We start from the raw sequence: 138419 nt of genomic DNA on the forward strand, positions 1-138419 counted from the left end.
CACCGATGTCAGCGCGTCCGTCACACAGAACGATGCCGTCACGGCCGCGCGCAGCCTGGGTCCCCAGGACAGCAGGCGGCCCCGCTCTCCGCAGCCCCAGGGCTACCCAGATACCGGGGCGACGAGGAAGTAACGTCATTCTGACCGTGGGCGTGCCTGTCCCAAGTCACGGCGAGAGCCAAGAGACGGAAGGACAGGAGGACAGACAGACGGAGGTGCCCAAGACAAAGTCTCTGGAGTTTATTTTACCTTTCATTTTAAACACAAAAATACCAAAAAGTGGAAGGCAGCCAATCAGAGGTTCCCTTCCCCAGGCGAGAGAAAGTAAAATGGATGGAACGTCCTGACCTGGACAATCTCCTGTTATTTTCTTATCGGAAGAACGAAGAAACCACCTTCCGCCGACGCCGGCGCGGCTCACCCCCAGTGACTTGCTGACACAGCCGTCGCCTTCGTGACCTCAAACACCCCGGCTACCGAGCACAGCAAACGATTAGTAAACGATTTAGTAAAGTATACTTTTCCACTTTTCACCCCCAAATTGAAGCATGTTAAAGGAGCACTACCCCAGGAATTAGATCTCACTGGGTCAGACTGGCAAAGACCCAGAGCTGGGCAACACCCCGCCGGAGACGACACACGCAGCGGGGAGCGGCGGGGCCCCAGAGACACCTCCCACTGTCACATCCCCGGCCCCCGCCATCCCAGGACCGCGCTCGTCTGGTGCAAAACAACAGGCGCCCCCCCCCCCCCGCCACCAGAGCAGCCCTGGTCAGAGCTGGGAAACCGTGCACACGGCAGGAGGGGTGCCGCCGTCACAGGTGCAGGGGATCCAGAAGGGACCCACGCAGGCCGCGAACGGTGCTCGCTGCCTTGTATGACAGGCGAGAGAGGAGACCCAGATTTCGGCTGGAAAACCAGAAACGAAACGGCTGCCTGCCCATACAGGGACGTGAAATCTCTGATCTTATTTTTCCTATGATTTTGACTTCTGAGCCATGTAACGATTTTGAACATAAAAATACAATTTAAAAACTGCAAATCTGAAACAAAAACCCCAACGGTGTAGCAAATGGGCAACGCGACCACAGACAAAACGTGCATCGAGAGGCTCGTTCTTAAACACAACACTTACTCAACAAGACGTGTGTTAAGAACAAAAGGAATTTTGTTTAAGATTTTATTTGTTTGACACCGAGAGAGATCACAAGCAGGCAGAGAGGCAGGCAGAGAGAGAGGAGGAAGCAGGCTCCCCGCTGAGCAGAGAGCCTGATGCGGGGCTCGATCCCAGGACCCTGGGATCATGACCTGAGCTGAAGGCAGAGGCTTTAACCCACTGAGCCACCCAGGCGCCCCAAGAACAAAAGGATCTTAAAAATGAAAGCACCTTAGGATCACCTGGCGGGCTCAGTCAACGGAGCCTGCAACTCCCGATCTTGGGGTTGTGAGTTCGAGCCCCACAGTGGGTGTAGAGACTGCTGAAAAATAACCAAAATACCTTCAACTCTGTTAAGGAGTCCCGTTAGTAGATGTAACACAATACAGCAATGTTTCACTCTTGAACATGAAATAAGCAATTATGCCAATGACGTTAAGAATCAAAATTTTCAGAATAAAGATAAATTTTTAAAACCAAAGAAATTCAGTAAAACCATGTAATTTCAAACTCGTATTGGAAATACTGTAGGAACTCACCACGTTTCAAAAAACGTTTCCCAGCTCTGTCCCTCGGCGGGGCACCTACAGCCGCCGCAGCAGGCAGCACAGAGCACATGGCGACGCTTTTCTGCTTGGGCGCGCGGCAGCAGCCGCAGCCGGCAGGTCGGGGCGGGAGGGCGAGGGGCCAGAGAAGCGCTCTTGGAGCGCCGCCGCCGCCGCAGGAGGTCGGGAGCCCACGCAGGACGCCCAGCTCTCAGCTACAACCGTGTGAACATCCAAACACACACAGACCCTCACACAAGGAACACATAAAAACCCATTACTCCGCACTGACCTTCAAGAAAGAAACGAAAGGGGCGCCTGGGTGGCTCAGTGGGTTAAGCCGCTGCCTTCAGCTCAGGTCATGATCTCAGGGTCCTGGGATCGAGTCCCGCATCGGGCTCTCTGCTCAGCAGGGAGCCTGCTTCCCCCTCTCTCTCTCTCTCTGCCTGCCTCTCCGACTACTTGTGATTTCTCTCTGTCAAATAAATAAATAAAATCTTTAAAAAAAAAAAAAAAAAAGAAACGAAAACCAGAAGCATTTGCCACCGTGAAGCTACACGCGAGGAGCGCCGCTCCCCCCACGAGTGGTGACAAAGGGGCAGGGTTCAGCATCTGTCCTCTCATCTCGGGGCGCCCAGATGAGGGACAGATAAAATAAGGAACACAAGGAAGGCGGCATCAGTGCCGGCAGGACGGCCCCCAGGATGGTGCGGCAGGAGGTCGCGAGCGTCGCCTTCGTGAAAACGTCGCCTGACTCCAGCCGGACCTCTCAGCACCAGGCCACAGCACACAGGAGCGGGAGGACAGAGGGACGAGCCAAACGACACAGCGCGGAACAAATCCAGAACACCAGGCACTCGTGAGAAAACCGGCCTGGTCTCTTCAAAAGTCCACGTCACGGAACCCGTTTTCCGCGAAGAAAAGGAACTAAAGACACATAACGGCCAATGATGACCTGGACTCGATTCCAGTTTGGAGAGATCACTGCCGCAGACCACTGGGGGCACGCGGGGGGCTGGTGCGCAGGGACCAGCCTGGGCCCTGTCCTAGACGCGGTCAGTGGTGGCGTGCGGTGCTCAGAAGAGTCCCCTTCTGCCTCTTCTTTGGAGACAAGGGCATTCCGGGGTGACGTGCCGGGATGGCTGCAACTCCCTCCGCAAGTTTGGCAAGCGCCAGACCGGCCAGAGGCAGCAGCACCGCGACATTCTCACGCGCGCTCTCGGTCAGCTGGAAACGTCAAAACCCAACCGGGGGGGCGCCTGGGTGGCTCAGTGGGTTGAGCCTCTACCTTCGGCTCAGGTCATGATCCCAGGGGCCTGGGATCGAGTCCCGCACAGGGCTCTCTGCTCAGCAGGGAGCCTGCTTCTCCTCATCTCTCTCTCTGCCTATTTGTGATCTCTCTCTCTGTCAAATAAATAAATAAAATCTTAAAAAAAAAAAAAGAGTTAAATTTAAAAAAAAAAAAAAAAAAAAAAACCCAACCGGGAAGCACGGCTCCGTCCAACTCAGGGTTCACTCGCTCTCCATGAGCCACAGCGACCCTCCTGCCTGGCTCAGCCTGGCGACAAATCTTCCCACCGAGGCCGTCGGTTTGGATCCGGTCTACAGTGGACAGCGCCCTCACGTTCCCTGACCACATGTAACCATAACGAATGCATTCGGCAGGAGCCAAAGCACCAGCTACCTCAGACCACTGTGTTCACACCAAGGAAAACTGTAGTCCGGTGCCAGCCATGCAGAGACGGGGGACAGAACCAAGAGCAGGGACAGCTGCTAAGAGTTAAACTTCAGAAACCCCGAACCAGAGCCCTTTCCATGAGATGTGGTCAGAAATCGTGATAAGGCTACCCTGGACACGAAGCACATTCCAAAGCAAGCAAACAAAACCGTGGTAAGGTCGGCAGGTCCCTGCTCTGTCCCTGAAATGTTGTGGGTCACAGACCAGGGCTCTTTGGGTGGTTCTGCAGGTCCCCTCTGCCCACCATCAGCTCCCATGCTGCTAACCTTTTCCCACGGGGACCAGGACAGTCCCATGAGGGGCAGGTGTGAAACTGCTGCTGTGGCTGGAAGCTACCAAGTTTTCCAAGTGTCCTTCTGCTTACAGGATGTGGAGCGCAGCCTCCGCCAGCGTAACCGGAGCCGTCCCGGAAGGGCTCGCGCACCCGACGCTGCGCCCTGGGGAGGCCGTCCACTGAGGTCAGTCAGCAGCTGCCTTGGAGGAAAAGTCGCCCCTTGTGGTTTGCATCCATGGGGGTGCTGAGCAGGACAGAGCAGGTGCAGGGCCCGGTCTGCACCACCTGCACCACCAAAGGGCCAGGTCCCCCGTCCACAGCAGGGAGCCATCGCCGAGAACCGCCATGGGGCCAGCGGGCGGCAGCCTGCTGCACCCCAGCCCCAGGCCACCATCAGCAGCGGGTGCTGGGAAAGGGCTGGGGCGCCGCTGCCGAGGGGCCTTCACGGAGCCGGCGCCAGTCAGGAGCACAAGCCACAGTGGCCCTGGAGGCACCCACAGGACTCGGGCTCTGCCAGGGGGCTGGTCTCTCCCGGACACTGAGGCGTCTTCCCTGGGGCCTCCATTCAGGACCCAGATCCTCCAGGCTGGAGCCCCCCAGCAGAGGTCTTCCCTCCCGGAACAGGGTCTCAGACGGAACCGCCAGTACGTTCCCAGACGCGCTGGCTGGGCCTTCTCTCTGAGGCAAGGCCTTCTCTTCCCGCCTGCCGCTGCCTGCTGTCCGCACACGGGCGCAGGGGCCGGCTGCAGAGCCGGCTGAGCCCTCCCCGGGTCAAGCACTCTCCAGCCCAGGACTCTGCTCCGGACCAGAGCGCGAGAGGAGGAGGCTTTGGTCTCCTCCCAGCAGTGCCATCCCAGAAGCACATCGCCGCGGGATTCACCAGGGAGGGATCCCGGCCACGATCCGGGCCACGATCCAGGCCACGATCCGGGCCACGATCCGAGCCACATTGCCACGCAGACAGGCCCGGCACTGGAACGTGGGGCCAGCGAGCGCGGGAGAGACACGGGCGAGAGGAGACTCGTGGATCGGAGCCCCGTGGAGCGCCCGCGCCGCACAGGCTGCAGGACGGCCGGAGGTGCCCGCGGCTCCACGCAGCCCAGCCGGAGGTGCCCGCAGCTCCACGCAGCCCAGCTCCCCGGGGCCCGGCGCGCCGGCGAGAACAGCCGCCTACGGCCCCGGCCGCGAGCCCGGGCGGCCACGAACCGAGTGAAGCCGCAGCCGGACGCCGCTCGGTGCACGAGGCTCGGCAGGACGCAGCAGGCTGCAGCGGCGGAGACCCCCGAGGCTCGGCGCCGCGCCCGCGCCCCGCCTGCCGTCCCGCACGACGCGGCCGCCGCCGAAGGCCGTCGGACCTGCGTCCACGAGCCGGAGCTGCCGCGGCCCCGCAAGGAAAAGCGGGAAGACGAGGCGCGCGCGGACGGCGACCCGCACTGGGCGACTCCGGCCGCGCCTCGGCCCTCTGCTCGCTCTGCGGCCTCGGCGGGGACACAGCCCGACACGCCACACGGCCCGGCGCGCCCCGGCTGCACGCGTGGCCGCAGATCCAGCCGACTGTCCGCGCGGCGCCCGCTCCCTCGGCAGCGGGTCCGTCACCAACCCCGGCGCGCGCGGGGACCCCCAGCGCAGCGGCGTCTTCACGTCGGAAACTCCAGGCCCACGCGGGACGCGCAGCGTGGCGGGGTGCGGCCGCGCGGGCCAACGGGCAGGCGCACGGAGCCCGGCTCTCGCCCAGCGCAGCGGCCGTTCGTCCGCGGAGCCTCCGCGCCCCGTGCGGGTCTCGTGCGGAGAAGCGCGGCGGCCCGGACCGTGCGTCCCCGCACCGCGTCCCCGGGACCCCCGGAGCCGAGCGCAGCTCCCGGGAGCACTTTCCTCTCCAGACGCGGCCTCGCCTCGCCCCTACCGGAACGCGGCTTCCTCTTCCTCGCGCGCGTCCCCGACGCCGACCCGGTCCTCCCCGCCCCGAACTTGGCCACGACGGCGCGGACGAGCGAGCGCTGTTCGCGGTAGGAGCGGCACGAGGGGCCCTGCTGGGGCGCACCCGCTTCGCTCAAGTCTGAGCCGGGATCCTGAAGAGATTCCATGGACTGACCCGAGAGCGAGCGGCCCGGGGCGGCGGCGGCAGCGGGAGAACCTCCCCGCGGAGGACCCCGGGACTCGGCTGCGGTCGGCGGGCGCTGACCCCTGGGGCCGCGCGCGCCCTGAAGCGGCTTCGCAGAAACGGTGCGCGGGACCCCGTTAGAGCGAACTCCGGAACAACTTCCCGTTTTCTCGGCGGAGACGCGCGGCCGGAGCTGCCCCGCGGCCGGAGCTGCCCCGCGGCCGGCCCGGCAGACTCGCGCGCAGAGCGGGGCGCGCGCGGGGGGTCACCGCACCCGGGAAAGCGCAGGGGCCGCAGGAAGGGGCCGCAGGGGCCCGGCGCCCTCCAGCAATGGGGGCGGGGCGGTGCCGCTCACGGCAAAGGGCGAAACGAGACCCACGGAGACCGAGTCCGAGTCCGGGCCCGGAGGGACAACGGCGACGGGAAGGCGCAACCTCCATTCGCGTCTCACCCACGAAGTCCCCCCCGGCCCAGGGCCGCGGCGGCCGCGCTTCCCGGGACCCCGACCCGCCGCGGCGGCTCTTCCTGGAAACGCGCGGGCGGTCGCGCGCGCTCGGCCCTCGGGCGCCTCGCGGGGGCGGACGGAGCGCGGGGGGCAGACCGCGGAGCGCACGCCGGCCCCGCGCGGCCCCCCACAGCCCCGGCCCCCGCCCGGCCCCGCCGCACAACTTTCGGGCGCTCGCGGCGCTTCGTCCACAGAGCGCCGCCGTCCGGAAAACGCGTCTCGGGCGCGACCCGCCTGGCCCGCGCGCGCCAGCTGTCAGCCGGGGGGCCCGGGGCGGGGGCGCGGGCCGGGGGTCCCAGGGGTGCGGGCCGGCCCCGGCGAGGCGGGCCCCGCGGCCGAGGCGGGCGGCCCGGGCGGAGTCCAGGCCCCACGGGAGGCCGCGCCCGCGCCCCCGAAGACGCCCCCGGCCCGGCGCGCGCCGCGTCGCGGAGACCCCACCGCACCCCACCCCACCTTCCCGGCCCCGCGGCCCGACCCCGCCTGGCCCCGCCCCTCGCCCTCCTCCCCCTCCAGCCCCGACCCCCGACGGCGCGCCAGGACGGCCGGGCCCGGGGCGCGAGCTCCGGCCGAGGCACAGCCCGCCCCGCCGCCCGCCGCGCACTCACCGCGGGCGCGGGGCTCGGGGCGGCGCGGCTCCCGCCCGCCTGCGGACGACGGCCGGCGCGGGCGGGCGCTCCCATTCATTAGCCGCGGCTTTGTCTGCCCCCGCCGGCCCCTCCCGCCGCCGCCGCCGCCGCCCGCGACGCCGCCGGACGCTGCGCCCCTCCCAGGACCCCGCGCGGCGCGGGGCGGGGCCGGAGGCGGGGCCGGCAGGGCGGGCGGCACCAAGGACCCAGGCGCGGCGGACGGGGCGAGCCCCGGCCGATCGCGCAGGCGCGGTCTCCGTCCCTGGGTGGGGCCGGACAGACGACGCAGGCGCAGGGCCGCCTACGGGCCGGGCCGACTGCGCAGGCGCCATCCCCGTGCGTGGGCCCCGCCCCCGGGCTCGTGCGGACCAGCCCGTGAAGCGCAGACTCCGCGCGCCGGCCTTGGGCTAGGGCCCGGACCGAGCGCCCGCGCAGGCGCAATCTCCGCGTGCGGGCCTGGTCCGGGGCCCAGGGGGCCCGACCGCGCAGGCGCAGTCCAGGCGCGCCGGCTCCGCCCCACCGCCGGGGTCTGCGGGCCGGTGGGCGGCCGCAGCGCCTGCAGGCAGCGGCCGGGCGCGCGGTAGCAGCCCGGGCCCGGCTTCGGCGTCATCCGGCTCGCGCTTGCCCGGCGCCCAGCCCGCTCGGCCGCGGGGCCCCGGAGCCCCAGGGCGGGGCGCGCACCTGCTGCGGGCGCGGGCCGAGGTGCCGGCGGAGCGCGCTTACCCGGAGGCCGCGCGAGTGTCCTCCTCCGTGCTGCGGCGCTGCGAGGGCTCGGGGCGCGCTGGCCGCGGTGCCCCGTGCTGCTGTGTCTGAGCCCTTCCGTCTAAGACGATAAGGCGCTTCGCGGCCGGCCGCGCTCGGGGGCCGCGCGGATTAGAGCTTAAGCCCGTGGGGCCGGGCGGGGAGACCCTGCGGCGGCGACCGCGGCCGGACGCCTCGGGGCTGGGCTGGGGGCGTGCGGCGGGCAGGTGCCTCTTGGGCTCTGCAGGCCTCCGGGCGCTTAGTGCGAGTTTCCCGGTGACCCGCTCGGGCGGCGAGCGGACTGACCGGAGCCCCGGCCCGTGCCCGTTGCCGGCGACCGCCGCTCCGTCGCAGAGGGAGGCCGCTGCTCCCTGCCCCGCCAGCGCGTGCCGCGGTCCGGCCGCGCCCCTCCTGCCCGCACGCTCCCCGGCTCCTCCCACCCCTGCACGGGCCCGCGGCTCAGGCCACCCCGCGGCCGTGGCCCCCTCGCTCCGCTCCAGCCTGGGGGGCGCGACTTCCGCGGGCCTCAGGGGTCACGTCCGGGCGCCGTGTGGACCGCGGGGGCAGTCGGTGTGTGCGTCTGTGGGTGGCTTGCGCTCGCCCGCGGCTCCCGGCTCCTGGCGCAGGGCGGGGGGCTGGGGGGGGCCGGCGTGGAGCTCAGGGGACAGCATGGACGCGGTGGCCGCCGGCCAGGCCCAACCCGTCACCTGTTTGTGGCTGTTCGGGTTTGTTTCGTTTCGTGTAGTTGCCCCGAGCTAAGACTATTGTCTCCTTCGTGGCTGGGGAAAAAACCGAAATAGTAACATCTCACGACGTGCGACCACTACCTGACATTGGAACGTCAGTGTCCTTGCGGAAGTTACTGGGACGCGGCCGTGCCGGCTCCGCCCTACCGCCTCCAGCAGCTCAGGAGCCCGGTGGGGGAGAACTTGCTTCCCAACCCTTCGCAAAAAACCTGTGGCCTCCTGCTCTAGATGGCAACGGCTTCCTACCTGGTCCCTGCTATATGCTCTGGTCGCCTGCCCACTGACACCTTCACGGGGCTCCCTGTGTCCCTCAAAGCCAGAGTTCTCACAGCTGTCATGACCAGGACCACACTGACTTCCCCCGTGGACTTGGGTCCAGCTCTGGGTCCCACCTCAGGGCGGTGGCCCTGGCTGTTCCTCCACCTGGAATGCTCTTTCTCAATCGTCAGCCTGCCTCACCCCTCCCCCGTGTAGATCTTGGCCCAGATGTCACTATACTGCCCATTCTGTATAAGGCAGTACCCCTCCCCTCACCCCTGCCTCCCAGCCTGGCTGTTCTCAGACATTTACGGGGCCAGCCTTGCTAACACTCCGGGAGAGCGGGGCTTCCCCTGGTATGTCCGCTGATGTACACACACCTGGCATGAGAAGACAAGCGTGTCCCGAGGTGGCAGGATAGGCTGACTGTGTCCGCACGACGGCTGGGCGCCAGGCTAGGGGTGGACAGCAAGGGTTCCCCTAGTGGAGTGGCAGCAGCGCTTCCAGGTCCACCCTGCACATCCTGCAGGTCAACTGGGTGTGGCCTGCTCTGACCCCTCGCAGGAAGGATTTTGTTGGGTACGTAGGGTGGCCGTCCACCCAATGCTTAAAAGGAACCCTGGGAGCGGGGAGGGCAGTGCTGCTGGTCATGCAACCAGCCCCCGATAAACTGGGACTCAGCGAGTCACAATGCGTGGCAGCCCTTTCCAGAACTCTGCCCCTTCATTCGACAAATCTTTGATGAGCATTTTCCAGCCTCCTGTGACACTGGCAGGATGACAAGGTGATGGGGTGGTGAAAGGTGGACACCGAGCTTGGCCTGGTGGGAGGCTGCAGCTGCCAGCACAGCTGGGCACGGACGCCAGCTGAATCCTGACTGGGCCTCCTCACCTGTGTACCCACAATCCCACTGCCCGCACTGTGATTCCCCCCCCCCCCCGGGCATCCAGAATCCCCTCCACCTGGGCACCGCCCTCCGTGCTGTGATCCCCGACTTCGGTAACCAGAGCCCCCCCCCACGGGCACTGTGACCCCCCCCACCTGGATATCCCCCATCCCAATTGCTGCTCTCCCAGGACCTCTGAAGCCTCGTGGGGTGGGTCCCAGGACCTGCGGGAGGAAGTGCCCTGCAGTGTTCCGCTTTTGCATCGTTTGTGTGGTTAGAGGCCAGAGAACACCAGGTCCCCAATGTGGATGCGTGGAGGTGTCCCCACAGTTTTTCTCTGGGGCACTCATGGCCTGGAGTAACCTTCTTTGGCCTAGATGAGCTATAAGGGTCTGCACTTCACAGCTTCTGGAAAGCCCGCCACACAGCTCCGGAACCCCAGAGCTGTGCCAGATGGTCACTGTCTTGGTTCCGGAGGGGACCTGGTGCAGGACACTGTCAGCCACCCTGCGGAGTGACATGGCCAGGAACAGGCAAGTGCGGAGGAGCCTGGCACCTGCCGCCCATAGCTGATGTCACGGCAGGTGGCCCGGTGTTCCCAGGGCCACCAGCCAGCCCCCTGTCCCAGCCCTGCTGCTGAGATCTGGGGGCTTCCCTTTCCACACCTGGGAAGTGGGGACAACGTTAGTGAGGGAGCGTGAGGACAGTGAGGGCATCCTTCAGATCCGCACACCTCCTGCCCACCCCTCGGCTGCAGTGGGGATGGAGCCTGTCTAGGTGGAGACACCCACAGGCAAAAAAGTGAGGACAGGGACATGGCTGGGAACACCCCCTGGGGTGCTTCCTTGGGGTTTGGCCCTTCCTGGGGTGTAGAAAGAGGGGTTGAAGGAGAGCTAAGGATGACAGAGTCAAGACCATTCGGGTCATGGGGGGCACTGAGTGGATGGCTGTGGGGAGAACCACAGCCTCTCCTGCAGATACCTCCAGGGCCCAAGGAAGGAAATGCAAGGGTCACGAGAAGTGGAGGCGACGGGAGCTACCAGTGAGACACTAGCAAGCAGCGATGAGTGCCACAGAGATGGAACGGCCTTGGGGGACACGGACAGCAGGGCCTGCCAGGAGGAGCCTCGGCACATTGGGGGGACAAGGGGCCTTGTGACCGGGATGGGGTCCTTGGGAGGGAGCACACAGAAATCATCAAGCAGCAAGGCCCTGGGGCAGGCCTCGCCAACTGTATGGATGGTAAGCCGAGCGGGAGGGGGCAGGGTAGGAAGAGGCTTGAGGGTGTTAGGGTTGGAGTGGGCAAGGGTCCAGGGAGGAAGAGGGATGGTGACTTCATGATCCCGGGGGGAGCCGCTGTGTCTGCTGCTGGACGGAGACGTCGAAACCTGGTAAGTGCACTTGGTGAGAATGGGAGGGCAGTGCCCGGGGGGTTGGTGCCCAAGCGGGGCACGGGGTTCAGGCGGATGCACACACCGGCCCTGGCCTTCCAGCGCAGAAGATGCCGGACTGTGGCGGCCGGTTCTGCCTTACTTTCCAGGGTGGAAATGGCTCTGGAGTTTATCGTCGTATCTAGGATTGGTGCATTCAGCAAGTAGAAGTACAAATACCGCACGGGACATCGTCACACTAAGACATTAGTTACCCGAGTTTATAATTTCACTGGGTAAGCTGTAGTTTAGCAACTGTAATCACACCAGGAGCACTTCGCCATAAACAATCCGGCCAACACCAGAACAAAGAGAAAATGACGGCTACCGGCAGAGGGATAACTTGGAAAACAACTCGGATGCGTGTCCTGGTTTTACGTACAAGCTTGCAGATTAAAAATCAGAAAAGACACTCCTGTGTGTACTCTTTTCTAATCTCGTGTTTTCACTTGGCCGAGGCCCCACGCACCTGTATCCGTGCCTCTGACTAGGGCAGCACAGGTCCTTCCTAAGGGCTGCTCGGTACCACGCCGCGTGGGCGAGCACGCAGCCCCGTGGAGGCTCCCAGCTGTGCCCAGCTTCCCGCGGGGAGCCAGCCTGCTCTGACGCCCTGGCAGGTCCCTTGGGTTATTTCTTCAGAAAACATTCTTAGCAGTGGAGTTTTCTCAGCTGAAAATTTTGCAGAGGTGATTGTAGACACATGCGATTCCAAGAAATAATGCAGAAGGGTCCCTCATACATGGTAGTTTTACCCAAAGGTAACATGATGGCAGCAGGGGTGCCTGGGTGACTGGGTTGAGCGTTGGACTCTCGGTTTTTTTGGATCGGGTCACGATCTCAGGGCTGTGCGTGAGGTCGAGCCTTGCATCAGGCTCTGCGCTCAGCCTGGACTCTCCCTTCTCCAGTAAATAAGCAAAATCTTCAGAAGTAACTAAATAAAATGACAGTAGGAGAATCACAGGGCGTTGATGCCGGTAAAGTTCACTGATGCTATTCCTCTTTCCCCAGTTTTACGTGTACTTGTGTATGTATTAATTCCACACATTCTTTAAATGTTTCTTTTTCCTTAAAGTGGGCTCCACATCCAATGCAGAGCCCAACGCAGGAGTTGAACTCAGACCCTGAGATCAAGACCTGAGCTGAGATCGATTCAGATGCTTAACCGACTGAGCTCCCCAGACGCCCCTGATTCTCTTCCTTCTGAGCACCCAAGCTGGTTCTTGGATCCACATGAGGAGTTCCAACAAGGGTTGCTCCTGTTCCCTTTGAGAGCCACACCTACCCCCTGCCCCACGCCCCTGCCCTGCCCCGTGCTCCCAGCACCCACTCATTTGCCCTCATTCCTAAAATTATGTCGTCTCAGTATTGCACAAAGGGAGTCAGGCAGCGAGTAACCTGCTGAGATTGGCTGTTTTGCTCAAAAGTAGCTCGCTAGAGACCCCTCCAAGTTGTTGGATACAATGGTTTGTTCCCCAGCCCTGCTGAGTGGGGTCCTTGGTTGGGGGCACACCGTGTTTCCCTTCTCACCTGCCAGAGGACGTTGGGGTCGATTCTGGATTTGGTCCATTACTAGGAGAGATGGGATGAATATTTGTGGGCCGCTTTTGGTGTGAGCAGAAATCCTCGTTTCTCTGGGAGAATCACCCAGGAGCCCAACTAGGTCACGTGCTGGCTGCAGGGGTTTGTTTTCAGAGCAGCCCCAAGCTGTTTTCCAGGGTGGCCGCTCCGCCACCACCACCACCACCGAGGCATGCGAGGGTGCAGTGTCTCCGCCTCCTCACAAGCATTCACGCACTCACCGCCTGCGTGTCCCTACTGCCCGAGGACACCGGGCCTCTGCGCCTACGCTCTTGCGACGTCTCTATCTGTTGGCGAGTTTTTACATGGATGGCTTGGTTTTTACTCTCGTGTTTTCAGAATCCACGTGTTCCATCTCTCAGGCCCTCGTCCGGCGCGTGGTTTGCAAACCCTGCCTCCCGGTCTGCGGCTTGTCTCCATCCTCTCCGCAGGCTTACTCCCAGCAGAGGTTTCTGATGCTCCTGAGGTCTAGTTTAGCAATATTTTCTTTTGTGGTTGTGTCTTTGGTGTCGAGAACTTGTTGCCCAGCCCTAGATCCCGAAGATTTTCTCCTGTTTTCCTCCAAAAGCATCATAGTTTTAAGCTCATGATTCATTTCAAGTTAAGTTTTGTATTCGGTCTGAGAGCCTTGGGGTGAGGTTCTTCTCCCCCTCCCCTCCCCCTCCTCCCTCCCCCTCCCCTCCCCCCTTCCCTTCCTCTCTCACTCCCCCTCCCCCACCTCCTCTTCCTCCTTCCCATCTTTCTTGCCTTCCGCTGTCTAATTGCTCCAGCGCCGCTTGTGGAAAGGAGAGCCTTCCTCCGTGGCAACGCTTCTACATCAGTTGGACACGTCCTGTGGGTCTGTTTCCAAGTCTCTGTTTCTTCCACTGATCTGTGCTTCTCTGCTTCTGCCAGCACCCCACACGCTTGATTCCCACAGCTCTCTGTTCTCGAAATCGGGTAGACTGGTTCTGGCCGCTGGCGTCTCCTTTGCAAAATTGGTATAGCTTGAATCGTTCCTTTGCCGCATAGTTTAGAATAATCTTGTCTGTATCTGAGAAAAATCTTGCTGGAATACTGATAGGAATTGTGGTAAACACGTGTATCAATTTGGAGAGAACTGGCATTTTTCCTATTTTGAGTTTTTCTAACCATGAAAATGGTCTATCTCTACACTCATTTAGATCTTTGATTTCATTCATCAGCTTTTTATCATTTTCAGCTTACAAGTTCTATACATTTTTTTAGGTAACTCTTACTATTTCATTGGATTTTGAGCCATTGTAAATGGTTGTGTGTTTAATTTCAGTGTCCTTGTATTGATTGCCAATAGTTGTGGTAGAAGCAAGAAAAGCTGATGTTACAAATGCAGTCAGAAGGCGGTCTGCTGGAGAATTCCCTCGCGCCTCGCCTCGGGGAGGTCTGCCTTCTGTGCTCTTCAGGCCTTCAACTGATTGGACGAGGCCCACCAACATTATAGTGGGCAAACTTCACTCAAAGTCCACCAATTTAAATGTAGCTGTTGGGGCGCCTGGGTGGCTCAGTGGATTAAAGCCGCTGCCTTCCGCTCAGGTCATGATCCCAGGGTCCTGGGAATGAGCCCCACATCAGGCTCTCTGCTCGGCGGGGAGCCTGCTTCCTCCTCTCTCTCTCTGCCTGCCTCTGCCTGCTTGTGATCTGTCAAATAAATAAATAAAATCTTAAAAAAAAATATGTAACTGTCATCCAAAAACACCCTCACAGAAGAAACCAGAATGATGTTTGGCTAATTATCTGAGCACCTTAGCCCAGCCAAGTTGACACATAAAAGTAACCACCCCAGTGCTCTTACTACCCGTTTGATGCCTCCTGTTTCATTCTTGATATTAGTAATTATCTTCTCTCTTTTCCTTCTTTGTCAGTCTTGTCTGAGGTCTGCCAATTTTATTGACCTTTTCAAAGAACGAGCTTTTTCTTTCCTTGATTTCCTATTTGCAATTCTGTTGCTTTCTTTTTTTATACATATGTTTTATTTATTTATTTGACAGAGACAACATGTGCATGAGCAGGGGGAGAGGGAGAGTAGAGACAGAGGGAGAAGCAGGCTCCCTGCCGAGGCTCCATCCCAGGACCCTGGGACCACAACCTGGGTTGAAGGCAGATGCTCAACCGACTGAGCCACCAAGGTGCCCCCCTTTCTTAGATTTTATTTATCTACTTGAGAGGGAGACAGAGTGCATGAGCATAGGGGAGGGGAAATTTCACTGATTTCTACGCTCATTTATGTTATTTTCTTTCTTCTTGCTCTGGACTTGTTTTACTTTTTTTTTTTTTTTTTTTGGGAGGTACTTAAGGTGGGCGCTTGGATGATTGGTTTGAGAATTTTCCTCTTTTCTCGGATATGGATTTACTACTATAGTTACTCCTCCTAACACTGCTTTTGTTAGGTTCAGAAATTTTGATATATTGTATTTTCATTTTTTTTCAGTTCAATATTTTTAGAAATTATTACTTATTTATTTTAGAAAGAGAAAGAGAGAGAGAAGGAAAGAGTGGGGGGAGGGTCAGAGGGAAAGAGAGAACCTTGAGGCTCCCTGGAGCCTGCCACAGAGCTCGATCCTGGGACTCAGAGGTCGTGACTGGAGCCAAAAGCAAGAGTTGAATGCTCAGCTCAACACCCCTCAGTTCAGCATTTTTGAATTCCCTGAAGCTTTCCTCTTTTACACATTGATTATTTAAAAGTTTGTTGTTAAGTTTCCAAGTATTTGGAAAATTTCCTGTGGTCTTTCTACTGTTGATTTCTCGTTCGATTCTGCTATAATTCGAGAACATACTCTGTATGATTTATATTCTTTTAAATTTGTTCAGGTTTGTTTTTGACCAGAATGTGGTCGACCTCCGTTGAAATTGCACGGCTGCCTGAAAAGGATGTGTATTCTGTTTTGTTTGGTGGCGTGATCTACAGACGTTGTTTAGATCGCATTGGCCTCTGGAGGCCTAGAGTTCAGGATCTTTGCCGACTCTCTGTCTCCTAGTTCTATCAGTAGCTAGGAGTTGGGTGTGCAAGTCCCTGATTATAATTCTATTTTTTGTGATTTTTGTAATTTCAGATGTGTATTTCTCCTTTTAACTCTGTACTCTTTTGTTTTTTATTTTGTTTATCTATTTATTTATTTGACAGAGATCACAAGTAGGCAGAGAGGCAGACAGAGAGAGATGAGGAAGCAGGCTCCCTGCCGAGCAGAGAGTTCAATGTGGGGCTCGATCCCAGGACCCTGGGATCATGACCTGAGCCGAAGGCAGAGGCTTTAATCCACTGAACCACCCAGGTGCCCCTGTTTTATATATTTTTAAACCCTGTTGTCAGACACGTACACATTCAAGATCACTGTCTCTCTGGATGGTTTGATCCCTTTATCTTACATAATGATCCTTTTTGTTCCCAGTAATTTTCTTTGCTCTCAAGTCCAGTTTATCTGATTTTATTATACAGTATAATAAATAATAACGTAGCATGCTCTATATAGTAATACATAATAAATAATATACCATGGCTACTCTTACATTTTCATTATCTATTTTTTTATTCTTTTATTTCTAACCTACCTCCATCAGTATGTTTGCCGTGAGTTTCCTGTAGACAGCACATAGTTGGGTTGTATTTTTTTTTTCCTTCGGGTCGTCTCCATGACCAGCACGGGGCTTGAACTCCAGCCCCTGAGACTTCGAGTCGCACGCGCTACTGACCGAGCCAGTCAGGCAGCCCAGCTGGGCTGTATTTTCTTTTAATCCGTTCTGACCATCTGTGTGTTTTAATCACTGTGTTTAGACCATTTATATGATTTGGGGGGATATATCAGGGCTTAAGTCTGCCGTCTTTTCATTGGTGTTCTGTTTATTCCCTCTCTTTCTTACTCCTCTCTCTCCCTTTTCTCTTCTTCCCGTGGGATACCTAAATATTGTTTAAAAGCCTGCTTCAGTTTTTTTATGCGTTTTGGGGCATAACATATTGTGTAGCTTTCCTAGGGCTCTCTTAGGGTCACGGTCCCCACCCAGGTGGCCACCGGCCTCTGGCTCCGACTCCGCGCTCGGAACGAAGCACGCGACCGCCCTTCCCCTCAGCCCCCCTCGCCATCCCCACTTAAAAACACGTAGAACTGCTTGTGTTATTTCCCCTGCGTGTTTCGTGCCCCCGCAGGTGTCACAAGGTTTGCTCCAGCCACGCATCATCTAAGAAACCCACGAGAGGGCGAGCCACTAGGCCGCCCTCGATTTGGCCACTCCTTTGTTTTTCTTTCCTTCCTGAAGTTCTAAGGTTTCTCTGATTTCTTCTCTCTTTGGAGAATTTCCTCAGGTGTTCTTGAAGCCTAGTTCTGTGAGGGTCCGAGTGTTGGCTTTCTTTGTCGGAGAATGTTTTTATTTCCCTTTCATTCCCAAAGCACGTTTTCACCTGACTCAGAATTCACGGTCGATGCTTTTCCTCTCAGCGCTTGAGAAACGCGCCACTTCCTCCCGCCTCTGCGCTTCTGAGAACAACCCACCGTTCTGCCCACTGCTCTGCTCTTCCTGGCCAAGTGCTGTTTCTCTCTGCTTTCAGGATTTCTTCATTGTCATTAGTTTTCAGAAGTTTAATTATTACGTGCGGCAAATTTCTTCAATTTATCTTATTTGGGATTTGCCCGGCTTCCAGAATGTCTCGTCTTTTGCCAAATTTGGGAAGTTTCTGCTATTTGTTGGTCAGATATTTTCTCAGCTTCACATCCTTTCTTCTCTTTCTAGAGTCTAATGACACAGAGGTTAGACCTATCTTTTACATACAATCCCATGGGTTCCTGAAGTTTTGTTATTTTTCCTCCTGTGTCTTTTCTCCCTATGGCTCAGATTAGGTAATTCTGTTGTTCTGTCTTCTGGTTCACGGATTCTTTCTTCTGTCATATTCATTGTGGTGTTGAGACTCTACAGGGAGCTGCTTACTTTGGTGTATTTTTTAGTTCTGTAACTTCCTTTGTCTGTTGTTTGTTTCTAAGAGTTTCTGGTTTCTCTTTTGTCTTAAGGTAATTCATAAGTACGTGCCGAAGCATTTTTGAGATGGCCAGTTTACAGTTCCCATCAGGCAATTCCAACAACTGATTCATCTCAGCGGTAGCATCTGTAGATTATTTCTTCTTAGGTCCGGTACGACTTTCCCGATGCTTGGTGTGACAAGTGAGTTTTAAGAGTGTAACCTGAGCAGCGTGGATGTCATGTGAGGAGACTCCGAATCCGATCTAACCCTTCCGCTTTCACAGGCAGTGCTCCTGTTAGGAGTGACCCATCCTGGCCTACTTTCGTGGGTTGTGGTTCCAACGACAGTCTCGCTTTTTAGAGCCCCTTAATTCCTACTCTGGTCTGCTTTGTTCACCTGTTGCCACAGAAGCTCCCACTTATTTCTGGGACAGAGGCGATTCCCTTGCTGCCCAGAGCTGGTAGTAGGTGGCTGTGCAGAAAGATGGATCTGTGGGATGGAGGGTACATCCTGATCTCTACCAGTTCCCGCAGGGGAGGATAGGTGAGCTCCCCTCAGCTGCTGGGGGGCAGGGGGGGAGACAGTGGGCCAGGATTGCCTTCTGCCACTGGCTGTATGGAGATCCTGGACCTGGACAGCCTTCTCCTGGGTAGGTCCTGGGACACTCCAAGTGTTGTTCCTCAATCCCAGGCCCCCAGTCAGACTCCCTCTCTTTTCCTATAATTGCTGTATTATTCCCTGGTTTTAAAAGTTGAGTTCGGTTGGATGAGCTGGGAGAGATGAGTCCACACCATCTAACCAGATGTCTCTGTTGTTATTTTTAAATTTTTACTTATGTAATTATTTATTCAATATATTTTTACAACAACTTTATTAAGCTATAATTCCCATACCACACAATTCACTCATTTAAAATGTACATTTTAGTGATTTTTAGTACAGGCACAAGGGTGGGAAACCCTTACCACAGTTGATTTTAGAACATCATCATTTCTAAAGAAACCCCATACTACTAGAAGTCAGTTTCCAATTCTCCCTTCCCTGAGGCCCTGGCAACCTCTAGCATGAGTTCTGTGTCTATAGATTTGCTTATTATTGGCATTTCATAGAAATGGCATCTTTCCCTTTGCATAATGTTTTCAAGAGCCTTCCATGCGGTACATTTCAGCACTGCACCCATTTTTGTTCCGTCCATGGATCGATCCCATCCGGTGTTCCTGTGCTGATGGACTTCGGTTTATCTTTGCTTATTGACATTATGAGTAATACTGCTGCTGATCTTCGTGAACAAGTTTCTGTGTGGACATGTGTTTAATTTCCCTTGGGCACACAATCAGGAGTGGAATCTCTGGGTCATATGGTAACTCCGTGTTTAACATTTTGGGAAACCGTCCAACTGTCTTTCAAAGCAGTTGTACCTTTTTACACTCCCTCCAGGAACACCCTCCCCAACATGTGTTAGCATCTGACTTTTTGATCCCAGTCACCCTAGTGGGTGTGAAGTGGTGTCTCTTTGTGGTTTTGATTTGCATGTCCCAAAGGGTTAATGATGCTGTACATCTTCTCATTTGCTTATTGGTCATTTGTGTGTCTTTTTGAGGAAATGTCTATTCAAATCCTTTATACCCATTTTTAGTCTGGTTGTTCTTTGGTTGGTAGGCTGAGGCCTTTGGCTGTTATTCTGAGAGAGGCGGGGAGCCGCTGGAAGGTTCTAAGCGCAGAAGTGGCACTATCATTTGGGCTGCTGTGTTGAGAAAAAGAACGCAGGGTCACAGGTGACACAGAGCCTAGTCAAGATACCGAGATGATCCAGGTGTGAGACAATAGTGATTGGTCCGGTGGTAGCAGAGGAAGTGGTGACACAGGGCTGGTTCTGGACACATTTTGAAGGGGTGCCAACACGATTTGCCGATGGGTCGGATGGGCTTACCCAGGAAACTTGAAGTCACCATGTACTAGGAAAATGGATTGGTATCCTATGGTTGCCATAGCAAGTGGCCACAAACTGGGTGACTTAAAATAACAGAAATGTATTGTCTCGTAGCTTAGAGGCCAAGACTCCCTCTGAAACCAGTAGGGCAGGATCCTCCCGTCTCCGCCTACCTCTGGCAGCTGTCAGGCTCGGCTTTCCCTGGACTAACAGCTGCATCCCTCCAATCTGCTTTGGTCCACACGGCTTTCTTGTGGCCTGTGCATCCGTGTCCAGATTTCCTTGGACACCGTCCTTGCATAAGGACCCACCCCAATGACCTCATCTGACCTTGACCATCTGTGAAGAGCCTACTTCCCCGTGAGAGCCAACTGACAGCTCCTGCGGGCGAGGATGTCAACATATCTTCTGGGGGACACGACTCAACACATAACAGGTGGGGAAGGCAACAGAAGAGAAATCTGGGGAGGACTGAAAACAGAAGTATTGGTACTGGCTGAAGACAAGCTTGCTCATTTAGATTAAAAACTGCTTAGTGGGGGTGCTTGGGGGCTCAGTGGGTTAAGCCTCTGCCTTCGGCTCAGGTCATGATCTCAGGGTCCTGGGATTGGGTCCCACATCGGGCTCTCTGCTCGGCAGGGAGCCTGCTTCCTCCTCTCTCTCTCTCTGCCTCTCTGCCTACTTGTGATCTCTGTCTGTCAAATAAATAAATAAAATCTTTAAAAAAAACCAAACTGGTTAGTGATCTACAGGGCCATTAAATGGCAACCTCTTCTAATCATAATTTTTTTTTCTTTACCAGACAAAAAATTTCTATCACTTACTACTGGACAAAATTCATGTGCATTGCTATCAGACAGGGATCACTTTATCTAGCTGTCTGTTTTCTGCAAGTTAAAGTCTACCCTTAATGGGTTGTAAAAAAGTCATAATCAATAGTAAATAGCGGTGAAACAGGCGCGGTCTTGAGAACATAAAAAATTCCCTCGGCAGGCGTGCTACACAACGTCCAGCCGCCCAGCAAAGCACACATCACCATCCCTTGACCTGTTCTTTTTTCTTAAAGATTTTATTTATTTGACAAAGAGAGATAGAGAGACAGGGAGAGTGTGAGCACGGTGGGGAGGAGCAGAGAGAGAGGGACAAGCAGACTCCTGAGCTGAGCATGGAGCCCAACACGGGGCTTGAGCTCATGACCCTGAGATCATGACCCCAGCTGAAATCAAGGGTTGGGAGATTAACCGAGCACTCCCTTCACCCATCGTTAAGTTTTGGAAACTCTTAACCGCTCCCTTTGATGATAAAGGATCTACAAAGGTTATTCTTGAACGCAGAAAGCTGAGTCTTCCCGTGTTTGGACCTGAGTCACTCACAGGTGCTGCAGAAGTGGTAATTAACCTGGGTGAGCCTCCCCATTGGGCTGGTGCATCCATGTCTCCTGGTGATCAAGTCCAGAAAATCACCCCGTTTGGAGATGTCGCCGTAAGGAATGTGGGGTCGAGTCTCTATTATGCCCCAGCTTTCTCTCGTTTGCTCTTCCAGTCCTAGGTTAGGAAACTGAACTAAAGTGATCTCCCTTGGATTTGCCTGCAGCACCTGCACAGCTGGGTAAGTCCCTGTCTTCTCAAGGACCACACACAGCTGGTCTTGCACAGCTCTTGCCTCCGTTACCACTTGTAGGACTCAGATCTGGCACACCACAGGACAGGAGCACGAGTTCGGTGGATCTGCGGGCTCTGTGGTCATGGATTCAACACAGATGCTACAACCCTTGTTCCTAAGAGTGGCTGGGTCACCCTGATGGAGTCTCACGTGTGACATCCACATGAGGTTGCGCAATTTCTCTAATTATATCCTGGTAAAAAAGAGGGCTGACTTCTATTGAAACTATGAAAACAACTAGGTTTCTATTAAAAGAGTCAGGAAAAATTATTTTTTCCTGAGTTCTGAAGTGAGAATACCATTTAAAGGACGTTGTGTTTGTGTATGTAGGCGCCATCGACTGTAGCAAAGGTTCAAGCTAGATCAGACACAAAGAAGAAGGATTTCATCGGACTCTTGCTAGAAAATAGACAAGAAAAGAACACCGCTGCCCTCTCCTTGCCTTCGTCAGGCTCTGTGCGTCCTAATGGAGACGGGGTAGGGGTGGTGGTTGAGGGTCTTGGGCCCACTTTCTGGCTGGCACAGCCCAACACACAGTGGAGACCGAGAGAGCTACCAGGTAAGTGCACAGAGGCTTTTTGTTGTTGGAAACGAGTTCTACGGAGAGAGAGGACAGAATGAAATCAGTTGGGGCGGAATCGGAGCTGTCAGTACGAACTCCAGCCTCGTGGACAGATGCGAAGCCGGGGATCCGGGGTGTGTGCACCTAGACTTCCGAGCTCACTCTGGTGGGCATAAATGCGACCGCACTTTATATCACTGTCTTGAGTTACTGCCATTCAGCATCATGTTTGGGACCCGGCCACAGGGCTCCAAGCGGGACCAAGTTTCTTCGTGTAAGCCGTTGTGTTCTCTTCTGCTGTACGATGTGCCTCGCTTTATTCATTTTATCTTCCAAAGACACTGAAGGTATTTCTTCCTCTCAGTATTTTATCATTAAAAGCAGTGCTGTCTTGAACACCGATGCACACGTCCCCGTGAATGAGTGGAGCTTTCTTGGGTGTATGTTCAGGCAGAGACTGGATCCAGGAGTAGGTATCGGCTTCACCCTAGAGCTGGGAATTGCAGCGCACGCGTGGCAGCCTGCATTCTCTCCAAGGGCCCGCCACTTTTCCCATACTGCATGCTTCTTCCTCTTAAAATGTGACTTTAACACTCATCTCCCCAGAGGGCAGAAGTGGGCGTCTCATCTCTCCAATCTGGACAGGCTTGGGCACAAGTGATGCTTTGTGACCGTCGGGGCCACAGCACGAGAAGTGATACAGTTTCTACCTGGTTCTCTGGGAACGTGGACACCATCCCCCTCTCCACAGCTGGAAACGGCCTACCGGCCCCATTAGGGCACCACCTTGCACGTGGGCCCTCCAGCCCGCAGTAGGGATACCCCAGGTGGTGCAGTGTGGAGTGGACGGGCTGCGCCTGCTGAATCCTGCCCAAATAGGACATCCCTGTGCGAAAGGAGCGGTCCTTGTTCCTGAGCTAGAGTTGTGCAGTAGCACGACACGTAGCCGTGGGTAACTGACGCGCAGGTCCGAGGTCACTGGGTAACGCCTTATTGTTTCCCAAGGTCACCGGACCACAGGCCACTCCAGCTGGCAGGGGCCGCGCCTATCTGTCATTGTTCCCGCCGGTCTTCCTTTCCTGTCGCCACGGGTTTGACTTGAAGATTTGTGTTCATGGGGTGTGATTGCAGTTTGCATTTCTAAAGTCACGGGTGAGCCTACGGGCTGCCACGTTCTCTGCAAGGAGCCTGCTTATGGGTTTGCCTATTACTCTATTTGCTGGCCTTTTCCTGCTGCGTCTGAGGGGGTCCTGGACACTAACCTCGCCGGCGAGGCCCAGGTGCCGCGAGCCTCTCGCGGTTCAGTTTTCTGTCCCCTCCTTGCGGTCTTAGAGGAGGGACAGGGTTAGGCACACACGGTCCCTCCTTCCGTCCTCCATCTGTGTGACACGTTCACATGCATTTGTTACACAAACGCTTGGGTTTCTTCCCGTCGTGTCGCATCATATCCCTTCTTCACCATGCGTGCGGCCGTCTGTTGATATCGCCCGTCTTTCCGCAGGTCAGTTTCCCCCCAACTTCCTTCTACCAGTTTGAAAACCCGCTACCAGGACGAGAACCTTCGTGCGCGTTCTTCCTGCTCTCACCTGCCCTTGCCCTACGCCGTGTCGGCTCATCTGGGACTTGCTCAGCTGTCGTGGGACCTTGTTTGCGGGCGTCCAGGTCTTCTCCGGGATACACCTGTCCCTCTGCCAGAGGCGTTCGGCATTTTCCTGGAGACTTTGGGTGTGGCAAACTGGGTTGTTTACAGACTGTGAAGACACCTTTCGTTTGCTGTCTCACGAATGAGTTTCTCTGTACACGGAATTCTTGAATTCTTAGAATTTTAATGGCCGGTTCTTTGCCAAGTAACGATCAGATTCGGTCTGATTAAAGAAAACCCTTCTTGGACGCCTGCGGGGCTCATTGGGTGGAGCCTCTGCCTTCGGCTCAGGTCATGATCGCAGGGTCCTGGGATCGAGCCCCACATCGGGCTCTCTGCTCAGTGGGGAGCCTGCTTCCTCCTCTCTCTGCCTGCCTCTCTGCCTGCTTGTGATCTCTGTCAAACAGAGAAGTAAAATCTTAAAAAAAAAAAAAGACCCTTCTTCTCTGAAGGCCTTTGAGCTCGTCTCTTTATCCTGGCGATTCCAGGATGTGGCTCTGACCTGGCTGTGTGAGCTCCTTCCTCACTCCTCCTGCATGACTCCGTCATGTGAGAAGCCCCCCCCCCCCACCTCTGGTCCTGGGAGAAGGGTTTCCGGGCTCTCACCTTCTTTTTCGGAGCCTCTTACTGTTGACCCTGTCCTGAGACACTCCACCTCGCTGCTCTGCGTCAGGTCTGCCCAAGGCCGAGGGAGGGATGCAGGCCCAGCTTGCTTGTCCTCTGCCACTGCGTGCCCTGGCGAGCCTGCATTCAGATCAGTGGGCATCTGTACGGCAGCTCCCGGGGCTGGGGCCCATGTGGTTGGGGTCCCAATGCTGGGCCTGCCTCGAGGGGGGCTGTGGCTGGAATCCTAGCCCACCCTCCAAACCTTCCCGTCTCAACCTGTGCATTGGGGGCAGGGAGACACAAGTGCCGGTCAGCAGAGGCTGGTGGGCTCCGGCTCCCACGGAGGACCCTGGTCAGGGCGGCCTGCTCCAAGTAAGGCCTTTGCTGGAGGGCCCCAGGCAGTGGGCTCTGCCCCGCCTGCCCGGATAAGGACAAGATCTTACCAGCTCAGAGGAACCCAACCTTTGCCCTGGGGGGAGGGGTGTCCTTTCTCTTCCTGAGGGCCTCTCCTGCTGCCTCCAGCGAGGGGGCCATGCCGGCTCCTTTCTCCCAGGGCCCAGCCCTCCTTCGTGGTCACTGTGCTAGCCAGGAACCCTCCAGGAAACCACAGAACCATCTAGGCTTCTCCCGGGGCACTGGGCTTCACTTCTCCCGAGCCAGCTCCCCTGACGGGCTGGCCTCCACCTTGGGAGTCCGCCTCCCTCCCCTGCCCAGTGTCCTGTAACTCCACTCGGGTTAGCCCTCTACCCTGGCTGGTGACCCAGTCCAGTCGCCCTCTCTGGCCCCCAGCCCCGCGTCCTGTTGCGCCCTCCGTCCCAATACCCCCTCCCTGCCCCACCCAGGGTCCGCACACACCCCCTCAGGCCCTCTGGACCAGGGCCTTGGCCAGACCAGGGTCCCCGCCCCGAGTTGAGGTCCCGGCCCTCCCCTTCAGGCCCTCCCCCAGGGTCCCGGCCCGTCGCCTGGGGGCCCCGACACCGCACAGAGGTCCCGGGTCCGGCCCTGTCCCTGAGGTCGCCGGCCCCCCCTCCGGTCCCCCCGGCGCCCCGGAGGCCCCCCGCCCAGGGTCCCGGCGCCCGCCTCGCCCGGCCCGGCCGCCCCTCCCTCGGCCCGGCCGCCCCGCCCCGCCCGCGGCCCCGCCCCGCCCCGGCCCCGCCCCTCCCGGCCGCGGCCCCTCCCCGGCGCGTCACGGCGGCCCCTCCCCGGCGCGTCACGGCGGCCCCTCCCCGGCCGCGTCACGGCGGTGGGCGGGGCGCGGGCACGCAGCGCGCGGGGCGGAGCGCTCGCCGCATTGTTTGCTCCGCCGGGGAGCGAGCGCCGCGCCGGCCCGGGCGTCCGAGCCTCCCGCGCCGCCGCCGCCGCCTCCGGCCGGGCCTGCCCGCGCCGCCCCTCCCCCGCCGGCCCGACCCCGCGCCGCCCGCCGCCGCCGCCCCGGAGAGCCCGAGCCCGCGCCCGCCGAGCCGAGCCGAGCCGAGCCGAGCCGAGCCGGGCCGGGCCGGGCCGGGCCGCGGCCGCCGACGGGAGCCCAGAGCGGGGCGACCCGGGCCTGCGCGGCCGTTGGCGGGGGAGCCGCGGGCGCCATTCGCGCCGCCTGGGCCGCGCCGGCCTCCGCGCCCGCCGCCGGGCTCCCGCGGCCGCGGCCCCGAAGGTGAGTGGGCGGGGGCCGGGCCGGGGCCGCGTCGGGGCCGCGTCGGGGCCGCGTCGGGGCCGCCTCGCCCGCCGCCGCCGCCCGCCGGCCTCTCGGGGGCTGGGCCGGCGCCATGTTTGGCGGCCGCGGCGGCGGCGCATTGTCCGCGGCGGGCGGGCGGCCTGAGGGCGGCGGCGGGCGGGGAGGCCGCGGGGAGGCCGCGGGGAGGCCGGGGCCGCGGGGCCGGGGTCGGGCGGCGGCGGGGCCGGAGGCCGCGGAGGGTCGGGGCGGCCGCGGGGGAGCCGGGGAGCCGCCGGGGCGCGGGGCGGTCGGGGCGGTCGGGGCCGGCGTCCGGGAGGCCGCGCTCGTCCCCGCTCGTCCCCGCCGGGCTCCGCTGTGCCGGCCGCGGCGGGGACCCGGGCGGGAAGGGCCGCGGGCGTCGGGGCCGGCGCGTCGGTGGCGCGCGAGCGGGTCGCGTTATGTAACCGCGTCGCCGCCCGCTTCTGCCGGGGCAGGAAACTCCCTGCGCTGCGGCCGGACTTTCAACGTGCCCAGCCCAGTGCCCTGCGCCGGCCTCGCGGCTCGGGCGCCCGGGCGGGCGGTGGGCGGGGGCGGCCGGGCCGGTGGGAGGACGCGGCGCTCCCGCTTTCCGGCCGAGCGCGGAGCCGCAGCCGCCGCAGGGCCCAGAGCCGTCCTGACCCCCGCCGAGCCCCGGAAGCGCCACGCCCATCCAGGTCGTCGGCACCCGCGGGGTCGGTCCGGGGCCCTGGGCGCGTCCGCGGGTCAGGCGGTCCTCGCACAGGCCCCTGCGCTGGGGACCGGCCTTGCTCCCACTGGCGGCGCTCAGACGTGGGGGAGCGGATGGGGCTGGGCCCAGGCCAGGCCGCGGCGGACTGCTTGGGGCCGGGAGCGACGGTGGGAGAGCGCGCTTCCTCTCCGCCCGGCTTCTCTGCCTGTCCGCCGCGGAGTCACTGCTGCCAGCGCTGGCTCAGGGTCCTTGCTGCCCACCTCCCCGGGGAGTCCTACTGCTCCAGGGAAGCGCCTGTGTGGACGCGGCCCGTCCAGTGCCGGTCAGTGGGCGTAGGGAGGCGAGGACCTGGGGCAGTCGCTCTGTGCTGCTCAGTGCCCTCTGTCCCGGTCCCAGCTTCGAGTCCAGATGACAGGCCTGCGGGGACCGGGAACTGTGAGGTGAACTTCTGGTGGACAGTGGTTAAAGACCCCCCCCCCCCCCCCAGAGAGTGTGGCTCTTGGAGGCCCGTTGTAGTTAGATGGGCTCGGTGCGGTGCCCAGAGGACAAGGTGAGGCGTTGGCTTTGAACCTGGGGAGTAACCATGTTGCTCCTGCACCACCTTGGTGGGGACACGTGAGGCCGTCCCCGGGTGCCCGAGGGTCCCCTCCTTGGAGGCTGTGGTGCTGACACCTCTCTCCACAAGGCATCGCTGGTGCAGGGCTGGCCGGCCGGTGGCTTCCGCCCGACCCCCACGGTCCAGGGCTGAGGGCGCCCCTGCGCAGGCCTGAGGCGCAGGTGCATGGGGTTTTGGCCGGCCACGGCATTTTCATCTTGTTTTTACAGGGAATTCCTAGAAGGTTTCAGCATAAAACAGGGATTTCTGTTTGACGATAGGAGAACAGTCTGAAGTCTCTGTCTTAAAGTGCATTTCGGGTCTTGCCTCTCAGGACTTTTCCCGTGCTTTCAGGGCTTTTCCCCAAGGCCAGCTGGCTTGCTGTGTGGCCGCGATCCAGCTCCTCGGGGTGACTGCAGAGCAGTGGGTCTGAGCCCCCGGCTTGGAAAGTCCTTTTGGAGGCCAGTCTCCTAGAAGTCGTCTTGCTTCCTGTCAGCAGAGTGCGGTGGTTCGGGGAGAGAAGTCAGAGGTCCTCGTTGTCATCCTACGGTGACCCCGGGCTTGGCGGCCGGCGGTCCAGGGTCTTCCTGTGAGGCAGGCTGAGAGCAGCCTCCGTTCCTGAGTTCGATGGTGGAGGTCTGAAAAGAGCGAACGCTCGTGAAGGTCTGTGGCCAGGCTGTCGGGCTCCTGAGCCACTGCTGGCAACCCCAGGGCGAGGGCTCTCCTCGGACGGCGGGGGGTGCCGCTCACTATTGGGGGCGAGCAGAGGTGCCCTCCGTGGCCCGTTGCACGTCGTCTGGGTGGACGTGATGAGGAGGGCACGGTGGGCGCTGCAGTCACGCCAGCAGTTGAGAAGTGCCCTTGGGGCAGCGAGGCCGGGTGGCTGGGCTGTGGGGGTTTCTGTGCGGTCACTGCTGAGGCCCTCTGGAAGGCGGGCTGGGCCTCCTGGGGATGAAGGGGGGCTCCTCTCTTTGGTTCTGGCATGGCTTAGTGGCCCTGGGCCTCACCTTGTGCGGAGGCCGTGTTGGTGGAGAGGGTGGACCGCTGTGGTCAGACTGCCGAGGCTTCTGGCTGCCGGCAGGGGTTTTGCACCAGGGCAGTAGGAGCCCTCTTGGGCAGCAGCAGGGCCGGGGGAGATCTGGTTAAGGGGCGTGTTGGCCCCGAGCGGGCAGCCACTGAGCGCGCTGCCCTTGCTGTCACGACCTCTGTGCCTGCTGGAGTCCAGCCCTGTGTGGGCTTTCCTGGGCTCAGAGCTGGGACCTCTCCTCAGGACGAATGCTGCGGTCATCTTGACGACCTGTTAGTGTGGTCTGGGAAGGTGACTGGCGAGCTATGGGAACCCCAGAGTGGCCTGGAGGGACTTGTGCCTCTCAAAGGCCTCTCCGTGCTCCTTGTGTCGTCTTGTCTAGGCGGTCTGTGACCTCCGATCACGAGTCCTGGGGTGCGTGGTTTTGGAAGCCTTGGAGCGATGTCAGCTGGGAGTTTCCTTCCGATGTAGTTTGAGTTGGTTGGTTCGCTCCGGCCGCGGTGTCTGGTGGTTTTTCTCGTCTCGGGTCTTCTGCAGGCAGTTAACGCCCCTGTGCCTCCGTTTCAGGGAGTCAGTACCAAATGAGGAGGAAAGGACGATGTCATCGCGGCGCTGCAGCGAGGCACCCTTCCTCCCCGTGCGGCACTAAGCACTCCCCCACGCGAGAGACCCTGACCTACGCGCAAGCCCAGAGGATGGTGGAGATCGAGATCGAGGGGCGCCTGCACAGGATCAGCATTTTCGATCCTCTGGAGGTCATCCTGGAGGACGACCTCACCGCCCAGGAGCTGAGCGAGTGCAACAGCAACAAGGAGAACAGGGAGAGGCCGCCGGCGTGCGCGCGCACCAAGCGCCACAAGAATAACCGGGTCAAGAAGAGGCATGAGGCCCTGCCCAGCGCCCACGGCCCGCTGGCGTCGGCCGGCGCGCTTCCTGAGCCCAAGGTGCGGATCGTGGAGTACAGCCCGCCCTCCGCCCCGCGGCGGCCCCCGGTGTACTACAAGTTCATCGAGAAGTCGGCGGAGGAGCTGGACAACGAGGTGGAGTACGACATGGACGAGGAGGACTACGCCTGGCTGGAGATCGTCAACGAGAAGCGGAAGGGCGACTGCGTCTCGGCCGTGTCGCAGAGCGTGTTTGAGTTCCTCATGGACCGCTTCGAGAAGGAGTCCTACTGCGAGAACCAGAAGCAGGGCGAGCAGCAGTCCCTGATCGACGAGGACGCCGTGTGCTGCATCTGCATGGACGGCGAGTGCCAGAACAGCAACGTGATTCTCTTCTGTGACATGTGCAACCTGGCGGTGCACCAGGAGTGCTACGGGGTGCCCTACATCCCCGAGGGCCAGTGGCTCTGCCGGCACTGCCTGCAGTCCCGGGCCCGGCCCGCCGACTGCGTGCTCTGCCCCAACAAGGGAGGTGCCTTCAAAAAGACGGACGACGACCGCTGGGGCCACGTGGTCTGTGCCCTGTGGATCCCGGAGGTCGGCTTTGCCAACACAGTGTTCATCGAGCCCATCGATGGCGTGAGGAACATCCCTCCGGCCAGGTGGAAACTGACCTGCTACCTCTGTAAGCAGAAGGGCGTGGGCGCCTGTATCCAGTGCCACAAGGCCAACTGCTACACCGCCTTCCACGTGACGTGCGCCCAGAGGGCCGGCCTCTACATGAAGATGGAGCCCGTGAAGGAGCTCACTGGCGGCGCCACGACCTTCTCCGTCAGAAAGACCGCTTACTGTGACGTCCACACGCCCCCGGGCTGCACCCGGAGGCCTCTGAACATTTACGGGGATGTCGAGATGAAAAACGGCGTCTGTCGAAAAGAGAGCTCCGTCAAAGCCGTCAGGTCCACGTCCAAAGTCAGGAAGAAAGCAAAAAAGGCCAAGAAGACCCCGAGTGAGCCCTGCGCGGCCCTGCCGCCCGTGTGTGCTCCCCACATCCCCCCGCAGAGGTGAGTGCCTGCAGGCGTGGGGTGCGGGACGGCGGGGCACCCCGGGACGGGGACGGGGGACCCCGGGACGGGGTGGGCGACCCCGGGACGGGGGCCGTCAGCTGGGGGCTCTCTGACGGACCTTCTCCCCTGAGCCGCGAGGACCTTAGAGCCCTAGCTTCCCGACTGCAGGAAGTTAGAGTCCGGGCCCTGATCCATCACCTTCGACACGATAAAAAGCTGTTCCTCGCTCCGCTCCGCTTCCAACTTTGGGAACCTTGGGGCATCTCAAGTATGACTTGTTGTAAAGTGAAGGGGCGGGGAAGTGACGAGTGGAGATCAGAGTGGGGCCGCCAGGAGCTTCGTACAGGGAGACGCCGCTCCCCCGTCTGGGTTTCCGCAGCCTCCCTTGTGCTGTGACTAGGGGTCCGCGTGGGGCTCTCCAGTGGACAGCAGGCCACCGCGGTGGGGGTGCGGCGCGGGGGCTCTGGAGGGCTCACGGTGCTGGGGGGGCCGCCGTGGGGAGTGTCCCAGGCCCAGTCCCCATGCGGCTGTGTCGGCTCCTGTCCCGGGACTTGTTTCTTCGTCCTTGCCTGTGGTCCAGTTACGGACTTGCTCTTTGCGTTTTGTTCAGCGTGTGGGTGGGTGACTTGGTGATGAGGGTGAGGGACTGGAGGCCCCCAGGCCTGGGGGCGGCTTTGCGGGTGGCGGGCACTTGGTCGTCGGGCACGGGGCTGGTGGGCGTCTGGTGGAGGAGACCGCATGGGGCGGCGAGGTGAGGGTGCAGACCGTCGCATGCGCCCGAGGGCAGCCTGGGCTTCCGTGCTGTGGCCTGGACGCCAGAAAGAGAACCTGCTCGTGTCCCAGACCGAGTGACAGACGCGGGGGACGTTTGGACTGCGGAGAAGGAAGACTTCCCTTAAATGTATCCAAGACTCGGTTTTTGTGTTGTTTTTGTGCGTGTGTGTGACGGGGAGGAGCGTGTGTGATGAGGCAGGCGGCTCGGTCCTCACCGTCACGCCTGGGTTAGGGTCACCGGCCGGGTTGTGAGGGGTCGTGTGCGGTGCCCGTTGGAGCGCTCTCTTCTCCCGAGGGAGCAGGCGCTTAGTGTCTCTTAAGAATTAGAAGTAGGGGCTCCCGGGGGCTCAGTCAGTTGAGTGTCCGACTCCTGATGTCGGCTCAGGTCATGATCTCAGGGTCCTGGGATCGAGCCCCGCAGCAGACCCCACGCTCAGCGGGGCGCCTGCTTCCTTCCCCGTCCCTCCCACTGTGCACGCGATCTCTTTCCCGCTCTGAGATAAGGAAATCTTTTAAAAAAACACGAGAAGTGTGACTTTTCCCAGACTGAAATTTTGCTCATACTCGTTGCAGAATCAGTAAATTCAGACAGAAGCGGATAAAAGTGCTTGTCCCTCATATCCAGGTGAAAACCAGTGTCTGCGAACCAGTCTGCCAGACTTCTTAAAAGGTAGTTTTACTTGCGTTTCTGCCTTGGGCCAGAAAGTGTGAGATTTGCATCAAGAGCTTCGGCTGAAGAGCCCTAAAAACTTCAGCTTTACGGTGGTCGAGGTAAATGAAAGGGAGAAAATGCGACCTGAAAAATGGAGGAGCCGGAAGTCCACGGTGCTGGCCCCTCGTGCCCGGCGCGGGGAGCTGACGTGCTCCTTCCGAGGCTGCTGACGAGGGGCTGCGCGGGGGCTGCTGGGCCATTCGCAGGAGAAAGCATTCCCAGCGGGAGAACCTGGGCGCCCGCAGGTCTCAGGTGACCGGGCCTGACGGAGGAGACACCCACACTTTGGACTGAAGCGTTGCACAGCAGGTCATGTAGCTGAAGTGTGGCCCGGAGCTGTCGCCTGGCCCGTGTTGGGTTTTCTTCTTCTAGTTGAGCAGTAGCCCGTCGCTGCACGTGGGAGCAGAGATCGAAGATGGACCTGGGTTAGGGCCTGGGGCCGTGCCGTCCGGCTTGCCCAGACTTCGGGAGATCTTGATGTTTTGGGCCGCCTTGGAAGATCTCCCGGCCACCCTCAGCTGGTGGTCATCTTTGGTCGGACCGCTCTGGGGGCTGACAGGGCCGGTGCTGGGGTGGCCCGGGCTGTCCAGCCACGGCTCTTACTATCCTGAAGCCGCGGCCCGAGGTGTGGCTGGTCTGGCGGCCTCGTTCCCGGGGGGCTGCAGGGGCTGCCGGTGGAGGTGGATGGGTGCAGTACCGGGCTCTGCCTTGGCGGGGTCATCGTCTGCCTCTGAGGGTCCCCCTGCCGGTGTGGCCGCGGACACAGTGACCGAGGGTTGTTCCGAGGTCTGCGTCAGGCCCATCCTTGTCTGTCTTGTCTCCGTCACGGGCGTCACGGGCTTTCGTGAGAGTGTGTCTCACTCGGCAGCAGGACGAAGCCGCAGGAGGGAGCAGAGTCTAGAGAGGAGATCGCATCCTCCCTCTCTGCTGGGCTTCCCAAGAACAACCAACACTTTGTACCGCCACAAGCATTCCTCGGTTCGCAGGGGTGCCTTTCCCTCGAGTAGCTGCTCTTCTCTGCGAGTCTTCTCTGGTTCCTCATCTTCCACGCTGCTTTTTTAGGGGGAGGGACCAGTCGAGGTGGGCACTGGAGAGGGGGACAGGCCAGAAGGAGGACTCAGCAAGCTGTGGCGTCTGGTTTCCCGGTAGTCCCGGAGTTTTCCCCGAGCGCTCGCCTTTGTCGTACTTGGCGGGGGCGGCTCTTTCCTTGTGGAGGAGATTGGCCTCTAACGAGCAGAGGCTGATGTGCTTTGTTGGCCTTGATACCAGCCTGGTCCTCTCGGCCACTTGGGTCATTTATGTGGGGGTGGCTCAGGGCACGTGCACGCCTGGTAAGTTGTTAATGACGAGCTGGAGGGTCGGGTCCACAGCTCCGTCAACTCCGGGGCATCGCTGGTCGGTGCCCGCCCTCTGCAGACGCCAGGTGAGGACAGGCGCGGGAGACACTTGACGGAGAAAGTTTATGCTTCTTGAACATAAGTGTGAACATAAGTGTGAACATAAGTGTGAACATAAGTGTGAACAGGGTGAGCTTGAGCTTTGTACGTCTTTTTTGCCGTGTTTCTGGAAGTTAATTTGACTGTAATTGAGAAAAGTTCTGTAGGGCCGTGTAGGGCGCTGGCATAGCCCTTCCGGGAGGTGGGGGCTCTAGCCCCCCCCAGGGCTGCTGGTCCCCCAGGGCTGCCTGGCCCGCTGTGTGCCACCCTCGGTGTGGGGCCACAGGCAGGCGTGGCCCCCTGCCGGCGTTGGGGTCCTCAGGAAAGGGCCTGTGCAGGGTCTAAAGAAGCGGCTACTCTGGAAAGAAGCATTAAAAACCAAACTGAAGGGGCGTCTGGGGGGCTCAGTGGGTTAAAGCCTCTGCCTTCAGCTCAGGTCATGGTCCCAGGGTCTGGGATCGAGCCCTGCATCGGGCTCTCTGCTCAGCGGGGAGCCTGCTTCCCCTGTCCCTCTGCCTGCCTCTCTGCCTGCTTGTGATCTCTGTCTGTCAGATAAATAAAAAATAAATAAAATCTTAAAAAAAAAATCAAAAAGTAAAACCTGCAGGTTGTGCGTTTTGTGGCCTGTGGTAAAGCAAGGTGCTCGTGTTTGCCTCTGGCCACTGGGAAAGCACCGATGTGGGCCTCCCGAGTGCTCTGGGAATGTTCTCCTTCCCACCTGCCCTGATCTCCGTCTGAATTCAGACTGGGGGCGGGGCGTGTCCTCCTGGGAGGGTGCTCCCCAGCCTGTGGCTTCTCTGGCAGCCTGGGGTGGGGCTGTGCCATGCCGCCGGCTGTCTTACCTGGAGGCCGGGGGAGGGGGCGCAGGGTGCCTTGGGTCTGGTGAGCAGGTTTGTTTGGACCAGGGAGCTGCAGTGAAGGGGAGGCGCTGGGGAAGGACCTGGTCAAGGCGTGTGGGCCGGCGGTCTCCTCCCGGAGTCTTGTGAGTGTGGTGCTGTGGGCCGTGGGCCACGGTCCTTCAAGCGTCAGGACAGCTTGGCCTGTGCCCTGTGCAGCCCCTCCCACGCTCGGCCCCTCCCAGGGTGCTCTGGGTGCTGGTGCTCCCCGCAGGGAGCCGCTGTGCTCCCCACACTGGTGTCCTCGCCCTCCCACTGGGTCTGGGTCTCCACCCAGGATCCACGGCGCTCCGTCCACGGAAAGAACGTGCCGGAGAAGAAAATTTTGTCATTTCTGTTCATACTCATTCTGTTGTTGGCAGAAATAGGATCGGGACTTGGTCTAGGTTTTCTGTAATACTGGCAGTGGGTAGTTGCTGCTCTGTCTCCCGACCGCCCCAGCCTGGGTGTCCCCTGGGCTGATCAGGGGCCAGATGTGTGCGGGGCACTTGGAGTCCACACCTGCACGCCGCGGCGGACGGACAGACAGTGTTGAGTGCCGAGGGAGGTTTCAGGAGGCCCTCCACAGGCCCAGGTGCGGATCACATCGGGTTGAGGGTAGTTATTTCAATTTTTTATTGAAATTGGAAATGCGGAAATAACTCTAAATTTATAAAATATTGCAAAAATAAGGAGCGAGACCCCCAAATCTTCTTATTTGAGCCATCGTTTATTGGACAGAGAGAGACACGGCGAGAGAGGGAGCACAAGCAGGGGGAGCGGGAGAGGGAGAAGCAGGCCTCCCGCGGAGCAGGGAGCCCGAAGTGAGGCTCGATCTCAGGGTCTGGGATCATGACCTGAGCCGAAGGCAGACGCTTAACGACTGAGCCACCCAGGTGCCCCCTCGGAGCCACGTCTTTCTAAGGTGCCTCCCATTGCCCGGCACAGAGAAGGCCCCGTGTGCCCACACGTCCCGTAATGGGACTGAGCTCGGGGTGAGCCGCAGCGAGGCCGGGCCAGCACTCAGGACCGGTCCTGGAAGGTGAGCCTGCTGGGATCTGGGTGCTTCCCAAGCTGCTCCCTGGTGGGCTGGGTTTGGAGAAGGCAGCCCTCCGCCTCTGCAGAGCGAGCCTTGTTCTGGGTTCGCCTGGTGTCCGCAGACCTGCCAGTGTCCCTCGCCCGGACGGAGTGACAGCCCCTGCTCCCTGGTGACCACGGTGTTGCTGGCGCCCCCGCGGAAGGTTTCTGCGCTTGTGTTCTTCCGATGTCCGGCCCACGGTCTGGGAGAAGGAGGCCAGGCAGCCCCTGGCTCCTCTTCACCGCGGCCACAGGTCCCACCTGTGGGTTCTCTGCCCCCACCCCGGGTTCTCCTCCATGGGATCCTTCCCTTCTGCTCTGCTTGTGCTTTGCAGCGGGACCTGGACATGTGGCTGGGGAGTGTCGGGTGGCCCAGCAGGCTGTCACCGTGGACCTGACCTTGGGGAACTTGGCTCATGGGTAGCTTGCTGCAGACGGCCACCTCGCCTTGGGTGTGATGCGCCCCGGCCACCTCCGGCTTTGGTGACGGGAAATCCTACGAAGGGGGGAGGGCAGACTGGACCGGAGGGTCTCTGGGAGCCGCGTCTGCAGAACCACTTTCCTCCCAAGGCAGATTCTGGCTTTGTCTGGTTGGAGGGGTTGGATTTCATTCTTGCCCCCCCGACTTCCGTCTGACCTCTGAGCTGGTCCAGAAGTGAGCTGTCCCTGTTGGAAAGACTCAGGACAGTTGAAAAGGTGGTGCAAAGGGAGGGTGGGGTCTGAGGTGCGGCTCCGCAGGGGCGATGCCGGCTTGTCCCGAGCACGTCCTTGCAGTGGCCGTGCACACGTGTAGGGAAAATAATTTTTTAATGGCATTTTTTTTTCCGTTTCCCAGGGTTTTTATATAAAAAGTTTTAAAATGGAAAACTAGAGACTAACACAGGCGTTTGTCGCTTTTTGTTTGTTTTAAAGAAACGACAGGAAAGGAGCGCTCCCAAAGTCCCTTTCGGGCCCTCCAGTCCGCTTAGCCCAGCCCTCGCAGCGGCCCCTGGTGAATGGCGGTGTGCTCATCCAGTCCCTGCTCTGGCGTGCCGCGCTTGGGCACAGGGTCTGCTGCTGCTTGTGCGCTGACCTTGAGGACCACGCTGTCACGTGTCGCGGCTTCCGGCGTTGCCGTGGGTCTGGAGGTGGGCGGCCAGACGACGCTGCTGCTCACGTGGGAGTTCCTGGCTCGCTGCAGAGCTGGGCGTCGCTGGGGACTGGCGCGGTGCTCTCGGCACGAGCCGGTGTCTCTTCGTGGCCACCTCGGGCGCGAGTGGTGGCGTGCATGTCCCTGTGGCTGAGGAGGCCTCTGCCTCGCATGTGCGTGGCCAGGTGCTTCGGCTGTGCACGTCGCGTGCGTCCCTTCCCCTCGGCTTCGCGTCACGTTAGTCCTTGTGTCTGCGGGCTCTTCAGCTTCGGAGGTCTGGAGCCCCGTCCGAGCGGCACGGCACTCGGAGGTCTCCCTTGCCTGTCCCTTCCTTTCTGTCCTCCTCATTCCGTCCAGGAGCACGTTGGTAGAGACCAGGTAAGAGCGTCTTCTTTTAAGGTTTTATTTATTTGAGAGACAGTGAGAGAGAGAGAGAGAGAGAGAGAGCACAAGCCGGGGGAGGAGGGGGGGGAGGCAGACTCGCCACTGAACAGGGCGCCTGGTGCCGGGCTCGATCCCAGGACCCTAAGATCACGACCTGAGCCACCCGCACCCCTGAGAACAGGTGCGAACTCTGGAGAACACATCGTAGTGCGGCGGCGTCTGATGCAGGGGACTCTTCTTCTTAGCGTCTTTTCCTGTGTGGTGCTGCGGCCTGGGTCTGAGGCCGCCTCCCTCCCCCTGCGCCGAGGTCCTGCCGCTCCCTTGTATTCCCCCCGCAGCCCGAAGCCCTCCTGCCTGGTTCTGTGTCTTCCCCCCGTGGTCGGTCAGCGGGCCGGCTCCGACCCGCGGCTTCCAGCGCCCACGCCTTGTCCCTGTACCCGTCGTCGCCTTGCGTGACACGCATGCATGCAGTGTCCCTGCGGAGTCCCTGTCTGCGTGGTTGGGTCGCCGTCCCCACGTGCATTCCCAGGCCTGCTTCTTGTGATGGCCGTGTCCCTGCGGGAAGCCGGGAGTCTGTGCACAGGGGCTGCGCGAGCACGAGTGGGCCTGCCTTGCTGCTCACGGGGCGCCGCTTCCACGTCCCCCGAGGGTTCCTGGGGATCTCATGGAGTGTTGTGAGTAGCGTGGTTTTCGGGGTAGTTTTGTGTTGTTGTTGTTAAGATGGATACAATGTGTTGTAGTTCACTAGGTCATTTCTGGGGACAGTCCGTGAGGGAATGATGGTGTGGGCGGCTGCAAGTCCCTTCTCCGTCTCCGTCCAGGCTCGCTGCAGGCCAGGACCGCCGGCCCCGCAGCGGGTTGATGGGGCGGGAGCCGACAGCTTTGCCTCAGTCCTGGCACTTTCCAAGAGTTTTGCCTTTTACTGCCCATGGGCGTGCGTTTGCTCTGCCCGCTGGTCGGTGCCTGCGGTGTCTTGGTCCGATGACCCTTCGTTTCCCTGAAGGCCTCAGGACGTTCTTCGGAAAGCTTCAGACGGCCTTCCCGTCGGCGTCCGTCCCCTGGGCCTCGGTGCCAGCGGGCCCTCGGGGTCTGCCGGCCGTGTCTTGGCTGTGTGGCCTCCTTGCACAGGCCACCCCGGCACAGGCCGCCGTTCCCCGAAGTGTCCCCGGCCTGGGCGCGGAGGCCTCGGTCACTTGTAGAATCCGTGTCCCTCACATCCGTGTCTTCACGCACCTGGGGACGAGTCTCTGGTGAGGAGCGAGTGCGGTTGGGTGTTCGGGGGTGACCGCCTTCTCTCGCTCCCGGAGTGAGTTCCCCGCTCGCTCCCGCAGCCCCAGCAGGTCCCTCCGGCGCGGTTCTTGCCCAGCCGTGGGGCCGTCCTGTCGGGCTTCTTGACAGACCTTCTGGGAACTTGGAATCCTGTGCAGTCCGCCGACCCCTTTGGTCACCTCCGAGTTTGTGCACCTGCTCCTCTCGTCCTTGTCCAGCTACCGCGCACCGCGGGTGTCGCTGCGGGAATCCCTCGGCCGCCGCTCAGTCGCGTCTCTGCTTTTCTCCCGCCGGGAAGGCGGTGCGCACCCGTCCTTAAATCCTCCTCTCTTTCCCATCGGCAAGAACGTCCTCGCTCAGGGCGCCGGGGGGCTCAGTGGGTTAAAGCCTCTGCCTTTGGCGCAGGTCACGATCCTGGGGTCCTGGGATTGAGGCCGCGGGGGGCTCCCTGCTCGGCGGGGGTCTGCTTCCCCTGTCACTTGCTCCCTGCTTCTGTGTGCTGTCGCGCTCGGTCTCTGGCAAATACGTAAATGAGATCCTTAACAAAATGAAAGAAAGAAAACACTGTCTGCATTTCTCGTGGGAGTGGGGAGGGGGTCATCGTTATGTCGGTTCCGAACCTGGGAAGCATCTCGACGTGCCTGTTGCCGTCGGTCTGGGGAGGGGAGTCTCTCCCGGCCCTGCTGGCGGGGCCTTCGCCCCCTTGATGGGAGTTGGGGGTCGTTTTTGAGATGATCACGGTCTGCGCTGCACCGCTGGTCTGTGAGTTCTCCTTACAGAACTTGTCTTCTCAAGACCACCCGTTGCCTTCCTGGGACAGGCCCCCTCGCTCCTGGTGGGTGGGTCAGTTTATACCCACGTGCACTGGTTCCAGTTTGGTGTGTGTGTTCGCGGGTGACTTGGCCTTTCCCTCCTGTCCCTGCGGCCCGTGGGTTGGAGCGCCCGCCGCCTCGGCGTGGGGCACCCCTGCGGTCTCCCCGGCGGCCGGCAGGAGGCTGCCTGGTCTTCTGGCGGCGACCTCTTCTGAAAAACTATCTTTTTTCCTTTCCTTTTGGGGTGGAGGAGGATTTTACACTATGGATTCTGTTCTTACAATCATCACTGTGAACGTATTGAGTTTTTCTTTGTACCTCAGAAGTCAGTTTTGGGAAGTTTGTTTTTTCCCTGGGTTGGTTTCGTGACTCACATTTCTAACTGATCCTTGTTCATTTGTCCTCCCCAAGCTCGCCCCGTGTCTGTGCTCAGGGCAGGGCCTGCCAGGCGTGGCCCACCCGTCTCTGAGAGCGGCTGGGGCCGGGGCTCCGTGTTTCCCGTTTCCATGTCGCTGGTGTTGCTTGTCTGTCCCCAGCGACGTCGAGTGTCCTCGACCGACAGCGCTGTCAGTTGCAGGTGACAGCGTGGTGATACGGAGCTCGCGGGTGTTGTGGGCGTCCGGCCGATGGCTCGCCCTCCGTGGTACACAGCCGCGGCGGCGGCGGGGGCGTCTTCGCATGCGCTGAGCCCACGTCCCGTGGCCGATTTCCTGACTTATCTCAGGGGGCCGCCTGTTACAGAGTCAGCTTTTCTCTTTTCTAAGACATTCTGGATATAAAGCAGTGTACCACCTTCCGCATTTTTGAGTTCAAATCCAGCACTTTGCATCCTAGAAGGTGTAATTTCTGGAATATTAAAAACAGACACAAGTGGAGAGGCTCATCATTCCCAAAAGGGAGCTTAGGGGGGCCTGGGTGGTCGGGCCATGGCCTCTGTCTTCCCCGTGGGGCTGGGCTGCAGGTGCCGCGCGCTCGTCCTCACGCAGCGGGGCCGCTGCCGGCACGCGCTCGGGCAGACAGTGCGCGGCTGCAGCGCCTTCCCCGTAAGCGTCTCCAGGAACGGGGCTTGGCAGGACGGCTGGGCTCCGCTGGTGGTTGCGACGCTGCTCGCTCCGATGAGCCCCCTCTCCCGTAGTTCTCCTGGTTTTGTTACCGTGGACGTGAGTCTGCATCTTGGTCGCGTACGTGAATAGAAACTGTGAAAGCGGTTTTATCACAGCAGGGACTCGATTTACAACACTTTGTTCCAGATCATACGCCAGAGTCCCACGTTGGTGTCTTACCGCCGACCTTCTGTCGGGCCCTCCCCCTGCCGTGGGGGCGCCCACGTGGGAGGCGCCGTGTGGGAGACACGTTCCGCAAGGCTGGAGAAGATCGAACTCGTAATCCTTCTTATACCTTTGCCAAATAGTGTTTTTTTTGTTTTTTTGTTTTTTTTAAATATCTAAAGGAGCACCTGCGCGGCTCAGTCGGGTAAGTGTCCAAACTCTTGAAACCAGCTCCGGCCGTGATCTCAGGGTCGCGAGATCGAGCCCCATGTCGGGCTCCCTGCTCAGTGGGGAGTCTGCTCGAGTTTCTCTCTCCCTCTGCCCCTCACCCTGCTTGCCGTGTGTTCTCTCTCTCAAAGAGGGAGATTTATAAGAAAGTGTTTAAAACACAAAGGGAGAAGGATCGAGCAGCAAGCACATGGCCCTGGCGTAAACACCCCTGTTATGGCTCCGTCCTTCAGACAGAAGCCCCCCCAGCCCTCCCTGCAGCCCCTTCCTGTCCCGGGACTCCCGCTGTCTTCCCCGGTGTGGGACTCGCCCGATCACCCTCTTCCTGAGCACCAAGGTGTGCCTTGCCTTGAAAATGACACGAGCCCTGTCTGCCTCTCATCGTGTGAAGGTCCCTGTGGTCTCTGTCCCGTCGGAGTTGAAGTGTTGGGGAGCCGTGTCCCCATCCTGCGCGAGGCTCCTGGACCCTGTCCCGTGGCCAGGCCTGTGTGGCGGGCGTTGTCCCTGGTGAGCTCCAGTGCGGTCTGCAGCCCTCCGCCTGCTCTGCGGTGGCTGCGGGGCTGGTGGGAGCAGGGTTGATGCGTGTGCGCAGGTGGGCGCTGCTGCCCTCCGGGGGCTGGGGTGTGTCCGAGGGGGCACGTGGGGCGCCCGGGCACTCGGCGCCCACCTGCTCCTCCAGGACTCGTCGTGCCTTGTGACGCGGATCAGCTCAGCCGAAGGCGGCTTTTCAGTAAACGCTCCAGGACCACCGCGAGACACGTTCTTCAGAGCCTTGCTCACGTGCGTGAGCTGTCGGCGGCTCAGAGACCCCGACTCTGTTTAGGTGGCGGCTTGTCTCATGAGGTTCAGAGTCCTTATTCATGAGCTTGCCCTCAAACAGCGCTTTCTCGAACCTTCAGACCGTTAGAAAGCACTTCTGTTCGCTCTGTTTCATTCCACTGTTGAAATGGCCAAGTGTGCACGTGTGGTAGAACACCTGTCTGAGCCGTGTGCGTCCAGGTCCATGCTCCGTCCTGCTCCTGAGTCGTGCCTCGCAGGAGACTGGTCAGCAGACCGACTTCCCCCCCAGAGACAGCACCGGTAGCGCCCAGGGCTCGCACGGGCCCCCCGTAGCCGAGCGGCAGAGTCTGTGGGGCCGCGGGCAGGATCCCGGGGGACCCCAGCGCCTTCTGCTGGCGCCCGCAGCAGCGTTGGAGAGGCTCGTGGGTGCAGCAACACGTGTCCTCCCACCGCCTCCTGCCGAGGCCATGGCACCTGGGGGCCTGGCAGGGGCAGACCCACGGCCCCCGCTCCCGGGCACGCTGCAGACAGACCTGGGCACGGGTTCTGCGCCTGCTCGCATCAGCCCTTGGCGTCAGCTTCTGAGCTCTGACGGGACTTTCCTGGCAAAGCCCCCCCCAACCTGTGTTTGGCACAGAGCTTTGCCCAGTTCCTCCGCGTCGGGTCCTTTGGCGGGACAGACACTCGAGTTGTGCCTTCCCGCGAGAGGCCGTGCTGGTTCTGCGCGTGGAGCACCGGTGTCGCGGGCCCCAGGAGGGGGGCAGCCCTGCTGGAGTCTGCAGCCGACCAGCAGCCGCGCTCGGGACAGTCTTGAGATGACGGGTGCTGGACGTGGTGGAGCCGGGGCTGTTCTGGCCGTTGGGATCATCGATCATTTTGTAACTTACCGTTTACGTTCTTCACAGTTTGGTCTTAAAATTGCTTGGTTTCGTCCGGACATTTTCAGGTTTGGTGCACAGTGAGGAACATCTCGTTTCATTTGTATTTTCATGAAGTTCATAGTTGATGATTGAGTTTTTATTCTCTCTCAGTGTCTTGGTGAGGCACATCGGCGAGTCTCCGCGTTGTTTCAGCAGGGAGGACCGTAGCGGGTGGGGGAGCTCTCCGGCCAGCCTCGGGGGGTTTTAGACCGTGATTCCCTCCGTGCAGGGGTTCGCACGAGCCCCGTGCGCCGTGCAGTCCCTGAAGGGAAGCTGTGTCCTGTGACTTGCGGATGCCGTGTGCTAGCGAGGAGCCGCTCGGCCGCCCGCAGCCGCCACCCCTGCCGTCCCTTCTCTTTCCCCCTTGAGGGCACTGCTCAGCCCACCGGCGCAGCAGCCTTTCACGGCCGCTGGGTGCGGTCGGCGAAACGTGGGAGGCAGGAGGAGCTTCGCTGCTGTCCTCTCCTCTTCCGTGTCTGATGTCTCTGGCGGACGCCCGCGTGGCTACGGCGGGTGGAACCTGGGGGTGGCTGGAGGCCGGGCTGTGGGCAGCACCGGGGCGGCCCGAGGCAGCTGTTCGGTTCGGGTGGGGGCTGAGCACAGACGGTAACGTGTGGACGTCGGTGTGTGGGAGTGGCCCTGCCCTTTCTCGTTTCCACCATGAAGCCTGCTCCCGTGCTCTGTCAGAGCTAAACTTTGAGTTCTCCGTGCCGCAGGTTGAACAGGATCGCGAACCAGGTGGCGATCCAGCGGAAGAAGCAGTTCGTCGAGAGGGCGCACAGCTACTGGCTGCTCAAAAGGCTGTCGAGGAACGGCGCCCCGCTGCTGCGGCGACTCCAGTCCAGCCTGCAGTCCCAGAGGAGCACGCAGCAGGTACGTGGCCTCCCGCCCTCGGGGCTTCCCGCAGCGGCGCCGCACGCCTGCGGCTCGGGTGTGCACGCCCCAGCCGGTCCAGTGCGGACGTGCCGCGGACTGGTGTCCGCCCCGGGCTGCTGTCGCTGCAGAGGTGTGTCGACTCGTCTGTCCGCACTCCAGCTGTTTCTGCCCGCGCCGGGGACGCCAGGGAAGTCACTTCCACCAGGTCGCACAGAGCGGGCCTGCCCGCGTGCTGGGCCGGGGACGTATGGGGGGTGGTCTCGGGGCCTTGCTCTGAAGGCCTGCTTCAGAGACCCCGGCCCCGGCCGTGGTGACCCCTTGGGGAGGGAGGGACACAAGAGCCCCAGGAGGGAGCGGGCACGGGACCGGCCGTGGGAAAGAGCACAGGCAGACCAGCTCGGGGTGTCAGCGCAGCTGCGGTGTCCAGCCTGCTGAGCGCAGGACGTGGTTCTGGGGGAGTGGATCAGGCAGTGAGGGAGTGGCCCGGTGAGGCGTCCCGAGCGGACGTGGAGGACAGACACGGCTCTTCGGCCCATTGCCACAGGTTCTCGACGAGCCGGCTCTGTGCTGGGGCATGGGCGGCTTCGGAGGGGAGCGTGACCATGGTTGGCCTCGGGCCCGGCCACCTGCTTAGTCCAGGAGGCCCGGAGGCCCCGGCGGAGAGCAGAGTCCCTCATGGCCCTTCTCCGGCACGCTGGGTGCGCGGCAGAAACCGGCCTTCCCGAGGGTTTGCGGTGGGCCGCTGCGCGCCTGCTGTCCTCTCGATCCCGAGTCGCCCGGTGGCCGCGTGCGTCGGAGGGGACGCCGTCCGATGCGGCTGCACGCTGTGCTCCTGGACCCCCCCCCCCAGGGTCCTGGTTGGTGGGGTTCTCTGTGGGTGGATTGACCCCGTCCATGGTGGTCAGGATTAGGCCGCAGGTCCCTGGGGGTGGCTTAGCTGTGGCCGGCGCGAGTCTGTTCCTCGCGTCACCACCGTCGCTGTGCCGACAGAGGGGCGGCCGAGACGAGCGTTTGCGGAGTGAACTGACAGCCCGTGACCCCCGTGCTAGGAGAAGTAGTTCCTGTCTTTCTGCTCTCCCTCCCCCTTGGTCACCGCTGGTGGCACAGGTCAAGCCTGACTCTCACCGCCCGGCCCGGGTGACGGCGCGCTTCCCGGAGAAGCCTGCATCTTGACCTCCTTGATTCTGTGGTGACAAGGAGAGGCAAAACGTTAACACGTTTACGTGCTCACCTGAATTTTTAAATTTGTGGGTTTTAACATCTTTCTTATACCGTTTTTTTCTTTTTGACGATTTTACTTCTTTATGTGAGAGAGATGACGGGGGAGGGGGATGGCGGAGTGAGGGAGAGAGAAGCTCAAGCAGACCCCCGTGAGCAGAGACCAAGTGGGGGGGGAGTGGTAGAGCCGCAGGGAGGGGGCAGGGGGCAGCGGGCTCTCCACTGAGCAGGGAGCCGGATGCAGGGCTCGACACCAGGACCCCGGGATCATGACCGGAGCCGAAGGCAGAGGCTTAACCCACTGAGCCACCCAGGCGCCCCCTTACACCTTTGGAAAGCTGCAGAGAAACTGAAGATTCTGGGCCTCTGTGGACTTGGCCTTGACCTTTTCCATCTCTGGGGAAGGAGGGGCGTGCTTCTGGGAGCCAGTGCCCCTCCGAGGGTATGGCGATTGGCCAACCCTCTCCTGGGAGGCCCAGGCCAAGAGCACCATCTGAGTCCTGTCCCGTGGCATCCAGGGTCCCTGGGCCGGGGGCTGCTGGGCCCAGTGTTCCCGTGTACCGAAGGCACCCACTCAGTCTGTGGTCTTGGTGACGCTGGACGCGGGCACACATGAGGCCAGGCTGCTCGGACCTCCCGAGATGCACTGGGGCTGCGACTGGTGTGGGTGCGACCTTGTGTGGTGTGCGTGCAGCCCACGCTGGGGGCTGGCCGCATCCTGCGCACGCTTGGGCCTGGGGCTTCCGGATCCATGCTAAACCCCATCACCCTGGAGGTCTCTGTGGGCGAGGTCTGCTGTAGTGATAAGCTGCCTGTTCGTCCCTCCTCCCCTTTGGGAATGGTGCTGGTGTCCCCCTTCGGGGCTTTCTGCCATGAGACATGTGGGCCAGCGGGAGTGACCACGTAGGAGGTAACACGTGTAGGGACTGGAGCATGAGCTGTGGGAGTGCTTGTGTCCTCGGCAGAAGGGGCCGCCTGCATTGGAGTCTGTCTGTGCGGCTTGAATGAGGGTGTCCTGGCTTGCACCAGGGCCAGTTCCTGCGGGGCGGGGCAGGTCCGTGACGTGGCGGTTGGAAGCCCCCTGCGTGGCCTGTAGAGACCCTCAGTCACTCCACGGAAGGGCCGCGCCCAGACTGTCCTTTCCTGCCTCACCCTGTAGGGGCTGACGGTTTCCAGGGATCCAAAACAGGAATGTTCCAAATGGAACAGTAGGGCTTGGTGTGATGTTTATGTGCTTTTCAAAGCTGGGACATCTGTGACTTGTTTGTACTTCTGGGTGCCCACTCTGGGCCAGGCTGTGCAGGAGGTCATGGGCGGCCCTTCCCTCCCATGGCTGACCTTTAGGTGGGAGGCGACAGACGGCTGGGACCAGCCGGTTCGAGAATGAGGGCCCCTGCCCCACGTCCAGGCAGATGAGGCACCTTGGGGGCTGGCCCCGGGGCTGGCCCTGCTGGACGCTGCTGTGCAAAGTGGTCTCAGAGGAGGTGGCTCAGCTCTTCTGATCTGGCCCGGAGCGTGGGGTTCCTGCGGGCACCTTCCTGGAGCCTTCATGGCACCGTCTCCAGTGCCCGTCCTCCACCATCCTCAGACCCTGGCTGGGGTGAGAGTCGGCGGGCGAGTGCTGGGGCAGGTGGAGGGCAGAGCTCTGGTCGGGTCCCGCAAGGCCTGGAACTGGCCCGGCCTCCGGCTTGCTGCGGTGCCTCCCTCTGCTGCACTTCCACGTCCTCTCTGGTGGCTTTAGGACAACATGGTCACCTCCTGCGCTGGGACCGAGCTTGTGGCCGTCCAGCCTGCAGCTGGGGTGTGAGGCTCGGCCCCGTGGCTGGGCCCCTCCGTGCGTCCTGCTCTAGGGACAGGGAGCACGGCCTCTTGGGGCCTTCGGTCCTTGGTGGTGTCCTGGGGCTCGCGTGGGTGTGCTGTGGTCCTCACCTCCTTGGGGTGGCCCGCTCCGTCCCCTCCATCCTGTGTCGTCCTGCCTGTGCGGTGGGGGTGGTAAACACGGTCTTCTGAAGTTCTCTTTCCTGCCGGCTCTTTGGTGCCAGAAACCGCTTTGCTTTTCTTCCACCTCATGAGTCCTCCTGGGTAGGTTTCCCTGCAGGAGGCGGCTCACCGAACAGAATCAGGAAACTCAGGCCGCTTTGTGTCATTGAGGCTGCTGATGCGGAGCGTGTCGGGGTCGGGTCCGGTCCTGAAGGCGGCGTGTGCAGGGAGCGCGCCCCTCTGCGGCCGTGCGTGCGTCTTCCAGCCAGGATCCTGAGCGGCACCGCACCTTCCGCTTTGTGGGATCGCCAGGCTCAATGTCCTTCCGGCCGGTGTCCTTGGAGTGCTTACCAGCGGACAAAGGGGTTTTCAGGTGCTTTTGGGGAATTGGGTTTTCTAAGTTGACTTTTTAACGTATTTATTGGCCACATTTATGCAGCTGATGTTACTGTCAACTCCTGCTTAATGGCCTGAGACTTGGATGATTTCTTTTTTGAAGTAGGCTCCATGGCCACCTTGGGGCTTGAGCTCACGACCCTCAGATCAGGAGTCGCACGCTCCACCGATGGAGCCAGCCAGGCGCCCCGATGCCTGCGACTTCGAAGTAACGATCAGACAAGCTCTGTGACAGGTGGGAGGGTGCCTGGCGAGGAGGCCCTGGCCCAGCCTGTCCCATCCCTTTGGTAGCTGGGAAGGTCTTGGTAGCCTTGCCAGTGACTCTCTGCCCGCGGACCCTGAAGTGAGGACACGGGGTCAGAGCTCAGCACTTGTCACCTGCCAGGTGCTCAGCGTTGAGCGCAGGAGTGAGGGGCGCCTGGGGGTGGGGCCCTGCCGGGCGGGTGCGCTGTCTGGATGCGGTGGGCTGGGACCCCACGGGGGTCTGCGTGGGTGGAGCGTGTCCCGGAATCTGACAGGGCGACTGGGCCGAGGCTGCAGGTGTGTGTCTGCAGAACAGCAAGGTAACGCCACCGGGAGCCGGGGACGTTCTCGGTCCGGGGTCCCGTGTGCACCCTCGCAGTAGGCATCCTGGGCTGCTGTCGATCGGGAAGACTGCACGGGGACAGATGGAAGCATCTTAGCGGAGCTGGGGTACAGGGGCAGGCGCAGGAGCGCCCCGACTGCTGCTTCCTCTGCTGTCTGCATGGGTCTGCCTAGGAGCTGTGGTTGGGCCGAGGGCATCTTCTGCTCTTGGCTGTGGCCTTGGTGGGGCCGTCCGTGTGCCGCACCAGCACGTGGGCTTTGGAGCCGAGGGCAGGCGGCAGCCGTAGGAGCAGACGGTGGCCTGTGGGCCTGGTCAGACCTTGAGGGACTGGAGGAGGAGGAGTGGGGCCGCGGGTGAGGGCGGTGGGGCCTTGTGGGGGCGGGGAGAACGGCCAGCCTGGGCCTGGGTGGGGCAGGGCCGCAGGGGAGCTGTGGATGGGAGCACGGAGGCCCCGGGTCGTGAGTTCCTGGAGCTCGCGTGCTTCCCGGTGCAGGGAAGGGATCTCTGGCCGTCATGTGGGGGCGTCCTCAGCTGCTGTGGGGCATGTGTTGTGGTCCTGGTGCTCCTCGGTGTCTCTGCTACGGTCAGAGCAGCTCTTCCTGCATCTTGGTCTGAGATGCGTTGGGGGGGTGCTGCCATCTGTCTGCTCTGCGCCGCCTGCTGTCTCTCGTGCTCTGGGTGCAAGTTTATTTTGGAAACTGCTAGAGTGGAAATGGGTCAGTCGAGGGCTGTGTTGAGGTTAGTGGCATTGTGTGCTTTGCTACAGAAGGAGGAAGCGCTCAGAGGGTGACCCCAAGTGTGCGGATTTCAGAGCCACTTGGTGTGGGTGTGTCCCCGGGGCTGGTTCCCTGCGCCGTCCATTCCCGGGCTTGGGGGCGGGGGCAGGCCGCGGCTTGCGACAGCTGCCCACTCCCCTGAGCGGCTCCCCAGCTGGGTTCAGATGCCCATCGCTGAGCTTGTCCGCTCGGCTCTTGGGTCTGGAGCAGGCCGGCCTCGTCGGGAGCCTGCGGGCCCCTGCGGGCGAGTCCGTGGCTGCGGCGTCTGCTCTGGCCCCTGGCCCCCTCGGCAGCCCCGGGTTCCCCTGTGAGCGGCTCTGCGGCTGACCCTGCGCTCCTTTTGTCAGAGAGAAAACGATGAGGAGATTCAAGCCGCCAAAGAGAAGCTGAAGTACTGGCAGCGGCTGCGGCACGACCTGGAGCGCGCGCGTCTGCTCATCGAGCTCCTGCGCAAGCGGGAGAAGCTCAAGCGGGAGCAGGTGAGCCTGGGGCCCCGCGAGGGCGCCTGTGCCGGCTGCAGCCCCCCGCCCGCCCTCCTCCCGGGCCAGGGGCGCGGCCGGCCCGCGATGGGTGTCCGGGGGGGGGGTGCCCCGTGTGCCCTGCCTTGATGGAGGCGCTGGGTAGGAGGGCGGCCGCCCAGGTGGAGTGCGCTGCGTGTGGGCACTCGCAGGGGCGGGGGCGGGGCGGGCGCGCAGCACAGCCCGGTGCCGTGTCCCGCAGGTGAAGGTGGAGCAGACGGCCCTGGAGCTGCGGCTGACGCCGCTCACAGTGCTGCTGCGCTCGGTGCTCGACCAGCTGCAGGAGAAGGACCCGGCTCGGATATTCGCCCAGCCCGTGAGCCTGAAGGAGGTGGGTGTCGCACGCCCGGTGCGGGGCGGGCGCTCGGCTGCTCGCGGGCGTCTGCCCGCTGGGGCGTGGGGTGCGCCTGCGGGGCCCCGAGTGTTTGGTGTTTATGGATCACGGTCCCTTCGAGGTTGGGGGGGCGTGGGTTTCAGCGTCCGGTCTCGGGCACGAGAGGCCAGAGTCCCCCTGAGAGAGAAGCCATCCAGGATGGCGCCTCCGGCCGGACGAGTGCGCCGGTCGGGTCGCCGTGTGCAGTTTAAGGAGGTTGAGGCAGAGGGGCCCCAGCAGGTCGTGGGGTGAGCGTGTGCCGCACGGTCAGCTGTGTGCGGGGCGCCAGTGCCGCGTGTGCGTGTGCGTGTCTCGGACGGAACGTGGCGGGTGGGTGGGGTTATGTAGAGTGGATAAGAGTCCTTCTTTGTTGGTAAATGCTTATTTTTCCTCCCTGAAATTAGGTACCAGATTATTTGGATCACATTAAACATCCCATGGACTTTGCCACAATGAGGAAACGGTTAGAAGCTCAAGGGTATAGACACCTCACTGAGTTTGAGGAGGATTTTAATCTCATTGTAGATAACTGCATGAAGTACAACGCCAAGGACACGGTGTTTTATAGAGCCGCCGTGAGGCTGCGCGATCAGGGCGGTGTCGTTCTGCGGCAGGCCAGGCGCCAGGCGGACAGCATCGGCTTCGAGGAGGCCTCGGGGATGCACCTGCCTGAGCGGCCTGCCGCGGCCCCCCGGCGGCCTTTCTCCTGGGACGACGGTAAGCACCAGCCCCGAGCTCAGGCCCCGGTGGGAGCGCGCGCTTGCCCGCAGGCCCCGTCCGCACGGCCGGGGCACTAGAACGCGAGCTGCCGTGTGACCGTACGTCTTCCGTGCTCACGAGAAAGGGGAGGGATTCGCTCGAAACAGTCTCTTTAACTCCGCACTCCTGGCCCATCGTGCTCTTAACGCGCCGTCGCTGTGGAAGTTACCGCGCGTGATTTCTGTTGTTTAATCTTTCTTTGCCACGCAGTGTGGATTTTATGCCCTAGCACGTTTCTGTCCAGACCAGGCGTCTTTCAGGGCCCCTCAGGGAGAAGTGCACAGCCAGTGGCCCTGCAGGGGACGGCCTGGGTCTGAATGTACATAGCAGGGGGCATTTTAGTTGGGGACTGTGCCCCGAGTGGGTCTCAGGCCCCTCCTGAGGGCATCTTGTGACTGGGGGAAAGCCTCAGGGGCGGGTGAGTGCCCAGGCCCCCAGACTCTGGCCTTGCAGCCATCTGAGTGCCGCTGTGTGCCTCTCAAGACGGGCGCAGTGGTCTGTTCGCGTGTTCCTGTCCTTGGGGGCTGCCTTCCCTGGGCCTTGCCCTGGCCGTGACGCTCCGGCCACTGTGTGACCTCCCCGGGACAGGAAGGGGCTTCCGGGCTTTGAGCACTTGGGCATACGGGTCCTGGTAGGATTTCCTCAGTCAGGTCCTGCCCCCGTGGTTTCACTAGGGAGAAACTCAAGGATGAGAAATGTTTATTTTTTCTGTATTTGTGCGGGGAGATGGTGGAGCTAGGGGAGCCGGTGTCCGCGGGCCGCGGGCCTTCCGTCCTTCCCTCCCGTCCAGTCCGTGGGGGCACCGGCTGCCTTCATGCTGCTGAGGCCCACGGGCTGTGTCTCGGAGCCGTCCTTTGTCTGCTTGAGGGGTAAAGATCTGACGAGGCCATTTTTTGAGGGGGCTTCAAGTGACACGGTTGCTGTTTACGTGATCGTTGTTGCGGCTCTTATTCACGGAGTTGTGTTAGAGTCCGTGTGGCTGCAGGCCAGGCCGTTCGGGGTTTATTCTGCAATTCTGATGCCTCGCGTCTTTGGGAAAAGCGCAGATGCTTGTAGTAAGTGCTGGTTTCTGGAGGACGGTGGTGGTCGCGCCGTGGCTTTTGTCTCTTCCGTCTTCCCGCTGGGCTCCTGCTCCCGCTCTGGTCTCCCTTGGAAAGATCCGTTTCTTTCTTGGCCACCTTTCACTGATTTCCATTACTTTGTGTTTTATGAATTTTGTCGTTTTGCTTAAGTTAAAGTCAGTAGGGATTTTCATAGTAAATACGCCTGAAGTGGACAATGAACTGTGCATTGTGTGGCCCGGTTTGAGTAAAGCCCCCCAGACGGCTGGGTCAGGGGACCGTCCCAGACGTGAACCCCAGTCGGGTCGGATCTGGGTCTGCACAGGCGGCCGGTGCGTGTAGTCCGGTTGTTCCTTCTTCTGGCCCAGCCGCCTGAGCAGGCGCACGGCAGGAGGGGTGCTGGCCTGCTTCAGGGCACCGTGTCCCCATGCGCCTGGCTCGCCTGCTGGGGATGTGGAGACTCCCCTGCAGGCGTGTCCTGACGCCCGCTGGGTGGAAGTGTGTCTCCTGGCGTGGCAGCCCGTCAGGGTGTGGAATGAGCGCGGTGGGGACTTGGGGCTCCTGCGGGTGGGGCCCGTGCCAGTGAGGCGGTCGCAGGGGCGGCGTGGTGGATGACTGACCGGTGTCCTCTGACTCCAGTGGACAGGTTGCTGAACCCGGCCAACAGGGCCCACATGGTCCTGGAGGAGCAGTTGCGGGAGCTGCTGGACAAGCTCGACCTCACGTGTGCCATGAAGTCCAGCGGGTCGCGGAGCAAGCGCGCCAAGCTCCTGAAGAAGGAGATCGCCGTCCTCCGAAACAAGCTGAGCCAGCAGCACAGCCAGCCCCCGCCTGCGGAATCAGGTATTGGAAGCTTTGAAGAGGAAGGTGCTCAGCTGGGGCAGGAGACGGGGGAGGAAGGTAAGCACGTGCTGAGTGTCGGTCGCCACTTGCTCCCCGGAGCCCCCGCCGGGCTTTCCCTTCCGGTCTCTGCGGGCGCCGGCTCTGACACAGTCACGCAGCTGGAGGCTCAGAATGAGACTTTCTTTCTTAACTTGTTCTTGAAACGCTGTTTAGAAAGAGTGACTTAGGCCTTGCACACCGCCCAGAATGGTGCTAGAGCAGACAGGGCTTACGTGGCGAGAGGGATGGTGTTTGCCTGGCACAGCTCTTGCAAGGGCCGTGATGCCACCGTCCCCTGAACGCTCCTCTCTCATACTGAAGGGTGGCAGGTGACGCACAGGCTGTCACCGGGGAGCAGGGATCTGACCTGGAGCTGCCTCTTGGGGCTCCCGACACGTCACATGCACAGTGACGGGGGCTGGTGACCTTTCGTGGGGCGCGTGTCTGGGAGGAGTGCCGGGCACCAGGCACGTTTCTGCGCATAGGACGTCCGTGAGGAGAGGAAGCCCGCGCCCTGCGGGGAACCCCAGGGAAGCCCAGTACTAACGGCTCAGGTGGCCACAGGGGGCGGGCCTCGAGCTCGGGACACGGGCTGTCGGGAGTGCTGTGGCCCAGTTTTTGAGCTTAGAGAACCCAGTGGAAGACACTCCACATGTGTCCACGCTCTCCGTCTGAGTGCGAGCGCACGCGTTTAGTGGGCGGAAGGCAAGAAGGCGCACGCCGCTGGCGGTCTGCCTCGTAGTCTGGGTTTCTTCTCGGCACGTCCGCTCTGGAGCAGCAGGAACAGTAACGCCGCCGTGGGCGTCCGCCTCGGCACGGTGTGGGCGTTCCACAGCGCGTCCCCCGTGTCCCTGCTCCTGTCGCGGCCGCTGCACGAGGCGGCTACTGGAGGCGAGAGCCGCGGCCCTCGGGCTCCTTTCTGTCCTTGGACGTGAGCCCTCGCACGGCAGCTCCGAGCGGCTGTGCAGCTCTGCTTCGTCCTGCCCCCGCTGGCTCTCAGCTCCCCGTGTGGCTGACTAGGCTCCCCTGTGGCGCGAGACGCAGGCTCCGGAACCTCCTTTTCGGGCGATCGGATGAGGGCGGCCGGAGAGGCCGCGGCGGGGCAGGAAGGACGGCTCTGCCGTTCTGTTTTGTTGAGAGAGGGAGGGAGGGACTGTCAGGCAGGCGTCATGCCCGGCATGGAGCCTGACATGGGGCTCGATTTCATGACCTTGAGGTCCTGACCGGAGCTGAAATCAAGGGTTGGACGGATACTCAACCGGCTGAGCCCCCCAGGCGCCCCACCCCACGACAGTTCTGCTCTGCAGATGGCCTGACTCCTCCAGGCTTTGATGCTGGCTGTGCGGTGTGCGCACCCTCACGGTCCCTGGGGTCCAGGGGGGCCCAGCTCGTAGGCCTGGAGCGGGAGGCACACCTTCACCCCGTCCAGTCTCCTGCCCCTGTCTGAGCGGTCACTCTGGCTGAGCTAATCTGTTTCTCTTCATGGGAAAACCACTCTTTGTGTGGTATTTGCTCCAAAAAGAGTCAGTTTGGGGAAAGCTTGTGAATAGTTGTTCACCGTCCCCGGTGGGGGCCGGGGGTGGGGTTTGTGTGGACGCGGGGTCTTCCCTGCAGTTTCCCCGCCAGGCGGGTGCCCCCCACGCCAGCCCACATTTGCTGTTCGGAGGCATGGGGTCATTTTGAAGGAAGACAGCAGGGAGCTCTGACGAGAGGTGGCCCGGGGTCCACGTGGAGAGAGCTGGTGGGAGCGGTGCCGGGGAGGTGGAGGCAGCCGTGGGACCTCCAGGTGGCTAGGGACAGGGCTGGGGGCTGTCATCCCATGAAGGCCGGCGAAGACAGCGGGGAACTAGCGCAGAAAGGAGAGCTTGTGATCTTTCCCGTGGGATGGGGTCCGGCGTCTTGTGTAAGAGGAGGACGCAGGACCGCCCTCTGCTCCGCGCCCTCCGTGTGCTGTCTCTGTTGCGACTGAATAGGGGTTTCGGGTGGGTTGGCCCCCCTGAGGCCCCTCCTGGAAGGGAGGCCCTGGGGGCCGTTGCTCTGCTGGGGCCTCTTCCTCGCACCCCCCACGGTAGGGCCAGGGCTCCTGCCTCCGCTCTGTCTGCTGCGCTCCCGTGGTTCTCCGGGTCGCCGGTCACGGCCACAGGTGTCTGGTGCGTGCGTCCTCGCCCGCCTGCGCTCTCGGGGCTTAGTCTCTCTCTGCTGCTGCCTGGAGTTCGGTCCCAGCAGACTGATCGGGTGCAGAGTCGTGAAGGCAGGTGGCTCTGGGAGAAGGGCAGGCAGGGTGCAGGGCGCCGTCACCGAGTCGCCGGCTGGGCCTTTCCCTTCCAGCCCCTGGGATTTAGGTCGTGCTGCGAGGTCTGTCCTCGTGTTTCAGGACCGAGCCTTTGTCTTTTCCTGCAGGCTCCCCGGGGCCCGCTCTAGTTCCGTACAGCCGAGAGTCCTCAGAGCGAGCGGGGCTGGGGTTCGGCGGGTCCCGCTGGAGCGGGGGAGGGCCCTGTCACGTCCCATGTCTGTAAAAGGGGTCCCCAGTCCGCAGTGTGTGTAGGTGGTGGTTTCTCCATCGAGGACTGCGGGGTGGAAGCCCGAGGCAGGGGTGGTGGTCAGGCAGCTTGCGGTCGGGGTCCCAGGAGGCGGACGCCTCCCGCCGGAGCCCGCCCGAGTTCTCTGTGGCTTTGATGTGGACGTGCTCGGTCAGGAGCGTTGGCGAGGGCCTGAGCTGCGGACGGACCTGCCTCTCTGGGTTTTCCGGGGCACTGGCTTCAGACCCCGAGCAGGGAACCTTGTGGCTTTTGTGAGTTTCGGAGTTTCGGACCTGGATGTTTGTGCGCACGGCTCAGAGTGGAACGGGGTTTGTTCTAGAAGATTGTAGAGCAGGTCTCCTGTGCGGTTCAGCGACAGGACTGTCAGCAGCCAGTGACCTTTCAAGAGAATGGGAACGTGTGTTAACTCCCCGTGGGGGGGTGGGCGGCAGGGGTGCTGGCTGACGGACACGGGGTCCAGCCGCGGGGTCACCGGGCACCAGTGCTTTCTTCTTTTCTCATGGGTGAGGAGAGTGAGGCCCCGGGCTTCGGTAACCCCCACGGTGCGGCCGCCAGTACTGGCGCTGGTTTGCACCTCGGTCCCCTGCATAGCCTTGACGGCTGGCCCCCACCTCCTGCCCCTTCACGCCTCAGAGAGGCTTCTGGGGAACCGTCCAGGCTGAGCCCAGCGCGGGGACGGGGGACAGGCAGGGCCGTTGTGGCTGTGCCTCAGGCTGCCTTTGGGCAGCAGGAGGGGTGGGGAGGGTCCTCAGAGGACGCCCTCACCTTTGCGTCTGGCGAGGTGCGCGAGGGCGAAGAAAGCCCTGGGTGGGCGGAACCTGAGGTGCAGGAGAGTGTGTGCGTGGACCTTGGTGGGGGGGCCCTGGGTACCTGGCCAGGGACGCGGGTGCCCTGGCGGCTGGCTGCCCAGGCTGGACGGGCAGGCTCGGGGCTGAGCCGGGACTGGAGTCTGACGGGGAAGCACGGACAGGGCATGTGAGGAGGGGCCCACAAGAACCTGGGGAGGCGGTGGCGTTCGCAGGCTCTAGCGGTCGCGGCCTGCCTTGCCAAGGCCCACCTGGCTGAGACAGAGGCGGGCTGCCGGCTGTGGCCGCAGCGATGGGGGCAGGACTCCTGGTCAGTGGTCGGGCTGGGACCTGGCGTGGGGGGCCGGGGGAGAGGCCGGGGCGGGGACAGGAGGCAGGTGGCGAACTGAGGCGCGCGCTCCGGGAAGGGGCGGTGCTGGGCCCTCACGCGAGTGGGCGTGGGCTGCGGGGGCGAGTCCTGCCCGGCGGGGGCTTCTTGGAGAAGCTTCCCAGCAGCAGCAGCTCCCCTGCTCTCCGGTTTCCGTGGGCTCAGTCTCCTTGGGTGGCCCGTGGCTTTTGTTTTCCTAAACCTGTTGGGGACTGGAAGGGACAGGCAGGAAGAACCCTGCCCCGTGTTGGTCAGCGTGGTGCGCGGTTCGGTGTTTCCGCGTCACGGGTGCCCTACGGTGCCCCAGGCAGTGGTACTGCCGTGGTAAGGGCGTGGACACAGAAGGACTTGGGTCCCCTCTGCCGCGGACACACTGCCTCGGGGCTTGGGTCCCCTGTGACGTGCTGTGTCCAGCTTCAAGGGCCATCGCCCAGCAGGGCTATGTCTGGCTGTGTCAGGACCCTGCCGCGCTGGTGGCTGGAGCCTTGCCTGGCTCCGTCGCACGTTCCTAAGGGAGAATTCTCAGGATGTGCGCTCTGGGCCGTAAGTGGGACCCAGGAGCTGTGTAGCTTTCCGCTTTCAAAATGACCAGCTTTGAGACACGACCTTCTTAGGTATTTCCATGCAGGTTTGGGCGGTTTGGAGGGTTAGTAAGAGGAGAACTGTGCTGAGTGAGGCTGTACGGACCGCTTCGGGCCGTGTGCATTGTTACTCTTGCTTTGGTGTCACGTGTCTTGTAGCCCAAAGCAGTGACTTGTCCCAGAGGGCTGCTTCCTCGTGTGGCCAGCCTGCGTGGTCCCTGGAGGACCTCCTCTTGGGCACGGGGATAAAAGCCCTGTTCCCTTGGGTCATCCGACTTCTGGTTTTCATGTTAATAGTTTCAAGGAGCCTTTTAAATGAGGCAAAGATTGTCTTTGAAAGAGTGTTTTTATTTTTAAAGTCAGATTTGAGAAAAAGACTCTCCATTGTGACGTTTCAGAGCGTGGTTTGTGGGGTGGTGGAGAGCCGAGGGGGAGGTTTTCCTGCTCCGTGAGACATTCACAGCCACCCGCCACTCACCAGATGGGCCTTGTCACCAGCCTAGAGCCCCTCGGTCAGAGTCAGATTTACATGCTCTTGCTGACCTGCTCGCTGACTGTGTGGCCCAGGTCAGGACCATGCGGGAATGCCTGGGTAGCCCCCTAGTTCTGGGACGTATTCCTCTTCCTCAAGGTAAGTGAACGGTGGATTGCGGTCGCGGTCACAGACGCGAACACTGTCGGTACTGGCGTATGTGGAGGCAGACCTCGACAGTCGCTTTCGGGAGTGACGTGATACCCTGCGTGCCTGGAGCCCGGGCGCTGGGCCGCGTCAGTGTCCGCTGTTAGGGAAGCACACAGTGTCCCCGACGGGCCTGGGCCGCTGCAGCCCTCACCGCTTGCAGACAGTATATGTGATGCGTTGTTTTCCTTGATTGACTTAGTGTTTTGGTGGACTTCACATTTATAGTAAGTTTTATAATAGATCTTATAATGATCAGTTTTCAAAAATCACTTTATTTATAATTTTTTCAGGAGATAAATCTCCCCCTAAACTTGAACCATCAGATGCATTACCTCTTCCTTCAAACTCGGAGACTAATTCAGAACCACCAACCCTCAAACCAGTAGAACTCAACCCAGAGCAGAGTAAACTATTCAAAAGAGTCACATTTGATAATGAATCACATAGCACTTGCACTCAGAGCGCACTGGTAATCGGACACCCTCCAGAGCCCACCCTCGCCGGTAGTGGCGATGCGCCAGCGGCGGTCTCCGCGGTGCCGGAGCCAGCAAGCGATGTAAACAGACGCACTTCTGTTCTCTTCTGCAAATCGAAAAGTGTAAGCCCCCCAAAGTCTGCCAAGAACACTGAAACCCAGCCAACTTCTCCTCAGCTAGGGACCAAAACCTTTTTGTCTGTAGTCCTTCCGAGGTTGGAGACTCTTCTGCAGCCAAGAAAAAGGTCGCGGAGCACCTGCGGCGACTCTGAGGTGGAGGAGGGGTCCCCGGGAAAGCGGCTGGACACAGGTAAATGCTCCGGGGTGCTGCGGCCTCTCTCCTCCGGGGCTGTCGCTGGAGCCACCCGGCGGGGCCCTCAGCTGCTGTTGGCCACGGACGGTCGGGGGCTGGGGTGGCCTGGCGGGGTCTGGTGGCGCACGCGGCGTGTCCTAGGATGTGGGTGGCGCGGTGGATCAGGGTGCATGGGGACAGTCCCCTGCGGGCCCGCGTGGCTCCAGCCTGCGGCGGTGAGGCGGCATCCCCCCCCTCACCGGGAGCCGCTGATGTGACCCTGGAGCCTGTTGGCCTCGCGTGTTGGGCTTCTGTCCTCAAGTCCCCTGAATTTCTTAAGCCGGGGTGGCCGCAGGCTGGTGGCCTCCCCACGGGCGTGGCTGGCCGTCCTTCCTGAGCCCGTGCAGCTCGGGTGGTGCAGCCGATTGCGCGTGTCATCTGCGTCCGTGCCACTGACGGAGGCCCGGGAGTGTCCGTGCCCAGGGTCCGCCTGTCATGTCTGCACCCGGAGGCGCATTCCGTGGGGGTGGCCAGGCAGAGGTGGCTGGGGCGCGCTCCCTGCCCCACAGCCAACATGCGACTCCTTCTGGTGGCCGGAAGATTCTGTAGAATTTTTGTCCTAACGTGTGCGAAACTTTGTTTCATTCACTTAATGTGACGGAAGTGCTCTGTGCCGCTGCTCGTGTCGGGTGGGTTGGAGCCTTCTCTGTTCCCGCGTACCGTGAGCTGCGCGGGGGGGCACGGGCTGTGCGTGGAGCTTGTGTCTGTGCTTGTGAGTGGAGACATCGCGCTGTGGCCCGTCGGAGCCGGGCCAGGGGCACACTCCTTCCGCGCTGTGTGTGCGAGCGCCGAGGTCCAGTTGGTGCGCGAGGACAGAAGCCAGAGCGCGTCGTGCTGCAGGCACCTGGGCAGAGCCGCTGGGACGTTGTTCAGGGCTCCAGACCCTGGGTCAGAGCCTCCAACCGCGGCCCTGGTGTGCCACAAAGATGGTGTCAGAGGAGGGGTCCATGGGGCCCGACGGTGGCTCTCCACCAGCCAGGCGGGTCCTGCTATAGCTGATGCCCCCCCCCGCCCCCCGAATAGGTGAGGCTCCACGGGCAGCCCGGCGGCCATGCTTGCAGGGGCCTCGGGCGCCCTCGCCCCTGTAGGAGGTGCTGGTCCCTCCTGCCCTGTGTGCGGCCGAGCGGGGACCTTGCAGGTGTCTGGTGCCGACGGGAGCTGCGCAGGAGTGTCTGTGAGCGGGCCGCGGTGGGCGACCGGACGAACGCCTCCCCCCGGTGGCATGACTGACGCGGGGGTGTTTGCTTTCTTGTTCCAGAGCGGCAGTAGACTGGCTGCGTGCTGAGTCCTGACGCCGTCCCGCGCGGCCCGGGAGTCTTAGTAGCACTGGGACCTGTGCAGCGCTCGGGCCCAGGCCCGCGCCGCTTCCCGCTGCCTGTCCTGGCGCCTGTTTCTGGCTCTACCTCACCTCCGCCTCCTGGCGCTCTCTACACGCCCTGGACCGCTCTCTCCGAGGGGCGGCCTCCGCTGTCCGAGGACGTGAACTGTTCTGAACCTTCCACTTTTTCCAGAGATTCGTCTGTGTGCTCTGCCTTGTAGGGGGTTTGCTGGCGTCCCACGGCCCGCTGCAAGACTCCCAAGTTAGAGGGAAAACAGACCCTCTCATTTGGAGACGCTCGGCCTCTGGGGGCCCGCCCTGCTCTTGAGCTGTGGGAAGCGCCGGGGGGCGACCCGGGTTAGAGACCCTGACCCCGCGCGTGCTGGTGCCACGCCACCCGGAGCCCACGCTCTGTCTTCTCGCTTCCTCCTTCTGCGATGCTCATCTGTTTCCCGGATCGGACAGCTGGCCCGGGACTTCCACGCTCCGGCCGTGTGCACGTCACGCGCCGTGGCGTGTGTGTGCGTGTGAGAGACACAAAGACAGAGATCAGAGACCGACGTAGAGACAGACGGAGACAGACAGAGACGAGACAGATGGAGGCAGACACCGGCCACCTCGAGAGACAGAGACAGAGACAGACGGAGAGACACAGAGACACAGAGAGGGAGTCACGTTCACCCTCAGGCTGCTCCGTGGAGGCTGGTCTCGCGGTGCCCCCAGTCAGACTAAATGGCTTTTTCGCTGTTTTCCAGGTTCTCAGTTTAACCACTAGCATGCTGGGTAGCTCACTCTTTGGACCCTAATTGTCCTCTCTCACCACGTGGACCGGAGCTCTGCTGAGCGGTCACTGCGCCCTGGGGTCTCACATAATTTTGTGGAGGACGCTGGGAGCATCTGTTCAGCCATCTTCCAAACAAAAACACGCACACCGGCGCGTGGAGGACATGGGCCCCACCCCGCCCACCCCCTTCTGTAAGTCAGAGCCAGACGCCCCCGGGAGCAACGGTGCCGGTGCCGGAGAGCCGCCCGGTGCCCCTCCTCGAGCCGGCCGCTGTCGGCAGGGACGCCGCCTCAGCCCGCCCTGACCCCGTGGGTAGGTGTGAGCGTTGCCGAGGGCGACTTTAGAGCCGGGGGGCGAGACCGCCTCCGGCGCCCGCGGATGACTTACGTGGACCACTTACGTGGACCGAGATTGTGATCCCGCCTTCAGCAGGCACGGGACTGGCCTGGAGGGACCGGGGGCTCCGGGCCGGGTGCAGGGTGCGGCCCGGCCGGAAGATGTGTGAACAGCCGATGCCTCCCCTCACTTGTCAGTGTCTGTCTTTCCTGGGTTTCTGCCTGGTCTCCTTCTGCCTTTCCTTCCGTGCGTCTCCCTGCCGGCCGGGCCCCGGGGAGGCCTTGAGCCAGCCAGGCAGCTCTGTCTCTGCGCCCCACGCCGATCGTCTGCTGTGCACGGGGGCCTGCCCTGCCGCCGCCGCCGCTTCCAGGAGGTGGTCTAGGCGAAAGCAGGGTGGTTGGGATCTCATTTGCTGTTTTTATGAAAAGGTTGAAAAACGCAATTGTGTTGCCGGCAGTACAAATAAAGGCGTATGAACGAAGAAGCGGGTGGCCCCAGCACTTCGGGAGGCCGAGCACAGTCGCTGGGCCCTCGGCCTCGGGAGCTGGCCCCTCGGCCTCGGGAGCTGGCCCGGCGGCACACCCTGGGCTATACTGTCCGGGGTCCCGGGCAGTTCCTGGGCTGGCAGGCAGCGCCCCGGTGTCTGTGCCACGGGGTGTGGGGTGCGGGGAGCGCGGCGCACCCTGCTTCTCTGCCTCCTGCCCCACGAGCAGAGGGTTCCTTGAGGAGCAGTGAGGGTGTGGCGGGTGTGGACCTCATCCCCGTGGGGGACCGCCAGGGACTTCTCACTGCCCGGTGGCCGGGAGCTGTTCCCACGAGCTCGAAGCTGTAATGAAGTTTTCGAGGGCTGAGCTTCTGCCGCTGTTGACCGGCCGTCTCTGGAGGCCCCTTGGGAGCCCCTCCCCATGGGACCCAGCTGTGCCCAGGAAGGCTCCCCAGGGGAGTTGCTGGGCCAGAGCGTCTTTTGGTTCAGGGTGTTGTGCCCGAGGGGGCCGAGAGGACGGTCCTTGTGGGGCGGAACAGGGCCTGGGCACAGGTCCCGCCTGCTCTGGGGGCGCGGCTCCTGCGCTGGAGGCCGCCAGCCTTTCCCGCGTGGCCAGCTCGTCGCCCGGGTTTCGCAGCACGCGGACTCGACGTTCACTGTTGAGAAGCGTATGTTTCCCTGAAGTGGTTCGTTAGAGGTGGTGTGGACGTGGTTTCCGCTAGGGCCTCAGGTGCCGCGTGAACGCCTGTCCTTTGCGAGTGGCTCGCGCGCCCATCTCCGCGCAGACCCCAAAACCTGCCCTGGCCTTGCGGGCTGTGCCAGGGTGGGGCCCGGGGCTCCCTCAGCCACCGCTGGCTGGGAGGGAGCGTGTGTCTGTGCAGGGGATCTGTGGGCCGGGAGGGGGCAGAGACGCTGCTGCCCCGGCCTCCGGCCACCTTGAGGATGTTGGGAGGGCTGGGCGGCCTGGGGGGGCTGTGCTCCGGCCCCAGCAGCCTCCTCTTGCCGGGCGTGTCTGTGATGCCTGCTCGTCGGCAGCTGTAGTGATGTTTCCCGGGTAGCAGCCACACGGCGCGTGGAACTAGTCGCTGTGGGCGTCGGTGTCCTCTCGTGCCCCGGGAGGTCGTTTCACTTTCCCCCTTGGTGCCGCCTTCCTGGTGGCAAGTGAAGCCTGGCGCCACGTTGGGAACACGGGTGCCGGGTCGTCGTCTTCCCTGGACACCTCTACACAGGCGCTGGGCCTCGGTCGGACCTTGGCCAGGGCGCTCTGGAGCAGGCGTCTTCTCTTGCTGTTCTGAGCGATGACTGCCCTGCTGGGGACAGGCGCGGGCCCTGGCTGGGCTCTTCCCAGTGCCTCTCACGCCTGCCCCAGCAGTGCCCGCTCCAGCTCTGTAGGGAGAGGTGCGGGTGGAAGGGACCTGGGATGAAGGTGGCAAGTGCCCGGCGAGGTCATCCCGAGTCACCAGGCCCCAGCTCCAAGGTGACCCCGTGCAGAGCTGCTTTGTGGCCGCATGTCCTTGTTGCTCAGGCAGTTGCCCATAGGGCCAGTTGGGTGATGTCCTGGGGCTTCTTCAAAGGCACAGGCGGTGGTTTTGTGGCTTCACTGCTGCCGGGTGCTGGACGTGCACCTGCGGGACTGTGGCTCTGTCCTGCCATCCCTACAGGGAGCTTGGGTGGGGTGGGCTGTCTCTGGGTTGGGGTCTTTGCTGCCTTCTGCAGCTCCTGGGGGACCCTGGGCGTTGCTTCACTCTTCCCCGTGTCCCCGACCTGCTGGCCTTGCTTCCGCTCAGCAGCTGCGCTTTATGGGCCACGACTGTCCGAACGCCTTGGGCGAGTTCGGCCCCCGCCAGCTGCCCTGCCCGCCGGGGTGCGGGCGTGAGCACCGCGGTAGCTCGGTGCTCCCCGTACCGGTACTGCTGAGTCGCAGGGCATTGGAACAAGACGTCTCCAGGACTTACTCCAGGAGAACAAGTCGCTTTGGGCTGTCCTGTGAGCAGTGGCCTGCTGCCCGCGGCTGTGTTTCTCGGCTGAGCTCATTGAACGCGTGCTTTGGCTGCTGAGAAAGTAGCGTGTAAAGTCGATGAGGAGACCCCGAAATCTGGCCGCCTCCTTTAGAAAATGTTTAAAGAATCAGATTTAACTTTTTTTTTTTTTTTTTTTTGAAGATTTTATTTATTTACTTGACAGAGATCACAAGTAGGCAGAGAGAGAGGAAGAAGCAGGCTCCTGCTGAGCCCGGAGCCCCATGCGGGGCTTGATCTGGGACGCTGGGACCATGACCTGAGCCAAAGGCAGAGGCTTTAACCCACTGAGCCACCCAGGCACCCCCAGAGTTAACGTTCTTTTTGAGCATGGGAATGAGATTGCTTTTGGGAAGAGAAATGTGCCAAGTGTCCCAGCTGTTGGGCCCCGAGGGAGTTGCCCGCTTGCCCTGTTGGGGCGTCGGGTGCTTCGGGAGGCAGCGGTGCGGTTCAGAGTTGCTGTGGTTCTGGGTGAACTGTGTTTTGTTCGGCTACACAGACTGTTGGCAAACCGAGGGGTGGTCACGGTCGCCTCCCCAGTGGTCCTGGCACTGTGGGCCGCGGGGCACAGGGCTAAAGGGCGCGTTGCCTGCTTTCACGTGTCCGGCGTGCTCGTGAGTGCGTGTGTTTCCTCGGACTTGCTGTTCCCCTTGAAGCTCCCGTGTGTGAACCTGATCTGGTGGCGAGGGGCCTCACCCAGGCAGGGCTCCTCCCCCACGCGGGGGCTCGTCATGTGGCAGAGTCCTTTGAGCTGGGGAGGACGACGCGGGTGCGCTCGGCTTGGCCTTTGTGGGGCCTGTGCAGACCGCGCTGCTCTGTGTTGAAGAGCGTCGTGTTGGGACCAGCGGTCTCTGGGCTCAGAGGGCACCTCCGTGTCTCTGCCATGCACGCTGCGGGGTGGGGGTACGGGCCACCTGATGCCGCGTGGCCTCGGACGGGAGCGCTCTTGCGCAGCGTGGTCCGGAGCGTGGGACTGAGGTGCCCCTGGGCCTGTGTTGCAGGTCTCACCAATGGCTTTGGGGGTGCACAGAGCGCGCAGGAGCCGGGCGGCGCCCCAGGGAGGAGAGCCGCGCCCCGACGACGCTGCGCCTCCGAGTCTAGCATCGCCTCCAGCAGCAGCCCGCTCTGTGACGCGAGGTGGGCCCGGCCCCGCTGGCTGACCCGCGCCCACCTGCCCTGCCCCGCCCTCCCCCTCCCCCTCCCGCCCCAGGGGCTTGCGCCTCCTGTGATCCACCTGCCTTGTGGAGCTGACCCAGAGATGGGAAACTGTTGGCGGAAAACGGGCAGTTTCTGGATCTGGTTACACTTGTTCTTTATCTTTTCCTCCCAAAGTCATGCGCTCATGGGAAGGGTGGCGAGCACAGCACCCCCGTCTGCCCCGGGGGGGCCCCGCACGCTCCGGGTTGTTGGGTGCACCTGCCCCGGGTGCCTTCTGGGGCCCGGCTCCGGCTGCAGACGGAGCGCAGGGGAAGGAGCGCGTCCTGACGCAGCTTTGCTTTTCCTCCTGAAGCTTCAGCGCGCCCAGGTGTGGCCGGGGCAAGCCCGCGCTGGTACGTAGGCACACGCTGGAGGACCGCAGCGAGCTGATCTCCTGCATCGAGAACGGGAACTACGCCAAGGCCGCCCGGATCGCCGCCGGTGAGTCCGCGCCCCGTCCTCCGTGGGCCGTGATGCGGCCGTCCGCTCTGCCGGGCGGGGTCGTGCTGGCCTCCGTCCCAGGGGACTGTGAGCTCCACGCGCACGGGGACGGCTGCCGCTCACGGCAAGGGGGGCCGTGGGGACCACGGGGACGGCTTTGTCCTGCACATTATCGTTTCGTGTGGGGGGTACTCCGTCAAAATGTCTGCTGGTTGTGAGACTCTGGAGGCCACCGACGTTAGGCTCGGTGGCCATTTGCAGCCATACCTGGGGGACCGCAGGCCTGCCGGTTCCCCACATTTCCGCATCTGGTGGAGCGCGAGGGACCTGCTGGGCAGGTGCTGGCTGGGCCAGGCTTTGGGGTCAGGTGGGAGTGGGTCTATTGGGACTCCTGCAGGGGTGGCCTGAGACGTGCCCGGTGCCCGGCCCTCCCGATGACGCCCCGCGTCCTTCCTTTCTCTGCCCAGAGGTCGGTCAGAACAGCATGTGGATTTCAACCGATGCTGCGGCCTCCGTCCTCGAGCCTCTCAAAGTCGTGTGGGCCAAGTGCAGTGGCTACCCCTCCTATCCGGCCCTGGTGAGCCTCGGGGCAGCGGGCTGTGGGGCCACGACTCTGGGCTGTGCGTTGTGTGGGTCCATGGGGCTGCCTTTTGGGGAGCCAGGGTGCTGAGCTGTGGGGTCCTGAGCCCCGAGTCTGGGGGCCGTGCCGCTGCTGTTGTCGGGACAAGTGTCCCCTGAGCGTTGGCCGGGGGACGTGTGTGCGGGGTCAGGGAGCAGTGTGTTCCGGGGCCATGGCAGACGGGCCCTCAGACGTGACCTCCCTTTGACAGATCATTGACCCCAAGATGCCGCGTGTGCCCGGCCACCACAACGGGGTCACCATCCCGGCCCCGCCGCTGGACGTGCTGAAGATAGGTGAGCACATGCAGACCAAGGCTGACGAGAAGTTGTTCCTCGTTCTCTTCTTCGACAACAAGAGAAGCTGGTGAGTGCAGGGGCGCGGGCCGCGCTGGGGCTGGCCTTGGGCTTGCTGTCACGCCATTCGGTGCTCCAGGGTCCTGCTGGGGGACAGCTGACCGGACCCTGTCACTTCCTCTCGTATGGGTCTACACGGTGCTCTTGGGCCTGGGGTCCTACAACCCCCACGGTGCTCGGGTCCCTTGTCCCCAAGCACGCATGGGGTCCGCGTTAGTGGTCTCCGTGCCGAGAGCTCCCTGTGCTGGCGAGGGGCTCCCTAGCGTGGAGGGGCCGTGTGGGGCCAGTGGAGGGGTGTAGACCGATCACGCTGTGTGTGCTGCTGGCGGCCGGGGCGCTCCTCACCCGTGTCCCTCTCCTCACCGTGACCTGGTCCTGGTCAGATGTGGTGGGGGCTTGTGCCCGCCGTGTCTGGTCAGAGGGCCGGGCGGCCGCCCCACAGCCTGGTCTACCTGCCCGCCCCTCCTGGCGTGGCCCTGCCCTCCCCTGCCCGCTGTGCGAGGGAGGGTCTGTGTGTGCCCGTGGTGGCCACTCAGGTAAGGTAAGGGCGGCTGATGGGTTGTGCTGGTCTCCCGCCAGCCTCCAGGGTGCAGTGGCCCCTTGGTAAGTGTCGTGGAGGAGACGTGGTGAAGTCTTGATTTGCACACGGTCCCTGAGCCGCCAGCCCCTGCCAGGTTCACAGGAGGGTCAGGCCGTGCCCCCTGCCCGCGGCCCCGGGGCTGGTCAGGGCTGGCTGATTGGGCTGGCCCTGGAGCGCCTGGCGCCCACCGCGCATCCCCGCCAGCCCAGGAGCTCGGAGCTGCTGGGTCCCCGGGGGCGGCCCTTACCGCTCCCTCTTCTCTCTCTTAAAAAGGCAGTGGCTCCCCAAGTCCAAGATGGTCCCCCTGGGCATGGACGAGACCATAGACAAACTGAAGATGATGGAGGGGCGGAACTCCAGCATCAGGAAGGCTGTGAGGGTCGCCTTCGACCGCGCCATGAGCCACCTGAGCCGCGTGCACGGGGAGCCCACCAGCGACCTCAGTGACATCGACTGACCCGCCCGCCTTCGCGTGGCCTTGTCCATAGTGTGGCTAAGTTGTACATGCGTGTATATCGTTCCAGACTTAACTTATTCTGACCCTCGGCCTGGCTCTTTCCTTCGCCCTCCGCGCGGAGGGCCGGTTTTATTTCCAAGTTCTCTGGGAACATCCCCGTCTGGGCGCTCTGAACGGCGCGGCTGCGTCCTCCGGCTCGTCTGTGCCGCCGCGCGTCCGGCTGGAGGCCGCTGCTCGCGTCACTTTCTCTGACCTGTAGCTTTTTTTTAAAGACTTTTGAATGTTTAATAATTTTGTAAATCATACTCTTTACACGGAGTACCACTATTTAATAAGACGGGATGTAAATTTACAATGACAAATGTGTATTTTAAGAAAGAAAATGACATTATTTTGATGGTACTTTGTGGAAAGAGGTGGAGAATAAGTTTATGTACATCACTTGCAAATCACCAAAAACACTCCGCCGTCCCCCGTGAGGGCCGGGGCGGGCGCGTGCTCTGGGTGTCGCGTCCTCGCCGGCCTCGCCGGCCTCCAGCCTCTGCCGCCTGCCCTCGCCTGTCCACGGGTGTGCCTCCCAGCGGGATATTTATTGTAGAAAGTGTACTCATTCGCTTTATAATGAAAGATAAATTTGCAGAAGTATATTGATATGCATTTTTATACAAGCACATAAAAATTCAACTTGCTTTGGGAGCCGGATGTGTTGGTTGTTGTGTAAATGACTCTGGCTGTGTGTTCTTTGATTTTGTAACTTGTAATCTTTTGTTTACAACAGGGGCTTTCTGTAACTTGTTTTAATTTAGAACACTTTGGTAGCAATAGAAACTTTGGATACATTTTTGTATGGTACATGTGATGTATATAGAATTAGTACTTTATTTTTATTTTTAAGAGGTAAAGCATTATGTTAGGGGAAAGGGTAGGGTGGGTTTCCAAAAATGCGGTTTTTATATTAAAAAATAAAGTCAAGATTTGGACGGTGTGGCCACTTCATTCCTCCCTCTCTAGGGCGCTGGGCGGGCGCGTGCCAGCCTGTCCCCGCCAGCTCATCGAGGCACGCGACATGCCTTCCTCTTAAAGTTGTCACGGGATGGCATTATTTATTATTTTACCTAATCATATTTTTATTTTAAAGTGGTAGTTTTAAAATTTTTAAATGTTTTTCCTTTTTCCCCTTCAGTCTCCATTGTTTGTAACATCTCCATAGAAACTTGAAAATAAAATGTCTTCCTTTGATAGCTTGTCCTGTGTCTGACGGACGCTTTTTATCCACTGTGGCCCTCGGCGGGGGGGTCACGGTGGGCCTGACGCTGGCTGCGGTCTGCGAACAGAGCGGGGGCTGCACCCAGGCACCCCCCCCTCCAGCCCCCTGCTGGGGCGGCAGCCGAGATTGCTGGGGAGGGCGAGGGCGGCTGTTGGCCCCTCCCACCACGGTCCACCGCTTACGGTCAGGGTCGTGGTCACGGTCACACCGAAGGCTGGAAGAAGGTGCTGTCGGGGTCTGCGCAGAGTGAACTTTCCGTCCGTGGCGTCCATTGGAGTGGAGTCGTGCCTCCCAGCGTGTTCCCAGTCGCCTGGGACAGGCTGCAGCGATGCGGGCTCCCACGGGGACCTGCCCCGGACCCCACCACGTGCTGCCTTCGGGGGTTCTTCAGAAGCCAGCCTGGCCCGCCAGGCTCAGGGCTCAGGGCTGGGGTCGGGGCTGCGGCCAGGCAAGGTGAGAGGGGGATGTGGGACGGGCGGCGCCTGCCCAGCAGGGGCTGGTACGTGCTGGCACCTCGGGGCTCTGCTGGGTCACCTCCCGGGGTCAGCCCACTCTGCAGCCACCGGAAGGGGCGGAAAATGGTCCCTGTTTGTCTAGGTTTTTGGCGTCAGCATCCCAGGAGGGGAGCTGCTGGGAGGGGTGGGGGTGCAAGGGCCCAGCGCCAGCGGGGGGACCCTTGGTGGTCGGAGCCGGGCAGCCTGGGACGGTCGGCAGGCTCCGACCTCGTGCTCTGGGTCAGCCCCGCTGGACGGCAGGCTCCGACCTCGTGCTCTGGGTCAGCCCCGCTAGCCTTCTCTCCTGCTACACTTGTAGGTCATCTGGGGCCGGGATTCTGTGATCTCTGGGCTTGGGGACTCAGGCTTGGACCCGCTCAGTGTCTCTGCTCCAGGCGGTGAGGCTCTGCTCGGAGCGCGAAGGGGCAGAGCCATAGCCTGGCTCCTCTGGTGTCCGAGTTGTGGGCGGTGCTCATGGTGTGGCTCAGCTCAGGGCCCCTGCATGCCCGCCACCCTGGCCGGGCCTTCTCGCTCCTGCTCTCAGTTGGCAGAGGTCGTGGTCTCCCCATGACCGACGGGGACCCTGTGTCCCTTCCTGCTCATGCCCTCTCTAGGGCCTCACACCGCCCAGGTTCATGTGCTCTGGGATCACCGCCTTGGCGAGAGCAGGCTCTCCTTCCCAGGAGTGCTTGTGGCCCAGACTCCCGCAGATCCGCACCACCACCGCCGCCCCGCCTTGCCCCCTCGCCCTCGGAGGGGCCCGGGTAGCCGGGCGAGGCCAGCAGACCCGACCCATGGGACGTGATGGGAAGTGTCCCTTCAGGGAAGCGCCCTTAGGGAGGAGAGCTCTTTCCTGCTGTTTTTTCTTCTCTGTTGGCTGGAATGTGGACGTGGTGGCTGGGGCCGCAGCAGCTGTTTCGTGTGGTGGAGATGGCAAGAGCCGTGGGGGAGAGTAAGCTGGTCTCGGAGCCACACAGCTTTCCTGAGGATCGATTTACTTGTGTGACAGAAACACACATTTATACCCTTTTAAGGCCACAGTTATTTTTCTTGATAGGTGTATTTCACACGGGTGAAAGTGAACTAATGAAAATTCCAGGAAAATATGAAATGATCATTTATGGCCGCGGAAGTGGGGTTGCCCTTTACAAATGTGACTACACTTCTGGAGACTATAGCAGAAAATAGTAACGTATTTAACAGGATAAAATTTAAAAGTTTGTGCGTGCATGTGCTCAGATCTGTTAGTGTCAAAAGACCGTTTCCAACCCAAGCCGCAGAAAAGGGCTTTCCTTACACATGAAGCTTTACAAGTTGTCTTCTTCTTCTTTTTTTTTTCTTAAAAGATGTATCTATTTGGGGGGAAGGGGCAGGGACGGGGAGGAGTCCCAACCAGACGAGCCGAGTGCAGGACGCTATCCCACCGTGCGACGGCAGGACGTGATCCCATGAGCCTGAGATCAGCTGAAATTAAGAGTCAGAGGCTCAGCTGAGCCCCCCAGGCCGCCTTACGAGTAACTCATCTTTAAGAGACCAGCGGTGGTTTGAAGACGACGGACAGACGACAGGCGCCCCTCACAGATAAGGAAACACTGGGCTCTAACGCAGAAGAAAGAGCGTGCCCCGGGCCCTGGTGCCACACCGTCCCCAGGGCCCAGGGGCTCTGCTTCCAGACGTGCTCTCGCTCGGCCCCGCACTGCCTGTGTTGCTGTGGTCCCGGCCCGGAGCCCAGGCCGCCCGCTGCCTCCGCCGGGCATCCCCGAGGTGCTCGGCCCCCGCCCCCGGGCGTGTGAGGCTCTCAGAGGTCACAGGCGCCCCGAGCGTGTTTGCCCCCACAGCCGTGTTTGTGGTGCGGATGTCCGGGCGTGGAGGGAGAGGCAGGCCTGTGCGCACTCGCTGTGTGCTCGGGGCTGTGGCTGCTGTGCCCCGGCCTGTGCTCCCTGTCGGCCCCCCGGGACAGACCCTCCCCAGCGGCCCAGGCTCTGACCGCCAGCTGCGCCCTCCTGGCGTTTAGCAGGGACTCTGCATTGGACTCGAGCACAAGACCTGCTGGTGGCAACCTGCAGCCGCCAGGCGTCCCTGAGACAGCGCGTGTGTCTTACCCTCCACGGGGCAGGCGCTGCGGTGGGGCCCGTGCGCTGGGTGAGTCGTGGCCGCACTTTCCGTGGGCTGTCCTGAGTGGCCTCCCAGGGAGGCTCAAGCTGGGCCAGGGCTGCTGGGTCCGGTGATCCCTGGGGCGGGGGCCCCTCCCGTGTGCCTGGAGCCTAGCTCAGCTCCGAGGGGGCCGTGGGGCGAGGGTCGTGCCGTGAGACTGGGCGTTCCGCCGGTGGGGTCCGACCGGAGGGACCCCCCCGTCTGAGTTCTGGGGGGCTGGCTGAGAAGGGCGGGCTCCGGAGGGCAGGGGGTTGGGGACCCCCACGGGCAGGGCCGGTTCGGGACAGGGGTGTGGACAGGAGCCGCCCTGTGCCATGGGGGGCCTGCAGGGCTGCGTGCAGCGGGGCGGCCCGGAGGGCGGAGCAGGGCTCCGGGTTCTGAAGAAGATTCACAGCAAACCTGTACCCTCCGGTTTGAAGGGGAGAATCCGCTTTAGTGATTGGTAAGAATCTAACAGAAACGAAGAGGAAAAGGGAGATGTGCAGAGATGGGCGCGGAGGACGGCGGGCCGTCCCGTCCACTCGCTGCTCACAAGGTCGAGCCTCCTCAGCGGGGAGCCCGGCGGGGCCGCCCTGGGCAGGGCTTCCCACCCGCCGTCCCCAGATGGGCCGTATTTTAGGGCAAAGGACGGGCGTGAAGTTAAACGTTTGCTCACGCACGTGCGGTTTGGAGCGACCTGCATCTCCGTGTCCTCGCGTCTGCGCCTTCCAGGAGCCCGGCCGGTGCGTCCGCCTCCCTCCCAGATTCCGTCCGGGGCAGCCGGCAGCCGCGGGGCGTGTGAGGGGGCGGGGACAGACTCACAGGTCTTGGCGTCCAGACCAGAAGGGCCGTTTCTGACCTGGAGGCCCGCTGATGTCCACTCACCGGGCTCCCGAGGTCACCCGCGCAGCACGCGTCTCACACACGACGTTCCTCCTACTGCGTCTGCGGGTCGGGGTGGTCGGCGACGCGGGCACGGGTCACAGGAACCGCCGTCCGTACGGCAGGATGAGGCCCAGGGCGGGCGGCCCCCGCGGGTGGGAGGCCAGCCCCGTGGGGCCACTCTCCTCGGCGGCCGGGCAGTGTGAGGGACTGGGTGCGGCCCTCCCGGTGGACTGCCACCAGTGCGCTGGAGGTGGAGTGCGCGGTATTTTCTCTGGATGAGAAAAGGCAGATTTAACTGGAACTGACCGGCCGCGGGGCCGGTGCGAATTCGGAGCCTGTGGGAGGAGGATCCGTGTGGAGGCGTTGACACCGGCGGCAACTCTCCCCGGCGTGCGCCGCAGTTCTTTCTGATCGCAGACGAGCTTCGCGGGCGCCGATGGCCACCGGAGACCGCGACCCCCACGCAGTAGGCTCCTTGATTTCACTGTCGTCATCTCGTAATTAAATCGTGTTGTTGCCGGCGTTTGCCGTCGAGCTTCTACTGACGGTTCCAGGAGGTGGTTCTGGGAGCTGCGAGGGGGCCGGGCCGTCAGGCTCCGCAGCCTTGCGGGACCCTCCTCGTCCCTGCGGACCCCACGCCTGTCATTCTGCTCACGGATGGCCCGACCTACCACCCAGCCCACGTCCGTCCCGCGAGGTCTCGGAAGCCAGCCCGGCCGCAGTCTGCGACGGCTCCCGGTGTGTCTGGCGGCCGGCGACACGCCCCTCCGCATTGGCCAGGTTGTCCCCGACTCCCCTGGAATTTCTCGAAGGCCTTGGCATTAGGGCCCTGGACTTAGACGCCAGCGGCCTTTGCTGTGAAACCAAACCACCACAAGGTGGCAGCTCCGGCCACGCACACTTACTCTCTCTGGGTTTCTGGGGCGCTGTGCTCTGCACAGGGGTCACGCGGCCATGGTCTTGTTGGGAGCTGTGCTGGGGCGCACAGGCTCAGGCTCAAGTTGTGGGCACCGTTCCGTTTTGCATTGTAGGACTGCGGTTCGGCTTCCTGCTGGCTGTTGGCCAGACGGCCCCTGCACGTGCTGCCCGCCAGTGTGGCCGCTTCCGGGGTCGGCCAAGGAGAGAGCAACCCGGAAGAGGGCTGACCGTCCAGCGTGACGCAACCACGTGCACAGAGACACGCACACGCGCCACTCTCACCCGATTTTCGGGTTGGTCTCCCCAACACTCAAGTCGAGGAAGCCACACGAAGGTGTGGGCACCGGGATGGGGGGGCCTCGTACCTCCGAGCCCCTTCAGGCGAGCCTTACCCCCCAGTGGTCTGAGCCCCCTGCGCAGCCCCACGTGCCTCCTGGGGATGGAAAGGCCCAGACATCCCTTGCCGAATTTGCCAAACTGGCCTGAGCCTCGGTTCCCTCACTGCCCGCCCCTTGGGCCTGCCCTGCCACACTCTGGGACATTTTCTCCTCCTGCTGCCTTCCCCTCCTTGGCTGCCAGCCCGCCAGCGCAGGTCCACATGTGTGTACCTAACAACAGAGGGTGAACATGTATAAGGCAAAGCTTGGCAGCCCCGCCAGCCCCACCGCGTGGACACCCTCCACAGCCACACCCGCCCCCGTCAGCGTCGGAGCAGCCGCACCCTCCACCAGCGGACAGAACCCACGGGCAGGAAGTTACAGATGCGTAATTGCGCTCAACTCCACCATCAACCAACTGGCCGCGAGTGACATCCGCAGACCACTTTATCCAACAAGAGCAGAACACACATTCTTCTCAAGCTTACATGGAACATTCTCCAAGATGGACCACGATCTGGCCCAGGAAGAGCACCTTAACAAAAGCCTAGAAATCACACAAAGTTTGCTCTTAGACCACAAGAATTAAACTTAGAAATCAATCCAATATAGTGCACTTAGAGAAGTCCCAATGCTAGGAATAAAACTAGAAATCACTAAGAGAAAGATCGCTGGAAAGTCTCCCAAATATTTGGGGAATAAATAACACATAAGTCAAAGAAAAGTTCCCAGAGCAATTTAAAAATATTCTAATTGAACTAAATGGAAATGGAACTACGAATGATTAGATGGGTAAGATACGGCAGATGCAGTGTTTAGAGATAAATTATAGATGGACGCACATTTTAGAAAAGAAAAGATCTAAAATCAATAATTAAGCTTTCACCTCAGGTAACTGGAAAAAGAAGAGCAAATTAAATCCAAAGTAAGCAGAAGAAAACAAAAAACAGACAGAGGGGCGCCTGGCTGGCTCAGTCAGTGGAGGACGCAACCCTTGCTCTCAGGGTCAGGAGTTTGAGCCCCATGTTGGGTGTAGAGATTTCTTAGAAATAAAATCTTTAAAGAAAAAAAAAGGAGTTAATGAAATTGGAAATAGGAAAATAATGGAGGAGACCGATGTAACTAAAAGTTGGTTCCTGGAAAAGATGACTAGACTGATAAACCTTTAACCAAGCCACCTAAGAAAAAGAGAAGCAATGCACAAGTTACTAATATAAGAAAGGTGGTTCAGCATTACAGATCCTACAGGCATTAAAAGGATAATAAAGGGGGGGCGCCTGGGTGGCTCGGGGTTAAGCCTCTGCCTTCACCTTGGGTCATGATCCCAGGGTCCTGGGATCGAGCCCCGCATCGGGCTCCCTGCTCAGCGGGGAGCCTGCTTCCCCCCACCCTGCCTGCCTCTCTGCCTACTTGTGATCTCTGTCTGTCAGATAAATAAATAAAAATATTAAAAGCTTTTAAAAAAAAAGGATAATAAAGGGATGTTATGAAGAATTCCATGCCACAAATTTGATAACTTTAATAAAATAGACAAATTCATTGAAAGACAGAATCTACCAAGAGGCGCGCAGGACGGATAGACAATCTAAATGGTCCATGCGTATTAAAGAAATTAAATCGATAATCTCCAGCCTTCCGAAACCGAGAGCACCAGGCCCGATGACTTCACTGGAGGACTCTAGCAAACGTTTAAGGAATAAATTGTACCAATTCTCTACAATCTGTTCCAGAAAATAGAAGTAGAGGGAACACCTCATAACTTACTCTATGAGGCCACTATGCCCTACCACCAAGACAAAGACATTACAAGAAAACTCTATTTCTTATCAACATAGATGCAAAAATCCTCGGCAAAATATTAACAAATCAAACCCAACTGTATGGAAAGATGATACAGGGAGCTTGAAGAGGTGAGATTTATCCCAGACACGGAAGGCGGGGTCAACACTGGAGAATCAGCGAGCGCACTCCGTCACATCAACAGAGCAGAGAAGAGAAATCGTGTGATCACACCTAGAGATGCAGAATCCGACACCCACGCATGATGACCGCTCTACCCAAAATAGGAGTAGAGGCCATCCTCCTCAGCTTGGGCCGAGGGGGTGTTGGACTTGATGGTGAGAAACTAGAGGCTTTCCCACTCATGTTTAAAGACTCCGCGCAGAGACACCTTCTCCAGGAAGGCTTCTGGGTTTCCTCTCTCTCCCTCTGTTGAGTGAGGGGCCACTTCTGGGGTGTCCACAGCTCCTGGTGTAATTGTGACTTGTTACCTGTGCATCTGCTGCTGTGGGCTCTGAGCTCTCTGAGAGTGTGCTCACTGTCCCTGAGCACACTGTGCATGTGCAACAGACGTGTGCGGGAGGGGTGAAGCCACCAAGAGGAATGAGGTCAGTTCTGAAGGGCAGGCCATTACTCAAGGAGTTTTTAGAGGGAGGAGCTGAATCTGGGTGAGGGGCAAAGTTTCGATGTTCATTGACTGGTGTCAGCTCGGTGCTTGGGAGGGAAGTTGCTGAGGTATGTGCAGAATCTAGGCCAGGGACAGACAGCCAGTCTCTAGTGGCTGTTTCCTCCCCTGTGTGGACAACGGTGTATGATGGGTGGGTGGGGGCCACCTCTCAGGATGTTGGTAATCAGCCCAAGGAATGGGCTCTCAGAGGTGAGTGGGCTGTTATCCACCATCCACCGTCCATCCATCCATCCAGCGTCCGTCCATCCATCCATCATTCATCATCCACCGTCCGCCACCCGCCACCCGCGTACCCGTCCGCGTACTCACGCTTCCGTCCGTTGATTGGATGTTGTAGGATGAATTCGGAGGCCAGGGCATGTCAGAGTGCTTGAAATCTAGATGGGAGAGAATTCTCACACTCTGCATCCCAGGAATCCCCTTGTTCAGCGCCCCCCCCCCCCCGTTCCTCTGTATCTCAACAATGACCGATGCCTGCGAGGGACGGAGATCTGGGGTGCGGAGGACAAACACAGGTTTGGCTGTCAAGGAGTTCATATTCTAGGAATTTAAATCTTACTCAACAAGCTTGAGTAATGGATGGGAAACAGGGCCAAGTAAGCATCTTCGGAGGATGAAGCCTCAGCTCTGCTGGTCCATGCAGGAATTTTCCAGTGAAAAGGAAATCACAGAGGAACACTGAGGGAAGAGATGGAACTTTCGGACTACGTGGGGAGAGTGGGCTCTCCCCCTGAGCCCGGATCTCCCGGACTCTCAGCACAGATCAGTGACCAGCAGAGCGGCCCGAGGGAGCGCACTTCCGATCAGAGGTCAGGTGGGAGGAGGTGAGGCTTAGGCGAACGTCTTCACCCTCTTTCAGTCAATCCCGTACCCAGCCTCAGCTCCTGGCAACCACCGACCTCGTACCCACCCTGCAGTTTCGCCTTTTCCAGAACATCCGATGAAAGGAGTCACACAGCATGTTGCCTGAGCACGTCTTACGTGCGGCGCCGGGAGCTCTTCCTCTCCCGTGGGGCGCACTACTCTACTGTGCGGACGGACAGCACTGTTTTAATCGCTCACGCGTGTCAGGTCGTTTCTAGAACGTGCCGTATGCGCGTTCGGTTCACGGGAGAGGGCACGTGTTTTCATTTCTCTTGGGCCAACACCCAGGAGTGCGATTGGTGGATAGCGGGCGAAGTGTGGAGAAGCTGCCCGTCTGTTTTCCAAAGAGGCGGCTTCTCTCCGCACTCCCGCCAGCAACAGAAGAGACGTTCCCAACTTCGCTTCCTTGTCAGCACTCGATATTGTCCATGTTTTGAAGAAATAGTGGTGAAAATTCCCCCAATTGGATGAAGGTTATAAAATCACAGTCTAAAAGTCTCAATAAACTCAAAGAACGTGAAGAAAATTACACCGAGGCGCACTGCCTGACAAAACCGCAAGGGCAGGCAGAGGCACAGAGGAGGCGCCGACAGCGGACTTGTCCTCGGGGACATGCAGGCCAGGGGACGGCGCCGCGTCCCTGTAAAACACGGAAGGGAAACCCCGTCAACCCAGACCCCTGTCCAGTCCAGCATTGTTCAGAATCGCAGGCAAAATACTTGCAGGCCCACGAGACCTAAAGAATCCATGGCCAGGACACCCCGAGGGGCCACAGACCGTCCCTTCGTTTTCTTGCCGCTGCCGCTCAGACCCAGCTCTCGGCGTCCAGCTGCAGGGGACGCTGGCCTATGGCGGCCCTCCTGAGGCGTGGAGGCCAGCACAGAGCCCGGCTGATCAGAAGAGGGACTCCTTTTGGGGGTGCCAGGGCAGGCAGGGCAGACTCTGAGAGTGTCCCTTTCCCGACACGGAGAGAGCCTGCAGAGCCAGGACTGCTGCTGTCCCTGTCGCGTCCGGTTCCGCCGCTGTCCCACCCGGCTGGTCTTCCTGAGCATCCGGCTGTCTGCCCGCGGGAGCGGGACTCCACGCGGGACTCCAGACAGCCGGCTGGTTCGAGCCTCGTTCCCGCGTCCGAGCCGCCCGGTGTGTGCTGCACACAGCTCCCTGCCTGCGGCTCCGGGGCTCCGGGGACGGGCTGCGGTGCGCGCCGGCCTGCAAAGACCGGGGCACGTCGAACCCTCCCCACCCCAGTGGCGGCCCTTTCGAGCTCAGAGGCCGTAGCTTCATCTGAAGGTTTGGTCTTGATTGTTCTTGTTCTCGGTGGGAGGCCCAGCCCCGTGAACAAGTGGGTTTGGAGGCAGTGGGGGTGTTGGAATCCCGTGTCGTCCTCCTGCGGACCCCACCAGCCCAGCTCCGGGGTCTTTCTGCTTGTACCTAGCACGCGTGGGGCAAGCGCTGTAGGGGCGTGAGACGGGCCATGAGACGGGGCCCTGTCGGGGCGGCTCCCTGTGCGTCGGCATTTTGGACGATTTCCCTGCGGATCCCTGATCGCCACCCGACCTCAGCGTTGCCCTCCAGAAGCAAATGCGGCCTGTCGGGCTAAATGCCGGAACGTGCAGCGCTAGTTTCAGAAAGTCTGGTAAGACCCCGGCTCTCGGCTGTGTCCAGGTCGTTGTCTGATCTGCACATCCTGATCTCCGATACGTGGTGACAGGCTCACCTCTGCAGGCTCACACCTGTCAGCTGCCGCCCCTCACCAGGTGTGGACTTCGCGGGCGGCCCCGGGACGGCGTGGTCGCCCGCCCTCCGCGGGCCCGCTGCTTGTCTCCAAGAAAACACTTCAGAGGGATTTGAAAACCGTGTTTCTGCCTCAATCATAAATCAAAACCTGATTAGCCGTCCACGTCCAACTTTGCAGACAATAGTCACTCCAGCTTCTCGTCATGGTGCCGCGTTCATGGGGGATGATGAGGCTTCGGTTCTCCTTGTCGGTGAAAGCGTCAGTCACCACCTTCCCGCACGATCACTTCCGAAGTCCTCCCATGTGAGCCCAGGGGCTGTGGGGAGGCAGGAGGGACGGAGCACCCGTGTTCACCGTTCAGCAGGGGCCTGTGGGTGGCGGGGGCGCCTAGGTTCCCCTCAGGGTGCTGTGATGTCTGGGCCCACCCAGATCTGACAGCTGGGGCTGCGGGGGGCCGAGCGTCCTGGAAAATGGAGCCCCGCCCCCTCCCTTGAGGACGGCGAGGTCCCTGCTGCCTAAGTGGCATGTCTGGCTTTCCGAAGATCACGGCCCACTCCCCAGCGTTCTCACCGGGCTGGGCCCTCGGGCCCCAGTGGCCCCCGGGACGAGTGAGGACGGGCGCTCTGGGGTCTCTCCTGGCCGCTGCCTGCCCCCTGCTGACCCTGTGGGCGCTGGTGCTGGACAGGCCCGGTGGCTCCCCGCGGCCCGAGAATGTCACGGTCACAGACACCGTCCGCCTGGGTGTTGTCACTGGGTTTCAAGGAACAAACTATAAAGTTGCCCAGGGTCTATTTAAAACAAAAACAAAAGATGTTTATTTATTTACTTATTTAGAGAGCCAGCAAGCAAGCAGGGGGAGGGGCAGAGGGAGGAGGAGCTCCCCAGAGCCCCAGGCAGGGCTCCGTCCCACGCCCCCGAGATGGTGACCCGAGCCCAAATCAGGAGTCGGATGCTTTGCGGGCCGCGCCACCCCCAGTGCCCCAAGAAGATTTTCCTTTCTCCGTTTTTTTAAAAGATTTTACTCGTTTATCTGAGAAAGAGAGAGCGCGTGAGCACAAGCAGGGGAGGGGCGGAGGGGGAGGGGCGGAGGGGGAGGGGGAAGCAGGCTCCGGCCAAGCAGGGAGCCCGAGGCGGGGCTCGGTCCCAGGACCCTGGAGCCAAACGCAGATGCTTCACCGCCTGAGCCCCCCAGGTGCCCCCAAGAGGATTCTCGTGCTGCAAAGTCTGTCCGTGACTTTTATTAATAAAAATGACGCACCAGAGCGTGCTCAGGCCCTGGAACTCAGTGCAGCCGCCGACCTCAGTCGGACAGAAGCGAGTCGGGGGAGCTGTGGAGGGGCCCGGGTCTCCCTGTGGCGCAGCTCTCGGCGCCAGGAACCTGTGTCCAGGCGGGGCTCTGGGCCGGTCCCCCGCCCCTCAGGGCACCACAGCGTTGCCTGACCTGGCGGCCGCCTGACCGGGGCTCCCAGGGTTTGCTTTCCATCGTCAGGGGTCAGTCTGGCTGCCCGGGGCCTGGGCGGCGAAGGGGGCCCGCAGGCTGTCCAGCATGGCCCTGTTCTGGTCCTGTGCTCGGAGCCTCGCTGGGACCCAGGGCGCTGGGTGGGGCCCCGAGCCCAGCAGGAGGCCCCGAGACCCTCTCCTTTCAACTCCTTTGCCTGGACCTGCCCCAGCCCCGGGGCTCTCCTGGCGCACCCTGTGCCTGAGCCCACAGGTCCCGCTCCGGGGGGGTCTGTGCCCACCAGGCTCCGGGCCAGCAGGAGGAGGTCCGGGGAGGGTGGGCTGCGGACTGGGGTCCTCCAGGCCCTGCAGGAGCGTTGCAGCCGTGGGCACTTTCTGCAGCGTCTGAGAAGCTGGTGTTGGTTCTTTAAGGCCGCAGTCCCCCACCCCAGACACCACCCCTCCTGCCCTCTGTGGGGTTGGCAGCACCCCTTGCTCCGGAGTGTCTTCCCACGGCCACCAGGTGGCGGGAGCGCTCTTCGCCGGCCCAGCCCAGCTGTGGGACCCAGTTTAGGACCAAGACTGAGCTCTGTGAGTCCCACGTTTGGGAGAAAAGCAGAAAATATGCCACAGGAAAAGGCTGAATAATAACAGGGCAGAATGGAAACTTCGACACGACGCCGGTTACTAATTAACCGTTTGGCGGGGAACCTGGGGGTTCCGTGCCTCCGGGCCAGGGGTGCAGATGTGGGTGTGGGGCTGGAGCACCGAGGTCCCCAGCCCTGCAGAGCGTGATGTGGGGGCCGTGGGCACAGGGGCCGCCTCTCTGACCTGGACGCGTGCTGTAGAGAAGCTGACTGGTCCCCTCATCACCGTGGTCCCCAGGAAGCCCCTGGGGCCTCCAGAGCCGCCTCGGGTCCACGTCGGGGGAGGGAGGGCGTCACTACCTGTGTAGCTCAGTGAGGCTGCCTCTGCGTCCCAGGGCACGCCTTGGAGCAGACTGTGTGGGGGGAGCACAGCTACAAGCAGGGTGCCCTGGGCCACCCAGGGAGGGGCCAGGAGACACCGGCGTGCGAGGGGCTCACACCAGTGCAGGTGATGCTGGTGGGACCTTCTGGGCTGAGAACACGGGGACCCAGGGAGTGGTCAGGTTGAGGCAGGCAGGGTGCCCGTCGGGTGGCACTGTGGACAGAGCCTTCAGCAGCGCATGGACACCGCCCAGCCAGTGTTCCCCATGGAGAAGCTCTGACTGCGGGTTTGTGGGGAGCTCAGGGTCAGGAATGATCCAGGAACAGGAATGCTTGCTGGGGCCATGGGGACCCTTGAGGCTGGAGGCAGCCTACCTCGGTTCCCCCACCACCCTGGCCCTGGTCCCCCTCCTCCCCCGCGGGCCCCCCTTCCGCCCCCGCTGGCCCCCCTCCACTGGGTGGTCCCTGCTCTGTCCCCATCCCGTGCTGAACTGCCTGCACCCCTGGTCCTGATGGTGCTGCAAAGTTCTTGCTTTCTCGGGGGACGCTGGGAGCTGACTCACTGGGGTGGTTCGGTAGAGCCGCTCGTGTCCTGTGAGGCTTCACCTTCTGGGGACTTGCTGGGCTGACCCCCTCCCGTGACCACTTCTGTCCAGCCTGGGCTCTCAGGACTCCGTGTGGCTGGGTCTGGGGCATGCTCACCTTCAAGCGAATTAGCGACGGAATCCGAGCGAGTGAACGAGGGACACGGTGCGGTGTGTGCCGCGCTGGGGCTCACGTGACTCGCACCTGCCCAGCCCTCGGCGCGGCCGACAGCGCCGCTCCCACGTCACAGCGCACACGACCTGGACACCCCGAGGACACGGGCAGAACTCATTAGGAAAACGTCAGACAGGAATTGCCTGTGGAAGGAGGTGGGCCGAGGGGTGGAGGGAGGGGCCGGGGCGGCAGGATGTCCCCGGGCGGCCCGTCCTGCCTTTCCTGGGGAGGCGCCAGGCAGGACCCGCCCTCTGCCCTCAGAGCCGAGGGGCGTGGTGCTCTCCAGTCTAGGTCTGCCCTGGACCCTCGGAAGCCTGAGGGTGGGCTCCCTGTCTCCCCGGACAGCGCGTCCTGGAGAGGCCTGAGCGGCCGCCGAGCCTCTGCCTGGCTCGGACCACAGAGCCCCTCCTGCCGCCTCGGCTGCCGGGTGGGGCCTCGTCACAACATACGGGAAGTGAAGTGAAGGTGTCCACGCTGTTCCCAGCACCGTTCCCTCCTCTCTCACCAGGCTCTGCCTCCGCTGACCTTGGCTGACCTTGCTTTGGGCCAGGCTGGGTCTCTCTTCCTCCCGCGTTCACCCCACCTGTCCAGCGGCTCACACTGGAAACCTGGGGTCTTCAAGGCTCCCCCAGCCCCCAAGACTGATGCCACACATCTCTGTCTTCACACGGTCAGAAACGGTTCCTTCCGCGCCTCCTCTGTCCCCGCCCAGCTCGGTCACCCTCCCTGCTGACCCTCTGAGACTCGGCACACAGCACCCTGGCCCTGTGACCCTGTTCAGGCCCCCGTGGCTGGCCCTCGACCCCGTGCCCTCCGTCTCTGTCCCTCAGAGGGGCCCAGCGGGTCTCATCTGTGTATTTGCTTCTGTCCAGGCCTCCCCGGGACGATGTCCTTGGGCTCTTTGCCAGGCCTCTCGGATTCTCCCCGAGCTCCCGGAGGAGCGTCTGTCTGCTCTCGTCGGCACGCAGCCGGGCACCGGCCAGTCTTCGAGAAAGGGCCATTCTCAGTGCAGACCTCAGAGGCCCCCGCCCGGCCAGGTACCAAACCCAGGCCACCTGTGGACGCTGGTGGCACCCGGGCGTGGTCAGACTTGGGCCGCGGGCCTGGGGGCCTGTCGATGTCAGGGGTCGATGAGAGCCCCGGACGTCTGCACGTGACTGCAGTGAGCTCGGGGGGGGGGGGCAGATCCGGATGCTTCCAGGCGGGTTCTGGAGGCTTCCTGTGTCCTTCTGTCTCCCCGAAACCAAAGTGCCTGTCGCCGGAAGCCCGGTCCAGTCGTTCACAGCACAGTATGAACTTCTCATGCGCGCTCTCCCGTTTTCTCACGGGTGCTGACGCGCCGCTCCGGTCACGGGGGCGGAGAAAACAGCAGCACCGAGACCCTCGTCCCGTCCGCGGGATCGGACCCGCTGCTTCGCGGTGGGGAGCCCAGCCGGGGCAGCCGAGCCGCAGCCCAGTTCCGCCCTCCCGGGCCGTGTCCCCGCGTGGGACAGCTCTGAGGCCGTGTGTCCCCACCCTTCCTCGGTAAAGACTCACCCCCCGCGATGCACAGGGCTGCTCGCGGGCTGTAGACATGCGCGTGAGTGGGGTCCTACCGCACGGTTCCCTCTCACCGATGCCACTTGGTGAGACGTTCAGGGCGGTACTCACCGTCTCAGTTCACGGCTGTGCGGGGGGGGGGGGGGGGAGCTGCAGCTTCACTGCCCCCTCGCCTGCCAAGCTCAGTCCACGTCCTGGTGAACTGTGCCAGGCGGTGCCCCTCTGGCTCCCCTCTTCGGTGGCCCCGGGGCTCGCCCAGCACCTCTGGGACTGGGAACCAGAGGGGATGTGCCGCTCTCCGGCGACCCCTCTGCCCTCTCCCAGCAGGGAGCGCCTCCAGCTGACCCTCCCGTGTCAAAGCTGTTCCAATGTGTTCTAGTCTGAAGGACGCGACCTTGCACTGCAGACCCCGGGGTCGCGGAGCAGGCATGGGCAGCTACCCAGAAGGTGCGGCGTGGCGACTGACCTTGGTGGGGACGGGTGCACTGCCAGAAGCCAGAGGTCAGGGTGGGACAGCACGGGCCTCCCCCCTTCTGCCTGGGCCTTGGGGGAGTTGTGGGGGGAGCATGGCCCCAAGGAATGCACAGAGGTGACCCACAGTGTGGAGAGAAACGACCAGGGTCTGACGTCGGGGGCAGGGAGAGGCCGGGGACGCCCGAGCACGGCGGCGGTGGTCTGCTCGGCGCCTGGAGGGGCTCACGGACAGGGAGCTGGGGCAGAGGGTATGCTGGGGGGACACAGTGGGTTTATGGAGACAGAAGTGGGGTGTCCTGGAGGTACAGGGAGGTGGGTGGTCTGGGCTAGAGACAGGAGTTTTGAAAACGTAACAGGAACCCCACTTCCAAGACGGGAGCTCCAGGCTCTGCACACGCCGTCCCCAGCACACAGACACGGCTTGCCGGAATCACGGAAAACACAAGCCCGTTTAGCCTCTGGAAATTGTTCTAAGGGCCTCCGTCAGTTGAAGAAATATTTATTCAAGGGAATCTACTGAAACTTGCGAAGAGCCGTGTGTCTGAGCCGAGATGCTCTTCCTACCCCCGCCGGCCCGTTGCGCCGGCAGCTGCTGGGCAGATGGACCGAGAGCACGGGGCTCGCTCTCTGGCAGCTCCGGGCCCAAGGCCGGGAGTGGACGTCTCAGCAGGGGCCGCCCGCCCGCGTCCTCACCCCTCCCCGCTCCAGGAGAGGGGGCCGCCCTCCACCGCGCTGTCCTGTGTCACGGGGAGGCTGTCCGGGCAGTGGCATGTCCCCTCTGCCCCAGCTCCTGCACCGGACAGGGAGCCCACGCCTGCAGGAGGATGCCGTAAGAGGGGCGGCTCCGAGGGTCGTCCGGGGGAGGGGCGGTCGGAAGAGAGAGCACCAGAGCCCCCCCAGGAACTGACATCACGTGAAGCAGCCAGAGGACGGTCAAGCCCAAGACTGCCTTCCTGATGCACAGCAGCAGCTACCCCACGGGGCCGACTGGGCTGCTGCAGGGAATCGAAGGAAGGGCCGCTGCGAGCCCCCCGGGTCAGAACAAGCGTCAGAGACCGACCCGGAACCGCGGCAGGGAGAGCAGTCACCCTGGCCGGGCAGGAGAGCCGGGGGGCCGGCGGGGCCTCGCAGAGAGTTCGGGGAAGGAGATGGTCGCAGGTCTGCCGGAGCCGCTGCCTTGCGAGGACTGCACGCGGCCGGGGCTGAGCCTCCTCCCAGTGACACCCGAGTCCCCCTTTTAGAGCAGGCTGGCCAGGACACCAGACACATGGGCCACAGCGGAATAAGCCTGGGAGCCTGGTGGGCAGCACAAGGTCGGTTTAACTTCTGACAACAGTGAGTGCAATCCATAATGTCAGTAGAATGAGGACAAAACCCACAGTCACCTCAACAGATGCTGACAAAATGTGACAAAATCCCAATCCCTTCAGATCAGGAGAAGACGAGATTGGCCACCGGAGCCGCCTTCTCGTCACACCAGAGGGCCACCTGGGGCACTCGGCTGGGAGAAGGAGGTACGGGCTTCCGTACCAGAAAGGAAGAGGAAAGATGGTCTCCATTTGCTGACGACGTGGTCTTGTGTGTGTAAAACCCCCAGAACGCCCACAAAACCAGTAGAGCTAACAAATTAGTTCAGCAAGATCAATGTATAAAATAAGTTGTTTTTCTGCTCAGTGGCAGTGAGCAAACTGGAGACTGAGACTAGGAAAGCTATCCCGTCTACCCTAGCGTCAAACAGAATAAGAATTAGGAGTAAGTTCAACAGAAGCACAAACTTAACACTTCGAAAGCTACAAAACGTTGCAGAGAGAGGTTGAATCCCAGGAGGTCTGGAGACAGGTCTATAGAATAATCCAGATTGCCGAAGTAAGTTCCTACACAATCTAAGCTCGATCTTGAATAAATGGAAAGTCGCTCCACATTCATGGTCAGAAGGCGTAAGATCGTGAAGGCGGCGTCCCACGTGGACCTACAGATCCGGTGCGGTCAGAATCCAAGCTGACGCCTTTGTACACACAGAAAATTCCATCCCAAGATTCATATGGGAACCCACGGGGCCCTAAATAGCCAAAACAATCTCGAAAGAGAGGAACGAAACTGGATGACTGGTACTTCTGATTCCGAAACTCACCGCGAGGCTGTAGAAACGAAGACTGTGGGACAGGCGTGAGGGCGGAGAGTCCGCTGACCCGCGCCCAGGAACAAGCCCTTCCTCTTGTCGTCGGCTGAGTTCTGACAAGGGCGTCAAGACCTTCAACACGGAGGCGTCGGGACAGGCGGACGCCCACAGGCAGAGGGATGCGTCTGGATCCCTGCCTCACACCAAACACAAAAACGGAGTCAAGATGAATTAAGGACCCAGTTATAGAGCTGAAACGTAGCACTCTTGGAAGGAAACATGGGTGTGGATCTCTGTGACCTTGGATTAGGTGAGTCCGTCCGTCCGTCCTTCCTTTCTTCCTCCTTCTTCTTTCTTTTAAGATTTATCTATTTTAGGGAGACATTGAGCAGGGGGAGGGGCAGAGGGAGAATCTCAAGCAGGCTCCCCGCTGAGCACAGAGCCCCATGCGGGGCTCGATCCCAGGACCCCGAGATCATGACCTGAGCTGAAACCGAGAGCCGGCCAGCTGACTGACTGAGCCCCCCAGGTGCCCCACGAGAAGGTTCCTTAAATATGACACCAAGCGCATAAACCGCAAAGGGAAAAATAGGTAAGTTGGGTTTCATTAAAATTAAGAACCTTGGTGCATCGAAGGAACTATTAAGAAATGAAGAAACAGCCCACAGGATGGGAAAAAATAGAATAGGATATAAAAAATTATATAACGTACAAAGGTACAATTCAATAATAAAGTGATAAGTGAATTAAAAAATGAACAAAGGAGCTGAGCGGACGTTTCTCCAAAGATACATAAGTAGCCAGTCAACGTGGGAAAAGATGCGCAACGTCATTCGGCGTCAGGGACAAGCAAGTCAAGACCACCAAGAGGGGCCCCTTCCCACCCCCGGGGCTGGTGGGGGTCCGACGCACAGACGAGGGCTGGCAAGGCCGTGGGGTGACTGGGACCCTCATCGCCGGCCCGGATGTCACCCATTTTGGAAAACGTCCAGCAGTTCCGTCTTTAAGTGGAGTGTGACGGGTGACACCGCGATCCCACAGCTGGGTGTCTACCCCAGAGAGCTGACGACACATCGCCACACGAAAACTGTACTTCCGTGTCCAGGGCGGCGTTGTTCCCGGCGGCCGACAGAGTGGAAACAGCCCGGGGTTGGCCAAGGGACCAATACCTTTTAAAACAAGTGACCTATCTGTACTGTACGCACTCAGCCCTGAAAAGGGACGAAGACGGACACACACTAGAGCGAGCGTGGACCTCGACGGCGTCAGAGACGTCGGTCACGACGGACCAGGGGGTGTGTGTCTCCGTTTATAGGAAATTCCCGGAATGGGCAAATCTGTGGAGACGGAAAGTGCCTTCGTGGTTGTCAGGGCTGGGGCAGGTGGAGGGCTGGGGTGATGGCGAGGGAACGGGTTGGCTTCTCTTTCTGGGGCGGAAAAAGTGCCCCCGGCCTCTGGTTGGTTGTGGCGTCCCGCCGAGAGGTGCTGAATCGTGCCCTTTGCACGGGGAGTGGCGCCCTAGGTGGCTTGTGTGTGAATGCGGCTGCTAAATAGCACGACAGACCAGAACCGTGAGCCGACGGAACAGCCCCTTACCCACCCCGCTGGGCGGCAGGGGCAGGAGGGCCCGGATCCGGAGAGACCCAGAGGGGAGGCGGGGCCGCGTCCGCGGTGCCTCGTGCACGTGGTCTTTCTGGAGCCTCCGCCGAGTCATCATTTTTATGGACCTGCTTTTCCGCTTCCGTCCATATTTGTAATTAGTTTGGAAACCATTAAATGTCCTATTATTCTTGTTTTTTTTTTAAGTCAAAATTCCCTGCGAATTACCAGCCAGAATGTCGAAGACAGAGGGCAGAACCTGAGTCGGTGCACGTCCCTCTGACTCGGGCGCGAACCTCGCCTTCTCACGGGACCGGCCGTGAGGTCATGCGTCTGCACGAACTCCGTGTTCTCCTTTTCCTCGGCAGAGATGCTGGGCTCCCGCCCCAGGGCCCGGGACCGAATCCGACCCAGACCAGGCCCCGCAGGGCTGCTGTGGGGAAGGATCAGGGGGTCGGCAGTCCCAGTGCAGCGGAGGCCTCCAGCCCTCACCGGTGAGCCCAAGACCCCTTGCCTCTCAGCCAGGGGCCTCTCCTGCGTGGGTGGTTTCAGTTCAGCCCGTGAGCCAGGGACGCTGAGGCCAGATGGGACGCCTTGTGGACTTGGTTAAGAGGAGGATCAGAGTTTCCGGAATCCTTGCGAACTTCTGCACCTGCCCTCCCCTGGCCATGGCACAGGCTTGCCTATGTCCAGTTCTGGCCACACAGTAGGACCAAACTCCTTTGGCTTTGTGCCCTAAAATGAAGATGCTGACTGATTCCTCATGCGTGAAATGCTCTTTTTTGGGTTCACCCACCCACGCACCCACCCACCATGCACCCACTCATGCATGTGACCGTCCGTCCATCATTCATCTCTCCACCCACCGTCCACCGTCCATGCTGCGGTACTAAGGACCACTATGTCCCAGACAAGGGATTTCCATGGGTCACTTCTGTTCACACAACACAACTGCTGCTCCCATGACCATTTTATAGGCATGAAGATTAAAGCCCAGGAGGTTTGAGTGACTTGCCGAGTCCCACAACAAGGACTGGGGCAGGAGGGTGATCTGGGCCTCTGTCTGGGTGGCTCTCTCCTGTAGGACGCTCCCATGGTGGTGTCCTCCCTCTTCCGGGACTGAGTGAGGGGACGTGGCACCCACACCCTCTGACACAATGCCGTCTGTGGGGTTGGAGTGGCCGGGGCGGGGGACGCAGGCCCACCTGGCTCTGACGGCGGGGAACAGGAAGGAGTGGACATGCTGACTTGGAAGACTGAAGTCAGGGTTGGGGAGGCCTGTCGAGTGTGTTTGGGCTGGGAGGCTGGTTACAGGCTGGGACTCGGGGAGGGGGGCGGGAGCTGGGAGGGAAGCTGGGTGTGGTTAGGGAGGCGGCTGCACCGTTTGAAGACGCCACGCGGATAATGTCAGATGTCACGGGGGAAAGGGGGCTCTGGCCCTGTCCCCCCAGCCCTTTCCCCAGCCCTGCCCCAGGCCCTGCCCCCCGGTTCTGCATACCTTAGCCCTGTTGCTCCCAACCCCGACCCTTTCCCAACCCTGACCCAGGTCTTGCCCCTGACCTTGCCCTCCTGGCCCTGCTCCCAGTCCTCCCTGGCTGTGTCTGCAGCCATGTCTCCAGCTCTGTCCCCCTGTCCCTGCCCACCCCAGGCCTGTCCCCCCTCCCCACTGGAAACTCCCGCTCCCTTGCTCTTTAGAATGTGGGGAGACTGAATTTTCCTGGCTTTGGATGACTCAGAGGTAACAGATGAGCTCTCGCCCACACCTGCTAGTTTCTTGCTCCCGAAGCCTCAGAGCGCACACCTCTGCGTCAGGTTCGAGTCTCCTGGTGAGGAGGGTGCTCCTGACTCAGGTGCTGACTGAGCCCTGATCCTCACGGGGATGCTCAGAGCAGTGTCCTCTTAGGGGCACACACTGATGCGTTCTGAGGACAGCACCCCGACAGAGAGGCCAGGTCAGCCTTCAGCTGGAACGAAATGGGGAGATCCTGTCCTGCAGAGCGGGTCTGATTCTGTGAGCTCCGAGGTGGGACGTGGGCAGCCCCGTTCTTCTCCGGCATCAGCCTATTCACCTGGCCGAGCTGCTGACCTCACCTCACCGCTGACCCGGCCTCCCCCCTGACCCTGGCCTCATTGCTGACCCTGGCCTTGCTGCTGACCCTGGCCTCACCCTGACTTTGGCCTTGCCCCTGACCCTGGCCTCGCTGCTGACCCTGGCCTTGCCCCTGACCCTGGCCTCGCCCCTGACCATGGACTAGTTTAGACCCACGCCTCGCCTCTGACCCTGGCCTTGCTGTTGACCATAGCCTGGCCCTGGCCCTGGCCTAACCCCAACCCTGACGTCGCTGCTGACCCAGGCCTAGTCCCAGCCCTGGCCTCGCCCCTGACTCAGGCCTCGATACTAACCCTGGCCTTGCCCCTGGTCCTGGCCTTGCCCCTGATGCTGGCCCAGCCCTGACCCTGGCCAAGTCCCTGACCCTGGCCTAGCCCCTGACTCTGGACTTGTCCCTGACCCTGGGCTAGCTGCTGACCCTGGCCTTGCTGCTGACCTTGGCCTAGCCCAACCCTGGCCTCACCCCTGACCCTGGCCTCGCCCCTGACCCTGGGCTAACTGCTGACTGCCCCCATGGCTCTGGGCACATCCCTTTGCCCACATGAGCCTCAGGGTATCTCCTGTCGATGTGCCCGCAGGTCCAGCCGACCATGGAGTTATGACCGCCATTACTCATGTGACCTGAATTCAGAGTGTAAGCGTCCTCTTCATACTGCCAGGTCCATGTTGAGACCTCCACCTCCAGGAAGGCTTCCTAGGTTGGTGCCCTTCTTGGGGCTCTGCTGGCCCCAGTCTTGGGTGTGGGAGCTGTAGCAGGCGCCCAGAGGGAGAGCCAGACACGTATAAAATCAGCTCCTGGGACAGGAAGAACGCCTGGCAGGGGCTGGGGGGTGAAGGCGGTGTAACCCGGTGTGGAGGTGCCGGGGCTGCGAGGAAGGCTTCTAGGAGGTGGTGTGTGAGGAGAGCGCCGAGAAGGGAGGAGGTGGAGGACGGAGGGTCTTCGTGCTGGAGGAGAAGGAGGAGCCCAAGGGCCACTGGGGCCACCAGGCATCCTGGGAAGCCGCGGCAGGGCAGTGGGGCCCCAGCTGCGGGGTCTGGAAGGAGGGGGCTCCTGGTGAGGGAGGCAGCAGTGGGTTACCCGGCAGCGGGAGGCCCGTCTGCGGAGAGGTCTCCCCTTTAGCCGTAAACGATGCCACATGTGACCCGATCCCGGGGGCTGGGGCGTGAGCTGGGAGGGGTAGGCCCGTGATGGGGGGCAGCTTTCCCATGTGTGGCGGCCCCGGGACCTCCACACTCCGCTGCCGTGGCAGTGGTAGGCTGGGCTGTGACCGGGGACCGTGCCCTGCTCCCGCCTGTGGGGCCGGGGTGGCCTGGTGGGAGCGGCCCCTCCTCCGGGCAGAACGAGGACTCTGGGAGCTTTGAATCCCTGCGGAATTCGAGGCAGAGGAATTTGTCGACGCACTGCTTCTTTTTCACAAAACAAGAGAATTCCTCTAACGAGATTTGCAGCTGAAAGTGACGCGGGCACTCAGACCCGCCGTCCGCGCTCGCCCGGAAACCAGCTGCCGCTTGGCCTCATCCTGCGTCGTAGGCAACCAAGTCAAAGTCGCTGACACGGTTCCGTCCGTTTCCGTCCGGGAAGGGGATATAATGAGTGGGTTCGGTCGAAGCCAACACGGACGCGCAGCTGCGAGCGACTCCGTCGAGAGCCGCAGAGACTCAGCCCCTGCGGCAGGACTGGCTCGAGAGGGGAGTGAGCGAGGACACGGGGCTGGACAGGGACCCACGGTCGCCCAAGGTCACCCAGCGGGGGCCGGTGAGGTGCGCCTGCCCCTACAGGCAGAAATGCACTCTTCTTAGTGGTCCAAGTGGTGTGGTCAGAAATACCGGCCAGCCCCGGGGGTCACCACGCGGACGGGGAGCTCACCCCTTCACACGGGCACCTGGTCCGTTTCTGAGCAATTCTGTGTTCTGGAAAACGCTTTCTTCCGTTGAACTGAAGCCCAGTAAGGCTGCCCAGCACCGTTTGCTCCTTCCTTCTCTGGCCAGGCCTGGGGCCACCCTCCCGTGCCGACTGGCTCAAAGACACGCTGCTCTTCCGCGGTCTGTCTCTGTCACCAGCAAGGCTGGAGGCCCCAGCATGTCCGCAACCACCGGCCCTTCCGCTTGGGCTCTGTCCAGTCTTGTGCTGGCCCCGGCTGGGCTCCGGCCGGGCTGGCCCCGGTCTCGTGGGCACCTAGCCTGGGCAGGAAAGAGCCGGGACCCTGGGGATTTGCTGCTCACTCGGAGGCTGTGGGCACAGAGCCCCCGAGAACCGCGGCCTATGCAGGACCCCGCGCCCTCCATCTCTGTCCTGTGCTCCCTGTGGGCAGCACCTCCTCTTCCTGACCTCAGACAGTGCCCTCCGTCTCTGGGAGCCAGAGGCCGGGGTGGGGGGCTGGTTCTCTGTCCGCACGTGTGGTCTCTGTCCTGCTGTCCCATAAGGCTCTCGGGACCGCCCCCCCCCCCCCGGCACCCGGCCTCCCTCAGCAAATCCCCCGACTTACTCTTGCACTGAGATCCCCAAGTGAGGACGGCCGGGGGTCAAGTCTTACGGGAGAGTGGAGCGGCCTCAGGGGTGTCCTTGGCCCACACATTGGTCAGGGCCGGCCGTGGACACCAGGCCACTCTCACGCTGCCCATGCCCTTCCCGGACTGGGTGCTGGCCACGGGCACCCCAGTCTGAGGCCGGGTCTCCCTGCCGCGCTGGCCTCCCTCCTCGGGCAGCGTGCTCCCGCTCGTCCCAGGCAGACGCGGGTCTCCTGCCCGGCCGCCCCAGGCAGATCTTCCTCGGGAATGAGGCTGGGTCTTCCGAACGCACACGTAGCTTCAGATGGTTTGAAAATGAGAGCACGGCTGTCTGCGCCCCAAAGTCGAGAGCTCTGAGGGTGTTGCTGGGGTGCGTAGACAGCGCCCCGCACTCTTCCCGGGGAGGGTGGCCCGGGACCTGCCGGGATGGGGAGGTCCGCTTCGGTCTCCTCGTCTGTGACTAGGGGTGATGAGGCCCCTCCGTCATGGGGGCTTGAGGTCGGGCTGACCACGCGCCGTGCCACGGACACGGTAGCACCATTCTGGGTGCGCTCTGCCAGCCCCGGACCAGACCTTCCACTCCAGGTGCTGCTTCCCGGGGAGAGTTGGGGGACACCCCCGGCGAGTGGCCCCAAACCTTTCCCGGAGGCGCACCTGAGCACAGAGGGCGGGGCTGGTGCGAGGCGCCCCGTTAGGCCGGGCCGGCTCCCCGCGCGCTCCTCACCTCACACGCCAGGACGCCCTTCCGCTCCAATACTCTCTGCTCCCTCTGCTCCCGCACGGCAAGTCTGCTCTCCCTGCCAGGTGACCTCCCCTCCAGCCTGATCTGACCCTCTCTGGGGTCCTGAGGAACATCTCTCCCCGATCGCTCACCCCAGACCCGGGCAGGTAGCGCCGGTGCAGGTGCGAGCTCCTGCTGGCTTTGGGGCCGGGACTGGTTCCAGGGGGCGACGTGCCCAGACCCAACCCAGAGGCAGCAGGAACTTTCTGGGGGTGTGAGGGAGAAGCCCTGCTCCGGTGCCGGGTTTGGGTCGGGGAGGAGGGGAGGCGTGTGCAGGTGAGTGGGGGGTGGAGAAACCTACTGGGGTCAGAGTTGCCGTGGCCATGGGGGTCTTTCTCCAGCTCCTGCTCTGGACCCTTGGGACACTCAGGGCACCCCTGACCAGGGCTCAGCGTGGACAGGGTTAGGTGACCGTCCTCCATGCTGCCGTGGTACCTGGACGTCTGTGTCCGGAACTATCTGCCTATACCTCATGGAGATAGGGAAACAGAAGACATACAAGAGGAATCCCAGTGTAGGTATTTGGTGTTTCTGAAAATGAAGGTAAGCAAATGAGACAGAACACGTTCACTTCCAAGTGTCGCGGGAGGCTCAGCAATACCCTAGAAAACCAGCTTCAGCAGCTCTTCAGAGGGTCGAGCATCAGGACCGACGGGAATTGTTCCTGGGGTGTGGGGGTGCTTGGACACCTAAAAACACTTCAACATGACACACCACGTTAACAGAAAGAAGGAAAAGTTAAACACTGGATCATGCCAATGTTTGCAGAAAAAGCATCTCACAAAATTCAACTCCCTTTCATGATAAAAACACTCAATAAACTAAAAATAGAAGGAACCATCTCCACGTAATAAAGGCTTTATACACAGTGGCCTGCGGCTAGTGTCACGCTCAGCGGTGAGAGGCGGAGAGCTTTCCCCGAGATCGGGGACGGGGCCAGGACCCCCGTTCCCACCACTCCTGTTCAACACAGCCCTGCGAGTTCCAGCCGGAGCGGCCAGGAAAGAAAAGGAATTCAAATAGGAAGAGAAGAAGAAAAATCATCTCTGTTTGCAGGTGACGTGACCGTATGTGTAGAAACCCCAGCGATCCCACAAGACCTTGTTAGAATCTTTAAGTTTAGCAGGGCTGCGGGAGCAAAACAACACAAAACCAGTTGCGTTTCTCTGCAGCGGTAATGAGCCATCCAAAAGGAAGCCAGTGATTCCACTCACAGCAGCGTGGGGGGGGAACAAAATACTCAGGAATTAACGTAACCAAGGCGGCGAAGGACGCCGGCAGTGAAAGCCACACACGCCGCGGGGAGAAGTGCAAGACCTAAGTTAGTGGCACCTGTGTTCGTGGACTGGCGGCTGACGCTGTGAGGAAGCCGGAATGAGCCACGCTGATCTGCAGATCCCGTGAGAGCCCTATGAGAATCCCAGGGACAGTGTCTTGCAGAAATGGAAAATCCATCCTAAATAAACAGTCTTGATGAAGAAGAACAAAGTTGGAAGACTCACATTTCCCGATTTCAAAACTTACTGTGAGGGGCGCCTGGGGGGCTCAGTCGGCTGCGCAGCAGACTCGATCTCGGCACAGGTCTTGATCTCAGGGTCATGGGTTTGAGGCCCACGCTGGGCTCCCCGCTGGGCACGCAGCGTACTTGAGAAACCAACGCCTTACTAGGAGAAGTCACAGTCATCAGACCGTGTGACGTGGCATGAAGGCAGAGTGTGGACCGATGGACTGGAATCAAAATCCCAGAAACAAACCCTCATGTGTGCGGTCAAGTAATTTTTGCCAAGACCATCCGGTGGGGAAAGGGCAAAAGACAGTCTTTCAACAGACAGTGCCCGGGAAAGGGAGTCTCCAGGGGCAGAGGAATGAAGTCGGACCCTCACCTGACACCATACTTGATAATCAGCTCAACCAAATCCTGCGTTAGACCTAAAGCTGCAAAACTCGGTGAAGAAAATGTAGGGAAAGCTTCACGATGCTGAGCTGACAACGATTCCTTGGATATGACACAAAAAGCAACAAAATGGAGAATGGATACACGGGACTTGGTCAAAAATTAAATACACGACGTTCTTTTGTGCTTCAAGGACAGGGTGAGCAGAGTGAACAGGCAACCCACAGAATGGGAGAAAAAATTTGCAAATCACATGTCCGACGAGGGTTTAGTATCCTGCATATATAAAGATCTCCTACAAGTCAACAACCGACGGCCTGATTAGAAAAGGGTCGACTGTTTGAACCGGTATTTCTCCAAACAAGACGTGAAGGAGCCGCTCAGCACCACTGCTTGGGGAGTCCAGATCCAAGCCACAGGAGCACCGTGTCACACCCACTCCCATGGCTGCTGTGACCCCGAGGCTGTAGCAAGGGCTGTGACGGTGAGGAACCGAGAGCCCCGGGCACGGCCGGCGGGAATGCCCAGTGGCGCCGTTGCAGCAGAAAACAGCACCGGTGTTTCTCGAAACCCTGAAGGCAGGGTTACCGTTCGACCCGCGTATGCGGGTGTGTGTCCCCAGGAACTGAATGCAGGGACTCGAACGAGTGTTGGCCGACTAGCGTTCATCGCAGCCTTATCTGCAATAGCCAGCGGGCGGGGATGGTCCTGCTGCTCATCCGCAGAGGGTCGGGGCAGCAGAACGAGGTCGGTTTGCACGTGGGATATTACCCAGCCTTGACGGGGCGGACGGCCCGACACCTGCAGCAGGGTGAGCCTGGGGTCGCTGCTGAGGGAGGTGAGCTGTTGCGGAAGCACGGGTACCAGAGGCGTCAGATTCACAGAGACGGAAGGTAGCACGGGGGGCCGGGGGCGGGGGAGGCCCTGGGGGTTGGCGTGCCACGGGGACAAGGTGTCAGCTTGGGAGACGCAGATGTTCTGGGGACAGAGGGGGCAGTGGTTGCACGGCAGTGTGGCTGTGCTTAGTGCCCCCGAGTTGCACTTCACGGTGAAAATGGTGAATTTAATGTTGTGTATATTTTGCCCCGATAAAGAGCATAGAACGGAAGGAAAATGTTAGTTGAATCAAAACAATGGAAGAACCAGGGTGACGAAGGTCAAGCCAGCGCGACCGCAAACTCCGGCCACGTGGTCGGAGGCGCAGGGAGCTGGGCTGGAAGGCTGCGGCGGTGGCCGGGGGGGCAGCTGACGGCCGGACCTGGCAGGTGCTCCTGTGAGACTCAGGCGGTGAGCGGGGACGCGCACGGTGTCCTCAGAGCCGGGCCGGGGGTGACTAGAGTTGTGCGGCGTGAAGTACAAGCCACCCCCGTACTCCAAACTTCCTGTTTCTGTCATTTCCGCTTGCTTTGGTTTGGTGGGATTTTAAAGGCGTCTTGGTGAAGGAATAGCCTGCTTCAGCTACTTCTTTACGTCCACTGTAAGCAATCCATCACTTCCAAGGACGATGAAAGCTCAGCGGAAGTCGAGGTCTGTTCCCTGATGCTACCGTGACAGAATTAGTCCTACCCGGTCACGCGTTCCTCCCTCTACTGGGACGCAAGCTTGCAGAGGGCCTAAATGTTCATTCTTCCTTTCTATTTTGTATTGCCTTAAATTTTTATAACTTTTTATAACGACCATGCTCTAATTAAAAAATCTGGGTAACCTAATTTTGAAAATATCTATCTGGCTGATACCCAGGTCAGAAAATAAATTGCAGAAACAGAAAAAAAAAAGTGGGGTCTAATTTCCTTGAAAGCATAGACGTAACATCCTAAAAAAATACTAGAGAATCCAATCCAGCAGGACATTATAACGTTTAATTCATGTAAATCACTTGATCGTGTCGCTGTGACATATTAAGTGAAAATGCAGAAACAGAGAAACTCCCAGCCCTGGAGGAGAATCCATTTTCCAGACACGCACGGAGGAAAGATCTTTCACTCGACAGCAGGCGTGTGCCGGCACCTGAGCGAGCGTAACGGCATAGAAGCACCCGACCCCCCTGGGGAGGAGCCCTATTGTGGGGGTCGCGGCTGGCCTCCTGGTTGACGGGCCCGGCTCTCTGCCTGACTGCGGCTCCCGAGGGACTGCCCGGGCTCCGCGGGTGTAGACGTGCAGGCTCCGAAGGGGGCGGAAACTTTTCTGATGTTTGCGTATCAGCGAATTCCTTTCACTCGCTGACGCAGACCCGGAGAGAGGATGCTGCAATCTGGAAATTTAATTATATCTCTGGAAGAAATGTATGCTTCTTAGAATGATTTTATTTAAAAAGCCTCAAAAATAGAACTTATTTTTCTCTATCTTGTGATTAATTCAAGCCAAGTGGAAGGAAGCCGTGAACTTTGCTGACACCCTCTGGGAGTTCTCCATGCAGCATCTGCGAACCTTGAAACCTCAGCTCGTGTCAATGGCCTTCGACAGTAGGGTCCTGGGTTCCAGAGAGTGTGGCACATTCTGTTCTGTTTAAATAAACGACACACTTGCCCATGGCGGCATTATTCCGTCTTCTAATCAGCAATCTGGCGGGCCCCAGAACATGGGCGCCCAGGGGCACGAGATCAGGCAGACACCGGCGGCCCAGCCCCCAGAAGGAAGTGAGGGTGTAGACACAGCGGTGAGGGGCGCGCGTGGCTCCGGCCTTGGGGGACGTGGTCCTCTGCGCCGTAAGGGGCTCCAGGCGACCTAGTTTGTCCTAGAGTTTCTGAAGCAAGGGACAGGGAGGGAGTCGGGCGCTGCTGATGGATGTGTGTGTGTGTGTGTGTGTGACGTGCAGCGTACGTGTGTGTGAGTATGCGGGTGTGTGGACACACGTGTGGATACATGCTTGTGAGGCCTGCGTATTTGTGCCGGGTTGTTTTGTGGGCGCGTGTGTGCACGTGTTGGTCGTGTGTGTCAATATACGTGCATACGTGTGTCTCTGTGTGTGTTTGCACAGCAGCTCTGTCTTTGTGTGTTGGTGTGAGTGCGTGTGAGGTATGTGTCTGTGTCCGTGTGTGTGTTCATGCAACGTGCGTGTGTACGCGTGACCCCGCCAGCCTGCGGCGCACGTGTGTCGGCATGACCCTGCCAGTGCGTGAACCTGCACGTCCATGCTAGTGCAGCCCACCCACTGTGGCTTCACCGCAAGTCCTGCCCTCCTGACCCTGGTGTCGCCCTCTGCCCGGTCCCCACCGCCATGCTGGCAGCAGGGCCCCATCTGTTGTCACGCTGCACCAGCCCCACCACCCTGGGTGCAGACGCCCCCGGGGACCCGCCTGGGGACTGAGGGGGGCATGGACACCGCGGCACGGTGAGGTGTGACCCCTCGTCACTCACAAGCTGGCCCAACGGTGAACAGGAAAAGCCCAACCAGAAGCCTCCGTGTGCCTGGAGCAGGGACGTCACAGAGGCGTGTCCTGGTCTTGGAGGGGCTGGGACAAGGGGCTTTGTGTTCAGAGAGGCTGTCCCGCGTGGCCACCTCCCTGGCCAGTCTTCTGCCTGATCCCCGCAGCGGTCCTGGGCTCAGCGTTCCCCTCCATGTCCCCCCCACGTCCCCCGTGTCCCTCAGGACCACATTTCTATTGTCCTGACAGATCCGCTCGGGGGGTGTCTGTGGCCGGGGTGGCTCTCGTGCCTTCGGCGCCAACCGGTGGCCAAGCCTGCCATGTGCCGGCCCCTTGGACCATGACTCCCACTTTACCCTCCAGGAAGCTGCGGCTTAGTGATCTTCCGTGGCGCCCCGGAAGACCGTGGCAGGTCACGACTGGGACCCGGATGCATCTGATCCCCAGTCCCTGCTCTCCAGGTCTGTGCTGAATGGCCCCAGGAGCCAAGGGTGTGGGGTCGGGCCGGGCCCCAGGGGGACGTGGTGGAGGCGCACCGTCAGAACCACGCTCGGCATCTGTCCCTCCGTGGCCCTCAGGGGCTTTTTCGACGCTTCGCCTCCCCCGATGAGCCAGGCTGACCTACGGAGCAGCGCGTCCTCCGGCCACAGGGCTGGGCCGGGAAGGCTGTGGGATCCGAGCTGGACGTCCGTCCTTCTCCACGGGCACACTCTGGTCGGAGGCCAGAAGGACCTGGATATGGCCCCAGCAGGGGCCTCCTCCCTGGTCTGTGTGCCGAGAGGGAAGACTGAGGCACGGCTGGGTAGCGGCTCTGGAGTCCAGTGGCAAAGTGTGTCCTCTGGACGGGACGGCCGGCGCCAGTGCAGCCTCAGGGGACCGTGACCGGGCTTCGGTCCCTTCTGCTCCCGAGACCGCAGGCTCGTCAGTGGACGGGAATCAGGGCCCGGAGATGACCTGGGGGAGTGGCTCAGAAGTGACAGATCCAGGCCGGCCGGCTCTGACCGGCTCTGACCGGCTCCGACCGGCTCTGACCGGCTCTGACCGGCTCTGACCGGGAGCGAGGGGCGGCTGAGCTTCCTGCCACTCCGGCCTCCAAACCGGGTCTCCTTGCCCTCAGGATCCCTGTCCTCGGGGAAAGACAGTCAGATGCGCTCAGGGCGTGGCCCGGTGGCCCAGTTAGGAAACGGCGGTGGGTGCTCCGGGGTGGCGGCTGGGCTGGCCCTCGGCGACAGGCTTCTTGGGCCCACATGACCCCCCGCCCCCGGTGTGGCCGTGGACACCGTCTCATTCGTCTGCCTGGCGGCCAGGGGTTGTGCGTCGGCCACGCCCCCGTCTTCCTGCGGCCCGACCCCCCCCAGGGCCAGGCCGCTCCCAGTGTGCGCGCCCAGCTGGACCGTGCGGTCTCTGTCAGAGCCCGGCCTCGTGCCGCCGGCCCCTCCTGCAGACGCTCCTGAGCCACCGGGGCGGACAGCAAGCGGTGGGGGGAGGCAGGCCTGGGAAGGCGATGTTTGTAGGTCCTGTGAGGGAGCCCGCACACCCCTTCCGGCTCCTTCTCTCTGACCCCGGCAAAGAGCGGCGCGGCTGGTGGTGGGGTTTGGGGACTGTTTTCCTCCAGTCCTTCCCTGGGGGGTGGCGGGGGGTGGTCTCTGCTTTGGAACGATTCACGAGGCACTCGGGGGCGTGTCCAACAACCCAGGTCGGAGCAGCTCATCAGGCGACCTTCCCTGACCCTCCGAATGGCAGACACGGCCTGTACCCCCGAGTCCCCGTCCCGCCCGGGCCCTGGCACCTGCGGTCCTCTGAGACGCGTGGGGTCGCCGGAGGAGCTGAGGCTGGGGCCCGAGACCCGAGCTCCCGGGCCGTGGGGACTGTGCTTTGGGACTGAACCAGTTCCCGGAGGGCAGCGCACCGGCGAGGGGCTTGTCCCCCTCCCACGGCCCCACATCACCTTTCAGAACGGGGCGCCTCGCTCACCGAGCCCCGCATCTCTGCCGTCCACGGTCTCCTCGGCGCGGCTCACTCCGGCAGCGTCTCTGAGCCGCGTCTGGCGGAGACAGGAGGGGAGGCGGGGAGCCTCGCGAGTCTGAAATGGGATGTCAGGGACCCGGGCCTCTGCAGGGCCTGATAAGTGGGATTTATCCTCGGGAGCGTAATGAGAGCCGACACCTCTTCCTGACGAGACCGGGCGGTGCATTACCAGGAGGATAGCATCGCCATTCCGAGCAGGCAGAGATCTATTTGCCGAAGGTGAGAATGTCATTTAAACTGTGGATGCCTCTCAGACTGTCTTGGCGAGGTGCCACGGGGAGCGTCCGCCTCCTCCAAGCAGATGCGGGCGATCACAGTCCCCACCGCGGGCGAGCGGCTGTCGCGCTGACTCTCCGCCTCCTTCCCCGGGAGCAGAGGGTCCGCGGGAGGGAATTCGATTCCAGGTGACAGAGAGGCATCGTGAAGTGTGCGGCAGGGCTGTGGCCCCGCACGTGGATGGTCCGCACCCTGCGCCGTGGCCCAGAGACCCGACGTCAGCTTCCGAGGCCCCACCCGGGCGTGTGCGGCTCTGGGAGGACCGGGCGCCGCGGCCGTCGGTGTCTGCTCACGGGGCCGCCCGTCTCTGCCACGGGGCCCAGCTACACCTCAGGCTCTCCCTTGCGGTGGTGCTGGGTAGTCTGTGGCGCTGGGATGTGACTTGTGGCAGGTTTGGGGACCCAAGGGCCACCCCTCCTGGGCACAGCCCTGGACCGCTTGGAGGTGACCCCGGATGGCTTCACGCAGTCTGTTCCCATCTGTGCGCCTGGAAGCCCGGAGCGCCCTTCAGAGACAACCGCTGTGAGGGCCAATTTAATGTTAAAACCTGTTTAACTAGTAGGGCCTGCTTAGCCAGAGCGACCCCATATTGCCAGGTAGCCGTAGTGTCGTTTACATCCACGGACTTCATTCCGGGAATCAACGCCCCCGTAGTTTCTGGGACGGTTCCGGGTATCGATCCCGGGAGTAAACGCCTTAGCAACAGAAGCCACGTACCTTGGGTCTGCGGTTCTGCCCTATAAAACCAGCCGGTGAGATTGGGAGGGGGTCGCTCTCTTCGGAGGCGGCCCTGGCCGGTCAGTCTGCCTTCTAATGCTTGGCATAGAATAAGGCTTTGCATAGTTTTCACCTTGTCTCAGTCTCGTTCCTTTGATCACGGACCCCAACACCACGCCGTGGCCCCGGGGAACACCTTGCAGTCTGCGAGCTCTGGCTGTGGGACGGTCCTCGAGCTGTCCCTGCTGTCCCGGGATTTGTTGCTTGAGCGGGCCGAGCCGCTTGCCCTGCGGACGTCCCCACGCAGTGGTTTCGCTGGTGGCGCTTCAGCCCGTGAAGGCCTGGCCCCCGGCGCCCGGGGCACGCTGCTGTCAGGATGTGGCCGGGACTCTCTCACCAGGAGACACTTTTCCTCTCTCCCTGGTTGCGACTCTTCGTCCGTCTGTCCGTTTTCGGGTGTGGTTGGGACTCCAGCACGGGGCTGCGACCGAGCTCACTGATCGGACCGTTTACCCCTCGCTGTCCTCTGTCCTTTGTCTCTCGATACGCACGCCGTCTCCTCTTGGCCAGCGCGAGTCCGTGTGGTGTGACCCGGCTGCCTTGGACGCCTTCTCTCTGCTGGAAGACGTTGAAGGCACGTCCCCTCCTTGTCTTGCCCAGGCCTGGAATCAGCCGTTCCTCCTCGGGCTTCCGCCCAGGGTCTGGAGAGGGGACCAGCCTCTCCGCCCGCCTGGCTAAGGCCAGCGGCATGGAGCTGCGGGAAAGTGTTTCCACCACACGACCCTGAGATCGTCCGGCCTGGGACTCTGTGCGGGTCTGCAGGAGGACAGAGTGCCATCGGACGGGGAGCGTCAGCCACATCTGAAGGTTCCTGTTTTCGGCAGCCTCCCTGGAAAGTACGAAGAAATAACGTTCCTTTCAACAGTGCGTTTTATTTAGCTCAATGTATGCAGAGACACCCCAGTGAGTGGCCAGTCTGGGTGACCAGCCCCTGCTCCACTGTCTTCTTCCCTACGGAGACCTCAGCATCTGGTATATTTATGGCTATCCCTGTTTGGAGGCCACATTTTCACTGGGCGCACCTGATCTGGTGTGGGTTTCGTAAAACTTATAGCTAAAACGATAAATTCAGGGGCGCCTGGGTGGCTCAGTGGGTTAAGCGTCTGCCTTCGGCTCAGGTCATGATATCAGGGTCCTGCGATCGAGCCTCACATCGGGCTCCCTGCTCAGTGGGGAGCCTGCTTCCCCCTCTGTCCCAGCCGCCCTCATGCCTGTGTGCGCGCGCTCTCTCTCTCTCAAATAAATAAATAAATACTAAAAAAAAAAAAAAAAGGATAAATTCACATACTCATGTTGTTCCAAACATACACGTTTTCCAGAAACTGAACTGAGCACACAAAATGCTTTTCCCTTAACAGTCACATCCTTACTGGTAAGAACTGGCACGTTTATCAGAAGAATCGATTTCACTTTGAAGCAAACATGTGTCTGAGTCACATCCAGTGGCCGTGAATCTGCCCACAGTTTTGGCCTGTTGGTGGCTCTGGCCGTGGTTCAGGAGCTCAGCGGCCGCAGAGGCTCGTGGTGTGTCCGGATAGGACTCGCAGCCTGATGGCTGCCCTGTGACGTGACAGGTCCGGCTCAGGTGGTCCTGGGGAGCTCCCCTGAGACTGGGAGAATGCACCTGTCCGCCTCCCTTCTCCCCCTGGGCCTTTCCACCCCCATCAGCCACGCCCAGGTCTGTGGCTGGTCCCCGAGGGAGGGCGGCGCCTGTCATCGGGGGAGGGGGGCAGATGGGTGTTTGTTTTTCCAGAAAATTTCCTTGTCAGCCCCCTTCAGCTCAGCAGCAATGTGGCAACTTACAGGGACCGAGCCCCACGTGTGAACTGGACTGACCCGGACCAGTCTCTTTCCACGTGCGGCCAGGTCTGGCTGGCGCACACCTGGTTTGGAGGTTTCCATTTAAGGAAGAATGGCCTGTGCCACTTGAAAATTAAGTTTTCAAATTTAAAATGTGAACTTCTAACATAATATCTGGATCATGTTTAAGCATCACAGGTAAGCTGCCTGTGCAAGTGCATGAGAAGCTGTCACCGTCCTCTGCTTTCTGGAGGAGCTTCTGTGAGACCGACAGTACTCCTTCCCTAATATTTGGCAAAATTCACTGGTGAAGCCCCCGGGAAAACATTTTTTTGAGGAAAGGTTTTCAATTCCGGCTTCAGTATGTTTCCGACGTACATAGGGACTGTTCACATTTTCTTTCTCTTTTTATGTCAGCTTTGGTGACTCACCTAGGAGGTCTTCTACTGCATGTGAGATCTCAAAGCCATCGGCAAGGCATTTTAGAACAATAGCTGTAACCGGAGAAATGGCCGTAACTGGAGAAACCGGAGAAACCGGTCCCCGTAAGCGGAGAAATGGTCCGGCTGGAGGTGTGCTGCTGACGGTCCGCGTGTTTCTTCTGGAGATCTGCCGTCCTCGGCTCCTTATCAGCGGGGTCTGTTTATGATTCCGACTCCGCTGGGCTCCTGCCTGGGCCCTGATTAGAGGAGGGGACGTCTGACTGCCTGGCCGCGTCCGTGGGGAGAAGCTGGCTCTGAGTGAGGGCAGGTCGTGACCCTCTGGGAGCCTGTCCACCTAAACCAGACAGAAAACCGCGTGGATGTGGGGTTTGCCCAGCCCCTTCCTGGGGGCCACCAGGAGGTGGTGGCAGCCAGACTGAGCACAGATTAAGGACAATGTCAGGCTGGCCCCATGCCTGCTGAGATGGGTACATGGGGCTCCACTGGGGCCAAGTACCCTTCTACCCACTGAGCACAAGTCACCCCTCTAGTTCCAGGGGCGGCTGGTGGGGGTGAGTCCTTCTCTCCAAAACCCCCAAGGAGAAAAGGGGATGTGTGTGGTCTGGGCTGGAGTTCATGCCCTGCGGGAGACCAAGTCCCTCCTCAGAGAAAGCTCAGGCTCCCGTCTGGGCCCCGAGGTGGGGGTGTGTGGATGGAGGTGCTGACCCTTGGAGGGTGGGCTGGGGGAGTGCTGGCCTGGTGGTGGCTGACACTTCCTCCAGGAGGCTGCCCTCTGCCGCTCCTGGACCACAGCAATGACGGCTACATCCATTCAGTGTGGTTCCACGTGCCTCTGGGCCAAGCCTGGGTCTAGGCCCTGGGAACCCAGGGCTGGACACACGGATGGGGCTCTACCTTCCTTGTAGGGAGATGGTCTGTGAGCCAGTGAGCAGACTCTCGTGGCTTCCACGTCTGGGCCACTCCGGTTTGGAGGGCGCCTGTTTTGATAGGATTTATGCATTTAACAGAGCCGGGCTGCAACAGGCACTCAGGAAAACATTTGCTCAGGGCCACCAGGGGGGCTCAGTCGGCGAAGCGTCTGCCTTCGGCTCAGGTCAAGATCCTGGGGTCCTGGGATAGAGCCCCGTGTCTGGTTCCCGCTCAGGGGGGAGTCTGCTTCTCCCTCTGCCTCTGTAGTCTCTCTCTCCCTCTCTCAAATAAATATAAATAAATAAAAAAATTTAAAAAGAAAAACGTAAAAAAGACAACATTCTCTCATTCACTGGAGTTTGTGGGAAGCCCCAGGGGCCATGCAGCATCAGGGACAGCCGGGAGCCCTCAGAGCCAGTGGCACCGGAGCCTGGGGACATAGGTGAACGTGGCAGGTGACTTTTCAGCTGGACTTTTCAAAAGGGCCCAAATCTTGAAATCTTATAAGTCTTAGCAATACAAATGATTTTTGTGCTTCAACTAAAACATATATAACACATTATTACATTATAAAAGAGATGTGTGTTTATTTGGAAGAATTTGAAAAATACTTAAAATTAGGATTTTCTAAGTCATCTATAGATCTACCAACCGAAGATAACGTCTCTTATACCGATATTTCCTCCAGGAAGGATTTTTAACACACAGATTTAATTGTATCCTAAAGGCATTTTGTTGTAATGTAACATTTTGCCGTTAGCACATCCCCAATACTTTGCCCAGCAGAGGACCTTGTGCCGAGCACATGGACACACGGTCATTTCCCTATTTCCTTACTGCTGGATCCGGGAGCTGCTCTGAAATTCGTTTCATAAATAACAGTGTAATAAACGTCTTGGAGCCCACGAGTTGTCCCCGCCCCTGTGATTTGGATTATGTCTTTTGAAATGTGGACGAACAGGCATGTGGATGCATTTGTTTAGCCAATTGCGTTGCCTGGAGCAGCCCCGAGGTCCCCCTCGCGCTCTGGGCTGGTGGGTGGGCGCCCCGCCAGACGCCGTGCGGAGCCGCGACCCTGGGCACCGGCCTGCGGACCCCGGCGAGGGGGCGCCTGCTGAGCCTTGGTGACGGTCTCTCCGCCTCACTCCCGTCTCCCTTCTGCTCTTTTCGTCCACGAGTTCTGATGCTCTTTTGTGTCTTTCAGGGTCTTGGGCCACGGGTCTGTGAGAGCCCCGGGCCCCCGCCGTCCGTGGCCCGGGCCCTCTGAGAGCGCGTCACCGCCTGGCTGGTCCTCCTGCCTGAACGTTTCCACACTCCCGGAATGTCCTCATCCTGAGATTAGCAAGTGGGAGGGCGCCTGGGGGGCTCAGTGGGTGAAGCCTCTGCCTTCGGCTCAGGTCGTGATCTCAGGGTCCTGGGATCGAGCCCCGCATCGGGCTCTCTGCTCATCGGGGAGCCTGCTTCCTCCTCTCTCTCTCTGTCTCTCTGCCTACTTGTGATCTCTGTCAAATAAATAAATAAAATCTTAAAAAAATAAGATTAGCAAGTGGGAATCTGCTTGTTGCTTAAAATTAAGGCAGAGGTGTTTTAGACAGATTGACTTAGAACATTCTGGAAATAAACTGAAACAAGCTCCAGAGAGAAGAAACCAAGGAGACAGGCCCTTGGGAGGCCCTGTTCACTGTCGCCGGTGCTGCTGGTGCCACTTACCCAGAGCTGCCTCTGGGCTCCCCCTGAATCGCAGAGGTCGTCCAGCACCCCACGGGGTACGGGGGCAGTGCGGCCCTCGATCGCGATGCCGACTGAGTCACTGACGGGAGAAGCCCGTGACTTATTGGCCAGTGGGTGCCCTTTCGAGAGTGAGGCCCCATTCGTTATTTTGGGGGCCCAGGGACAGAGTGGGATGAGTCGCTCAGTTAAGGAGCACCTACTCTGTCCCAGCGGCACACCAGGCTCTGGGGGGAGGGTTCTATTCTCGTCGTCAGCTCAGAGGACGCACGACTGGGGTGACCAGGTGGCGCCCTCCCTGAGTTTGCTGACGGGAGCAGGTGTGGTGCCTCACTTGCCGTGCGAGGGTGCCGGGGTGGGGAGGCGGCTCCAGGTGCCCTGGACGGGAGCAGGAAGAAGGATGTTGGGCAAAGGGCGAGGCCCCTGGTGTTGAGGTGCCCCCCGAGGTCTCCCTCCATTGCTGGTAGAAGACCAGGCTAGGTCCTGGCCCGGGGTCCTGGCAGGTGCCCGTCGCCCGGGCTCGACCCTCTCCTTGGGGTCGAGTAGCTCACAGCGGTGTCCACCTTCCACACACCTGCCTGGTCCCACGGCCACGGCACCTGCAGCCACGGGAGCTCGCGAGATCCCTCCGAGGGGTGCCGCTGGTTAAAATCCGTGCACACGTGCGGACTCCCCTGGAGGGCTCCCCTGCTGCTCCCGGCCTGTTTCCTGAGGAGTCCTGAGAAATTCAGAATTTTCTACAAGTCCCTGACATGTGTGTTAAATTGTGCTTCGTGTCCTCGAACCAGCAATCACGATTCTCCATGGAAACACATTCTCATGCATCAACAAGTAAACCCGGTGGGGGAGAGCGCGGCTGGGCGGGCGTGGGCAGGCAGCAGGGGCGCGAGCGTGGGGCGTGTGCGCGCCCCATTGTCCGGCCGGGCGTCCGCTGTGGCCGCGGGAGTGGTGACTTTAGTCCAGACTGAACAGGGGCTGCGTCTCTGGAGTCACGGGGCCCTCGATGTATCTGATGACAGTTTACCCACGACAGACTCTCGGGAGCCGTTGTCCCTTGCTCCTGGCCCAGTGGGGGCTCCTGGGGGTAACCAGCCGGAGTTGGGGGCTGGACTCTGGTCCTCCTGAGGCCCAGGGTGGGCAGGGGCAGGACCCCCGGCTTCCAGCTTCCTGACCAGCCAGGCTTGGAGGCCACGGTTCCGGTGTGAGCGTCCTGAGCCGATGGGGGCGGGGCCAGGCTGGCTGGTGCGGCCCCGAGACTGAGTCACTCACACCCACCCCCAAATGCTGTTTGGGTCCTCCAGCCCTCGGACCACGGGACACAGAGAGAGCAGGCCTTGCGTGGGCCCGTGGACCTCCTGTGCCTGCCCTGGAGGGAGGGCCTGGGAGCAGGCTGCTTCTCCGCCTTCAGGAAGCCCTCTGGCCCCCCCACGCATCTTTGTGGGGATGTATTTGCTCCCCGCGAAATGTGTGCTAGCAGCGGGGAGGGAAGCTCTTGCCTTTCATTATAAAACACTCCCCAGCGCTCTTCAGGTTGAAGATGGAGGAGAAACACGCCCCCAGCCCACTTTTCTCCCTGTGTCCCCCCACCCCCAGCCCCCAGAGGTTATCGGATGGACGTAGTGCCTGCTTTCCACATGGCCGGCCCTGGCTGGGCGCTGGAACACCCGGGTCCCTAAAGGCCCAGGGCGGCAAAGAGAGGGGGATGGGAGAACCTTGTGACCCCCTTGGCCAGGTTCTTTGGGAGAGGAGGGGGTTCGTGGTGGGGGGAGGGGATATTCTGCTTTTTGTCTGCTTTTCGCCGTAGAAGCTGATGAATGAAATCTCGCACCTGAACCTCCCGTCTGCCTGACGTTCACACTTGGCTCGAGACAAAACACAACCTTAGACTCACAGTAGCCCGACCTCCAGATCCTGAGTCTGTAATGTAGGGAAACCCCTTCGGAGACGTGGCACGTCTCCGCCTGCCAACTTCGGGGATGTTGTCTGTCCCCTGCCCCCCCCCCCAGCGGTTCTGCCATGGGTCCTTTCCCAGGAGACGCCCGCTGCTGCGTCGGGGCTGCGGCTCCCTGGACCACCTGCTCGGAGCGCCAAGCCGGGGATGCCGGGGACCCCCCACCACGCCCCTGTACCTGGTGGGGGCATGGGTGCCAGGTGTGTGCGTGCGTGTGCGATGGCCGCACGCGTGTGTCTGCCAGGCTCCCATCCATAAGCATGAGCAGGTGACCCCTGAGCCGCCCGATCCCCCCGCAAGCCAGGGCACCGTCCACGCGGCAGATGCCAGGCTCGGCTCAGGTTCCTGCTCTGGGTGAGGAGGCAGAAGAATGGGCGCATTGGGAGGGACGTCGGCAAACCAGAGTGTGACAGGGGACCCGAACTCCAGGTCAGCGCCAGAGGCCATCCGGGCAGAGCCTTCCCGAGGGGCGAGGGGGCGCTGCCCAAACAGGTTCTCCCTGCTGGTAAGTTCCTTCCTCCCGGTCTTTCTCCTGCTTTAGGAAATGTTCCTTCTCTGCAGCTCCTGGGGCTCCGCTCTGCCCGCCGGAAGGGAGGCTGCTGCCTCAGGAGTCATGTCATAAACCGCATCTTCAAAGGTACGCGGCCGAATGTCTTCTCCCACCAGTGGTCCTGGAGACCCCGGCCCCCTCTGGACCATTCGCAGGATGTTCTCGGTCCCTGCGGGCACCATGGGCTTCAGTCCCGAGGACAGGCAGGAAAGGGTGGGACAGGGAGTGGCTGCGGTCCCGGGGGACCTGAGGGCTTCCGACAGCCCTTCTCTGTGGCCGCCCACAGGTCCCTCAGGCCGCCTGCCCATGGGGCCGTGATCGTGACCCCTACGGCCTACGGTCCTGGACGTGCAGACTGCAGTGCGGGCGAACGGTCCCTCCGGGTCCCGGCCGAGCTGTGGCTTCCCCAGGCTGTCCCCAGTGGGCTGAGCGCAGAGGGAGGCCGCGGCAGGTGCCTGAGCCCAGGGTCTCCAGGTCTGGGGCTCACCCGTGTCCCCGCCCAGCGCGCCCCGTCCAGCCTCCCCCTCCGTTCCCCACGCACGCCCCTGCTTCCCGGGGGGCGTTAGTCTCTCGAAGGCCTCCTCTGGCTTGTCAAAAGCGCCTCCTTCCCACCTGCTAACCCACCTGGGCTAAGTCTTTTGGTATTTTCTGCCCAGAAATCAATTTCTTCTGTAATTGTCCTCACTAATGAGCGCGTCCTCTGGAAGGCTGCCTTGGAGACCGGCCTCTTGGTGCCGAATCACAACCATTTGCCCAAGTCTGGGAGGCAGCGGTCTAAGCCCTGCCGGCTCCTCCTGGCCGGGCTGCAGGACTGGGGGCGACTGCACGAGGTCCCAGCGGGGAGGAAGGACCTGGAGTCCCCGGGCCCTGGGTGGGGGTGCGCGGAGTCACGGGCAGGCCCGGAGGTGGGGTGGAGGATGGTCGCAGTGAGACGGTCGGGGCTGTGGGTCGGGGCTGTGGGCAGTGAGAGGTCAGCCTCCCTGCTCCTGCCTGCAGCGCCGGGACCTGCTCCCGACGGGCCCAGGCTCCCAGGGTTGCCCCAGCCCCACCTAGTGGCCTTGTCCCCTCGCCCGGCCTCATGTCCTTGTGGCACTAGCCTGTGCGGAGTGTCCTGCTCAGCTATGTGCCTGGTACGGCCTGTCCTCCCCTGGGGCACCCCCGTCAGCTTCCTGCCGAATCCCCAGGCCCCGAGCTCTTCCTGGAGCACTGCGTGCCTTCCAGGGTGCCCGCTGCCCGTGGTAACGCCGGCCTGCTCAGCGGGCGGCTGGCCACGCAGCTCTGAGACTGCGGAGACCCACCCACACCGGCGCCCGCCCCTGGACAGTGAAGCCCAGACTCCGCAGACAGGGGCGCCCCAGCCCTATAGCTGGTGGGGCCCCGGGACCGTGGCCGTCCCCTGAAGCCGTGGGCTTGGCGAGCTCCCACGGTGCTGAGCGCTCCGCCTGCGTGATGCGGTGAGCCCCCCGCCTTGGGGGTATCTCGAGGCGCTGGGGCGATGGTACACGGCACCCGGCTCTGGGGCTCAGGAGAGCTGTGTTCCCTGGCTGCTTTCCTGAGAGGCGAGAGGCTCTGAGCTCCCTGTGTCCACAGGAACGGACAGCATGGGGAGGCCCCGGCAGCTTGTGGTCAGGGAGGACAGTAGGGAGAGGTTTTCTCTTCCCCCGACTGTCAGCGTCCCCGTTTCCCTCTTGGTGGTGGCCGCGCCCGGCCTTCCAGCCCATGTCCATCGGACCCCACACAGCAACCCCCTCACCGGTGCCCTAGTGTCTTCCTGGGACCCTGCTGGGTGCGGGGCTGCCGCCAGGCTCTGGACAGCTCCGGGAGCCAACATTTTGGGCAGGAATATGGACAATTTCATTATTTCCGAGATGAACGGAGATTGATTTTTCGCAGCTTCCGGAGAGGCTTGTAATTGAGTTTGCTGGCCCCGTGCTTCCAGCAGATGCTCGTTTAGAAAGCCTTCCCAGTTTGTAGCTGTGTTTGTCCCTTTTTTTCGTGGCAGAGGAGTTGGAGGTTTGGTTTAATCAAACGTTGCCGAGGAGCCGCTTGGACGGTGCCCAGCGGTGGAGGGACTGTGCCCCACCCCGCTGACACCCAGCCCTTGCCAACCAGAGCCACCTGTCCCACCATCAAAGGCAAGTGACCCAGCATGACCAACCCCAAGGCCTGCCAAGTAGCAAAAGTCACCCCAGGGCCCCAAGCATGCCCCCAGCCCGGGCCGGGAACTGACTGCAGGAGCCGGGGGCGCTCGCTCCGGCTGGAAGGGAGAACGCTCAAGGGGGGAGGCCTCGAGGCTGGGGGTGACGGCCTCGGTGTCCCGATGACCCCACCTGCTGGCCCGCACAGCGGAGACCCTGTGCTGTGGGTGAGGGAGAGCGTGGGGCAGAGGGGGCTGGTCTCCCGCCACACCTTCCGTTCAGCAGCTCCGAGGCTGGGGGGGCGGGACCATGTGGTGTTGCCAGGCAACAAGCCCCCACCCTGAGCCCCGCCCCCTCCTGCAAGCACAGAGATGCTGATGGTCCAAGAAATGCGTAGCGGAGATAAAGGGAGGGGAACATCAGTGAAGTCAGAGGTCGGTCTGAGAAGTCACCTCCTCACAAGGAAGAGACGCAGGAAGGGAGACAAAGAAGCGGGTCCAGCTGTGTCTGCTGCGATCCCAGAAGGGGGACAGGAGGGCGGTGCACCGGCGGGGCTGGAACAGGTAATAGCTGAGGGTTTCCAAGGCCAAAGGAAGCGTTTTCTGTTAAGCAAAATAAATAGAAGCAAATACACATCTTGATCATATTGAAATGGTGGAATGCAAGAGGGACACAGGCACTGAAGGATGAGCATCGTCTGGTTCTACCCGTGTCAGCTGCCTCCACCGCTGACCCTCAGAGGGCAGGAGCGAGGTGCCCGGGTTGGGAGAGAGGGGATGGCGGGCTACTGCCCCATGGCTGCAGATTCTCGCTGGGGTCGTGAAGCAGTTTAGGAATTAGTAAAAATTGCACAAGATCGTGAATGTAATTATCGTCTTTGAATCGTACATTTGAAATGGTAAGTGTTATGTTATGCACACTCTACCACTAAAAAAGCCCCAAACCAAAACCAAACTTAACCAAAACTCCACAAGGATTCTAATTTGAAGCCAGGGTGAAAAAACGTCAGGTCCTAGGTGAGGATAAGGGACCACGTCAAAGGGGCAGCTCCTGCAGGAGAGAGGTGGGGTTGGCGGGGGAAGGAGTGATGCCCAAGGGAAGCACAGTCTCGTCTTCAGGGGTCCAGACCACCAGGACGAGCCTCACAGGTTCCAATTCCCACATATGCAAATACTGCCTCCCTCCCACCTCCTCCCATGCCCACAGCTAGAAACGTGGATGATGATAAGATAATCAAAACACACACACTTACAAATACATAAAAGTAATAGACTTTACCAGAGAGAAGAAACACTGCTTTCAAAATAAAGATAACTAGAATTGAAAACGACTTCTCGTCCACATCAGCGATTGCCGGGGGCGTTGGGATGTCCCCGATGTGCTCAGTGAAAGTCACTGTCAGTCAGGAATTCTATACCCAGCTAAACTACTCGGGAGTGTGGGTAAAGCAAAGGCAGTTTTAGGCTAAGACCAGGAGTTAGCTTTCACTGAAAGAGCTTGACAGGTTGTGTTTTAGAACAAAATGCCAGAAATTATTGTGGTCAATGAATTGGTGGAGGTGATAGTCCCAGGGACCAGGGACTACAAGCAGAGTGGCTGGTTCTGGGGTTTGTGCAGGGTTTCCGTGTCTGGCACTGTGGCAGATGATGTGGCCAGTATCAGCCAACGGAAGACCGTTACAGATGCTGCATCCGATATATCTGGGAGATCTTTCCAACAGGTCACGAAGCCACCAGGGTAGTAAGGAGGCCAGAGAGGTCTCCACAAGGACGGTGGACATCCAGGGAGGGGAACTGCACGGAGCCCAGTTGGACTCTGGTGGCCGGAGTGCAGGTCCTGATGGGGGAGGGAGGATGCGGGAGGACATGGTGATGGAAAAGTTTACCTGGAAATGCGTGTGTGATCTTTATTGAGCTGCAGTGCAGGTCACTGGGAAGAGAAGAGGTTGTTCACTAACTAAAGCTGCAGAAATTGGTTAAAATCTGGAAGAAGAGACAAGAAGAACTCTTAATTTACTCCATACACAGAAATCAGTTCCAGGTGGATTAAGGGGTTAATAGTAATACAAACATTTATAAATCTTTCATAAGACAAAACAACATAAGAGAACATACTATGGCCAACCCTGGACTGGGGAATGATTTCTTCAACAAAACCCTGGAAGTACGAACATAAGGAAGAAACTGACAAATTCTGCTACGTTAGAATTCATGGAGACGGCACCAAGAATGGGACACTGAGGCCACCAGGAGAGAGAAGTTACTCACAATGCATCCAGGTGACCAAAGATCAGAGTTCAGAGTGTGTAACCAGCTCCCGCAAGTCAATGAGAAACAGACGAATAAGCTAAAAATGAAAAAAATTAAAATTAAAAAACTCAAGATAAAAATGAGGGAAGAACTTGGACCTTCAAGAGGAACTCCCAGTACTCAGCTGAGTGCAAATAAATAAAACCGGAACTAGAAACACGAGAGTTCCCCAACCTGTCCACAGTCTGACAGCGCCGAGGGCTGGTGAGGACGCTGGGAAGCTGGTCTGGGACCAGAAACTGGTTGTGACTTCAGAGAGCCCCTAAGTGAGATGGGCGATGCTGGAGATGCGTGTCCCTGAACGTGGTCCTCGCAGCCCCCCATCGAGTCCCTGCAGACAAGGACAGAATGGGTACGTGTTGCATGGTGGGGGTCCCCATGCCTGGCCCTGCGGACCAGCACCTGTGTGTGTCTGGGCGACATATGCAAGTTTGTGCCCAAATCCTCGCACGTCCATCGGGACCAGGTCAGCCAGTCGTGAGGCGCGGAGACGGGGGACGGCTGCACCGCCACGAGAGGGAATGAACCACGGCCCGGGCGTCAGCAGGAGTGCTCCCCAGGACCTCACGTCGAGTGGAAAGTGGTGTGGCCCACTGGGCTGGCAAGGCCCGGTTACACCGAGCTGGGGGCCAGTCCAAGCCGCGCAGGGGTCCTTCCAGGTGTGGAAAAATGACTTTAAAAAGCCAGGGGATGGGAGAGGGCGCCTGGGTGGCTCAGTCGGTTGAGCATCTGATTCCTGGGTTTGGCTCAGGTCGCGATCTCAGGGCTGGGAGATCAAGCCTCACGTCAGGCTCCACGCTCGGTGAGAAGTCTTGTTTGGGACTCTCCTTCCGCACCCCCCACCCCTGTGAGCACCGTCTCTCACTCTCTCTCCATAAATACATAAATACCATCGTAAAAAATAATCAGGGGAGGGGAAACACAGAATCCAAGATGGCATTTCCCCCAGGGGCGGAAGAGGACTGGGGGGGCACACGGGGCTTCAGAAATTGTTTTGTTTTTTTAAGGCCAGAGGGTGGCTATTCAGGAGTGCGTTTGTATCTCCTTGGATCTTCCGTACAAGCCAAACGGCCTTCGTCTGTTGAGGAATGAAGGCATGAGCGGGTCCCACAACTCGCACCCTCGGACTGGTTAGCTGCGGCACCCCACAGTCAGCCCCGTAGCAGCCGTGTATGGGGCTCACGACACCGTGCCGGCCGCCGCAGCTGGGCTCAGCGGGCGGTTCTTCTGCTCCCAGCCAGACGTGCTCCAGCGACGCTGGACCACAGTCAGGTGTCTGGGGTTGGGCTAGTCTGGGGGCACCTCGTTCTGTCGGCCACGCAGTCAGGAGCCAGCCCGATCTGTGGGGTGGGGGAGCAGAGCCCCCCTCTTTCTGGGGACAGCTGCCAAGGATTACGACCCTGTGGCAGGCAGGGGTGTCTGGGTCTCTCCATGTTTATGTCTTTGTGGGACGGGAGCCTCGCCTCCCCTGCCCACTGCTGGATCCACATTGGTCATCAGGTCCCAGGGGCATCCTGGGGACCTGAGGGGAACCCTCTGGGTCTGCCTGAGCCATCCCCCACTCCGTCCCCAGCCCCTTCTCTGAGCCCCCAGGGCTGGCATGGAAGCTGCCGCCACCAACTCACCATTAGGTACTCGCTTTTACAACCTCTCCCGGGGTCTGGCTGCCCCTGGTCATCAGCTGCACCACCTGGGGACCCTTCTCCATCCCATTCAAGTGGCCTTGGTAGTGAGGACCTTGGCAAACTCTGGTGCAGCTCTGTCCCTGTCTCCCTGTCTCCGTCTGTCTCCCCTGCAGGGCTGTCTTGCCTGTTGTCCCCAGGGTCTCAGAGAGCTGACTGTCCCTTGCTCCCCGGGGGGGCGATCAGCCTCCGGTGCAGGAAACACCCAGGGCAGTTTCAGGTAGACCAGGAGGCTTTCCGTGGGTTCCTAGGAACCAGCTGATGTCCTTTTTGAGGGAAGAAATATTGATTGCTGATACCTGCATTAACGAACCCCAGAAAATGACACAAATCACCCCTCCAGTGGCAGCTTGACGAATGTCATCTTTAGAGGAGCCCACAGAAATGTCATTGCTCAACTCCTATGAAATAATCTCCCAAGACAGATGTAAAGTAACGTCGCGGTGAAAGTCTAATCGTCCGAGCATTAAAAGTGACGACACACGCTGGTTGGAATCACGCGTCTGTGAACCGGTTCTCATCCAAGATGGGAGCCGGACCCTTGGCTGCGCAGCCGCACGTTTTCACCGTTAGCAAGGACCTTGTGACCAGCTTGAGTCTATACTCGAAAGCCTCATTTCTCACAATGTGCCGATCCCGGCCCTTTAGGGAAACGGCTCGGGGAAGTTTTCTGTTTTTGAATCCCTGCAGCTGCCGGAATGCGTTGAGACGGCAGGAGTCCCACGGGCCCCGGGAAGAGCAGGGCAGCCCGGACCCCCCGTCCCCCCGCCCCAGGACAGGGAGATGGAGGCTCTTCATGTGCTCAACGCCCAACCTCGAGGGTCTTACAAAGCCACGCAGGGAGGCCCTGAGCCTCTGCCCTCTGACTTCCCACTCTCGGTCTGACGGCACCGCTGCCCGGGATCGGCGTGGGACACAGGAGGATGCAGGCCTGCCTGGCCAGCACCGGACACTGCGGAGCCTGTGCACATGTCCCCTGGGGCGTGAGGGGCCTGGGAGCTGAGGGAGGCTGTCCCGGGTGGGCTCTGGGTCCCGCTGCCGTGCCGTCGGGCTCCCGGAGCTGGGACCAGCCGATGCCAGCACGCTGGAGGACGGGCGTCATCTTCACAGTTTCCGCTGTGCATACGTTTGTGCCATCGTGGCCCGTTGTCCTCCCCTTGAACCAGCTATCCATCCTGCCAGGCGACCGGGGGATTAGAGACCAAGTTCTGAGACGGAGGGAACTCGCGATGGTGTGAAATGCTCCGATCCCGGCGCCCACAGGGCTCTGCCGTGGCCTCGGGTTTGAAAGGAGGGACCGGCCACCGCCGCTGTCCCTCCAGGCGCCTTTTGGACCTGGGCCCCTCAGCCATCGGCCCCTGGCTCGGGAGCCGGGGACAGTCCCGACCGTTGGCTCTCTGAGCATTGGTTCCTGGGGAAAGCCATCGCTTTGCCGGAGCGCAAACAGCTTCTCAGGGTTGACGGCGCGGGTCCTGGACACGGAGCTCCTCGATGCGAGTCTGGAGAGAAAGCACAGCGTCTCATGCCTTGTGTACCGTTTCCAAAGATGTTACCTCATTAATTACAATTTTTAAGTTCCATATGCTGCTTTGATTCCCGTGGGCAAGGACTCTGCTTGCATTTTAAAAGAGAATCCTGTTGGGATGGTCTGAGCCCCGCGTCTGCTCGGAGACGTTTGTGTTCAAGCTCTGGCGTGGTTCACCTCGACCTCGGAGCGCCCGCCCCTCATGGTCGGTGTTCCTTGAGTTGATTTCGGCTTTTCGGGAGAGCAGAGAAGGTGCTGCAGGCGGTCCCTGCCCCAGACCTAGAATCGGCCTTCCTCCAGGGGCCCTGGATTCTTTCCTTAGTGACCGACAGCTGGACCCCGGGGGTGGCTGCTGGGCTCACAGGGGCCCATGAGCAGGTGACCAGCCAGGTGCGCACTCGCAGTGGCCTTCCCTTGGCAGGGACCCGGGACCGCAGAGGCCACTCCACACACCCCGTGTTGACCGGCGCTCGGCACCCTCCTCCCGGCTTCGGGGAGGTCATGTCTGGTCTCGGCGCCCCTCCATCCTTGTCACGATTTGCATTCCGTCCTGGGGACCCCCCCAACTCCTTCTCATTCAGCCTTGTGATTTGCACACTGGCTTAGCCCGTTTGGGTGGCCTTAGCAGAACCCACGTGGACACGCGCTTCTCCTGGTGCTGGAGGCCAGAAGTCCACGACCAGGGGTTTTGCACTGCTGGTCCCTGCTGGGCATGGTCATTCCAGGCTGTACACGGCCACCTCCTCTGGCCCCGTGTGGCAGAGACGAGTTCCAGGCTCTCTCCTCCTTACAGGGACACAGGGGACATAGGATCACAGCCACCCTATGACCTCATTTAACCTGAATTACTTCCCTTAAGGCCTTATCTCCAAATACAGTCACGCCAGGGATTAGGGCCTCACACAGGAATTTTGAGGGGACACAGCTCAGTCCATAACAAAAGCAGCAAAGCTCCCGGGGTCCTGATGGACGCTCAGACTTGTGGGCCCCCCGCCCAGATACATACAGGCCACCTCTATCGCCGTCAAAGTGAGCTTCTCTGCCCCCTCGAGGCCAATCCCACCCCCCATCCCAAGCCACCGACGTGTTTTCCGGTCCTAGGGTTCTGCTTTTTCCAGAATGCTGTATAAACGGGACCACATATACGGGCTCTCGTGGGTCTGGCTCTGTCGCTCAGAAAAATGGGTTTAAGTCCACCCTGCGGCCGAGTGACTGTGACTCGTCCCTGTACTGGGGACAGGTATCCGCTGCGTGGAGGGACCACGGCTCCATTGTCCGTCCTCCCGCTGGAGGACATCTGGGTGCCTGCAGGTGTGGCCACGGGCCGTGGCTGCCGGGAGCACCGTGTGCGGGTTTGTGTGGAAGTGTTTTCAGTTCAATTCAGAGCAGATGTGCGGAGAGCGTCTGGGTTGATGGTACCGTAAAGTCTGGAAGAAGCTGTCAGAGAAGCCTCAGCCCCATTTTCTCACCCTGAGCGGGAAGGGCTCCTCCTGGTCCCCCCGGGCAGGGGTGCTGGCGGTGCTGGCGGAGACAGGCTCCGTGGCACCTGGCGGAGATCCGGCCCCACACCCGGCTTGGCTCCTCTTCCGCTTACTTCTTTGCTTCGGCCGTAGCTGTGTCGGCTCACACTGGACCCCACTGCCCCACGGGGGGACGACGTGTCACGGGGGGGACTGGGTCCTCCAGATGACTTGCGGGGACAGGTGGCATCTTTGCTGACCCCTCATTGGGCCGTCAGCTCTGGGGGCCCCTGGTGCCCCTTCCCTCTGCTCCACACTGTCAGGGAGCCGCTGCCGACCTGCTCCAGCCCCTTCTGCCCGCTCTCCCAGGGCCGCTCCACGGGGCCTGCGGATCGGGTTCCCTCGGCTCTCGCGGCCCCTGTCGCGGCCCTGCTCAGGGCGAAAGGACACCGGGGTCTCCCACAGCAGCTGGGGTGGGAGCGGGGAAGCAGGACGGGGGGCAGTCGGGGAGGTGGGGGTGAGCGAGGGTGACACTGTGCTCTTCCCTTGTGCAGTACTGGGGGGGCGGCGGCTTCTCACAAGCCGGGCCAGGCTGCCACAGCGTGCGTCTGACAAGGACACACGGGGTCCCATGGGGCTGTGCTGCCACCCCCGGGGGCGGGGCGGAGCCGGGGAGGGGGCACTGAGGGAGGAGGCTGGGCTGAAAAAAAGAGAAAGAGACAAATCAAGGCGCAGATTCTTTACTGTAGTAGAGACCACCCTGACGGTCACCAGAGCAGACGGAGGTGGGTGGGAGGCAGTGAAATGGATGGAGGGGATTAAGGAGTGACGTATCACGATGAAAAAAAAATGGAAAAAAATGTGTATATGCTTAAAAAGGAAATTAAAAAGTAAATGGAAAAAAGAAGAAATTTAAGGTTACACGACACTGAATATTTTATGTATCAAAATCTGAATGTACACCACCACCCAGAGGAGATGTTACCGCTTTAATTATACTTATTGCAAAAGGAGAAAATAAATAAAGAAATAAGCTAATCAGCTCAAGAGGTTTAAAAAAGAGCTACAAAGAAAATCCAAGGAAACAAGAAATCAATAAAGCAAAGCATAGAGCTCACTGAGATAAGGAACTCGACAATATCTCCTGGAACAATAATAGGAAAAAGCTGACCCAAAGCTACTTATGGAAACACCAGTCAGTAGACTGATGCTGTCAAGGCCACAGAAAAAAGAGAGAAAGTGTAAATTAAGTACAGTGAAATTAAGTAGAATGGCTAACGGCAGAACAACAATTAAAAAACAGGGGTGTCTGTGAGGCTCAGTCACTTGAGCATCTGACTCAAGTCTTGATGTCAGGCTTGTGATTCAAGCCCAGGTTGGGCTCCGTGCTGGGCATGGAGCCTCCTTAAAAATAATAATAATGAAAGGGTTTGAAAATCTAGAGGAAAACCACTTCTAGAAAAGAATGTACAAATTTGGGTAAAAAGACACCATGGGTTGTAAGTGTTGAAATGGTAAGCAAAGACCTCTCCCTTCAGAAAGCCTCCGCTCTGTTACCCCACAGTCTCTGAACGTCCTGACAATGTGGTAGGGCAAGAGAAAGAATTAAAAGGCATATTGGAAGTAAAAATAGAACACTGTCATTATTTTCAGATATGATCGTGTACACAGAAAATCCCAAGAAAGCTACAAAAACAAAACAAAACGAAAACCAGACTAGAACAAATAAGTGAGTTCAGCAAGACAACAGGATGCAAGAGAAACAGACGTGCTAGGAACAGACGTGTGGAAACCGAAACTGAGCACACAAAACCCTTCATAATTGATATAAAGAAAATGAAATACTTAGGTATAAATCAGTGAAACATGTTCAGGATCTACATGGTAACAATTACGAAAAGCTAGTGAGAGAAACAAAATCAGACTGAGATGAATGCAGAGACATACCATGTCCATGGATGAAAAGGCTCAGAAGGCAGAAAACATCAGTCATTCTCCAAAGTGATCTAGAGGTTTAATGCAATTCCTCTCAAAACCTCAGCAAGATTTTCTTTGTCGACATAGACAAGCTTATTCTAAAATTTATGTGGAAAGACTCAGTACGTAGAATAGCTAAAACAACCTTGCAAAAGCAGGAAAAACCACTGTACCGCGTTATGTGTCTGCAGTAATCAAGACAGTGTGTATCTGTGGACGGACAGAACCGCAGACCAGCGGGGCAGGATGCAGAGCTCACAGGTGGACCCACCGAGCTCGGTGCATCCGACAATCATGTAGAAGCTGTTCAATGGCGGGAGAACAGTTCTCCAAAAGGTGGCGGCTACACACCTGGGCGTCCACACATGGCCTAACCTCACACCTTGTACAAAATTAACTCAGAATGGATCACAGATTTAAATATAAAACATAGAACTTGTAGAAAAAAGATAGGAGAAAGTCTTTGGGCCCTGGGGCTCGACAGAGGGTTCCTGGATGTGACGCAGACGCATGGTCCATAAAGACAAAATCTGATAAACAGAGTCTCATCACAGTGACAAAGCTCTTCTCGGTGCGTGAGCCTGTGGACAGGATGGAAAGACAGGAAGACAGGTTGCGGACTGGGAGAAAGGGTTTGCAAACCACTGGCCTGACCAAGGACTGCAGGAGGAATACAGAAAGCCTCTGGGCACTCAGCATTCCGAACCCTTGGATCAGATAGACACGGACGGGCATTCACTGAGACGGACAGAGGGAGGCAGGTAGGCTCAGGAAGAGGTGTTCGGCATCCTTAGCCCTTTGGAAGATGCGGTGGAAGCCACGGCGAGATACCGACACACACGCCTGCCGGAACGGCTCAGGTAAACTGAAACAGAATGACGCCCAGCAACTGCCCTCGCGTTCGACCCAGAAAAGGAAAAGTTACATTCACACGCAATCCCACAGATGTTCCTAACAGTTCTACTTACGGGGCTGACAGGTGGAGACAACCCGGATGTCCTTCAGTGAGCAGACGGTGAAACCTGTGGCCACCGTGGACCATTCCTCGGCAGCAAACAAATAGGAGTGACCTCTTGACACAGGCATGAGTTCAGAGGGATCTCAAGGGCACTATGTTGAGTGAGAAAAGGCGACCTCAGACGACATGTTGACGTGTTGTGTAATTCCTCTCAGAAAGTGTCCCCGGAAAGTCAAACCCAGGCGGGGAACAGATCAGTCACCGCCGGGGAGACGAAGGGAACCGGATGCACGGGGCGCGTACACGGACCTCCACATGCGATAAAATGACGCCCCCGCCGCCCCGCTGAGTACACGCACCGCGGGGAAAACTGGGCGAGGTTGCTGGGTTGTGCCAACGGGGATCTCCCGACTGGGCTCTTTTCCTGGAGTCACGGCAGATGTCAGCCCTGGGAAACCTGCCGTGATTTCTAGCCCGAGTACAACACCTCAACGTGAGACGGGACGATGGTCTGACAATTATCTCAAAATGAGAAGAAGGAGCCAAGGTCTGGGACGAGCGAGATCCGCCAAGTGTGTAAGGAACCTGGTGCCGATCTCGCAGTTTGCTCCGAACGTGGCCACACCTCACTCATTTTCTGCGGCTGCTGTGACCTGGAGTAAATGACAGACAGATTAGGCTAATCCAAGAAAGAAACTCAGGGCGCATTTCATCGCTGAGCATAACCACAAACACCCGGCGGTGGTAGACGACGGTCCGGCAGGAGGGGCTGGGTTCGTCCGGAGCCCGTGGATGTCCCCGACCTCTCAGGCACCGTGTGGCTTTGCAGAGCAGACCGGGCCGTGACCGTAGCGACAATGACGGGCACTAACTCATGATACTGCATCCACAGACTTTCATGGCCTGCATCCACAGATGTCATTGTTTCCCCACAGAAGCCCTGACGGAGCTAGAAACCCGCAGACGCCTCCCCTTCCTTCCGGGTCGAGCTCTGGCCCCGTGGACTTTCTAGGAAGCTCCGCTGTTGGCCCCACTCTCTGCTCAGAAGAGAGCCTGGGCTTCTTTATTCTCTGCCGTGGGGGTCTCACCGTGGACCCGAGACAAGGGGGCTTCTTGTGCAAAGTCTCCCAGCTGCGGATTGAGCAGCTGGTGGCTGAGTGACCCGGGAGGGGCCCCCGCCCCCCGCCATCATCCCACCTGCCCTCTGAGGTGGAAGCAAAGGGGCTGATCCAGGCCGGGGAGAGGTGGGGCCCAGGACAGCCTTCACGGTCACCCCCGCGGACCCGCGGCCCTGCTCGACCCGCTCCCTCTGCTCGATCCTGGTTCGGTTGGGGCAGATGGCGCGCATCCGGGTGGCGAACCTCGCCAAGGCCGGAGGAAGCCCTTCAGGGCTCCCAGGAGGAGGAAGGTGAGGGAGGCGCGGCGGCCGGGCACAGCCGCACAGGGCACTGCGGGGACGGCCAGGCCCGGAGCCCAGCGTCGTGGAGCCGGGATCGGTGAGTCTCGTCCGTGAATCGCTGCCGGCGCCAGGAAGGCCGGCAGGTGGACGAGTGTGCCGTGGCCAGGCCGCAGGCGGCGTCCAGGGCCAGGAGCAGCGGGCCTGCGGCGCCCAGCACCAGCGCCCACGTGCCCTCGGCACCCGCGCTGCCCAGGACGTCCTGCAGGAGCCACGCGCGGCGCATCCTCCCGGGACCCCGGAGCACGGGGACGTGGGCAGGCATCGTGGGCGCCGGGTGCCCCGGGCAGTGTCCCTGCGCCTCAGCACGTGCCTCCCGCTCCTCCTGCCCTGGGCCTGACGGGCCTGAGGCCGTGGCCGCCGACCCCTCAGTGCTCTGGAATGTGCCGCACCCGCAGCCTGTGAGCCCAGAAAGGGAAGCGCATGTGGAAATCTGGAATACCGAGAACACAGGCAGTGCTCCTGCGTGTGTGTGTGTGTGTGTGTGCTTGTGTGTGTGTGTGTGCGTGTGCGTGTGCGTGCGTGTGTGTGTGAGCCGGAGTGAACTTACCACGTACATGAGCGCACCTGCCGACTCTACGAATCTGCTCACAGTCGTCACCTTGCAGGGATACACGCCATCCCCCAAACTTGCTCAAGACCGCCGTGTCACTAGACATTTATGTTCTTTTTATTTTTTCTAATAATAAACATATTTTCCTGGAAAATGGTCTCTATTTTTAAGAAAATGTGTTTCTATGAATGCCAGGACAGACTTTCCTGATATAGCTTGGAAAACTGCTTTCCAGAAAGATGGGTTTTATCCCCAGGACTCTACGTAAGGAGCTTGTGTCTGCCAAACACGTGCTGGTGATTTCAAAACAGTGGCCCTGTGCCATTTCTCTCGTAATCTGCCATTTGATTATTCATTTCAAAAATTGCAGAGAGAAGTGGCCGTCTCCCCCAGCGCGCCCGGCTTCTAAGTCATCTCCACACCTGATGGGGGGCTTGAACTCAAGACCCCGAGATCAGGAGTCACGTGCGCCTCCGACAGAGCTGGCGCGTGTTTTTCCCTCGAGAAACTCAGCCTACAGACAGTGTCTCCTTCCCCAGCCCCGTTCTGCTCCGTCCGGGGCGTCCAGACGGCCACTGCCATCCACTCCGGCCATCTGCCCAGAGTGATGTGGCTCCGTGTGGCGCAGACATCCTCTCCGTGTGTACAAAGCCGCACCCCAGCCCGCCCCGTTGTGTCGTCCAGAACGACGCCCGTTGATTCTTACCGTGTGGTTCACCCACGGACGAACATGCTGTGGTTCGTGACTTCTCCCTGCGGAACGCTGGACCAGGTTTTCGTTTTCTTGACGCAGACAAGGCGGTGTGTCTGGGCGGGGCTCCTCAGCCGTGTCTCTCACACATGCACACGCGTGTGCACGCGGGACAGAGGCGTTAACATGCGGACACGGACCGGCAGGACTGGGGCCAGACGCCGCCTTCCGGCGTGATGCTGGTCCTGCCGACTCGGGCCCACACCTGCCTGGCAAAGCTCTGGGACGACAACCAAGAGGAGTGACCGGCTGCGACCAGGCGTGCCTCACCCCGCGGTCCTGGACGTGGGCGGCGTCCGAGTGTTGAACATCATTTATGCCTTCTTTTCGCATTGGCTGAGCAGACTTTTGACTCCCTGCTCCAGGCTGTCGGGGACCACCCGGGTTTCCAGATCCTCTTGGGTCAGGACGGACAGACTTACACAGACCACGTTTAGATACTTACATGTGCTTGTATTTGTGAATAATTGAATTTGTTAATCATTTATTTGGTGTTTCCCGGCGCTGGACCTGCCGCTTGTGATAGGAGGCCCCGTGACTCCGCCATCGCTCTGCCGTCTCTGGCTCCTTCCGGTGTGGCCTCTTCGTCTTTGACGTTCAGAGCTTTGCCCGTGACGGCGACGACGGGTCGTGGTCGCGCTTTTCCTGCTGGAGCTGGTTGGATCTCTCGCATCTGAGTTAACTTTTTCCCCGCGTCTGGGAGACTTGGGTCGTGACGTGTGTCCGGACGAGCGTCTGGGAGACTTGGGCCGTGACGTGTGTCCGGACGAGCGTCTGCACTTTTCCTTTCTTTCTCTCTTTCCCAGGCTTCAAATGATGCGGGTGATTCTGTCCCGTGGGTCTCTGGGCGTCTGTCTGCTTCTCTTCAATCGTATTTACTTCCTGCATTTTTGATCGGCCTCAAGTTGACGGCCTTTTCCTGCCGCCTCCAAACGGATACGGAGGTTATGTCAGTGAATTTATTTATTTATTTATTTTTTTTTAAGATTTTATTTATTTACTTGACAGAGAGAAATCACAAGTAGATGGAGAGGCAGGCAGAGAGAGAGAGAGAGGAGGAAGCAGGCTCCCCGCTGAGCAGAGAGCCCGATGCGGGACTCGATCCCAGGGACCCTGAGATCATGACCTGAGCCGAAGGCAGCGGCTTAACCCACTGAGCCACCCAGGCGCCCTATGTCAGTGAATTTATGTTTCACCGACTGTACTTACCAGTCCCAGAATTTCCATTTCTTATTGTTTCCAAGGTCTGGAGACTCATTGATGTAATGCTTTTCTGTACGTCTTCATATATAGATATATTTTTTTTCTTTGAACGTACATTTACTTCTTGAACACAACAGCTGCTTTGACGTCTTTTTCTATTAAACTCGGAGTCTGGTTCGGCTTGGAGTTCATGTCGATGGACGGCCTTTTCTCCCGAATGCGGGTCCGGCATCCTTGCTTCTCCACGTGTCTAGCGACGGGCCGGACGCGGCACACGGCTCATTCTGCGCTCTTCTGGGGGTTGTTTCCCTCCGTGTCCCCGGGGCCGTGGGCTCTTCTGGTTCACACCGCCAGCCTCGTCGCCCGTGCCCTGCGCAGCTGCTGACGCCTCCGCGCTGTCTCCGTGGCTTCCCCAGCCGTGTCCTCCGAGCCTTTACAACTCGGCGGCCTGCCTGTAGTCTGGCCAGACGCGGGACTTCTTTCCAGAGCTGTCTGCTCACGCCGGCTCTTGTACCGTGGGCACACGGCTTTCCGCGGCTCCGGGCCGCACAGCTGGGGACCGTGCCCGGTTAAACAGCAGCGGCTCCAGCTCCAGCAGGTGCGGGTCAACCCTACAAGCGTAGATTTCCGTGCGGCCTCTGCGTTTCCATCAGGCTCTGCGGTCTTTCCTGCAGGCGAGCAGGAGACAGAATTTGCGTCTCCTGTCTCCCAGTGCCCCGGCTTCCAGACAGACACAGCTGTGTGTGGGTCAGCCCCTGTGGCCCTGTGTTCCCGTGGCCCCGTGTCCTGATTCTTGCTCTTCCGGCTGCAGAGTCCCTAGACTGAGCCTCCCATGTCCGTTGTCTATGATGGGGTCCTCGCACACGGTCTGGATTTCTACCTCGCGTGCACACTGTCTTAGGGAACAGTTATGCACCTGCTCTGCCCTTCTGCTGAGGGCTTTTTTTTTTTAATTAAAAAAAATTATTTATTATTTTAGAGACACAGAGAGATCGAGCATGGGGAGGGGCGGAGGGAGAGACGTCCAGCAACTCCCGCTGGGTGTGGAGTCCGAACCGGGGCTCCATCCCACACCCCGTGAGATCATGGCCTGGGCCAAGCCGGGAGTCAGACCCTCCACCGATGGGGCCCCCAGGCACCCCACTGCTGCTGTGGATTTGAATCCCAATGTTGTGTCAGTTTTCGTGGGCGGAGTCCCTTCCCAATAATGTTTTTCAAAGCATTCTTAGGGATCCTAATACTATGTTCAGATTCAGGCTCACTGTTGTGTGGAACTACTTTTGAGTGAAGACACTGAAGTCGGCCTTACGCTCCCAGGAGGCTTCTTATGCGACCAGAATGAATGGTTTTCCTTCGAGTCCTGTGGACGTCTCAGGTCTGAGAGGGCCTGGGCTTCTTCAGCGAGACGACCAGAGCAACTCGGCTGGGAAACAACTCTTTACACTAGATTTTGTTTACTTCGTCCGTGAGCCCAGAGTACCGAGTCCACTTCCCATCGCGTTATCTGAGCTCCCGAGATCCTGATTCTAGGGTCAGTTTTATCCTGGAGTGGCAGCCACTTAACCCCCGGAGGCCCCATGTTTTAGATGATTGAAGATGTGGGCGGCTGCTCGTCCCTCACGCTGGACCAGAGGGCCCTGCAGGGCAAGGGTAATGGGCGCCGAGGACAGGATCTATCTCAGGAAGCATGTCATGATGCCCAGTTTAGCGCATGGATATTTGTGATTTTCGGTCTGACTACTGCACTTAGGACTTTCGCTGGGGAAACACCGTCTTGCAAGGGTCAAGGCTGTGCTTGGCAATCTCCTCTTCATTATCTGCAGACGTCCAAAGAGTGTCGCTGGCAGAAGCCAAGATGTTAAATCAATAAACGAGAGTCCCCGTTTCCAATAACCCCATCAACCCCATCTGTCCCAGTCTTGTGGCAGGGGAAGAGATGACAAGTAACCCTCTCAGGCAGCAGCTGTCCTTGGGACGGGCTGTCCCTGCGGCACTGGGGTGGGAACCGGCGTCAACTCATCTGATAAACGGAGAGTACCGAGGGGGAGGCCGGCGGTCTGGGACTGAAGGCAGCCTGGGCTGGGAGTGTGCTGCCCCGTCCACTGGTGGCCGGGGGGCAGGGGGAGGTTTCTCAGGCTCGGAGGGCCAAGGCCAAGGGGCTCAGCTCCGTCTCGGGCCGCCCTGACGGTGGGGAGAGTTCTGAGGGAACCGTCAGGAGTCGCTGTGTCTAAAAGTAGGGGAAAGGCAGGCCCCTCGTCCTGCCCGTGCTGGGCGCATGTCGGAGAGGCCCGTTCTCCCACGGAACCCACGGAACCCTCACCCTACCCCAGGCACCTTGGAGACCAAACTTAGAGGACGCGGTCCCCTGCAGATAACCCCAGGGAGGGTCTCCTGCTACCTGGCTGTGTCCGTCAGGGCGGGGCTCGGTCAGGTTGAGGTCTGGGGGGGGTGCGGGGTGGGACTCCAGCTGGTGTAGGTCCCGCCTTTGCAGCCTCAAGTTCCCAAACTAAACACTGGCCTTGCCCTTCCAGTGGCTGTTCCTGGCGCGTCGTGGAGACTCGAGGGCGCGGCCTCTGCAGGCGCTGCCTGGGCACACGAGCACCTGCTCCGCTCACTGGCCCCGGAATGTCTGTGGGAGTGTCGGCCGCGGCTCCTTCGGCCTGCGGGGCCGGGCAAGAGCACCCTCACGCGGAGTCTCGCCGGCCTGCGGGGCGCCGCTAGGTCCCCGCTCCGCGCGAGCGGCCGTCCTGCTTCTGGGCCGCCTCCCGGTCCGCGTCGGGGCACACGCGCCTGCAGACACCGGTCCCTTCTGTTGCGGGTCCGGGCGCAGTCGGGCTGGCTCGGGGGGTGCCCGCCGCAGACCGGCCGCGGCTTCGGCAGCACGTCTGTGATCATGTGGCCACGTGCCTGGGGAGTCGTGGGTCAGAGCGGGTTCCAGCGCACACACAGCGGGAGCTCTCTCTCGCCCAGCCCTCTCCTGCGTCGGCCTCTGACCTTCCTCTCCCGCGTCGGCCGCTGTGCCCGCGGGGCCCTCACTCACCATTAGATGATTTGCTATTTCGTCTTCCCTACGTTCCCGAAGAACCGGCGATCGGACAGGCTCCTTCCTTCCGATGCGATCTGACTCATTCGTTTCTGCTTTTACTTTTTATGGACTTTTCTTTCGCTTTGGTCGGGTTTATGTCGCCGTTTTACAGCTCCGTGGGTCAAACGCTTCGTTCGCTCACCCTTTTCTCCTTTGCGCCTTCGAGAGCGCTGCCTCGGCCGGCCCTGCTCACCCCGCGGGCTCCAGCGCGCTCGGTCCGCCAGCGCCGGCGTTTTAGTGAGGCTGGCAGTCTTGGTTTGCATTTCTCTTCGACAACATGCTGTTCGAACAGAAGTTAGAAGATCTTTCCGCAGAAATGCTGTGTTTTCCCGTTTCCTATCAATTCCCGGCGTCGCTTGACCGTAGCTGCAGACCGCTGTCCGGCACGCCCGTCACCAGCTTCCCGGGAGTCGCGCTGCGCCCGCAGGATCTCCTTTCGCTCCTGCTCGGTGCCCGTGCAGGGGCCCCCGAGGGGACAGTGGGTGCAGCCCTCGGGGCCGCCGTCGTGTCTGTGCTGCTCGGGGTATCCACACCCCCACCTCTTCATGGCTCTAGCTCCTGCCTGGAGCATCCCACCCTGCGTCGACCTGTAACCCACCGGGGAGCAGGGGCCCAGCGCGGGGCTGCACCCGTGCCCTCTCTCGCCTTCCCCGCATTTCGTGCTCGTTGCTTCTCCATCGTCACCGAGGCGACATTGTCTTTCTGCTCTGTCCGAAGCCCGTCTGTGTGTTTTGATCCCAGACCCCACTTAAACCTCGTTGCTGATCGCCGGTGGTCTCTGGCGGTGGGGGCGCCTCCTGGTGGCTCCTGCAGGGGGCCAGGGAAGCCCCAGGGGTGATCTGGACATGAAGTTCTCACTCACCTTCCTTTCCTTGAGACCTTGAGCGAACCCTCCCCTGCCCTGTGGCTCAGACTGGAACCTCTCATTCTCTTCGCTCCGAAGCGGCCCGAGCTTTCCTTCCTCTGCCGAAAGGGCGGCCGTCCTCACCTTCTAACCCCGTGGCCAGGACCTGCCTCAGTTTCCACGGTTTGCCCATAATTTCTATGATTTCTCATTTAGCTCTGCATCTGCTTCTGCCTAAATTAGACTGTGAAGTCACCGATTATAGCTTTAATCATTGAAAGATGTTTTGAAATTTCTTTTCCTGTTCAAATGCTTTAAATCCAGTAAATATCTTGGCTCTGCCTTCCGTGCTGTTGGATGTCTATTCTTCTGTGATCTTTGTATTCCAGTTTTCCTTTATGAAATTCTTTGAGGTTTTTTTTATTTTTTTAAAAAAAATTTTTTGCCAGTCCAGCTTTCTCTTCTGTTCTTTGTCCGGCTTATCCTAGAGATCTTGTATCTCTGCTTTATGGTCTTCCTTCAGAGTTGCAACAACTTCTTTAAGTTTTTTTTTTTAATTAAAGGTTCTTTTTCATTTCTTTTTTTTTTCCAGAGAGAGAGAGAACGCGACTGGGTTGAGGGAGAAAGAGAGTCCCAAGCAGGCTTTCTGGGGAGAGTGGAGCTCGACACGGGGCTCAATGCCACGACCCAGAGATCATAACCCAAGCCAAAACCAAAGGTTGGACACTTCACTGACTGAGCCACCCAGACACCCCTTAATTAAAAGATTTTTTAAAAAATGCATTGACTGTTGGTCCAATTTTCAGTTGTCTTCCAGCCACATTTTCATGTGTGCGAATTTCCAGTTTCTGGTCACTTCACTGCTATTTCCCACATATTTTCTGATGGAATTTCCCCTGGATGCTCTGTCCTTCCTGTTCATGTGTGCACTTGAGTGTGTCTGGTTTTTGTTTCCTGCACGGACCGGTGGCTCTGGGAGGGGGACAGTCGGCTGTGCTGTGGGTCTCTGTCCTGTGGCCCCATCTCGCGGGACAGCACACTGTGGGCAGCCAGGAGTCGCTCCCATGGACGGGCCGTTTCACTCCCCTAACGAAGTGGTCTTGCTTTTGTCTGACGTCTTCCAGCTGGCCCTGGGGTGCCCCCTCGGGATGGACTGTCCACTGAATGCTCAAGTGGGAGGACATTTCTTTCTTTCTGTTTTCTCCTGAAAACCTTCCCTTTTGCTCATTGGGTTTCTCTTGGTTCTTACCGAGACGGGTCCTGACTCATGTTTCCTTTAACTGGAAAACCATCTGTTGCAGGTGCACAGTGAGGGCCCTTTGTCTGAGGGCATCCAGCGCTGGCTCCGTGCGGTCCCCCCGGGGGGGAGGGGCACAGGGGCTTACGGTGCGCTGTGTGGTCCAGGCACTGGGGCTGCCTGTCCGCTCTGTGGGCTAAACCACAGGGGGAGCTGTGTGCCGTGCGAGTCACAACGTCGGCCTTGCTGGGCACTAGGAAGATGAGCCGATGGAGCCCAGACTGGCCAGAGAGACGCCCCGTGAGGCGCAGCGGGAGTGTTTATCGCTCAGGAGTAGTGACCTGGCCCTGCCACTGGGCCCTGCTTCGGGCCCAGAGTCCCGCTTGCCCGCAGGTTCAGCGGCAGGAGACTGCAGCGCGACCAGCAGGGGCCAAAGTGGTGAACAGTCATCGGCCCTGGGGCCGGCTCCTCCTTGTCTCCCCCTGCTGCTCCCTCAGAGCAGCACTGGTTCAGCTCACTCCCCCTGCCGCCTAGATTCCTGTTTCCACGACTCCGCGTGCACCGCGCTGGGTCCTGCCTGCCCACGCTGGGTTGCTGCGCCAGGAGCCCACACACCTGCTGGAGTCCGTGCCTCACCGTCTGCAACAACTGGACAAGGCTGCTCTCCTGCCAGCCACGGCCAGACTTCCCGGTCATGACGCTGCACCCACCGTGCGTGCAGAAGCCAAGCCCGTCAGAGACCCCGACATGCCTGACATAGTGTCTTTCTGGCCAGGACGCCCTGGGGCCCCCATGTCCCTGGGGGGACAGCTTCCCTGGGCCCGAGCCTGTGCGGCCCTGGGCCCCGGGTCTGAGGCTGCCTGGTGAAGCCCCAGCAGCCGGGGTGGAGGGGAGGGGCTGAAACAGTGTCCCTTCCGCATGGTGACGGCTCTCACTCAACCTCGTGGGTTGTGCCTCTTGAGATGGACGCGCTCTGTAAACGTCTGCCCGCTTTGACCTCAGTCCGGCCGTGATGTGAGTGGAATACATTGTTTTCTGGAACAAGAGGACAGGCCTTCTCTACAAGTCAGTAGCTCTCCAGGGGCACAGCGCCGGGTGTGTCTCTGTCTGGCCCTCGAGCCCGGTCCATGGAGCCCTGCCCACCCTGGTCCTTAGTCCACGGTCCGGGTGGGGTTCCTCCCGCTGGCCTCCCTCCCCGGCCGCCGCTGTCTCCACCCTGCTTTCGGAGCCCAGTGGCCCTCCCCGGGCCCCTGTGGTCCCCATGGCTGCCCCTCCCCACTGCCCCTCCCTGCTGGTGTGTCTGTCTTTGCACCTCCTGAGCGGAGTGGAGCGTGTCTCAAACACAGATACTGTCTAAATGTTGGAATATTTCAAATTCTTCACTTGGTGCTCTGGAGAGAAGCCCGCCCAGCCCAGCAGATCCTTGGTTTCTTACGCTATGTCTTGGGTGCAGTGGGGACGGGTCTGAGGTCCTGCATGGGCTGACCACCGGGGGGCTTTTGGGTCCATGCAGGGGTCTGGGGCCGGCGCAGGTTGGCTCATCTTTCGAGCCCTGCGAACCCCGGGGAGAGTCTGGAGGAGGGGTCGTCCCTCCTCGTTGAAAACTTCGGCTCCACTGAGCCGGTGCTTGGAGTCAGGACACAGGCTCTGAGGAAGGGGGCGCAGTACCAGGGCGTGGGGTCCCGGGCTCAGAGGGCACGGTCCCTGTGGGGTCGGGCACAGGCACCAGAGGGGCCTCCTAGGAGGAGCCCGGTCCCTACTTCCTGGACGGGTCTGGGAACCTCAGCTGCTTGAAGCCCAAATTCTCTGGGCAGGAAGCGGGAGTCTCTCGAGGCCGCCCAGGGTCCTCCATCAGGGGCCCCGCGGCCGCATGTCTGCTTTTGCGAGGGCCGCCGTCCGCCAGCACCTTCCTCGCCCTATCCGGGTCCGTGGATCCGGACAGCCTCCCCTGGCCTCTCGCGTCACAGACCCCCAGGCCGCAGAGCGTGCCCGTGGATCCACTCGGACTGAAGATGTCTGGGATGAGTAGGCTCAGTTCAGAATCAACAGGGCATTTTGGGTGAGGGGAGAGTCAACCGGTCCGTGAGGGTCGCGCCTGTCGGATCCACGGGTAGGAGCCGAGAACCGGGTGGCGGCTCTGGAACCCAGGCCTTCGGTGCGTGCGCAGCCGAGTGTGAGAGGGAAGGTCGCCTTCCGGACGCCGAGTGAGACCCGCGCCGGGGACCCCTCCCGGCCGTAAGCGAGCGACGCGAGCCCGCGGAGTGTGTGAGCGCCGTCAGCCCGCTCCAGGGGGAAGCGGCCGCAGCGCGTCCATCTGCCGAGTGTTCTGCGACCGCCGCCCTCTGCGTGCCTCCGAGCCACCCTTCTGACCCGGGGACGGGACGGTGCCCGCGGGACAGGCCGTCGGGGACCCCGGGCGGGGCCCCTCACTCCTCCCAGGAGAAGAGGAAATGGCATATTCACACGCAAAGAAATGGAAACTAAAAATGGGAGTGTTTGGCCCCCAGGTTGTCAAAAACGCTAAAAATTGGGAATAAGGGGTTTCTGCTTCCGGGCTGGGGGAGGGGCCTGGGACACTCAGGCATTCAGGTCGGATGCGTGGATGAAACCCAGTAACATTTTGAGTGAAACAAGCCACAGAAAGTGGAGCGGATCCAATGGTGTTAAATCGGAGCCCCACATATGTGCGTGCGTGTGTGTAGATACAGGTAGATGATGTGTGTGCGTGCAGAAGCACGTAGATAACATGTTCGTGCATAGATACACACAGACAACACATGTGTGGATTCGTGTAGATGACCTGTGCGTGTAGATTTGCACACACATGTAGACACACGTGCATGTGTCTAGATAACACGTGTGTCTGTGTAGATACATGTGGGTAACCGTGGGTGCGTGTAGACGTGTGTGTGTGTGGTCGTGTGCACCACCAGTCTGGGGGACCCACAGCAGTGACCCACAGCTCCCCTGCTGGGTTGACCTCCCAGCACAGTGGGGACATAGGAGCGCCACGGTCTCCACGGGATTCCCGCGGCCACTGAGCAGCCCCGTCCCTGCCGTCACTCTCTGGCCACCAGACTCCTGCGTGGTCTTGGCTTCTGCCATGAGTTTGGACGTTCCCTCACTTGCTTCGGATGCAGGGTCGCAGCTGGGAGCCCTCACTGGCTGAGTCCTGAGGTCCCAGGAAGATGGGGAGGCCCTCAGGTCCTTTGGCCTCCAGGAGGAGGAGGAGGAGGAGGAGGACTGGGGCTGTGCCTGCAGCCTCTGGTGACTCCCACTGGGCAGCGAGAGGCTTGGCGGCCGGCAGCGTGGTGTGTGGTGATGGCACGTCCCCTCGGCTTTGGAGGGGCCACTGCTTTGGGCGGGGGGCAGGTCCCAGAGAGGGCAGATGGCCATTTAAGTCAGCCCTCGAGGCCCCTGCGCTGGTCCAGCTCTCCCTACCCCCAAAACGTGAATTTCGTTGTCACCACCCTGTACCCCGTCCCCAGACTGCCGCGACCGCTGCGGTTTCTGGGTCGTCCTGCTGAGGCTACTCAAGCGCTGCTGTGGAATTAAGTTGAACTTAGTGTGTGCCGTGCTCCTCCCGAACCTCACTGCGACACCTTGAACACCGGGTGGGCCTAACTCCCCTCCGTCCCACGGGGTGGAGGGTCAACTCTCTAGAAGTGGCTCTGGGGTCTCTCTGTGGTCCGGGGCCCGTGTTTGGGCAGTGGCACCCCAGCTTGGGACCCTGGTCGTCACGGACACTCCTCTGCCTGTGCAGGACGCTCCTCTCTCTGGGCCGACTGTGGGGCTACGGTTCGGGCACGCTGCCACCAGGTGACGTCAGAGCGGCGCAGTTAAGCTGTCTCTGAGCCGGGACACGCTTGTCCCCAGCGTACCGTCCGCTACACAACACGCGCGACGCTGCCGTCCTGTCAGGAAGAGCTGTAACAACTTTCTGTGCGTCCGGAACTCGGGTGCGGGAGGCCGTGCTGCGGATGAAGGTTGAGTCACGCGGCAGTCGGATGCGCCGTCGCCTCGCTTTTTCCTTCTTGGTCAGACTAATTCCGCTCTCATGGAAATGCCTTCCTTAGGGTTTGTTTCAGTAATCCACATTCCTCACTCTAGCTTGGGCTCAAACCCCTTCTCGGGCGTGTGTGTGACTTCGCGCCGGCTGCGGAGCCCGGAGCCCCGTACCGTCCCGCCATCCGCCTCCCTCATGAACCTGCTCCCCGTGTCCCCTCAGGAGTCCGTTTAGGGTTCCCAAACCTCGATGGCTGTTCTGCTGCTTGTCTGCATGTGCCTATGACACAGGTGATCCCCGTTCCCTCTGCCCCCCATTTCTATTTTTTTTAAGGGTTTTATTTATTTATTGGACAGAGAGCGAGCACAGGCAGGCAGAGAGGCAGGCAGAGGCAGAGGGAGAAGCAGGCTCCCCGCAGAGCAGGGAGCCCCATGCGGGGCTGGATTCCGGGACTCTGGGATCATGACCCGAGCCGAAGGCAGCCGTTCAACCGACCGAGCCACCCAGGCGCCCTGCCCTTTCCTCTCTTTATTCAGGGGTGGGGTCTCCTGCTCTGTGCTTCCCGCCTTCCTTCCTTCCGTCCGTCCGTCCGTCCGTCCATCTGTCCGTCCGTCCGTCCGTCCGTCCGTCACCTACATCAGTCCGTCCGTCCGTCCGTCCGTCCATCAGTCCGTCCGTCCGTCCGTCCCGTGCTCCGTCCGTCACCTACATCAGTCCATCCCTCCATCTACCCACCTCCCAGCAATTACTTAGAAACTTCCCTGTCGTGGGCAGTGGAGGCGAGTGGCCGGCAGGACAGAGCACAGCTCTCCCTCATGCAACTTACAGTCTATCAAGGTGAGCAATAATGAGCTAATCAGGCAAAGAAGTAAACCATTGCAGGTTGTCAGCACCCTTCCCATATAGGAGGAAACGGAGTCAGAAGGGCCAGGTGGTTCTCCCGTGTCATGCACCAGAGCGTGGCGGAGCTGGAGCTCTCTGCTCAGGAGCCAGTCTCTGCAGGAACCTCCTTGGCCCCCGGATCTCAGTTGCACCCGCTGCTCTTTGGGACCTTGCTCTGTGTGGGCAGTTTGTGTGCAAATCCCACATGACCTTTAGGGGCCCAGCCCTGTTCCCATGGACCCACCTGCTGACCTTCAATGACCCTGTGACTCCTGGTGTCCCCACTTTACCGATGGACAGAGAGGAACAGTGACCTTCCCAGAGCACCCCAGTGAGGTGGGTAGAGCTGGGGACGGGGGTCCCATGCTGACTGCGCCTGCGGTCTCCACCTGCCTTCCCCAGCTTGAGCACAGGGCTGTCCGCTGAGCTGGCGGACGTGGCGGGGCAGACTGAGGACCTGGAGTCGCTGACCCCCGGCAGCAGCTGTGGCCACCATCACCCGTCGCTCCTCATCTGTGTCCGTCCAACCCGCGCTGGCCACTGACCTGTGTGCCGGCCCCGGCTAGGACCTGGACCTGCTGGGTTCCCCAGGAAGGACGGGGGTGAGGGAGGCTCGGAGTGGGGGGGTCCCGGGGAGACCATGTCCAGAGGCAAGAGGCCCCCTCTGTCCTGGAGAGGGCCGTGTGCACGCTCAGCTCCTGCCTGCGGCGCAGCAGGGGCACGTCCACTCCGGCCATGGCGTGGTCCGGGGGGGATGGCTGAGGTGTTCACGAGGGAAGAGCCTTCCTTCCTTCTGGAGGCGAACGTGTCGAATGACGGGGAGCTGGTGGTGAGCCCTGGGGGACCCAGCTCTCCCAGCAAAGGGCAGTCGGGGAAGCAGCTGCCCGTGGTCCCCACACGTGAACCAAGCGTGCAGGAAAGACTTCTCTAAAGACAGCTGGGTTCGTGGGTTTCGGACCGAGTCGGGTGGTTCGTCGAGGGAGAAGTCCATCTCCGTGAGTCCGCCGGACAGTCCCCGGGAAAGGAAAGGCCTGTGTTCCGGCAGGAGGGGCGGCGGGAATGGAGGGCGAGTGGGGGGTCGTCCTGCCCTAGGGCAGGTGCAGACCCCTTGTCTGGCCGTCGTGGAAAGAAGAGACACCCGTCCTCACGGTCCCGCAGAGGCTCCAGGTCTGGGCGTGGGGGGCCCCTCCCCCACGAGGCCTCTCTGTTTGCGGTGTAGACGGCCGGCCTCTCCCGCCATGTCCTCACAGGGTCGTCCCTCGGAGCACGTCGGAGCCCTGATCTCCTCCAATGAAGACACCAGTCCCACTGGATCGGGGCCACCGACGTGACCTCACTTTGCCTTTGTCACCCCTGGGAAGGCCCTGCCTCCGAACGCGGTTCCACTCGGAGGTCCGGGGGTGGCGACTTCACGGGAATGTGGGCCCCGCTTAGCCCCCGCTGGGTGTCACTGCCTCTCACCCAGCTGTGCGCCACACAGCCCCGTGCGTGTCTCCGAGCCTCTCTCTGCATCATAAGCCCGCTGCAGATTCGTGTACCCCACGGCCCACATATCAGGCCCTTGCTGGACTCCAGAGCCCTGGCCGGAGACCCGGGGCTGCCGTGTGTGTTTATCTGTGGAAGCACTTGGGGACCCGCACCGCGGCCCTGCCAACGAGCCGCTGCCGCCCGAGGGGAGGCCGTCTGGGGCCCTACCGTGTTTGCCCTTCGTCCCTCGATGGACGCTCGGCTGCTTCTAGCTCTCGGCCGCTGTGCACACAGGCTCTTCTCTGGCCCTCCACGCTGTGACTGGGGCTGTCACGGGGCACCAGAGTTCCCACAGATTCACGGCGAGCTTGGGTCGCGGCAGAGCCCAGGGACGGTTGGGCTGTCGTGCGATTTCGCGTTTACGGACCGGCCGCGGGCAGCGTTTCTGCCTTTGCGCACGTACCAGCTTGCTGTGGGGCAGTGGGCACGCCGCGGGCAGAGCCCCTGCTGCTCCCCGGCCCGAGGGGCTCTCAGCGCCGCTCAGGGAGACGACGGACGCGTCCCCACACGCGCGCGGCCCTCGCTGGAATCAGCCGGTGCTTCTGCCGCGCGGATGCCGGCTCATGCGCGGACCTGGAGCCCCACAGCTCGGTGGTCGATGTGGCCTCAGCCCGGACGCCGTGTCTGCGAGCTGGGCCTTCGTGTCGTCCGTGCTCCGGGTTGATCTCTGCAGCGTTTCAGCGCGCAGCGCCGCCGTGCTCTGGACACGGGTCTGCGTGCTCTGCTGGCGCTCCCTCCCTCCGCGCTGTCCCCCTGTGCCCCAGGTCTTCTCCAGCGAGAGGGTTTGAATGTCTGTGTTGACCGTGGTGGTCAACTCAGTGGGGCCTGACCCCGAACGGCGGCCGTGGTCCTGCTCTTCTGCTTCCCAAAGCCTCAGGGGCCCGCCCCGAGGTCCCCCCATGCCCTGTTGTCTCCCACGGCTCGTGTCAGAGTAGGACGGCGGCCACGTGTCCCTGGTGTGTTTCCCTCTTGCACGCGGTGACTTGAGGAACCCTGACCAGGGGCTGGCTGTAGGCGACCCACTTTCACTCAGAAACCTTCAAGTCCTCGTCTTGGGCACAACTGCCCGGAGCGCCAGCCTCCCGACCACATGCCCTCCCCGGTGGCCCTTGAGCGCCTCCTGGGGACCCGCCCTGCCTGCCTTGCGGCGCTGCTCTGGGGCGGCCTCTGGGTCATGACATCTCACCGTCAGGAACTGCTCTCAGCCTTCTGGGACCTCCCGAGACCGCCCGGGACCTCCGCTGTCAAGAGCTGACCTTCCAGCCGGACCAGCGGCCGGACACCGGGGGCTGGGTTTTAGGGAGGTTGGGGGTCCTGGAGGAGGTGGGGTGACCGCGGGGCACTCTGGGACCAAGTATCTGTGTCCGTGTGGCTCTGCCAGCTTCTCACAGCCTCACCTCTGTGAATTCCTGCAGGCGCCCCGCGGGTCTGGGGGGTGGTCTGATCACCTTGCAGGGGGAGAGGCAGGGACGGGGGAAGGTCAGGGCCAGAGATGGTGTGATGACAAGTCTCAGGATCCTGCTGGCTCAGGGGCCTGACCCAGCCTCCCACACGAGGCCGCTGCCCCACGATGGCCGCCCGTCGTCCAACTCCAGGACCAGGTCTCCCGGCTTAGCCAGGTGGGCCACAGGGCGCCACTGGCAGAGGTCCCTGGAGCCCCAGAGGGCCAGGATCCTTGTGGGGCTGGGGGACCCGAGGCTGCGGTGCGGGGCCTGCTGGAGGGGGGGCTGGGTGCACGGTGCGGGGCCAGCTGGGGAGGCCGCACCAGCTTGCCCACCCTTCTGAAAGCCGGGCCTCGGTCCCGCTGGCCTCAGGGAGGGGCAGGAGAAGCCCCCACCCCCACCCCCAGCATCAGCAGCAGCAGCTGGAAACAGACCCAGAGCCTGCAAACGAAATGATCTCAAGCGTCACGGGCAAAAACCCAATTACGGAGCAAATTAACTAAGAGTTACAGATGCAGTGGAACAAGCCAGCTGAGCGTTGGCGTGGAGACAGGCCCTGCTGGCGGTGGTGGAGCGCGGCCGACATGGCGCGAAGGATGGACGGCTCGGGGCGTCCTCCACGGGGGACGAGGGACGAGGGACCGCAGCCCGACGGCGCCCTTGGCCGGCCCGGGAGCCCCCGCGGACGTCCCCCCACGGCCGGAGCCTTCCACACGAGTCTGCGCTGGGACCGGCCTGCGAGGGGAGCCGGCTGACCCCTGGTGTCCTCTCCCCCCGGAGCACGGCGGCCGCTGCCGTGTGCGGAGCCTCGTGGCGCTCGCAGCGCCGTCCGCGGGGGTGTGAAGCGGCCACCATGAGGGCCGGGATGAGCCCCTGAGGGCTGTGGGGCCGGGAGGAGACAGCGACCCCCGCCTGCCCGCCTGAGAGCCACTGGTCGGTGGGGGGGCGCAGAGGGCAGCAGGCGCCTCCGCAGAGCGGTCGCCGCTCCCAGGGAGGCCGGAGCAGCCCCGGGTGGTGCAGGGGGTCGTCAGGGAGCAGGAGAGGCCCAGGTGGGCCTGGAAGTTGGGGTCAGGGAGCAGGAGGGTGGGGTGTGGCCCGACGTGTGGGGGAGCTGGGAGCAGAGAGGGCCGGGGTGGGGAGGACACGCTAAAGGCACCCCTGCCGGCACCCCTCCCGCCCCAGCCCTGCGTGATGGGCTCCCACGCCAGCCTGCGGAGGGGGACAGCGGGGCGACGGCGTGCAGGGCGTCCTGCCCAGTGGCCGGCAGGTCGGGGGCGCGCATGGGGCCGGCCCGGGGGAGGCCCTGCGGGGGACTCACATCTTCTGGGTGTCTCTTCCCTGCCTCCTTGTGCCCCTGTCCCTCAGCCCTCCCTGGGGACAGAGGCCACTTTCCCCGGGCTCGGTGACTAGCCAGCTTCATCAGACCGTGGGGAAGTGTCCCCAGAGAGGTGAGTGTCGGGGGCATGGATGGGCCAGGACCCGGGCCCCATCGCCTCTGAGGACCGTCTGAGTGTCAGCCCTCCCGCCGTGCTGGGCGGCATCTCGTGTCCTGACCCAGACTGTGCGTCCGGCCCCATGCTGGGTGTGGCTGCCCTGGGGGTTCGGCTGGGGAAACGGAGGTCCTGAGCGGCGGTGGGCTGGGTGTCAGCTCAGGAGGACCCGGGATTCGAAGGTCAGCCTGTCCTCTGGGGGCGACAGAGGAAGGATGGGGTCAGGTCCTGGGGCCAAGGCCACGCACAGGGGTGACCGGCCGCCTGCCCCGGCGAGCTGCTCCTGTAAACACCAGGATGAACCGCGGCTCCCCGGGCCCAGCCCCGTGGCAGCCAGGCCTCTGCGGCCTGATGGACGGTGAGCCCTGCGTCCCGGGGAGGGGAGCCCCCAACGAGGTCTGGACCTCACAGTCCAGGAGCCAGGCATGCGAGAGGGAGGGCGAGAGGGCCGCGTGCCAGGCAGGGAAGGCCCCCCTGCCCCGACCCCCATGCAGGCGTGAGGGACCTCCCACGGGCCCCCTCCTGTCCGGGCCTCCCATGTGGGACGGGGCCACGTGCTGGGGCCTCAGGGCGGCCAGAGACTATTCTTGCTGTGATATGGGCGAGCACGGCTCTCTGGGTCCCCCCTCGAGGCCCCACCAGCCCAGGGAAGAGGGCCCCGTCCCACCTGGAGTGTCCTCTCTGAGCCAAGCGTGCCTGAGAGCCGACCCGGGCTCCCTCCACCTCCACCCCTGCCGGTCGGGCCTCATGGGGCAGCGGCCGGCGGATGCCACTGGCCACGGACCTGCCCAGACCTCAGGAAGGACAGGAGCCCCCCCGCAGCCACCCTGTGCCCAGCCCCGCGGTAATTTTGAGGAACTGGATTAAGGCTCACGGACACAAGGGACGTTTCTGAGGTGCGTGTGGGCGCGTCTCGGCCGGCGGGCAGACGCAGGCTCTGCGCGGACACGTCCCCCCGACTGGGTCTCCAGAGCGGCTGCTGCGTCGGCTGCAGGACGTCTGGGATGAGGGTGCGGCGGACGTGGGTGCAAACCGGGGCTCACCGTCAGAGGGGGAGGCTCTCGTCGGTGGGGAGGGAGGCGGGCGCCCCTCGCCCAGTGCCCAGGCCGCCCGCTGCGTGCGGAGCCGGTGCAGGAGTCCGGAGCTCGGAGGCTCTCTGCAGGGGCTCCCCGCTCACCGGAGCAAACCCGACGGATGTCTGGGCTGGTCCCCAGCCCTCTCGGCCCGCGAGCCCGCAGGTCCCCATGGCGCCCTGAGACCCCTGCCAGCCAGGAGCCCTCGGCCGTGGGGAGCCTGCTTCCTCACGGGGTGTTTGGACCAGTGGGGTTGGACTGCCCCTGAACCCGGGCTGTGCCCC

At 60.7% G+C, this 138419-nt stretch overlaps 1 protein-coding gene across 8 annotated transcripts; it reads left to right on the top strand.

The window, feature by feature from the left end:
• The first annotated feature begins 25258 nt into the window (after positions 1-25258).
• BRD1 (bromodomain containing 1) lies at positions 25259-66618 on the top strand. 8 transcript variants are annotated; one of them, XR_014313949.1, is made up of 14 exons: positions 25465-25597; positions 28514-29894; positions 42278-42434; positions 47741-47872; positions 48114-48242; positions 48689-49001; positions 50744-51004; positions 56253-56560; positions 56643-56747; positions 62731-62866; positions 63240-63367; positions 63835-63944; positions 64198-64352; positions 65196-66618. XR_014313949.1 is itself a non-coding variant. In XM_082739464.1 (13 exons), the coding sequence occupies exons 2-13, from the start codon at positions 28528-28530 to the stop codon at positions 65377-65379; spliced, it is 3567 nt and encodes a 1188-aa protein (XP_082595590.1). In that variant the 5' UTR covers positions 25259-25597; positions 28514-28527; the 3' UTR covers positions 65380-66618. The 8 variants fall into 8 exon arrangements, 6 of the variants coding, with proteins under 6 accessions (XP_082595590.1, XP_082595591.1, XP_082595589.1 ...); XR_014313950.1 differs by having other exon boundaries at positions 50744-50947; XM_082739464.1 differs by having other exon boundaries at positions 25259-25597; positions 56253-56747.
• The last annotated feature ends 71801 nt before the right edge of the window (positions 66619-138419 follow it).

Source organism: Mustela nivalis (assembly GCF_964662115.1).
Source record: "Mustela nivalis genome assembly, chromosome: 7".
NCBI lineage: Eukaryota > Metazoa > Chordata > Mammalia > Carnivora > Mustelidae > Mustela > Mustela nivalis.

Coding starts and splice junctions, on each gene's coding strand:
- BRD1 (XM_082739464.1), top strand. CDS start 28,528: ATGAGGAGGAAAGGACGATGTCATCGCGGCGCTGCAGCGAGGCACCCT. Junction 56,748..62,730: donor GGGAAAGCGGCTGGACACAG/GTAAATGCTCCG, acceptor CCTGTGTTGCAG/GTCTCACCAATGGCTTTGGG. Junction 62,867..63,239: donor AGCCCGCTCTGTGACGCGAG/GTGGGCCCGGCC, acceptor TTCCTCCTGAAG/CTTCAGCGCGCCCAGGTGTG.